Here is a 144,179-nt window from a genome sequence, read left to right on the forward strand (position 1 = left end):
AAACTACCTGCAGGGTGCGAGAAAATATTTGCAAACTATGCATGTGACTTTGCAAAGGTCTAATATCCAGCATCTATATGATACTTAAATTAAGAAGCAAAAAACAAACAACTCCATTCAACCCCATTAGAAAGTGGGCAAAGGATACGAACAGACACTTCTCAAGAGGAGACATATATGCAGGCAACAAGCATATGAAAAAATGCTCAACATCACTAATCAAGAGAAATGCAAATCAAAACCACAATGTGATACCATTTCACACCAGTCAGAATGGCTGTTATTAAAAAGTGAAAAAATAACCAATTCTGGTGGGGTTGTGAGAGAAGGGAACTCATATACACTGCTGAAGGGAGTGTAAATTAGTTCACCCATTGTGAAAAGCAGTGTGGTGACTCCTCAAAAAGCTAAAAACAGAACTACCATTTGACCCAGCAATGCCATTACTGAGTATAAACCCCAAGGAATATAAATCTTTCTACCATAAAGCCACATGCACATGAATGTTCATTGCAGCACTATTCACAATAACAAAGACATGGATTCATCCTAAATGCCGATCAGTGGTAGACTGGCTAAAGAAAATGTGGTGCATATACTCCATGGAATACTATGCAACCACAAAAAAGAATGACATCATGCCCTTAGTAGCAACATAGTAGAGCCGGAGGCCATAATCCTAAGCAAACTCATACAGGAACAGAAGTCCAAACACCACGTGTTCTCACTTATAAATGAGAGCTAAACAATGAGAACACATGGACACTAAGAGGGGAACAATTGACACTGGGGCCTACTTGAGGGTGAAGGGTAGGAGAAGGGAGAGGATCAAAAAATACCTGTCGGGTACTACACTTATTACCTGGGTGACGAAATAGTATGTATATCAAACCCCTGTGACATGCAGTTTACCTATATAATAAACCCTGTACATGTACCCCTGAACGTAAAATAACATTTAAAATAAAAAAGAATATAAATTAGGTCATTCTGTACTAGTAAAAAGCACATTTCTTAATGGGAATACGTTATCTACATTAATGTGATAAGTAATTCATAAGGAAAACAATGTCAAGACTAACAGAAACACATTAATAATTAATAGTTGGCAGTTGCTTCTTGATAGATCAAATAGGCAAAAATAAATAAGAATATAAACAGTTTGAATTATGTAATTTAAAATGCTTGTAATAGATATTTACCAAGCTCATTACTCTCATGCTAGAAAATGCACTTCCTTTTCAACTATGTAGATAGCTTTTCCTCAAAAATTAATTTCACAGCATGTGAAAAAGAAGACCTTATTCCCTAAAGGAATACATTATGTACTATGTCTTCTCATCACAGTGAAATAGAATAAGCAGTTGCTAACAATGCATAAACAAATAAACATGTCAAAAACCTTTCTTTGTAATCTAAAATTCTTCACCAGGACAAACTATAAATCACAAATGAGGAAAAAAATACAGATATTTTGATACACAGGAACACAAGGACGATCAGTTAGGGTTACATGAGGAATTCTCCAGTAAACTCAGACTTACCAATAAGAAGAAGACAGCTCGAAATCCCAGACTAATGAAGAGAAACCAGAGTGGCTGTTGGACCACAGGCCTTGAAAGCAATCACTCTCAATTAGAACAGTTGACTCCAAATAAACAGGAAATTATAAGCCCCAAATATTTCTATTCAGCCTTATTTAAAATTACCCGTGAATTACATGTCACAAGGCAAAACGGTATTTAAACTAGAACCATAAAGATGAAAAAGATTACTGACACAAGCTTTTGTTTTAAAGGTGAAGGAGGTTGAAAAATTTACTTAGAGGAATAAAAAGCCTTAGCGAAGAAGGCAAAGTTTCTGTATCATTTATACTTATGTTTTATTTTGTCATCAAGAGATGTAGTTTTTATCTAGTCTGTTTACCAAGAGAAAAAAAAGTGTTTCCAGTGATTTTCAAATAATCATCTCCCGTAGATTGTAACCTGTGACCTTAGGACTGTGTATGTTTGTTATTGGAAACTGTACTTGTTGGAATGTTTTGTCCTTAAAACATGAATTGGCTCACCAACCTTGTGATAATTAATCCGTCAACTATGTCCTCACGGATCTTGTTAAAACTAATCTAACTAGTATGTAAACCATAGATTCTCTCACAAATTAGAAAGTATATATTTAGATTTTCTTATAAGACATTTTTGCAAATAAAATAGATTTTAAAACCCATTCATTTTTTAAAATGCAAAGGAAAATATCTCACAGCTCCAAAAAAAAAATTATTGTCAAGAATAAAGAAAGTGAATTCCAAGCAAAAAACAGAATAACTAAGACTCTGGATAATATTAGTGCATAGTGAAGAAAGCATATGTCTCTTCTTCTGAAAGAAAAAAGAACAACAATTAGAAATTAGAGGAAGAATACAACTGTATAAGAAAGCCAGGGTCTAATTATGAAGTAAACTAAGATATGAATTAATTGTGAACATTCAATGGAATGCAAGAAAATACATGGATTTTTGCTATTTGATGAGATGGATACAACTTTGGACCGATAGAGAAGGTAATGAAGTACCAGCATACTACTTGGCTCCATGAAAAACAATATTTATGTGGTTATAATATAGTATATCAGCACATAAATCTTAAGTTCAAATTATAGAATACATCTATAAGGAAATCACTCAGAAATAAAATGTAGTTACACAGCAAATTTTGACAATGTGAAATTAAAGATATAAGAGAGTATGGAAAGTGAAAAAAAAATGTAGGGGCTATTTGTCTACACTAAAGCAGCCAAGAATTATAAGTTTAAGTATAATGCTTAAAGGTGTAATGCAAACCAATGGAATAAGAAAAATAACTTGCAACATTGGGATAAAGCCTTCATTCCAATATTTGGTTCCTCTGGTGTAATAACCAATGACCTTTGCTAAGGCAAGGCCTGCTGGTTGATAAACCCACCTATAGGCCGGGCGCGGTGGCTCACGCCTGTAATCCCAGCACTTTGGGAGGCCGAGGCGGGCGGATCACAAGGTCAGGAGATCGAGACCACGGTGAAACCCCGTCTCTACTAAAAATACAAAAAATTAGCCGGGCGCGGTTGTGGGCGCCTGTAGTCCCAGCTACTCGGGAGGCTGAGGCAGGAGAATGGCGTGAACCCGGGAGGCGGAGCTTGCAGTGAGCCGAGATCGCGCCACTGCACTCCAGCCTGGGCTGGGTGACAGAGCGAGACTCCGTCTCAAAAGAAAAAAAAAAAAAATAAACCCACCTATAACCACAGAGCTTTCAGTCACCCTTTGTGACCTCAATCATAGGTAAGAATGGACAACCAAAGATCACCAGAAATTAGAAGAAAATATGCAATATCAAAGAGAAAGGCCAAGAGGAAAATATATATATACTGCTTTTATAGAAATGGAGAACCCTGGAAAAATCAGATGTAATTAACATCCATAGAGTCACAAAAATATTTTATCCTTCAATTTAAAAATGATGCTAATATCAGAGAAAATAAAAACCTTTTAAAATGTAATGAGATGAATGCTGAAATAAAATAATTAAATTTAAAACTTAAAAAAATAAAGTTGAATAAATCTCTGAAAGCAGAACCAAAAGATTAAAATGCAGAAAGTGGTGGTGGGAGGGGTAAAATACATAGAAGTTCAACCCAAATACACAGAGCATCAATCTAGCAAAGGAGGACAAGGAACTCAAAGAAGAGGAATTATAAAAGAAATCACATATATAAGTTTATCAAGGTTGAAGGACATATATCAAGGTAAGATAATTTACCAAGTTCTGAGTAAGATGAAATGAGAAAGAGCTACACTTATATATGTCATTGTGCAGTTTCAAAACTTCAAGACTAAAGAAAATATATAGAAAACTTCCAGAGAGAAATAAAAAGTTTGTCTTCAAAAGAAAAAAAAAAAGGTACCTGATGCTAGAAATATTCTTTTTAAGAGGTGTGAGGTCAGATACTGGAAAACCACCAAGAAAGAAATATAATCATTTTATAATAGTGACACTCTGGTGAACAAGACTTACATGGAAATAACTTATCTTGTTTTGGGTTTTCAAAAACAATCATAGAAGCCATTATGCCTACCAAACAGTGTAATTATCTTCCTTGACAATGTCAAATGCAGTGGAGAGAAGTTGGCAGGTGGAATGTAGAAGGAAATATGATGGGTATGGTGAGGGTAAGAACATCCTCATCTCAAGATGGGAGTCAAGAGATATTGTCAATAATAGATGGAATAAGAAATTGAAATAAAACAAAGAAATATCTTTTATACTAACCTCATCTTCTCCTTCCTTCTCACCTGGAGAGGGATAAGACAAGATTAGTATAAAAAAGCTAGATCCATATCCATCATAGCAGAGAGTCAACAGATAGTGTGTATGGGACATGTCTGAGGGACAGTAGTATAGTATTCATTTAGATTTAGGGAAATACTTAAAAGAGCAGGTGAAGTATTTATTTGCCAGATATAAGACAGGAAAGAATAATTGAAAAGAAGTAGGCAGAAGAATTCCTGTGCATCAACAGAGATAGGAATAATTCTTGTTCTATTAGCTGGAAGGGAAAGATGTTGTAACATGTGAGCATCAGGTAGAAGGGCTCAATTAGCACTACACTAATAGTGTCTCTGAACCCCAACTAACAAAACCACAAAAGGCTCACAATGATCCAACTAAGTCCAAGTAACTTAACTATATGTACAAAATCAAACACTATTTAAAGTACAACAAAATTCTGCAACCAATAATAATAAAAAATTCATTGGCATCCAATTAAAAATTACTGTGCATGCAGAGAATGAATGCAATATGCCTCATAACTAGGAGACAAATCAGTCCATACAAAAAGACACAGATATGACAGAACTTATGTAATTAGACAGAAAACCAAAATGGTATTATAAATATGCCCTGTGTGTTCAAGGTGGTAGAGAAAAACGTGACCATGACATGAACAAAAACAGGAGATACAAGAGAATAACTTCTAGGGAAAAAATCTACAGTAATTAAGACATTGTGATATTAGCATAAGGTTAAACACAAATGTAATGAAACAAAAGAGAGCCCAGATATACAGATGCTCATGTATAAATTTAACTGTTTTTCAACAAAGGTTCCAGGCCATTCAATGGGCAAACGATAGTCTTTTCATAAATAATGCTAAAATAATTGGACAACTACATATAAAAATAACTTAGGCCTTTACCACCACACACAGAACTTAACTTTAAGTGGCTCATAGACCTGAAGATAAGAGTTAAAACTGTACAACTTCTATAAGAAAACAGAAGAAAATCTTTTTGATCTTGGATCAGAAAAGATTTCTTTGACACAACAATGAAAAGCACAACCTGTAAAATAAAAAAAAAATGACAAATAACCTGCATCAAAATTAAGAATGTCTGTTCTTTGAAAGACAATGTTAAGAAAATGAAAAATAGAAACTCTAGACTAAGAAACTGTATTTGTAAAATAGATGCCTGGTAGCAAACTTGTATCTAGCATACACAAATAACTCCTATGATTCAATAATAAGACACAACTTAATAAAATTACACTAAAAATTTGAATAAACACCTCATCAAAGAGGATATATGCATAGCAAATAGACACATGAAAAGGTGTTCGCCATCCTTTGTCATAAAGGAAATACAAATTAAAGCCATTCGATACTCCAACACACACTAGAATGTATAAGATTTAAAAGTCTGCTATACCAAGTGTTAGCAAAGATGTGGACTAACTGAAGCTCTTGTATATTTGTTGTGGGAGTGTCAAATAGTATACATGCTTACCAAAACCTTTTGGTGGTTTCTTTAAAACTTTCACTTACCATGTGACCCAGAAATCCAACATCTAAGTATTTACTCAAAAAAATTTAAAACATATGTCCACAAAAGATTTATACAAGAATGTTTATAGCAGGTTTATTCCTAATAGTCGAAAACTAGAAACAATGCAGATGCCCATGAGCTGATGAATGGATAAACAAATTGTGGTATATCCCTACAACAGAATACTACCAAGCAATCAAAATAAGTGAACTAGTGATACACACAACAGAGCAACAGATGATTCTCAACATCATACAGACTAAAGAAACCAGACACAAAAAACTACATACTGTGTAATGTCTTTTATAGGAAATATTAGAATAGAAAAAAACAAAAGTAACAAAAAGTATAAAGGTGGGTGTCAGGGATGGGGTGGGGGAGGGGATCAATTGCAAAGGGGCACAAAGAAATTTTCTTGAGGCGATGGAAATGTTCTATATTCTGATTGCGCCAGCAGTTGTAGGACCATAGACATTCATCAAAACTAATCAAACTGTACACTAAATGGGCTAAGTTTATTATATGTAAATTATACCTCAACAAAGTTGATTCTAAAAAAAAATGGAAGTGAATGTAGAAGCAGGCCTTATAGTAGTAGATCATTGTTTCTTATCATTTGTATGTCTATATTTTTATTTCCATGGGCATGTATGACATTAGCTTAAAAAAAAATTAGGCCAGGTGTGGTGGCTAATGCTTGTAATCCTAGCACTTTGGAAGGCCAAAGGCAGGCAGATTGCTTGAGCCCAGGAGTTCAAGACCAGCTTGGGAAACATAGCAAAACCTTGTCTCTATAAAAAATATGAAAAATTACCTGGACATGGTGGCACACACTTGTGGTCCCAGCTACTCAGGAAGCTGAGGTGGAAGGATCACCTGAACCCAGGAGGTCAAGGCTCCAGTGAATTGTGGGTGCTGCCACTGCACTCCAGCCTGGTCAACAGAGTCAGACTCTCACAAGGAAAAAAAATTAAAAGAAAGGGGAAAAACTGAATTTTAACCAGATTAATTTGGACCTTAATATGGCCAACACAATATGTGTTTTATTTCAGTAAGAAAATAAAATACTCCCCCCAAAACACCCCATAATGTAAAAGTCTCATTCACAGGGGCAAAAACAACCCATATGAAAAAATCTTCTCAAGCTCCATGAAGAAAACTGGACTAATGCAAAGATATAGTTACAATAAAATCACAAGTTGCTTTTTAAAAAATGTACAATATAATCCTAATGTTCTTCTGGAAAAATGAATGTGCATAAATAATAAATGTCTGGGTAAATGATTTCTGTCTCACAGAACAAGGATGTTATGTTTTTAAAAAATTATTCTACTCTCTGTGATTTAATATCGTGCCCTTATTTGGTGGATTTCTATGTGTTTATAGCAATCCTCAACTAAGTGATCTTGGTTTACAATAGGTTCTTAGAGAGGAATACCGACTTTATACTGGGCAGGATTCTTCCAAATTCATTCTCTCATTACAACATGAGATTTGGATAAACTGCATTTACTTAATGGGCTCAAATTTTAAATATTTAGCTTGTGAACTAGATGACTGTGGAAGGTCAACTTATATATTCTGGAAGATAGAGAAGGCCTTGTTTGAACAAACCTAGAATGTGCAAATTTGTTTGTCAATATAGCCAAAATCTCTTCCAAATAATGGGAGTTTAAGAGTTTATGAATCAACCTGAACAGCTTGCTGATGATCATTTAATAGACTATGTGGGAAATTGAGTTTACTTCAAATTTATGAACTGATGGAGCTATTCCATATAATGATTAACAATGAGTCATAGAAGAAACCAAGGGTCATTCTCAGGCACATGCGCCTAATGTCAGGTGTGGAGAGAGTGAGAACAGTTGTAGAAGAGGGAAAGGTCTCATGACATCTGTTAGCTAATTTTCATTTTTAAAGTGAAGACACAGACTGGAAAAATTTTAAGGTGAACTTAGTACCTAAAACATCTCCAAAATGGGTGCTTTGTGAAAAGCCTAGGTCACAATCCCAGAAAGATTATTATTATTGTAAGAAAGCAATAACTCAGAGGAAGCTGTAATAATATCACAATATGTTTACTTAATTTGGGGGCTCAGAATATAAGTGCAGGGAACCTAGGGTGGTTGAACACATTTCTCTGATAATTAATGTTTTTACCTGAAAAACACATCATACACACATTCCAAGGCCCAGATGTGAAACATTTAGAAAGGTACTGTATAAAAGTAACTGAAGCAAATATAATAGCAGATGCTTAAATGGAAAGAAGACATAGAACTGATCTTCCGACAGTGATTTTTGGAATGCAGTCAACATCGAGCATGTTTAAAAGGAATAATTCATAAAACGAATGATATTTACTTAGAGTTTGTTCAGTAAATATTTGTCCCCAGAATGTTGATTGAGCATCTGTTATATGCAGGGACTGCAGTAAATACCGTAAAAACACAAACTCATTCCAGCCACAAGAATCCAATCAGAGAAATAAGTAGTATTATTTTCCATATTTTATACAAAAAGAAACCAAACATAATAAGTGTAACAATCCATCCAAGTTCACACCACCAATTAGTAGTGGAGTTGGAATTCAAACCCAGGTATTCTGGTACAAAGAATACAAGTGTTGGCTGCTAAGCTGAAAAATATTGTTAGGTCAAATCCAACCTGTTCCGTGAATAATTGTTTTAAAATCTGAACAAATATAGCATAAAAATGTAAGTTTTTTCAATTTTGTTTTTTGAACAAAACATAAATTTTTGTTAAACATTTCTAATAATAAACCTTTTGGGTTAATGTCTCATGTAGAATAACCAGAAAATGACCCAATGCTCCTTCTGCTCCTTTTTACAAAGAGATGTTATTTAAGAAATATCAATCAGCCTATAATTATTAAGTTTTCATTTCTGCACTTTTGTACCACAGTGCATCCCTAAATTAGACACTGCAAAGAGCATATATACACTAAGAGGAATTTATAATCTAAAACAAGAGGAAACAAATATGTAGTCATGCATCACTTAACTGGGACACATTCTAAGAAATGAATTGTTAGGGGATTTCATCATTGTGTAAACATCGGAGTGTACTTACACAAATTTAATGTTGCCTATTACACACCTAGGCCATACAGTATAGCCTATTGCTCCTAGCTACAAACCTGTATAGCATGTTATTGTACTGAATACTGTAGCAATTGTAACACAATGGTATTTGTGTATCTAAACACATCTAAACATAGAAAAGGTACAGCAGAAACACAATATAAAAGACAAAAAATGGCAACCTGCATAAGGCACTTACCAGGAACGGAGCTTGCAGAACTGGAAGTTGCAGTCATTTAGTGAGTGAGTGGTGAGTGAATGCTATGGTCTAGAACATTATTGTATATTGCTGTAGACTTTATAAACACTGTACACTTAGACTACACTAAATTTGTAAAAAAAAGTTTTATTTATTCAATAATAATTAACCTGAGCTTAATATAACTCTTTTACTTTATAAACTTTTTAATTTTTGTAAACTTTTTGACCCTTTTGTAATAACACATGGCTTAAAACACAAACACATTACACAGCTGTCCAAAATGTTTTATTTGTTTATAATCTTATTCTATAAGCTATATTCTATTTTTAGTTTTTTCGTTTTACTTTTGAAACCTTTTGTTAAAAATTAAGATACAAACACACACATTAGCCTAGGCCCACACAGGGTCAGGATCATCAATATCACTGTCTTCCACCTCCACATCTTGTCCTACTGGAAGGTCTTCAAGGGTAATAACACGCATGGAGCTGTCATCTCCTGTGATAATAATGCCTTCTGGAATTCTTCCTGAAGGACCTGCCTGAGGCTGTTTTACAGTTAACTTTCTTTTTATAAGTAGCAGTGCATCCTAAAATAATGATAAAAAATATAGTATAGTAAATACATAGGCCAGTATCGTAGTCATTTATTATCATTATCAAGTGTTGTGTACTAGTGTAACTGTATTGCGATACTTTTATACAACTGGAGGCACAGGTCTGTTTACACCAGCATCACCACAAACATGTGAGTAATGCATTATACTACCATGTTAGGACAACTACAGTGTCACTAGGCAATAGGTATTTTTCAGCTCCATTATAATCATATGGGACCACCATCATACCATGTGGTTCATTGTTGACTGAAACATTGTTATGTAGCACATGACTGTACATGAAATGATTAGAAATGACATTGGAAATAATTGTCTAAATGATCTGCCTAAACAGCTGGCAAATACAACTGGATACAAATAGCACCTTGTATAGAACAGTGATTCTCAAAGTGTGGTCCAAGGAAACCTGGGAATCCCCAAAACTCTTTCAGGAGGTCCTCAGGATCAAAGTCATTTACTTAAAGTTTAATTCCATCATGAGCGTAGAGAGGTATTTTCCACTGCTGTGTGGTTGGAATGTGAATTCCTAATTTCCCAATCCCTACCAAGTGGTAAATCTTAGGGTAAAACCACATTACGGGTTGGGCTCTCAAAGTTCATTAAAATGGTCTCTGCACAGCTGTACACACACTTCAAAATCTGTGATAGCAAATGCTCTTATCTTCTCTAGTGGTTCTCTAATTTGAATGTGCTGGAGAGGTTGTCAAAACATATTGCTGGGCCCCATCCCCAGATATCTTGATTCAGTAGGTCTATGGTGAGTGCTGAGAGTCACTGTCCTCGGCCATTGGCCAGCCAGACTCTCACCCCTGTCCATCTGGAGGGGCCTCAGATGGTAAAACGGAGTGTGTGACCTACTCTAACCTGTTCAACTTCTCATGGTTTGTCCTCAGACATTGTTCTTTCAAAGCTCTCTGCCTGGATACAACTGCTCTCAGATAAGTACTCATGGAAAAGTTTTTGAAACATTTGGTTTTAAAATTCTTTCTAGAAGTTCATGCATTCGAAACATTAGTTGAATTTGGACAGTTTAGTCTTGAAATGATTCATCGGAACTGTAAAGTTATGCAGGTGAAGCCCTTGGAGCATAGGCAAATATCTGGGAGACACCCTCAATCCTGTTTCAGTCTGTAAAAGAGGTAAGTGTTTCAACAAAAATATGATCTGTAGTTGCTAAGGATATGCTTTCTGCAATACTCTAAAGCATGTGCTGCACCCAACGAAATTCTATGAGGCAGAGAAGTCTTTGAGGCCCTGCTGTCCTAACAGAACACTTGCCAGTATCCTGACAGAATTAGGAAGTCACTTTGAGCTGCCCTCCAGACAGGAGCACACACAAAGGAAGGCTTCATCTGAAATCCTAAGCAAAGAAAAGCGAAGTGAGGAAAGTGGAACATTAAATTTTAGAATTGGCAAGTAGCAACAGTTTGCAACCTTGAAGATATTTAACTAAGAGTTGGAATTTCACAGAAGTACGGTTTTGACAACTAAATGCCCCCCAAAGGTGAAGATTGTTCCTGGAAAAAAAATCTAAAATGCAGTTATTTAACCCAGGTTAATAGCCACTAAAATCATATATGCCAAAATTCAGGGGAGAAAAAATAGTCTGAAGAAAAGAGAGAAAGAGAACTTACCTCGGTAGAAGGAATGCTCTCATTCTTTAAATGGACTGTAGTCATACAGCCATTTTCCTCTCTCCTTAGTGATGTGTCTTTCCTTGTGTCTCTTCTTAGCATTTCCATTGAGAGATCTTCCTTCTCTAACTCCTTGAGGTTTCTACGAAGCTTTTAGCATTCAAGCAATGACATTTTGCTTTCATTTTTTTAAATATTTATCTTTTCTTAGATCTGAAAATCTCAGTTGTTTCTAAACCAAGAACTTTGCAAGGATTCCAAAGGCACTCAGGGCTTGTTCATTAAATTCATCCAAGCTTGTTCACCATGAGACCATAGGGTGAGGTATAACATACTCTATTAGATGTTTTGGGAGGAAAAGATGATGCAACTGACATGGATTTTGCCCCAGAAGGGTCTTATCCATTGGTTTGGTTGAAGATATAAGTTGCCTACGTGTATGATGATGAAATACAAGTGATTCTTGCTGCAAGAGAGGTCAACATAGGTGCAATGAGAGTTGAGGGATGGGATTGGAGGTCACCAAAGACTTTGAGAAAGAGGGTACATCTGAACTGAGCTTTGGAGAATGGTGAAGTGCAGAGATAATGGTGGTGGGGAATGCAGTGAGGGGAGGTCCTGCATAGCTGAAATTTCAGTTGTGCCAAATTTGTCTGTGACAGTATGCATGTGCAATGTAAATACAGCCAATACCCCCAGAATCTCCCTGTGAGTCAGATCATCTTGTTTATATAGCAATCCCCCAAAAAATACTTTTTTAATTTCAGTAACTTTGTCTGGAAGTATCTGGGGAGGTTTTTTCTCTCCTTACTGGATATTCAATTTCCTAGTGTGAAATCCAACGCACCAGAAGACAATCCATGTTTTTGCCTTGTTTGGAATAAATTATTGAAAAGAGCCATGCCGAGATTTATATTATTTGTATACAAACATTGCATTTGAGACAGGAAAGACTACTACAAATCTGGATGGATCTATACTCTTTTTGGAGAATAACAGAGAAATCATCTCAATGTAAATGTAATATATTCAGGTCTGCCTCAGCTATGCATTTACAGTTGAATGGTTTGAAATTCTCTATCCCAGAGGAAAAGCACTTGAATGAAAAAGAAGAGAGGAACAGATTTTTTAAAAAGAGAGGAAAAATACAACAAGATGAAGAAGAAATTTGGAAATGAGGCAAGCATAAAAGGAGACAGCGAGAGAGATGGAGGAGGGGAGATAGGGTTGAATGACAAGAAACCGTTTTAAAACCACGCAAACCCTCTGACTATCCCTGTAGTGGAAAATGCCATGTACTCTTCTAGGTTTCTCCCCATGGGTACACCCATTATCAGGACTCCAAACAGTCTGTCTGGCCCAGCCTTTGGCATTCTTGTCCTTGTGGGACAGAGGGAAGACAGACAAAATGCATGGGCTGGAGGAGGCGATGCATGCCAGAGGCGCCTGCGAGGATTGGGGGAAACAGACCACGCTGGTCCAAAGAGCCAGACACCTGTGTAAACTGCAGGAAGCTGAGAGGAGCCCAGCTGAGCTGATGGAGACACCACATGCAGGCAGTTTTAGGAGTCAAAGTCACACAGAGACAAAGGCACAGGCACACACACGCACACATCACACACACACACACACTTACTCACTCCATCAGGGAAATAAGTAAAGGCAGGCTGACCCAGAAAGGGGCAGAGAAACACTGAGAGGAAAAAGAAACATTCAGATAGGGAAAATGTATCCCCCAGAAAAGTATCTCAAGGGACATGACTATTTCTAAATGCCCTTATTTTGCATTTTCATATAAATTTACTTGCTATGTCAAAAAAGTCTAAGTGACACCTTTCAGTAGGTTAACGGTACCCAGCTAATTAAACTTACTAATTTGTCAAATGTCTGGACAGATGAGAGCTTACATAAACAACTTCTATGAGTGTTTTATAATACACCTATGGACAGACCCTACCTGTGGCCTACTGAATCAGAATTTCATAGCATAAGGGCTAAATCACAGGTAATATTGACACCCACTCCCTCTTAAGGGCTACTGAGAGATTGGGAGTGGATTGCATTTTATTTAAAGAAACACACTGCCTGTCTCTGGGAGAAGAAACTGTTAACCTGCTCTGTGTTTTAATCCATTTATGCTGGAGGTTGCAAATCTTTTGTGTGAAAAATTAGACCTTGGTGATGACCCTGAGCAGTAGGAGATACATAACTCCCAAAAGCTTAGTGTTCCAAAACTGGAACACTAGGCATAAATGGGCTGAAAGGAACACTTATAATGCACACACAAACATGCAGAAGGCAAAAAGATAATAAAAGGATCTTGAAATTTGAATTCTTAGAGAAAGAGTATACAATATCAACAAGTTAACTGCAAGGACTTTCACAAATGCCCTAATTTAATATCATTAAAATGTAATAATTCTCGTCTTAGAATATTTATTCTCATATTTTGGGTTCCCATGAGCATATTACAAGAAAGTGCTTCCCAAAGTGTGATTTGTGGTGTACTAATACCCTAGACGCTCCTTGGGGGAAAAAGTTTAAGCAAACGGAGAACTCTACATATTTTTTCCCAGCATCCCCACACATATACCAATTACCACAATCCAATCTGTATTAGCAGCTAAGACATTTTTTAAAACTTATTTAACTTTATTTTTAAAAGTATTTTCCAAACTTACGTGTCCTTAGAATCAGTTTTCAGCATAATGCCTATGAGTATCATGAGAAACTAGTGTTATAAGGAATTCACTTTTTTAAAAGCACTAGATTCTTGCATCAAAACAGGTAACTGGTCACCAACCAGTCAAAGCTTCCTTATTTTTTAAAGAGTCAAAGCCAATGATTTATAAAATTATCACTAGAAATCTTAGCAAACACATAGGCCTATGTTAAAAGCAAATGTGCTATTAGATTGGTGCAAAAGTGATGGCAAAAACAACTACTTTTGCACCAACCCCAGCATTCAGTATTGTACATATGCTAAGTTCCTGGCCCACCTTAGGTGAAGATCAAACTAAATTATTTTCTGATACATTCAAGAAACAAAACAAAACAAAACAAAACAAAAATGATCCCTGAGGAATTTGAGCTAAACACAGCTCATGGACATGTAAGACCAGAAGATACTTCCGACTGATGTCCAGAAGTACATTTTAAGCTAAGGACTAACTATAGTGAAAGCCACTAGTAGGAAAGTTAACTCGGATGAGCCTCTTCTCAGATGGTCAAGGATGCCCGGCTGCCTGTGCAGGTGTTGTCCAGGGAGGAAACTGGCCCTGGGCCCTTCACATCACAGCCTGTCCTGATCCCTTCCACAGAGCCAGCACACAGGAGGATGACTGGAGATAAGTCACGTTAGCTATTGGTGAAAACACTGAGTTGATTCATAACTGCATAGTTCACCAGCTCATACACATCTGTGACATAAGCAATGCTAGCTTGATAGAAAGGCCTTCAGAGAGCCTCTGAAGGTGGGGTAAATCTGGTTTCAGCAAGGAACTCAGGATGTTAGACAGAAGTCTCATGAGGGGAATTGGGAAGATGGAAAGTTAACAAGAAAGGTCAGAATATACAAGCTTTTATTTCTAGACCTAATGAGCCTAGGTGGTGGTGGGGGTGGGGAACTGAACTCTGTAAGTAATTTCTGAGTGGCATACATAAATGGTACTGTAAAATGAGCAAATAAAAGAATTTTTAATTGAGCTTTTGATTATGGCAGGCAGCTTTTCCACATGGTTTTGGAGCCAATGGTTGCTAGGAAATATGACAGAATGAGGAAGTGAACTGTAAGTGATATTTGGGGTGTGTGCAAGATAGGGAGGAGTGGGCAAGATGATCTCATGTAACTAAATGTAACTAAATACATTTCTTGTCCATGGTTGATTTGGCACCATTTTAAATCTTTATTTTGAAATTTCCAAAGCACACTTCTCTAACTTGGTTTTAGAATATGAAACCTAATATGCATTCTTTTAAAACTTTTAAAACAACCACTGTGGATGGTGGTGATGAGGGAGAACAATTCAGCAAGAAAATAATAAAAATTTCCATTGGGTGGTTTATTGGGTCAAGGTTCTGTTCACTAAGTCTCAGTTTTCCTAATAGAAACAGGTGTGGTTTTATTCTGAAATAAAAATATCAAACAATCTTCTAACAGCGACACTTCTAAAGTACTTCTAAAGCTACGTACTGTGGCTTGCTGATTCTTACTGCCCGCTTTCTTTCCCAAAACCTCTCCTCTGTTCCACTCCTGAATATTTCAGCACAGCACTAAGCCCACAGCTGGGGGAATCAGAGCATAACAGCTGACTCCTCTGGGTGCTAAGAAAAATAACAACCACTGCCACCACCACCACCATCTCAGGAATGGAAATATGATGCTGTTTTTTGAAGCATTCTCTGTGTGAAATATGCCACAGACACTGACCTACATGTAGTTCTCCTGTATGGTCTCATCAACTGTCAGAAGCGTTCTTGCTAAGGAGAGGGATAAAGTTTGTATTTCTTTTGAATTCATTGGGTTACCCAAACTTACATTTGAGAAGAGTAAAAGTGTAAAGAAGTATATATATAACAAATATTATACAAATCTTAAATGTAAGTTTGAGAACAGTAAAAGTGTAAAGAAGTGTGTATGTGTGTATATATATATATATAAAACAAATATTATACAAATCTATCTATCTATCTATATATATAGGCCTTCAGAGAGCCTCTGAAGGTGGGGTAAATCTGGTTTCAGCAAGGAACTCAGGATGTTAGACAGAAGTCTCATGAGGGGAATTGGGAAGATGGAAAGTTTTATATATAGAAAGAGATAGATAGATAGATACATTTGTATAATATTTGTTAGGAAATATTATTAACCATACTAGGAAAATCACAGAGAAGTATGTATAAGATCTGATTTTGTTAAAATGAGTATCCTTTTCTCCATGAAAAATATATTATATGTGATAAGCCACTAAAATGACAGTCACTATGCATCAGGTTTTTTTTGAGGTATCAGTATGACAGATTCAGAGTGAATGTAAGAGAGGCCTCCATAGTTTCTGACTTTAGAAATGAAATGGTCAAATATTAGCTTCACAATTCTAAGTCACCAGCCAAAGGGCCCCTTACTCACATTGAAAATATAAAGGGGTCAGATAGTGAAGAGAATTTTCACGTAGATAATTCTTTCTACAGTTGTTGCTGAGCTTCAAGTGTCCCTCACCCAAAGGTGGAGAGTTAGGATATGCTACCTTCTTCACCTCCAGCCATGTTAGGATGGACTTCCATGAGATCACTTAGAGAGATGTAAATATATTTATTATTTTGGGGGGAGCACAGAATAACTAACATGCCCTGAGAATGTTAAGATGCCCTGATGCATTGGGATGGAAATAGCTGCATTGAGTTAGTCTGTACTCCCAGAACTTGTTGGGGAAAAGCATGGACCAGAGATGGACCATGTCTGGGAGCAAGCCAGGAAAGAGTTGTCTTGGGTCCTGTAAAATAAAAACTTCTTGAGCAACCTAGTTCAACCCACAAGCCACATGTGGCCCAGGAAGGCTTTGAATGAGGCCCAATGCAAATTTGTAAACTTCCTTAAAGCATTATGAGATATTTTTGCAAATGTTTTAGCTCATCAGCTATCATTAGTGTAGTGTATTTTTCATGTGGTCCAAGACAATTCTTCCAATGTGCCCCAGGGAAGCCAAAAGATTGGACACCCCTATTCTAGAGGTACAGAGGGACTGAACACGAAGAAGCTGAAGGTAGACATTGGATTTCTAGAAGTGGTACAAGTAAACCTCCCCAGTAGAACTATATATGGTCCTCAATGATGGAAATCTCTAAACAACTGCAAAAGGGGGAAGAAGGAGTCAGCTTTAACTAACACAACGCACTAGAACATTTTCAAGATTGAAAATGGGTGCTATAATAATTATTGTGGGACCATAAATATAAAAAAGCACTGCCCCCATGCAAACTGGAAAGAATCGTCATCCTAATTTTAACTATCTGCTGCTTAGACAGCCTCATGCCAAATGACAACACAATCTTGCTATTTAAGATTTTGCCCTTTCCCCCTTGACTAGATCAGGTAGGGATGAGGACTCTTATGAGAAAAAAAATAAACTGCAAGTGAAAAATAGGACTGCAACCCTTATTCCCAAGAGTTATTCAGTTTTCTGTTATTTAGTTTTAAAACTTAAGGGTTTCTTAATTTAGTGTTTTGTTATTAATTTCTAATTGTACTGTAGTATATTTAGAGAATGTGGTCTGCATGATGTGGATTAATTGAGGCTTTTTGGTGGTTTAGTACAAAGTATACTTTTGTAAATGCTGCATGTATGCTTGAAAACAAGTAGTAGTCTCTATTTGCTGGAGTTGAATTCCACATGCATCCAGTAGCTTACATTTACCCATTGTATTTTGGGGGGTCTTAAAAATTTCTGTTTGTTTTTCATATGCTTTATTAATTTATTATTTCCTGAGAAGTATGTATTAAGACCAGCTAAAATTTCTGATTGAGTTCACTCTGTAGTTCTGTCAATAGTTGCTTGTGTATTTTAAGACTACATTGTTAGAAGCATGTACATTAATGGTAGGTATGTCATAGAGAACATCTTAAAACTAGCCAGGGAAAAGCAGAGTTTTTTCAAAGAAATAGTAGATAGAGCTGACAATAATGGAAGCCAAAAAACGAGAATATATTTCAAGTACTGAAAAAATAACTGCTAACATAGAATTTTATATGCAGTGAAATTATATTTCAAAATGAGGATAAAAGAATTTTTAGACAATAAAACTAAGAGAACTTTGTTACCTACATCCCTGAGCTGAAGGAAATTCTAAAGGTATATCCCCAGCAGAATGAGAATACTCCTAGATGGAAGGCCTTAGATGTAAGAAGGAATAAATAGCAGAGTACTAAAAACATGTGTCAATTGAAACAAACATTGAGATGATAAAGAATAATAATAGCATGTAGGGTTATGAAAAAGATAGCATTAAAATATATTAATTAAATAGCACTTATGTTGGGAGGGCTATCATCAGAGAAAAAGTATTACAAGACTCTTATTGTCAAGAAGGATAATAAATATATTAACAAAATTGTATTTATAAGTTAAAAATAAAAGTTAAAACTTCAGGGTAACTCGTAAAGGAATTAAAATATAATATCTTCAAATCATAAAGAAAAAGATGTTCAATCACCCCAAAAAGCAAATGAGGTGAGAAAGAAATTAGAAGAGGAGGGGAAAATAGAGAGCAAAAATTATGCAGACAGAAGTTAAAGAGACATCAGAGTTTAGGAAGGAGGAAGTAATTTGAGAGGTAACAAAAATCAATGACATTGAGAAAAAACAGCAAAAATCAATGAATCAAAGAAGTGGTTCTTTTAAAAGGTAATAAAAGATCCACCAGCAAGATTGACAAACAAAAAGAGAATATATATATATTATATATTCTATATATATTATATATATATATAGAGAGAGAGAGCAAATGTCAGAAATAAAACAATGGTTATCACTTTAGACCCAAATTAGACAACTTAGAAGTAATAGATTAATTCCTAGACAAGTATGAAACATCACAATTTGCCAACAGGAAATAGATAATTTTAACAGACCAATAGCTATTAAGAAAATTGAACTCATAATTTTAAAACTCCCAGAAATCTGTCTAAGTCCGGATGATTTCCATGGATAATTCTACCAAAAGTTTAAATGAAAATTAACACTAATTCTACACAATCTCTTCCAGAAAACAGAGGAGGGCTGATTCTTCTGAACTCCTTCAGTGAACCCTGCATTACCTTGATATCAAAACGAAAGATGCTACACACACATACACACACACACACACACACACACACACACACACGATCTATGAATCCCTCATGAATATTGAATCCCTCATGAATATTGATGCCAAAGTTCTTAATAAATTATTAGCAAATAGAACTGAGAAACATATGAAAATAATTATATATGACCAATGGGGTTTATCCAGAAATGTAAACTGGCTAACTACTTGAAAATTAATCAGTGTAATCTTCTATATTAATTGGCTAAAGAAGAAAAATCATTTGATAATATCTACCTACACACAAAAAAAATTTTAGCAAAATCTAACACCCACTCATGATTTTAAACATTTCAGAAAAATAGCAATAGAGAGAGATTCCTCAACTTGACAAGGAGCACCTACAAAAAAAACCTACAGCCTATGTTGTACTTCCTGGTGCAAGACTGAATGCTTTCTTCTTGAGATTGAGAACAAACGAAGGATCCTCTCTCACCATTTTTGTTCGGCACAGTGATGAAAGTTCTATCCAGTGCAATAAGGCAGCAAAAGGAAATAAAATACACAAAAATCAAAGGAAGATTGATACACAAAAATCAAAGGAAGAAATAAAAGTGTCTCTACTTAAAGAAGACATCATTGTCTACACAGAAAATTCAAAGGAACCTTTAAAAATATATATTCCTGGGACTAATAACTGGGTTCAGTAAGGATGCAACATATAAAATAAATAAACAAAAATTGGTTGTATTTCTGTATATTAGCAATAAAAACATAGCAAAGAAAATTAAAAATACAATACCATTTACAGTAAAGAGACCCTTGGGAGTAAATCTGACAAAACAGGTTTTGAACTTACGTGTTGAAAACTGCAAAATGTTGATGGAAGAAATAAAAAGATCAACATAATTGAAGAAATAGTCCATCTTCATGAATTGGAAAACTCAGTACAGTGAAGATGTCAACTCTCCCCAAATTCAAATATGGATTAAACATAATTTCTATGAAAATTTCAGCAAAAAAGTGTAAATGTAAACAGGACTATTATAAAAATTTATATTAAAAGGCAAAGAAATCAAATAGCTGAAACAATTTTGAAAAAGGAGAATAAAACGGGAAGAATCACTACCTTATTTCAAGACTTATATAGCTATAGTAATCTTACATAGCTGTAGTAGTCAACACTGTGGTATTGGAAGAGAGGCAGACACTTAGGTCAATGGAATAAAATAACCCAGAAATAGACTCATAAAGTATGGTCCACTGATTTTTGACGAAGTTGCAAAAGCAATTCACTGGATAATCTTTTCAACAAATGGTGCTGGAGCAGTTGGATATCCATGGGCAAAAATAAATAAATAAATATCAACCTAAATCTCATACATTACTTGGAAATTATTAATAACTTGAAATGGATCATAAATTAAATATAAAATATTTTTAAATAAAAGTTTTCAAAGATAATATAGGAGAAAATCTTTCGGACCTAGGGCTTGATGAAGAGTTCTCAGACATAACACCAAAAGCATGATCGATTAAAGAAAAAAATGGTAAATTGGACTTCATCAGAATTAAAATATTTTGTTAAGACTCTGTTAAGGGGAAGGAAGACAAGCTATGGACTGGAAGAAAATATTTGTAAACAACCAATCTGACAAAATACTAGAATCTAAAGTATGTAAAGAACTCCCCAATTCAATATAAAAAATCCAATTAGAAAATGGACATAAGACATAAAAAGCCATTTAACTAAAGAGTATAGATGAATGACAAATGCACACATGAAAAGAAGTTCATCACTGTTCATGGAAATGCAAATTAAGACCACAATGGGATAGCCCTATTCGTCTTGTAAAACAGCTAAAATAAAAAATAATGCCAATTCTAAATGCTGATGAGTATGCAGAGAAAATGGATCTCTGGTGGAAAATATATTTCTGGTGGAAAATCATTTGAAAGTTTCTTTTTAAAATAAATATACAGTTACCATACAACCCCGAAATTGCACTCCTGGACATTTACTTAGCAAAATAAAAGCTTATATCTGCACAAAAATCTATATAGGACTGGTAATAGCACATTTATTTGTAACAGTAAAAATTTTCCTCAATAGGTGAATGGTTAAACAAACTGTAGTACATCCATACCACAGAATACTACTCAGCAATAAAAAGGAACAGACTATTGATATATGCAATTACTTAGATAGATCTTGAGGCTGTGCTGAGTAAAATAAGCCCTCGACAGGTTACATACAGCATTATTGCATTTATATAACACTCTCAATGACAGAATTTTAGTGATGGCAAAAAGTTGTTGATGGCCAGGGCTAGGGATGGTAGAGGAAAGAAAGAAAAGTGAGTGTGATGAGAATTTTATCATGGTGGAATAGTTCCATATCTTAATTGTGGTGGTGCTTACACAAATCTATACATGTAATAAAATGTCATGGAACAACACATAAACTATCAATACCAAACGGTTTTGATATTGTACTATATGTTCAATGTGACCATTGGCGGAAACTGGCTGAGGAGTACTTGGGACCTCTCTGTACTCTCTTTGCAATTTCTTGTGACTCTATAATTATTTCAAAATAAAAATGTTTCAAACTTCATGAGGATGATAAACTCTAAAGTAACGCTACAAATTGTAAAGCAACATTTATCTAGATCTAATGAAGAGTATAGAAAATATGAAGAAAAGAAGACAGCGTTAGTCAAAAATGTTAACCAAATCATACGTTTTTCCTCTGGTCAAACTTAAAAAAAAAAAAAAAAAGAGAATGCTCTAAGAACATAATTCTTTTTTTTTTTTTTTTTTTTTTTTTTTTTAATTCATGGGTGCTACATTTTAAAGCAAACGTACTTTTAGTTAAATATTAACCAATTTTAACAGTTGAAAGTAACTGAATATGGAGATTTGCCCTACTTATGTATTCTAAGAAACAAAGTTATCTCTAGAAAACAACTTGTTGGGGGAAAAGGTTTTTCTGTATTGTATTTCTTTTGTGCACAAAAAGGTTAGTAATATTATTAAATATGACACTTCTGTATATTTTTGTACATCAGCTTTAGGACATGCAGACAGAACTAGAGTTCTTTTTTAAGTTTGACAGACCCAGGGATTGATGACAAATTGAACTCTGCTTCTGCTTTACTTGACTGCCAAGAGATTTCTGGGTGTCACACAGCTAACTTAGTGAATCTGATTGAAGAAATATTTATAGGATGAAACAATCGGTTGAGAAAAGGATCATGTAATTATCACTGACAATGAAACAAACATGGTGAAAGCCATGAGTTATGAAGGAATCCCAAGTGTGTGACGTTGTGTTCTCACCCTTTATTTGGGGCCTCAAAAAAGTAATTGTAGTACAGTATAATGCAACAGAATTACAGGTGGTCAGCAGAAAGAGAATGGGCAACTTTGATCAATTCTCTTCAGTCAAAGACTAACTCTATGACATACAAGGGAGTTTAAAACTGCCTTGCCATTATTTTCACAAGCTATTCAAACAAAATGAAATAGCAGCTAATACTTAGTTTATTAAAAGTCCCTTGAACAGAAGAAAGCCTTAATCATTTACTTTGCAGGTAACAATGACTTTTAACCGATGCTTGCCTGTGGAGATTTTTGTTTGCTGCAACCTGCTGAAGGAAAAAGCAAATATAAACTCCTTGAGGCAGCAATTATTTCTTACAGCACATTCCTATAATTTTATTCCAGGGAAGATGGTGGAATAAGTATGCATGAGATGGAAATGGAAACTCAGCTATTATTTCCATCACCTTGAAAGCCATTCACAGTTACCCACTGCCATCTCTGGACTCATGGCTTAAATACAAACTTCTGAAGTGATTTAGTGAAACAGCAATGACATGCTGTTTCATTTTTCTATAGGTGCATAACAAACCATCCCAAAATTCAGCAATGTAAAACAATAATTATATGATGCTCATAGATGCTGTCAGTCAGAAATGTGGGCAAAGCCCAGAAGTAATGGTTTGTCTATGCTCTACAAAGCCCGGGGACAGAGCTGGAAAGGCTCAAAGAATGAGGGTAACAACAGCTTAGGGCTGGAATCACTTCGAGGCATCTTCATTCACATGTCTGGCAGCTAATGCCTGCTGTCATGTGGTACCTCACCTGGGGGGGTACCTATAAAAGTAGACAAAATCTCTCTGTGGGGTTTTCTCCATGTGGACTGGTTTGTGCATCATCACAGCATGGTAGCTAGATTCCAAGCACATGAGTTCTGAAAGAACAAGATGACAGTGTTTAACATTTGGAATTTATACAGCTTCACTTCCATCATATTTTATTGGTCAGAGGAGTCAAAAAACCCCACCCAGTTCCAAATTCCAAGGAGAGAAAGTATAGGTTTTACTCCTTGATGGAAGAAGAGCAAGCTTCAAGAAAAAATGTGTGGCATAAAAAATACTATTGTAGTGTATTAGCTTGTTCTCACATTGCTATAAAGTACTCGAGACTAGGTAATGTATAAAGAAAAAAGTTGTAATTGATTCATAGTTCTGGAGGCTGTACAGGAATCATGGCTGGGGAGGCCTCAGGAAAGTTACAATCATGGTGGAAGTCAAAGAGGAAGGAGTCGTGTCTTACATGGCCAGAGAAGGAGGAAGAGAGCAAAGGCGGAGGTACTACACACTTTCAAACAACCAGATCTCATGAGAAGTCACTCACTGTAAGGAGAACAGCAAGGGGGAAATTCACCCCCTTGATCCAATCACCTCCCTCTGTGCCCCTTCTCCAACAATGGGGATTACAATTCTACATGAGATTTGGGCAGGAACACAAATCCAACACATGCTATGTGGCTATCTTTAGAAAATGCACTCTGCCACACATGTTAAAACAATAAAAACAAACAAAACAAGTGACAACAATAATTTCGGTTTGGCTTCTGAAAATATTTGGTATACTTTTCGAGAAGTATAAAAAACTTCAGATTATAGGGCTGCTGCAGTGAAATTACATCATCGTTGACTAGTTTCATGAGGGGGATTATAAAAATAAGTACATGTAAAATTAAGTAGAAATATAGAATTTAAATTATAATTCAAGGTATCCATAGAGGAGATTATAGAAGTAATTATCTTAAAGTTGAAAGGGACTCTTAACCTTAAAAAATCCATTATTCCATTTCATAAAATTCCTTTAACAATCTCCAATGACAAAAAATTTACTACCTCCTAGAACACTCCATCCCGTCAAGAGCAATACTGGGTACCTGTCACATGCCAGTGTAGAGATAATAATAAGAGGCTTGTAGAAAAGGTATAATATAGATTTATCTTTCAGAATGAATAGAATTTAGATAATTGAAAAGGAGAGAAAGATCATTAGCAGGGGAATTCTAAAGTGGACATACCAATTTAAGGAGTAAAAGAGCTGTTTGGGTACAAGGAGAATTTAATTGTTTAATTGTAATAGAAACATTTTGAGAAAAACCTGGAAGATAAGGCAACAAGTTGAGATCTAACTGGGGAAGACTTAATGCACTTTGTATTCTGCCCAATAAATAAGTTTCTGTAGTTTTTGAGCATCACAGTAATAAAATTAAGATAATTTTAGGAAGACTAACCTGAGAGGAGGGATGAAAGTGAAACGAAGTGGAGGCAGGAAGACCTCCTACGATTATCCAGGTATGCAGTGTAAAAAAACCACACAGAGCCAGACATAACACTGATACAGCAAATCACCATTTTCCACACTTTATCCTGCTGCAGACTGCATGCAAATTTATAATCTCCCAGCCACCCTTTGCTTTCAAGCATACTACTATTCTTAGCTATTAAAACTCAGCAGCAAAGTGTTGGTAAAGTTTGGCCTGAACACAATATTTTAACTTAGGAAGTACTGTGACATCCTTTCAAATCAAATTTCCTCTTGGTCTTGAGTCAAGAAATATGGAAATTAACCCAGAAATTCCACTTCTAGGTATATATGCCAGGAAACTCTCACATATGAACACAAGATGTGGCTAAGAATGCTGGCTTGGCTGGGCACGGTGGCTCAGGCCTGTAATCCCAGCACTTTGGGAGACTGAGGCAGGTGGATCACCTGAGGTTGGGAGTTCAAGACCAGTCTGACCAAGATGAAGAAACCCCCATCTCTACTAAAAATACAAAATTAGCCGAGCTTGGTGGCGCATGCCTGTAATCCCAGCTACTCGGGAGGCTGAGTAGGAGAATTCCTTGAGCCAGGAGGCAGAGGTTGCAGTGAGCAGAGATCACACCATTACACTCCAGGCTGGGCAATGAGAGCAAAACTCTGTCACAAAAAAAAAAAAAAAAGAATGTTTGTGATGGCCTGGTGCGGTGGCTCATGCCTGTAATCCCAGCAGTTTGGGAGGCCGAGGCAGGCAGATCATCTGATGTCAAGAGTTCAAGACTAGCCTGGTCAACATGGTGAAACCCCGTTTCTACTAAAAATACAAAAAAAAAAAAAAAAATTAGCTAGGTGTGATGGCATGTGCCTGTAGTCCCAGCTACTTGGGGAGGCTGAGGCAGGAGAATCTCTTGAACCCAAGAGGCAGAGGTTGGAGTCAGCCAAGATCATACCACTGCACTCCAGCGTGGGCTACAGAGGGAGACTCTATCTCAAAAAAAGAAAAAAGAAAAAAAAAAGAACGTTTGTGGCAACAACTTTGTAATTTCGAAAAAGTGGAAACAGCATAAATGCCCATCAATAGGAGAATGGATAAACTGTGGCATATGTATACAATTGAATACTATACAGTTATAGAAAGAACAAACAGGAGCTACATATTTCAACATAGGTGAATCTCATAAACAAAACATTGATTAAAAATTATATTGCAGATGGACAAAGCAGTATGATAATATTTGTAGCAAATTTTCAAACATACAATGAAATACTATATAGAACTTAAGGATGAATATATATACTAAAAATATAAAGAAATGCACAGGAACACCAAATACCAAATTTATGACAGAGATTACTCAGGAAGCAAGGATAGACATGTGGAAGTAAAGACTGCGATTGGGGAAAGAAACACAGTGGAATTCAACTGCACTGTGATCCTACTTTATTTCTAAGACTGAGTATTAAATATATTGTTTTGTTATAGAATTCTTTATACGTTTTATAAGTCTGAAATATTGCATGTGGATTTTTTTAAAGATGTGTGTAAATCACACCCTGCCAATTTCCCAAACCATATTCAAGCAGGGCAACTCTTCATCCCTTTGCAAGCCGTATGGCAAAACTGGGGGGATTACAAAATCTCTGCAGAGATGGAGCTTGCAATAGCTCCATGGTGATAATATCATTTAGAACCAAAGGTCTGGAGCTCAGGAATCAAGAAGGATGAGGACAGGCAAAAAAGAACAGGACATTTTTCCCACCCTTGGCAATATGAACTGAGGCCAAGGAGGGGGGCAGTGGTGTTGTTGCTCCACCAAACAACTATGACTGTCCTCAGCTGTCCAATGAACAGCAGGCTTGTCCTGTCTCATTCGCAGCATGTCTTGGGTGCTCAAATACAGATTGGGAGGATTGAGTTTAGTTCTTGGTATTTTAAAGGACTCCTAAAAGTAATAATAGACAAAGACTTTCATCCTCACTCCCACTAACTCCTCCTGATCAGATGTTTAAAAAAAAAAAATACAGATCTGACTCCCTGCTTAAACCCTCTTTTATATTCCCATTAGTTTACAATCAAGGCCAAATTCCATAGACTAGCATTCATGCTATACAAGGAGGCCCTACTACTATGAACTTTACTACTTCTCCCTTCCCACACCCCAGACACACTGGACTATTGACAATGCCATGCACCATTTGAAATCAAGAATTGTAAGTCTTTTGGCTTCTTTTTCCAGATTGCTTTAGCCATTCTGCATTTCCATATGAATTTAAGATCAGCTTGTTAATATGCAAACAAGTCAGTGATATTTTGATACAAATTACATTTGCTCTGTAGGCCAACTTGGAGAGTATTGACATCTTAACAATATTGCCTTCCAATCCATGAACATGGGATGTCTCCATTTATTTAGCTCTTCTTTTTTTTTTTCAGTGATGTTTTATTGTTTTCTTTGTATCAGTTGAGGTTCTTTTGTTAAACATATTTACTTAATATTTTATTTTTGACACTACGGTAAATGAAATATTTATTATCAAATTGTTTATTTCTAGTGTGTAGACATACAACTGATTGTGTATATTAACCTTGCATCCTAAAATCTTGCTGAATTAATTAGTTCTATTATTTGTGTGTGTGCATGTTCCTTAGGATTTTTTACATACAAAATCATGTCATCTGCCAATAGAGAGTTTTACTTCTTTCTTTCCAATCTAGATGCCAGTTATTTATAATGATATTTAAATAATAATGAAAAACAATCTTTATATGTACTCATATAGTGACCAATTCTTATGCTCTTCCATATTTTTGTAGATCCATATTTTGATCCATCATTTCCTTCTGCCTCTAGGACTTCCTTTAACATTTTTTTCATAGTACAGATCTTGCTGATGATCAATTCCTTCCGTTTTTGTATGTCTTAGTCTATTTTACCTTCATTTTTGAAATATATTTTTCACTAGCTATAGAATTCTAGGTTAATAGCTTTCTTCTTTCAGTATCATAAAGACATTGCTCAATTATCTTCTTGATTGCATTGTTTCCAAAAATCTGCTGTCATCCTTATCTATGTTTCTCAGTATGTATGGTGTCTTTTCCCCCTCTGGCTATGTTCAACTTTTTGTCCTTATCACTAGTATTGAGCAATTTATTTATAATATGCCTTGATAAAGTTTTCTTTATGTTGTTGTGTTTGGGATTCTTTGAATTCCTTGGATCGGAGGGATTTTAGCGTTTTAGTTTTCATCAAATTTGGGAAAGTTTTGTCATTGTTTCTTCAACTGTTTTTAGTCCACTTTTCTTAAAATAAGGCACAGTTATTTGATCTGAATCACCTAACTGACAGAATATTGGCAAGAGACTCTACTTACCTAGAACCTACTCCAGATGCCACACCTAAATGAGCCATGAGATTGTGTAAGTCATAGAACTTCTTTAAACTTCAGGGGTTTTTTCACTTCTAAAATGATGTGGCTAGCTAACATTAATGAGCCTTACACTTCTTACATTAAAACCACCACAGGTTATGTATTGAAACTCCTGAAACAGCAACATAGCAGTGGGGATGGGAATAAACTCACTTTTTTGAAAAAGCGATGAAAGTTTGGAATAATTCCTGTGGAGAAAGGGAGAGTGAGCTGACCAGGGATATGTAAAAGATAGACTTGGGTTGCTTAGGAACCAGCTGAGAATAAGATTCATGGGTATCCACTTTATGAAGATGTAGCTTTTCTCCAATTGCTCTCCAATAACTTATATATCATGTCTACTATGTTCCAGTGGCTAGAGAGCCAATATTAGTTGGGAGAATGAATAAATGAAGAAGAGATCATCAGATGAGAGTGAAGGCTTGCACTAATTACCTCTAAAGTTTCTTTCAACCAGAGAGTCTGCATTCTTGTGGAGCAAAAGAATGGATGTGCAAGGGTTATGAGAACAGAGAATAATGAGAAATTGATTTTACATCAGAAGAATCAAGGGGGCTTGATGAAGATAGGAGCTGAGGCTTGATGTGTGCATACCATTTCATGGATTAGTCTTATTGTGTATATCACAATCAACAATCAAAAAATAATCCCAGAAGCTTGGTACTCAACTCCAGAAGTCTGAAGACTTATGTGAAGGTATTATCTTTACTGTAGGTTTTCTTAAATTGCTGGAACTGAAGGTTTCACATAATTCTTCATGGTAACTTTCTGGAACTCCTGTTTAGACACATAAATTTCTCTTCTAAATCTTCCATTCACAATAACTACAAAAAAAACTCTCCATCTTGCCTCAGTACACTCCTCTCTCCAAGCCATCATTCTCTATCTCCACCTTCCCACACAGTTTCAGGCAGAAATGGCTAGCACAATTTCTGCTCCCACCCTCTAGATGTGCAGACCCTGCCTGGTCCTCCCTTTCCCCGTGCAAGGGAATTGCACAGAGCTCTCAAGGAAGTGTGAGTCATTTCTCACTCTGATCATTTTTTTCTGAAATATTCTTGTGAATAATTCTGCTGAAAAAAAAATCCTCTCCTTTGCAATATAGTAAAACTACTTGAAGGGTCAAATAAATGCAGTAGCTTAAAAATTAAATTAAATATATAGGTTGTTAAAAGTATACCTAATCAGCCAGGCATGGTGGCTCATGCCTATAATCCCAGCACTTTGGGAGGCCAAGGTGAGCAGATCATGAGGTCAGGAGTTTGAGAGCAGCCTGGCCAACATAGTGAAACCCCATCTCTACTAAAAATACAAAAAATTAGCCGGCCCTGGTGGTGGGCACCTATAATCCCAGCTACTTGGGAGGCTGAGGCAGGAGAATCGCTTGAACCCGTGAGACAGAGGTTTCAGTGAGCTGAGATTACACCATTGCACTCCAGCCTGGGCGACAGTGCAATACTCTGTCTCAAAAAAAAAAAAAAAAAAAAAAGTATACGTAATCCATTGATGATTTGATAAAGGGGATGGGCTGGATAGAGACTGCTGTAATTTTCCCCCTTGCCACTGGCTATGAGTCCTGTTTCCTCTAAATTAGGTCAGCAGATAGATTGCCTACTCTTCTAAATATGATGTCTATGTCTTATACCATGTCATCATAGACATTAAGTATCACCCTTTTTCTTTCTCTTTAAACATTTGTGTGTATAGCAGACTTCTCTGAACATTTGAAAATAAGAAAGGAGATACATCACAGATAATTTAACACTTAATATGCAGCTTCAGTGTTCTTAAAAGTCCCTTGGCTATTTCTAACAACTCAACACAGATCTCTTTAGAAGGCAGGAGGAGTACCCCACAGTGAAAAGAGATTGGAAGAGGAAAGATTTTAAAGAGCCACGGATATATAGTCATTAGGCTGGAAAACCCTAATGGCTATGAGTCTTTTAAGAAAAAAGAAAGATGCAAGCAAACAAGAAGCAAGATGAAAATTGACCTCATACTGAAGATTTTCAACCAAATTAACTGCTTGTCCTTTTTATCTTGTAACATCCTAAATGTTCAGAGAAAAATATAATGAGGACTTACAGATATGTTTCTGAACTATAGTGTGATATTGTGAAATACGTGTTTGGTCTTCGACCCCATTTCCTGGTATACAACTCCTAAAATTCTTAGAATCTCCAAAGTGATGTCTGTTTGCTTGCTAACAATTGACTGATGGATGGCAACCCCTAGGTAGCTTCAAGATGGTAACTTCTAGGGCTGGTCACTACAAATACCAAGACAGGATTAGAGGGTTGGGACTTTCAGCCCCACCTTTCCCAACATCCAAGCAGCAGAGAGGGGCTGAAGGGTAAGTTGATCACCAATATCTAATGATTTCATCAATCATGCCTACATAATGAAGCTTCCATAAAAACCTAAAATGATTGGATTCAAGAGCTTCCAGATAGCCAAACACATGGAGGTTCCTGGAGGGCGGCATACCAAGGGACGACTGGGAAGCTCCAGTCCTCTTCCCCTATACCCTGCACTACACATCTCTTCATCTGTATTCTTTGTGGTATCCTTTACAATAAACCAGTAAATCTAAGTAAGTTTCCCTGGGTTCCATGAGCAGCTTTAGTAAATTAATCAAACCCAAAGCAGGAGCCATAGGAGCCCCAGGTTGGAGCTGGTCAGTCAGAAGTTCCAGAGTTCCAGACTTGGAACTGGTGCCTCAGGAGGCAGTCTTGGAGACTGAGTCTTCAACCGGTGGTATCTGACACCATCTTTAGGCAGACAGTGTTGGAATTGAATTACAGTACACCCACCTGATGACTGCTGCAGAATTAATTGTTTGCCTGGTGTGTGGGAATAACACCCCACACACATTTGGTCATGGAAGTGTTCTGTGATGACTGGAGTTGTGTTGAGGGAGAGAAGAGGAAAAAGCACATTGAGTGAGTGTGATTCTCCACTCACAATTTCGTATATCTAAATCCATTGTTTTCAGAGAATTTCAGTGTGAAATTTGTCATCAGCTTTCACACTGCTTTAGGAAATATAATGCAAAAGTAGAGAAATAGAACGTACCTCAAAAATGTGCTTTAAATTTCAAAGTAACTTAGATTTTAATACATATCTGTCTAGTTTGTACTAGAAGAGATCTATCAGTTTAGTTGTCACTAGTTTTGTTTTCCTTCCAATCTCTGTAAATAAATATTTCCACATACATAGACTCATATCTGATATTGTTATGTTGTATTATAAGTGTGTAGATCAATTGCTATTTCAAATAATCCTCATAAGACCCATGGAGCCTAAAGAAGCCATAAGACCTAAAGAAGAAAGGAGAGTGGTGGTTCCTATTTTGCGATTAGGGAAACTAAAGCAGAGAGGGGTTAAATGCCTTCCTTACCACAAGGTCACAGAGAGAATCTATGCCATGGCAGGAGAAGGAAGGGGCCTTTCCTTCATCGCATACTGTTTTATATGTTAACCATCATGCACATGCTAAGTCAATGGATGCTGGCACTTTACATAAATATATGATGATGCAGTGCTATATGCAATACAATCTGAGGCATGAAATGTGGAAGCAATTCAAGAAAACAGATCTCACATTTTTGCCTCTGTCAGAGTCAGAATCTGACATGCTCTGATTAAAATTCAACATCTGCAGGCATTTAAAATTAAAATATACAGGTATTCATGTTTTCCTCCTTCCACAATGTTTTATTGCTGCTTTTTTCATCTTTAATATTAAAAACATTACATTATTTTATTTCATATGTCAAATTCCATGTCTCTGTATATTACATGTTGCCCTTTCACCCCTAAGCTCTGGTTCAAATCCAGCTCTTAGCTGAGGAAATAAAAAACATCTGAAAATATTTAGTAGACTCATCTTAAGGCCTAATGGACTACAGTTTACATTAACTTGACAAACACAACAAACAAACAGATTTTCCACAAATTAAAAATGTTTACATGAAAACATTCAGGAATGAACAGTATGTAAAGTCCTCTCAGACAGACCTGAAGGCTGTGCTTTTATTTCATAGAGAATTTGCAACAAAGATTGAGAAAATCTGGGCTGCACCTGTCCCACCCAAAGCAGGTGAAGAATGAGGGACCTGGATTGTAGAAATCCTCCTCTGCCACTTTGTGGTGGGGAAGACTGAAGTTTGGAAGGGCTCAGGGGATGAGAAGATAAGAGAAAGCAGCCGTAAAATAAATCGTCAGCTGTATCACATTACTTTTTTTTCATGTAAAAATTATTTATTGAGGCATGCACTGCATTAAAACACTTTGCCAGGTACTATTTCATTGGCGCCTTCCAGTAAGTCAGAAAAGTAAAAGTAAACCTGGTTTAAAGGCAAATCAAAGAAAAAGCCTGTTCAATGCTCTTGAACTTTCATAAACATGTTCATATCCATCCATAATTTAAAAACAAGGAGACAATAGGCCATTTAATGTTAAATCTGCCACCTTCCCCAGGAGTTGATGATCAAGTGTCTTCAAAGGCAAGGGGATGAACGAGTAGGCAGTGATGAGTTGTGGAAGACTGAAGAGGATACGCCCAGTATAAAGGCATTTTGATTTTTAAAAATTTTAAATGCTGTGTAATTCAAATAAAACATATGTGCAGGTCACCAGTGTGGAATCCTTGCCTTACAGCTACTCTCAAAGTCCATTTGACCTCAACATCACCCTTCCAAAGGGTCCAGTCTCTGTCTCTTCCACTACCCCATCTACTCCCTCCCCTGTAGCTTCTTCTTCAGGAAGCACCTGGTCTAAACAATTGCAACTACAAACAAAAGAGGAAACCCAAATCTCAAGTAGAAATGCAGGGTACACCAAAGTCCCTTGGGGAATCTTAAAATGCATATTCCCAGGCCTCACTCCCAGAGATTCTAATACTGTATATTTAGCACAGGGCCTGAGAATATGCATTTTAAAGGCTTGTTTGATGATGCTGATGCAGGTAGCTCAAGGACCACACTCTAGGGGAAACTTGATGCTGTTCTGTGGAACTGACTATCTGTTCTCAATAGATGTATCAAGGTGATGGGGAGAGACCAACACAGTGCAAACACTCATCCCCCATCATTGCTGCCTTTCCTCTGCCTTTAGGGCCTGCAATCTAGCAAGGTTTCACCAAGGACTAGAATTCTTATTGACAGAGGATCTGGTATGGCTGGAGAGAAAACAGCATTTCAGGTGAGGCAGAGTAGTAACAAACGGTAACAAGCTATATTCCAGCCTAAGTTTCTCTGAGCTGACAACTCACACCCTTCCTCAAATCCACTCTTACCAGCACGTTCTAGAGTTAAATGACTTCACTGGCAGAAAGTCCTGCCTCGCAGCTTACCTGCACGGTGCGTACTTGAAATTTGGAGCCATTTTTTGTTGTTTTTAATTCTGCACTCAACAGCAACAGTGACATCAGGCACCATCCTCAGATAGTTAAGAACCATTTATGCAGTATTAAGTAACACACTCAGAAAGGCCATGGTAAGGGAAATGCTAAGTTCAAGTATGCTCTGAATCAAAATTTTGCATGAATTCTTCCATGGTTTGAATTCCTCTTTATAATAACAGTTTGGAAGGTCTTCCATAGGTCCTTTCTGCTTTCAGTAGTGCAACTTGGAAATAGTTTATTCTCTCATAACTCATATGGGAAGTGTCTGCCAAGCCTCAAACAGTCTTTTTTTTTTTTCCCTGACAAATACTTCAAGACAGGGCTGCACTCAAGCATTCAAATTTGGTAGCATTAACTCTAGTAACATAACTCTGACATTCCACTTAAGGAAGGGGAGAAAAATCATAAAACCCTTCTGCTTCACTTAATTTAATGTTTGACAAGTCCCTTAAAGAATAACTGGGATATTCTCACCAAATGCTTTAAGTCCTGTTTTTACCACATCTGTCCCTGGAGTTTGTTCAGGGACATCTTATGATATAATAAATCCTTCTTTCCTGACACCCAGCCCCCAAACAAGGAATGTGTTCGACAGACGGTATTAATCACTGGGTGGCAATCTAATTTCGAGGCAGATATCCTGTGACAGGAGAATGGCATGGTTCATTTTGCATTGTCTTCACCATGAGATGCCTTTTAGTCAAAGCTGGTCAGGTGAGAACAAATATTTTTCTCTATTTAAGAATTTAATGGGATCAGCCCAAATTCAGTTCATGAACTCAACTTAGTCACATGTGATTGTGGCTAGACATCAAATCCAGCAACAGAGGTTGGATTTTTGTAGTGGAGAATAAAATGGGGATAATTGTGGTGGTTTTTTTTTTCCTGTGGTCTTCTATGGATTCTGGTAGGCATTCCAAAATCGGAAAATTGGTATTTTTCTGATGGTGGACATTGCTATTTGAGTCAGTCACATTATGCAGATGCATTTCAGACTTTCTGTAGAGAGTTTTGTTGTTAGAAAAACTACCCTACTAAGTCAAAGGCACTTTCTCCTGCAGAGTAGTTTTCAAGGAGAAGATAAAAGCAATTTTTATTGGTAAAAGCTAACTCACATTTAGTTAACCAACAAGCCAACCGGAAATCATTTATTGAGCCTCTATTATTGCTATTATACTATAACTCTATATTTATAACAGTATAACAATACAATAGGACCAGTCCTTACTTTCCAGAAGTATAAAATCTGGGTAAACAGACAAGACTTACTTAGGCTGAGGGAACAATGATAACTCCCATATCCAGCCCTGTGTATGCTTGGTCCATGATAGATATTTAATCACTTCTTACATATACAATAATTGACTGCTAAACTTTAAGGTACAGATAATGAATTCTAGTCATCAGACAAGAGATAGTGTGAGGTTTTCTCAAGCTTCTTTGACCACGGAACCCAGCTTTCAGGAAGCTCTTCAAGGAATCATGTTCCATAGAATTCACTTTGGGAACTTTGGCTTAAATGCACATGGGAGAGGTGGAATTCCTACTATATCAATTCCAGGGAGAGGAGCAAAGAATTAAATGGATGGAAATGAGGGGAGAATTGAGGCAGAGAGAATAACAAAAACATAAGGTAGAGGACAAAATTAATCTGAAGCATGGAGAGGTCAAAAAAATTTACCTAAATGGTTATAACTGAAATCATTAGAGAATTAAGTGGCTTTTATAATATTCCATGTTTCTAAATAGCATCTGTTTTAGCTGAAATAGTGAAAGCCTGAGAGAGGCAAACTTGTGGCAGTACAGTAAACACTTGGTTTTATATTCTTATGGAAAACTAGCAATCAGTTAAACCATGTTTAGGGTGCAGAGCACAGACCACCAGGCCCGATAGTCTCATAATTCTCTATGGAAGCTTCTGTAGAAAACAGGGATAGGGGATGGGTGGGGGGACCTGGGGAGGAACATGGGGAAGAAGGAGAAAGTCTTATTTTTTGTACCTTTTTCTAAAGTAGGGATGCCAATACGACATTTGTAGCTCTAGATGTTTTTGTTTCTTCACTGATTTTTCTATATTTTATAATGGTCTTCTAAGGGCATTCTCATTTCTTACCATCTCCTTTACTTTCTTTTTTTTTTTTTTTTTTTTTTCTTTCCTGGCTGTTTCTTCTTCCAAATGAATCTTCAGGAAAATTCAGGTTTGCTACAGGAGTTAGACAACTTTTTCTGTTCTGTCTTGAATGTGCAATTAATCAGTCGTGTGTTGAGCGCATCTCCTAAATTCTTTATTTCAGCTTCCTCTTTTGCAATAAAAGAGGTAAACTGGAAGATAGCCTCTAAAATCTTATTCTCCCTACTAAGAGAGTTATTTCTTATATTGAGACAAGTCCTGTCAAACAAAGAAAATCCACATTCCACCTAAGCCCTGTCCCAATGATCACCGCCACCTGGGGGCAGCCCTTTTGCTGTGTTTACAGCCTTTCCACAAAGTTCCATCACTACACTCAATCAGCCTATATTCTTATGGTGTTTCTGCAGATCTGTCTTTTCTACTAGAATGTGAAATGCTTGATTCAGGGGCCATATGTTTTTCATCTTTGCTTACCTAATCTTACTCCAGGAGGCAACACTCCAATGCAATATGGCCTAATGGTTAAGAACCTGGTGATTTCAGTCTTGGCTCAGCCACTTACATGTTGTACGGCCTTTGGAAAATTGCTTATGCTCCCTTTGCCTCTGTTTCTTCACCTGTAAAAGGAGGATTAAAATAATAGGTTTTATTTTGTGATCCCATTAAACAAACACAGAGCCCAAAGCACAGTGATTTAAAAAAATAGCTTACTTTCAGTAACCAACACATAACGAATGACAAAATCTTTGAATAAAAGGATAAGTCTACCAAAAGAAGGTATGGGAATGGATTGGTAGATTGGTTTTATATTTATAAAACCAATGTTATTATATATTTACACAAATACACATATATATGTTTCCCTGTAAAGTTTATATATAATATGTTAATATGTGTATATATTATTTAAATATATTAACATATTTGTATGTCTATTATTTATATATTAATATATGTGTGTGTATATACAAATGTATAGAAATCATAGGGAAAACAAAGTTGAACAAGACATAAAGTTCATGCCACTATGAAAATTACAGACTAGAAGGGAAATTAAGACACACACACATGAATAAATAAAATGCTAGATAAAATCAGTACTCCATAAGAAAAAGCAAAGTGTAGCAATAGTTCAGGGGAGAGGAGAAGATAAATGATTTCTAACAGAGGGATCAGTACACGTTCCGTGGCTGAGCTGATATATCTTTCAACATAACAGAACTGTGTTTACACAGCATCTGTTTCATCGGCTCCCTTGGAATTCTCCCCCATGATTAAAAAAAAATCCTCCTTTACAATACATAGAAATGGAGATTGAGAGGGTAAATTTGTGTCTTGTTTAGGGCTAACAACTTAAATTCCAATATGTTTTGAACAACAAGAACAAGGGATGGGTATTCCCAAAGGGTGGTTTACTATTTTGTGCAACCAGAAAATTTTTGCTGCCAAGCACCAAAGGCATATTCATGAGCGTAACACCAGGAGAGCAGCCAAGGCCCCACTTGAGCTGCTTTTATTGTTTGTCTAAAGTGGATGTTTATCCAAGCAAACTGCATTGTGTTCCAAAAGGAGATTCATCATACTTGTCTTTGTGGTTACATAGCAGGAATCAAACTGATGGGGTGATGGGTGCCTGGGCCAAAGAGAGAGATGCTCCAGATCAGAGATCCCTCTCTTTGCCTGGTCCTTTTCAAGAACAAGAAAATCTTTGGAATGAAAATGTAGTGACTGACCTTAAAGGAACCCATCCCCAGTGTTTGACTTTCAGGGAGTTTTGGACACTTGGGAAACCCAGTTCAGCCACTGGGAACTTTCATGCAGACCACATAGAGTGCAGAACCAGTTTACATTTGTCCAGCAATGTAAAGTCTTCTCAAATTCTCCAGAATTAAATCTCATTTGGGAAGTTTGGGTGATTCTGGAGTACACAGCCCAGATTTCCAAACCCAGCACAAACATGCAAATGGAACATGGCCAAAGCACCCCTAACTGCATCAAGGTTATTGTTAAGTAGTTTCTGAAAGTTAAAGCCATACATTTCTCAAATTTGAGCCAAAATATATTCCTGTCCTTAAAAGTTCATGAGGTTATTTGGGGTGTGACTTCTCAACTAGCCCTAGATTTGAAATTATGATCTTGCCTTTCAGTGCCTCAAATAACACATTAGGTTGTTTCAAATGACCAAATCTGAGTCAAGTGCAGATTTGTTTTTACAGTATTTTACTATGCTGCCCAGGCTGGACTCAACCTCCCAGGTTCAAGATATCCTCCTGCCTCAGGCTTCAGAGTATCTGGTTCTACAGGCATGCACCACTATGCCCAGCTTCAAGTGCAAAGTTTTAAGATATTAGCCTAGTACCAGTCCCTAAGAATATATCCAGGGTGTTCAGTGTGAATGAGCACCCTTCTTTCCTCACTGGGCCCTCACCTTATCTCATCCCAAGCTCCCTCAGAGAAATTAATTTCAAGTACCATCTACCCAAGCTGCTCCTACAACCATTTTGACAGATGACTGTCCCATCCCTTTCTTCTTCTTCCCTGCAGTTCTGGAAAAGGATGATGTCTTTATCTCCAGAAATACTGATCTCTTTAAGTACCTGAATTGAGAATATCTTTCCTCCTCACTAAAGGGAGATTTGCTATAGTCCTATATTCTCTCTCAGGCAGCAACTTTTCCAGTTCTTTCTCCTTGTATCTAGAACATATACTCTTGTCTGTCTATTTTTTTAAGCAGTTATAACTTTGTTATAATTCTCATTTTCACGATCTATCATTTGTTGATACTATGTGCTAAGCTCTTTATGAACTATGTTACTTAATTGTCACAATGATACTATGTTAAATATTACTGTCTTTGCAGACTAACCTTCAAAACTCACTTCCTCGGATGAGTAGTCAAATTCTACTGTCTGGTTACTTCGTGCATTCCTCTTTGTTTACTATGATCTGTTTCTGTTCTGTTCATATTATTCTTCTAAAACCATTCCCACAAATGCCTTCGATAAAGTTGATACATACACACAAACACACACTCTTTTATCCCTGAAGATCCTGGGATTATTTCCCATTCCAATAACCTGTTTCTTCTTGATCACTGCCTTGGAAATCCTGCAAGCCAAAGCCCTTCCTCCTGTACTAACTCTCTTAGGTTGTTTAGTTGCTCTAAGCATTTAGTTATCATCGAAGATGTCTGAATTGACATTCAGGCCTAAAGCACTATCTCAAGCTTCTCTCCAATTTGCTAAGACACTATTTTCCAACGTTCAGACACAAATATCTTTAGTATTTCTATATGGATATCCATTTAGGGAAACATATAAACTATTTATTGAATTCAAGGTTCCATTGCTGCTTAGGAAATATTTAGGATTTTTAAAAAGTGAGCCAATAAAAATTAAGTAAACAAGAGCAAAGATAGTATGCAGACATGGGCCAAAAATTGTAAGGGTGACATTCAAATTATAAAAAATGTTATACCATCTTGTTCTATTGTCAAAAAGGAAGTGGCCCCCCAAATTCCTAAGTATTCCCTTTCTCTCAGTCTTTAAATCTTTCTATTTTACCTATTACATTCAACCTATTACGTCCTCTAACTTCTCAGTATTCCAAACTTGTAACCTTGAAATCCCTCTGTTTTCTTCATTTTTTATATGCAGTCTGTCTCCAAGTTTTGCCAAACATTCTGTAATCATATTTTTCTATATGTCTCTCAATTTGTAAACCCATGGGGAATATTCCAGTAAAAAAAAAAAAAAAAGAAGAAGAAGAAGTAGAACAACTTTCTAACTTATCTCCCAGTAAAAGGTCTTCAAGAGCCATATTAAATTACAAGCCCAGTAAAAGACTCAGCAGAAGTTTGTAGCCACATGGCAACTATTGCTCCCTCCTCCATTTTCTTTGCCATGGAAGCTGGGAGAATGCCATTTACAGAAACACTTTATAGCTAGGGAGAGAAGTTTACAGGGGTAGGCTGTCTCAAACTTCCAGCAGTCATATCAGGACGAGTCACACTGCCTTTCTTTCCCAAAGGCTTGCCCTCAGCTTGTTGCCGACTCCTGCTCTATCATCATGCCTGTATCCATAATCACTTCCCTGGGTGGCCTTTCACAGCCAGCTCCTCCTCCACTATCCGCTATGATGTTTAGTCTGCTACTTCCCCTTGTCAGTTCTGCCAGACCCAACCCTCTACTAACCTATGTAATCACAACCTGTGGAACTCCCAAGTTACTGGAGTCCACTCTTCTAAAGTTGTTCCCTTCGTCCCATGCTGATTTCTCAAGTTGACATCATTTCTCTTACAGTTCTCAGATGAGGCTCTTGCTACCTGAGTCTCCTCCAATGCTCTCCCCGTCCTTGTCTAGAGCTTCAAACCATAATTTGTTTCCCTAATCACTCAGCAAACTCTCCTATTGAAGTCTACCATATTCTGTTATACCATCCTCTTTACTAATTTCAGATTTCTACCATTCTCCTCACATGCTTTCATGCTACTAAGAGGTTCCAGCACCTGGTGGAATGTTTTCTTCACCTTATGTGAGGCCACTGGCCTTGTTACCTGTAATATGCAGCACCATGTGCTTTTCTTACCTTTCTTAATTTCATCTCTCTGTCACTTGACAGAGGTGACTCTAATCCAGTCCTTGAATCCAAGTCCTCCTTTGTTTTTGTGACACTCATCATTCTGATCCTTCCTTTTTCATGCTGACCACTTCTTTTTGTTCTCCTTTTCTAGTTCTTTCTGCTCTGTTCCTTAAATTCATGTGTACTCCAGGATTCTGCCTTCATTTCCTTTTTTTCTTTTTTTTTGTCTTTACACTTTAGAAATATCTATTCTAATAAACCTAACCATTAATTCTACACTAACTCTGTAGTTCTGACACTTTATCAAGGCTCGGTGGCCAGTTCCACCTACATGTGTTTTTGGCATCTCAATATGTCATCAATTCCTCTTATTTCTGTTACTGGCAAAAATATTTTTCCAGTCATCCAAGTTGAAAACCTGACAATTATTACTGCATGCCCCTTTTCAATCCTGAGCCACATCTATTAGTCCCTACTAATTTTTTGTTCTGTTTTACCCTTTCAACTGGTTTCATTCTTTTTATTTGTGTCCTTAAAATGTGAATACCAAGTAACTGGCAAGATGGCCAAATAGGAACAGCTCCAGTCTGCAACTCCCAGTGAGATCAGCACAAAAGGCGGGTGATTTCTGCATTTCCAACTGAGGTACCCAGCTCAGCTCACTGGGACTGGTTAGAGAGTGGGTGCAGCCCACAGAAGGTGAGCTGAAGCAGGGTGGGGCATCACCTTACCCGAGGAAGGGCAAGGGGTCAGGGAACTCCCTCCACTAGCCAAGGGAAGCCTTGAGGGACTGTGCCATGAGGAATGGTGCACTCCAGCCCAGATACTACACTTTTCCCACGCTCTCTGCAGCCTGCAAACCAGGAGATTCCCTCAGGTGCCTACGCCACCAGAGCCATGGGTTTTAAGCACAAAACTGGGTGGTCGTTTGGGCAGACATTGAGCTAACTACAGGAGTTTTGTTTTGTTTTGTTTCATATTCTGGTGGCACCTGGAATGCCAGTGAGACAGAACCATTCACTCCTCTGGAAAGGGAGCTGAAGTCAGGGAATCAAGTGGTCTAGTTCAGCAGATCCCACCCCCATGGAGCCCAGCAAGCTAAGTTAACTGGCTTGAAATTCTTGCTGCCAGCACAGCAGTCTGAAGTCAACCTGGGATGCTCAAGCTTGGTGGGGCGAGGGGCATCCACCATTACTGAGGCTTGAGTAGGCAGTTTTCCCCTCACAGTGTAACAAAGTAAACAAAGCCACAGGGATGTTTCAACTGGGCAGAGCCCACCACAGCTTGGCAAAGTCGCTGTAGCCAGACTGCCTCTCCAGATACCTCCTCTCTGGACAGGGCATCTCTGAAAGAAAGGCAGCAGCTCCACTCAGGGGCTTATAGATAAAATTCCCATCTCCCTGGGACAGAGCACCTGGGGTAAGGTGTGGCTGTGGACGCAGCTTCAGCAGACTTAAATATTCCCGCCTGCTGGCTCGGAAGAGAGCAGCGGATCTCCCAGTGCAGCGCTTGAACTCTGCTAAGAGATAGACTGCCTCCTCAAGTGGGTCCCTGACCCCTGCACCTCCTTACTGGGAGACATCTCTCAGCAGGGGTCTATAGACACCTCATAAGGCAGAGCTCTGGCTGGCATCTGGTGGGTGCCCCTATGGGATGAATCTTCCAGAGACAGGAACAGACAGCAATCTTTCCTGTTCTGCAGCCTCCGCTGGTAATACTCAGGCAAACAGGGTCTGGAGTGGACCTCCAGCAAACTCCAACAGACCTGCAGCAAAAGGGCCTGACTATTAGAAGGGAAACTAACAAACAGAAAGGAAAAGCATCAACATCAACAAAAAGGACATCCACACAGAAACCCCATCCAAAGGTCACTAACATCAAAGACCAAAGGTAGATAAATCCACAAAGATGAGGAAAAACCAGTGCACAGTGGCTGAAAATTCCAAAAACCAGAATGCCTCTTCTCCTCCAAAGGATCACAACTCCTTGCCAGCAAGGGAACAAAACTGGACAGAGAATGAGTTTGACAAATTGACAGAAGTAGGCTTCAGAAGGTGGGTAATAAAATCCTCCGAGCTAAAGGAGCATGTTCTAACCCAATGCAAGGAAGCTAAGAACCTTGAAAAAAGGTTAGAGAAATTGCTAACTAGAATAACCAGTGTAGAGAAGAATGTAAGTGACTTGACGGAGCTCAAAAACACAGCATGAGAACTTTATGAAGCATACACAGTATGAATAGCTGAATCCATCAAGAAGAAAGGATATCAGAGACTGAAGATCAATTTAATGAAATAAAGCATCAAGACAAGATTAGAGAAAAAAGAATGAGAAGGAATGAACAAAACCTCCAAGAAATATGTGATTATGTGAAAAGATAAAACCTATGTTTGACTGGTGTACCTGAAAGTGACAGAGAGAATGGAACCAAGTTGGAAAACACTCTTCAGGATATTATCCAGGAGAACTTCCCCAACCTAGCAAGACAGCCCAACATTCAAATACAGGAAATACAGAGAACACCACAAAGATACTCCTCGAGAAGAGCAACCCCAAGACACATAATCATCAGATTCACCAAGGCTGAAATGAAGGAAAAAATGTTAAGGGCAGCCAGAGAAAAAGGTTGGGCTACCCACAAAGGGAAGCCCATCAGACTAACAGTGGATCTCTCTGCAGAAACCCTACAAGCCAGAAGAGAGTGGGGGCCAATATTCAACATTTTAAAGAAAAGAATTTTCAACCCAGAATTTCATATCCAGCCAAACTAAGCTCCATAAGTGAAGGAAAAATAAAATCCTTTACAGACAAGCAAATGCTGAGAGAGTTCATCACCACCAGGGCTGCCTTACAAGAGTTCCTGAAGGAAGCACTAAATATGGAAAGGAAAAACTGGTACCAGCCACTGCAAAAACATACCAAATTGTAAAGACCATTGACACTATGAAGAAACTGCATCAACTAGTGGGCAAAATAACCAGCTAGCATCATAATGACAGGATCAAATTCACATATAACAATATTAACCTAAATGTAAACAGGCTAAATGCCCCAATTAAAAGACCCAGACTGGCAAATTGGATAGAGTCAAGACCCAATGGAGTGCTGTATTCAGGAGACCCATCTCATGTGCAAAGACACACATAGGCTCAAAATAAAGGGAAGGAGGAATATTTACCAAGCAAATTAAAAGCAAAAAAAAAAAAAAAAAAAAAAGGCAGAGGTTGCAATCCTAGTCTCTGATAAAACAGACTTTAAACCAACAAATCAAAAAAGACAAAGAAGGGCATTACATAATGATAACGGGATCAATGCAACAAGAAGAGCTAACTATCCTAAATATATATGCGCCCAATACAGGATCACCCAGATTCCTAAGGCAAGTTCTTAGAAACCTACAAAGAGACTTAGACCCCCACACAATAAAAGTGGGAGCTTTAACACCCCACTGTCAATATTAGACAGATCAACGAGACAGAAAACTAACAAGGATATCCAGGACTTGAACTTGGCTCTGGACCAAGTGGACCTAATAGACTTCTACAGAACTCTCCACCCAAAATCAACAGAATATACATTCTTCTCAGCACTACATCACACTTATTGTAAAATTGACCACATAATTGGAAGTAAAACACTCCTCATCAAATGCAAAAGAACGGAAATCATAACAAACAGTCTCTCAGACCACAGTGCAATCAAATTAGAACTCAGGATTAAGAAACTCACTCAAAATCACACAACTACATGGAAACTGAACAACCTGCTCCTGAATGACTACTGGGTAAATAACGAAATGAAGGCAGAAGTAAATAAGTTCTTTGAAACCAATGAGAAAAAAGACACAACGTCCCAAAATCTCTGGGACACAGCTAAAGCAGTGTTTAGAGGGACATTTATAGCACTAATCACACACAAGAGAAGGGAGGAAAGATCTAAAACCAACACCCTAATATCACAATTAGAAGAATTAGAGAAGCAAGAGCAAACAAATTCAAAAGCTAGGAGAAGACAAGAAATAACTAAGATCAGAGCAGAACTGAAGAAGATAGGGATATGAAAAACCCTTCAAAAAAATCAATGAATACAGAAGCTGGTTTTTTGAAAATATTAACAAACTAGATAGACCACTAGCCAGACTAATATAGAAGAAAAGAGAGAAGAATCAAATAGACACAATAAAAAATGATAAAGGGAATATCACCACTGATCTTGCAGAAATACAAACTACTATCAGAGAATACCATAAACACCTCTATGCAAATAAACTAGAAAATCTAGAAGAAATGGATAAATTCCTGGACACATACACCCTACCAAGACTAAACCAGGGAGAAGTGAAATCCCTCAATAGAGCAATAACAAGTTCTGAAATTGAGGCAGTAATTAATAGCCTAGCAACCAAAAAAAAGCCCGGGACCAGACAGATTCACAGCCAAAGTCTACCAGAGGTACAAAGAGGTACCATTTCTTCTGAAACAATTCCAAAGATTAGAAAAAGAGGGTCTCCTCCCTAATTCATTTTATGAGGCCAACATCATCCTGATACCAAAACCTGGGAGAGACAAAACAAAACAAGAAAATTTCAGGCCAATATCCCTAATGAATATCAATGTGAAAACCCTCAATAAAATACTGGCAAACTGAATCCAGCAGCACATCGCAAAGCTTATCCACCACGATCAAGTTGGCTTCATCCCTGGGATGCAAGGCTGGTTTAACATAGGCAAATCAATAAACATAATCCATCACATAAAGAGAACCAATGACAAAAACCAGATGATTATCTCAATAGATGCAGAAAAGGCCTTTGATAAAATTCAACACCCCCATGCTAAAAACTCTCAATAAACTAGGTATCAAAGGAACGTATCTCAAAATAATAAGAGCTATTTATAACAAACCCACAGCCAATATCATACTGAATGGAAGCATTCCCTTTGAAAACTGGCACAAGACAAGGACGTCCTCTCTCACCACTCCTATTCAACATAGTATTGGATATCCTGACCAGGACAATCAGGCAAGATAAATAAAGGGTATTCAAATAAGAAAAGAGGAAGTCAAATTGTCTCTGTTTACAGATGACCTGACTGTATATTTAGAAAACCCCATTGTCTCAGCCCAAAATATCCTTACGCTGATAAGCAACTTCAGCAAAGTCTCAAGATACAAAATCAATGTGCAAAAATCACAAGTGTTCCTACACAGCAATAATAGACAAACAGAGAGCCAAATCATGAGTGAAATCCCATTGCTCAAGGAAATAAGAGAGGATACAAACAAATGGAAAGACATTCCATGCTCAGTGATAGAAAGAATCAATATTGTGAAAATGGCCATACTGCCCAAAGTAATTTACAGATACAATGCTATCTGCATCAAGCTACCATTAACTTTCTTCACAGAATTTGAAAAAACTACTTCAAATTTCATATGGAGCCAAAAAGGAGCCCATATAGCCAAAACAATCCTAAGCAAAAAGAACAAAGCTGGAGGCATCACGTTACCTGACTTCAGACTATACTACAAGGCTACAGTAACCAAAACAGCATGGTACTGGCACCAAAATAGATATATAGACCAATGGAATTGAACAGAGGCCTCAGAAATAACACCACACATCTACAACCATCTGATCTTTGACAAACCTGACAAAAACAAGCAATGGGGAAAGGATTCTCTATTTCATAAATGATGTTGGGAAAACTGGCTAGCTATATGCAGAAAACCGAAACTGGACCCCTTCCTTACACCTTATAGAAAAATTAACTCAAGATGGATTAAAGACTTAAATATAAGACCTAAAACCATAAAAACTCCAGAAGAATATACCAAAAAAAAAAAAAAAAAAGCCCATCAAAAAGTGGGCCAAGGATATGAACAGACACTTGTCAAAATAAAACATTTATGTGGCCAAGAAACATATGAAGAAAAGTTCATCATCACTGGTCATTAGAGAAATGAAAATCAAAACCACAATGAGATACCATCTCACGCCAGTTAGAATGGTGATCGTTAAAAAGTCAGGAAACAACAGATGCTGTAGAGAGTGTGGAGAAATAGGAATGCTTTTACACTGTTGGTGGGCGTGTAAATTAGTTCAACCTTTGTGGAAGATAGTGTGGAGATTCCTCAAGGATCTAGATCCAGAAATATCATTTAACCCAGCAATCCCATGACTAGGTGTATACCCAAAGGATTATAAATCATTCTACTATGAAGACACATGCACACATATGTTTATTGCAGCACTATTCACAATAGCGAAGACTTGGAACCAACCCAAATGCCCATCAATGACAGACTGGATAAAGAAAATGTGGCACATATACAGCATGGAATACTATGGAGTCATAATAAAGGATGAGTTCATGTCCTTTGCAAGGACATAGACGAAGCTGGAAACCATCATTCTCAGCAAACTGGCACAGGAACAGAAAACCAAATACCTCATGTTCTCACTCGTCAGTGGGAGTTGAACAATGAGAACACGTGGGCACAGGGAGGGAACTATCACACACCAGGGCCTGTCAGGGGGTGGGGGGTTAGGGGAGGGATAGCATTAGGATAAATACCTAATGTAGATGATGGATTGATGGGTGCAGCAAACCACCATGGCACATGTATACCTATGCAACAAATCTGCACGTTCCGCAAATGTATCCCAGAAGTTAAGGTACAATTTTAAAACGTGTAAAATAAATAAAATGTGAATGCCATTATTATCATTTTAGAAGTAAAGGCTTGGATGGTAAGTAAAGGCTTGGACTTTACCAGCGTTAGAAATCTGGTGCATCATAAGGGCAGGATTAAAGTCCAGGCCAGTTTTAGGCCAGAATCTGATCTTTTCCTCTCATCAAAGGGCTTCTTAGAAAATAGCAACATTGTTACATAAAATAAGAACAATATCAAAATATGGACAATTGGAAATAAATATTTCCACTTTTATAATTCTGTCCTTTTTTATAATAGATCATATTAATTAACTGAGTCCTTATTTCCAAATGTCAACTCTCATAAACATATGTAAATTACAAAAGCAAGTTAGGGTGAGGTCGAAGAAAATCAACTTTAGAATGAAGCTTGCCATGGGTTCTACTCCCAATTCCACACTCTAATGGTGTCAATTTTGGTGTAACCTTTGGCAAGTTGCCCAATCTCTCTGTTCCTTGCTTTCTTTGTCTGCAATAGCTGGGCTCACCTTCTGCAGTAATTGTGAGGCATCCATGAAATCTAATGTGGGCAAAGCACTTGACATATACTACGTGCTCAAAAGAAGTGATGTGACACAAAGCATATGTTTAGCCAGCTTTGGGTGTGTAGGAGAGGAAGATGTATTGCATCTTCTGGACTTTCACAGGTGGGAGGTACCTATGAACAAGGAGGGGCCCTGGACGACACACAGATATGGATATTCCAAATGTAGGAAACGGGAAGGTACCTAAACTTATTGATCAGCAATACCAATATTTGACTCCGATATATGATATATAGGTCTATTTATTCACAGTATAGAGCCAGGCATATAAATAAGATATACTCAATATGTTAAATCTAAGTGCCTTCTGACTACTAAAATGATTAAATGCCAGTGCCTGACTACATTCTATGACTTAAGCTTCGGATCTCCAAAGTAGTTACAAATAATTAGATCTAATTCAAATTCACCTAGTCATATGAGTATGTGAAAAGTATAATGTAATTTCACAGCCTAAGTGCTATCCTCCCCTCTAAGCCAAACCTTAGTCTGAATCTTTGATGCCCTATTTCATCACTTCCATCCAAATTGGATGACTGTTCACTACTCTCCAATGGCCTTCGGGTCTTCCCCAGCACTCACCTTCTATCAACATCATTTTCCATCACTGTAGCTATCCATCTTACTTATCCTTATAAATACAGATCCTTTTATTTACCACCCAATAATTTTTCTCATTTCCCTTTCCATTAGGTTTAAATGCCTACAAACTACCAACTCCTATTCATCAACTCCTTTTTTACTTTTCTGTATAGCCGCTGCTTTGTTTTAACTAACCTTCTCATTAGTCCTTTTGAACTTTTCCTTAACTGTTTATAAATAATACCTCCTATGTGACCTATTCCACAACAAATCACCCAATCTGACTTCTCTCCATTGAAAACCTGAAAATTCCTCTTCGTCTACAAAGTCCTCCAGGGTTAAACCACAAATAATAATAATAATAATAATAATAATAATACTTTTTCTTTAACCCAATAACTTACTCATATATTCATCCACCTGAAATTAAAAACAGTTCACTCAGCAAGTTATCTAAATATTCATTTTTTTAAATTACTAGACTTTCCACTTTACTGTCAAGTCTATTAATCTCTGCTATTTTTTTGTTCTCATTTTACCCTTTCAACTGATCTCTTTTATTTTCATTCACGTCATTCATTCGTGTCATACCATTTCTTACTTGTTGTACTCTACATCTGTCCTGTTATAAAATTATTTGGGGTGACTATAATCTACCTTAGGCAGTGAACATCTAAAGTATTGTTTCTTAACTAGTACCTCCTAACTCTAAGAGGCATGATATCATCCTCAGAGAGAAATATTCACTTCTGCCAACTTCTGAGTAGGGACTTGGGGTGCGTAGATGATGCAGTGTAGACATGGCAGGAAACAGAGATGTCACAAAGTAAAATGACATCTAAATACACTGTATATGCCTGAACATTAGGCAAAGCTTCCTCAAAACATTACCTTTTAAAACACAGTCACTTCATATTTGAGCCTTTGCCATATATCTCATAGCATGTGGATGCCTTTTCAAGGACTTTATTATGAACAATAAATGCCATTGGATGGAGATTCATTAAGCAAAACAGATATCAATTCTAGGTTTGGAAGTTTGTGGAAGTATTATAATGTGACCAGATTTTCAAAAGGAGAAAAGTTACTATAGACTGAGTTATTAATCCTAGGTCTTTGACAATTCTATACATTAGATATCATGTTGATGAGACTTTCAGGATTCACTTAAATAGTTATATTAAAGGGATCACAGGGTGATTTTATTTTTTAAGAAAAAATATAATTTTAATACTATACACATGGGTAGATGTGGCTGGGCTAAATTTCCAGAAACAGTATTACACATTCAGATTCAAAAAATGAAATAGAAGTAAAGGCAACAGTCTTTAGAAAACTGTATTAAGCAATTTGAAAAACAGCTCTCAGAATGACAAAAGCTCTGATGCTTCTTGCCTGTCTCCACCATGCACATGAAGAGTTCAAATAAAAATGATCTTGTCAAATGTGAACTCAAAAAATTCGTTCTAAAATACTACATCATTACACAGAAGATGGGATTTTAATCATATGAGATTAAATTAATACACTAAATATCATAAGTAAATATTTAACTCAACAATATCCATTACTCTTACCATATTAAGCTAGCCAAAAGGCTTTTTTGGGGATTATATCATGAGAAAAATGGTGTCTCACTATATCTTAAGGTTGGCCTTACTTTCGGGCACCCATGGGGAGCATGATTACACATAATGTGGGCGGGGGTGGAAGGCTTGGAACGGACAGACAGCTGGACGAGGGGCTGGCTCAGGAAAAAAGAATGGTGACATATTTTCTTATTTTTTCACAGCAAGGTCACAAGTGTGTCCTGTACTAAGAAATACTGGGACACTCTGGTCTAGAAGACAAGAACTGATTCACTTGAGCTCATTTTGTTCTATTCTCAGAACGGCTAGTGCTCATGGAATATTATTCATTGATGCTTAGGATGTGCCATGAGACTGTTGACTGTAGTAGCTTTCTAATTTGTTACATAACAAAAGAATGGAATCTGAAAAACACAAAAGATGGAGAAACGTTCAGTATAGTAAAATCATATGTGATACATATTTAACCCTCTTTACAAGTTTCTCTAGCTAGTTCTTTAAACCCACTGTTGGGCTTTTACCCAGATAAAAGTCCTTTTGTTGAACAATTTCAATGTATAGTCACATTTTGAATTGTTGCCAGGTAAAATTCTTGCATTAGGCTCCATGGCTGTCTGTTCCACCAAGACAAATAAGAACTGGCCCAACTCCTCATGTGAGTACATTGTTCACGGTGCTGAGCAGTGATTTTCCATATCTGACTGTCTTTGTGTTCACCCCAGGAGGAAGGGTGAGCCTGGTGTATTGAGTTCTCATTTCTCACAAAGCAGCAACATCTGGAGGGCTGAGCAGTTTGTTGGCAGGTCCAGCCCGAAGGAATTCGGCCATGGTTCCGATTGGCGCTTATCAGTAGGTGTCACTAAAGACAGCTTCAGAGACAGAAAAATAAATAGGCCAATTAAGCAATGCCAAGAACAAACCATTTTATAGTCATCTCTGCTCTCTTTATTGTTATTCCAACTGCAGAAGTTTCAAGACTCTAATTATTCCCTGGCTTTTTCCCCGCCACTGCAAATGAACATTTTTCCATTTTCCAAGTACCTCCCTTTAGATTTTAGAGAGTGAGACATTTAATTAATAAACATTTTGTGGTGCCTGATGTAGTGGGTTAGCAAAATGAAAACAGATGAAGAAGATTAATTCTAACACTTTATTGCAGTGAAGCTCCAGCCACTGCTCATCTGCAAACTGGCTGATTCATGCCTCACCAGCTCCTTTCTCTCTGCAATATGAGACACTCAGCATATTAGGGAGCATGAGTGCATCTCACCCGGCCATGTTTTTGTGTCCCCAGAGGATGCAAGCATAGAAACTTTGGTGTGAGACCACATATTTCTGAGACGCTCGGAGGGGGATCTTCCAGGCTACTTCCAGGAGAGGGGCCAGACTTGTCTACAGTGGTCATTCACGGTCAATGAAGCTCATTGGCTTTATTTTTGGTGACTAAGGTTTTTCTACCTGCAAAGACAAAAACTCAGTGGGGAACTCTAAATTTGATCTCCAAATCCAAGCGACACCACAAAACTAAGCATAGTTTAAATGAGAAAAACAAGTTGGGAAACATTCAAATAGATGGACTTAATTGGTAAAATAAGCTGCGGACAATACTTGGGCATGGGTCCCAGTACCAGCACATTTGTAGCACATGGCAGATGCCCCAGGCAATGTTGATGAAATGAATGAGGGATCTGCCAACTTAGAATATCAATAAACTGTTCTATAGGGATCATAGATAGCTATGTGATAGAGGCTATATATATGATCCTTACAGAACAGTTTATTGATATTCTAAGTTGAACAGTAAGTGTGCTACAGAACACTATGTGTGCTAAATTTGCATGCATTTTGGTGGGTGCTTTTTTTCTTTCTAATTTTAAAAATATCCCCACTTCATCTGGTGGGTAGGTTCTTAGGTTTAAAGACCAAACCAAAAATTTTTAATTCCAAATTACTTACAATTACAAATGTAAAGGTAAATGACAACTAATAATAATAATAATAGCAGCTGCCATTCATTGAGTACTTTCTTTGCGCCACACTGTTCTGTGTATTATTTCATGTAATTTCACAGCTCTAAAAAAAAGATGTGATTGGTATCCCCATTCTACATATAAGAAAACTGAGACCTAGCCCTGTTAAGTTATTTGTTCAAGAGGATACAGCTAGAAAATCGTAGAGCCAGGTTTAAGACAAGTCTGTCTGACTCTAAACCTGTTCCCTTAACTGAGTACTTTACAACCTTCTCTTCTAACATGGAATTATTAGTAGTGAATGGCGGGTATATTTGGAGGAGGAAAAATGGAGAGTGAAAGCAAATGAGTGAGGTTTAAATCTATACTGTGAGATTTGTTACTGGGATGTTGGTGTTTAATACATGCTGGGCACAAGAAGGCATTGCTTGTTGTCATGCCTGAGAGTTATTTATATTCACAGCACTGTCGTCTAGCCCCCAAACTTAACAATGAATGGCTAGTGGCCTGAATTTTTACCATGAACCTTCTTCTCTTTGCATCTTTCTGCAATTTTAGACTCCCAAGTCCAAGCTACAAGATGTCATTTTCCTTTGTTGAATATAGTTACCAAATTATACAGGCCACAAATCTATATTTTTTGTTCTCCAAAAAAAAAAATGGTTTTGTGAATTGAAAACTACATACCAGAACGCAGAACCCAGTGGCCACAGGATGTTCCAACATCCACGGTCCCTCTACACAGAACTCACAGAGAATTCTATAATAAAAATGTAAAAAGGCAATATTGCACTCCTATTTTAGGTTGAAAGTTTCAAAATCTAAAGGAGCACATATGCAGCTAAAATCTAACAAAGGTATTTCTCACACATTTTCATAGATTTCATTATTTGAAAACTATCAGAATACTTAGTTTTAAAAGGATTTTTTTTCAGAAATATTGTATCCTCTAGCAAGGCATAACATGTCCACCATCGACATGCTCCACCATGCTTCAAAGAATATTGCTTGTCTATTATCCCAGATAAGGAAGATCCTTATGGAATTTTATTTGTAACAGGATTATGTTCAGAAAACTAGGTTTGGAAGTTAATTCTTCACACCTTTAAGGGTCATCCTGATGTCAAGTAAGAGATGAGTATTTAGTGGGTGATTATCATCCTTTTGTAAAGGTTCATAATATGTTTTATCCAGATGACTCAAAATATAGGGAAGGATTCAATAAGGGTATACCTTGTCAGTCATAACAAAAGAATTTAGAACAGGCTTTGCTAGAAGCTCTGATCCTCAAAGATTCATTTACAAAACCCAGATCTGCAGACATTGAAGTGTCCTATTCATAATTTTTGCCTTCAAGATCAGCATACAATGAAAATAAAAGCAAGACGAGTGTTACAAAAGATTCATCTTGGGAGGAATGAAGGACGATCTCCACTAGAGGCATCAGGAAAGGCTTTTTTGCAGAGGTTGCCTTTGAAATGGTCCTTGAAAGATATGGAGAATTCATTGTTGAAAAGTAAATAAAATGGAACAGCATTAAGCAAGGGTCAAGCAGAAACTGCAGAACATATTGGGAGATGCATATAACTTAGTAAGAATGGGGCTGGAGATTAGGCTCAAATGATGTTGGCTAGAGAGCCCTGAAGGCAGACTGAGAATTCTGTACATAAATAATTAGGCAGAAAGGAGCTATTGAAGTTTGTAAGGCGAAAGTGTAGTCAGATCAATCCCAAGCTTCTGGATAAATCTGACAGCAATGTCTTACATGAGATGCAAAGATGGCAGAAAGGAGTGCAGGCTGTGGATCTGTTAGGTTGCTATTGCAGCAATACAGATATTAGGGCCTGGAAAATGATACATTTTAGTAAATCCTGGAAGATGGAAACACAGAGGTAGAATCTATGTGGAGACTCCCCAATGAATTGCTTGGGGCAGGGTGGGACTGCTTAAGGAAAATAAGGGAGGGAACGAAGGTTTAGAATTGGTGATAGAAAAGATGGTGGCACTGTTATTAGAAATGAGAAAGTCAGGAGGAGAGCAAGCTTTTCCATGGGTAGAAGTCACAGAGTTTAACTTGGATCATAGGTGGTTCAGTTGCCATTAGTACACGCATAGGCATTTTGAATGGGTCTAGAATTTGACCCTGGGGTTATAAACTTGGAATCTTCCACCTCAGCAGTAGCAATAGAAGCCATAGAAGCTAGTCAATCTTCAGGAAATAGTGGATGGAGAAGTTGACCTTGTATGGGCATGGAGGCAAAACACCAGAAGACTGTAACAGAGTATAGAAACAAACAGTACAGTAACAGAAACCTGGATTCAAATCCAGACCCTGTCTCTTAACCATGTGGCCTTCAAGAGTCTTTTTTGAGAATTAAATAAGATATATATGTAAAGTAACAGTAAAAGTTTTTAAAATCCAATTAAAAACTGAGTGAAAGACAGTTGATCCAAGAGAATGTACAGATGGCAAATAAACACATGAAAAGATATTCAAGTTCTTTAGCCACTAGGGAAGTGTTAATTCAAATCACAAAGAGCTAGCACTATGTACCTGTCAGAATGGCTAAAACAAGATATAGCAACAACACCATAAAAGCAGGCAAACTACATCACTTCTATGTTATTACTGGCAGGGATGGACACCCTGGAACACAGTTTGGCAGTTTCTTTAAAAAATACATACAACTACCATGTAACTTTGCAGTTGTACTCCTGGGCATTTATCCCACAGAAATAAACACTTATGTTCACAAATATTCAAACAGCTTTATTCATAATAGCCTAAAACTGGAAACAGCCCAGATGCCCTTTAACAGGTAAATGGTAAGACAAACCATGGTACATCCATATCATGAAATATTACTCAACAATGAAAAGGAACAAACTACTAATACATGAAACAATTTGAATGAATACCCAGAGAATTATGTTGAGTGAACAAAGTCAATCTCAACAAGTTACATACTGTATGATTCCATTTATATAACATGCATGAAATGACAAAATTATAGAAATCAATTAGTGATTGACAGTGATTTCCAGTGGTTAAGAAGAGAGTTGGAATGGGAAGGTTGTGGTTGTAGCTACATAAAAGAGCAAAATAAGAGATGACTGTAGTGATGGAAATCTTCTGTATTTTGCCTGCATTAATGTCACAATCCCGGTTGTGACATTGTATGATAGTTTTGCAAGATATTTCCATTGGAGCAACAGTGATGTATACATGGTATCTCCCTTTCTTACAACTGAATGTAAATCTATAAATATTTCAAAATAAAACATTTAATTACAAAAAACTTAATCTCAGTCATCCTCTCATATTTAGATGAGATTCTGCAGAGAATCACTATATGTTAAATGGCTCTTTGAAAGAGGGGAAGGAAACAGGAAAGAAGGAGGAGAGAAAAGAAGAGAGGGAGGGAAAAAGGGATGGTTGGGAGGGATAGGAGAAATGGAAGAGAAAAAATAGGAACAGATTTTGCAAAAAATTACCAGACCATTCTTCAAAAACTCTGGGCGAAATGGAGGCAGGAAGAATAGCTAGGAGCTTCCAATAGGGTTCTAGGAGGTGAAATATGATATATTTGATAATGGAGAATAAACTGAACCCTTACCAACAAAGAGCATAAACTTACTGAATGTAAACTCAGGAATTCCTCTTGGCATGAAGTCCCTGGAGCGTCCAAGAAAAATTGATGGCCCACGGGGTATAATTTTGCAAATTTAAAAGTTAAAATGAAATCTCCCTATCTGTTCCAGCACATGTGTGTCCTTGCAACATGATATTTATTATGTGAATTGGGCTGATTACATCCATTTTAGGGTTCAGGGATTTGCACAACCTAAATATCCTGGTTCTCAGGGAATGAAGAGCTTCATATTTCCTTCGCATATTTAGTCTTAGTGACATCAATAGGAAGCTGTTAGTGATAAGGAGAACTCGGCATGGGAGATTGGGGGGTGGGAAATTTAGCTATGCACAGTCAAATGTCAACCTGAATACAAGACTCCTCAGCCATGATTTCATGAAACCTCTTTTATGAGCCCCCACCTGGGACTTTCATACACAGATGGTATATATGAGAAAGTTTGACATGAGAGGTTTCTCAGAGTTAGTAAACACAGAAGTGATGGACGCTAGAGATAGAGTAAACCTCATCATGAAATCTGGAGGAAGGTAACATTCCTGCTGGAGACTAAAAAGGAAAAGGCAAATTAACCAGTGAATTAGACTCAATGCTGAAACCAAAATCATTACACATGCCAAGCCCAAACTCATAACCAAAACTTACAAAGTAAAACACAATAGAACAAATTATTATCCTCCTGCAAAGTCAGCTCTGGTAGACCCTATATCACATAATGGCAAGAACTTAGTAACCCCCTGAAATAAACAGATCTGTTTCAAAGGAGCCAAAGAAAGGTCCAGGCAGTATATTATCTTCACTCTGGGCAGCTCCCATTGGACAGGATTTTGAATACTGTACAGACCTAGCAAATCTTTGGGTGCGGAATCTCCCATGAAGCTGGACTTGTCAGACTCCTTGTTTCTCTTTATTAATATCAGACTGGAATTACAGTAACAGGCCAAATAATGATGTAAAACCGAAAAGGAAGAATGCTGTTAATTGCCAAATTTGTTATGGAATTATCACATTTTCTGTTTCAGTGCTAAGTTTTGGGAGATGCATTGAATGAAAGCTCAAAATAAACCATAGATCAATGTCAGTCATTAACATTGAGGCGGAAAAAATTCAGAAGGCAAGCCTGTAAGCTTGGGCATTTGATATGTCAACATAGACACCTTTGTGGAGAACAATCAATGGAAAGATATTTGCTGCTGAGCACAGTAATGAACAAAATTTTTCGCATATAAACTTGAAAGTATAATGGATGTTTAGATGGCAAAAATCTGGTTCTTCTCTAAAGATTTAGGCAAGTCTTTTATTAAGATTCATTTCTGTCTTGACCTCCAACCTGTCACTGCTTCCTTTCTGCCTTTCATGTTTTCTCACCTTGATGCAAGTCAAAATACTGTCTTGCTATATTGCTGACATTTTATTTTAGGTAACTGTACAGTTCAACTTTGCTCACCACCGTTCTTAACATATGGAAACAATTAATTCATTTTCTTTGCCATCATTAGGATTGCAATCCTAGGATATTCTACATGTAACCTCATCACAGATTTCCCTTAACTAATTACATAATATCTAACCCATTTTATTAAAAGTAAAACTTACTAGTTAAGGAATAAAGAAATGGCATTGCTTAGAATGAACTCTGCCTGTTACAGTGTAATTTAAACTGTACTGTTATGTATGGTGAAGGACTGAAAGTTTAGAGTTCCTCCTCTTGGCAAAGGTTTTTTTTTTTTTTTTTTTTTTTTTTTAGGTTGCTTAAATAAGCAGTACAGAAACCAGATGTCATTTGGTAAGAGTATCTGAATGACCAAAAATTTGCTGTCTGGGTATTTTTTCCTTTATAAAAACAAGAAAAATTCTTTGGATTTATATCATATTTAGCAGCTGTGAAACAGTGCAAACATCTGTTTGTACCTATGGGGAGCTGACCCACGGGGCCCTCATCTCTTAATCACCAAGCATCAAGCCAGTCTCACATGCACAGTTTATTGTTTTCTTTGCAGTTGCCTCCCACACTTCAAAGTTTTCATACACTCATATTCTATTGGCAGAATGGAGGAACTAATCCATTCATTATAAGACCAGATGATTAGAATTTTTTGACACATGATCACAGCATTCTCTCCACCAAGCCCATGTCCAGAAACACATTCATATTTGCCTCTAAATTCATTTCGGAGTGTCTACACTTACTCCAAATAATGTAAGATTTATGAGCCTGAAGCAAGCTTGTAGTAGCACATATACTAGACTGCACAAGACTTACAGTCACCATTTGGGGCCATAACCTTTAAAAGGCCATCTTAAAATAATTTGTCCCTTTTTAAATATGAGTACAGACATTACACTAAGTCTTATTTTGGAGTTTTTCTGTTAGGATTTTGCTACAGTTTTTTTTTTTTTTTAAGAGCAATAACAACAACAACAACAAAAAGTCTTTACCGCACTTGCACATCCAGGGACTATCAGTTTCTAAAGGCCAACATTTTTACTGCACTTTATAAATAGGAAAAGTATGCTGGATTGGAATTGAAGCTTGCCAGGTCAAATCAGCTGTTTTATTTATACATTCATGTAAAAAAAAATCTGCCAGATAAAGCATTCCTATTGCAAAACAAGGTAAGAATCAGCTTCATTTTCCTATATTTATAAAAACTAGTTAAAACAAGGTGTCATTACAATTACTTCCATTACAAACAATTACATGTTCTATATATCAATTTTATTTGTGAAAATGATCCAATCATTAAAATACTCTATTAATAGGGGAATAATGTTATCTGTAACAATTGAGTTTTGATCAATGAATGCCTTCAGTTGCCCCTATTTCTGTAACAGACATTCTCTACACTATGTGTTATTTGCATTGCACTGTGGAAACAAAGAGGAGGTCATATTATATCTGTATGCTCACCACCTAGAAACTACATTTTGTTGGTTTCTCTGTTTTACGCATTCTGACCACCTCCATAGAATGGAGTGTGAGGGGAATGTACCCAACAAATTAAAGCCATAGGAATAGCTACGAACTTGAAGCAAGATGCTAAAGTAAAAACCACATGCACTACACCTCCTTTATTATCCTGCTGAGTTCAAAGCACTTCTGTAACTTGATGAGACACTAAAGAAAGACTAAATCTTTATAGTAGAATGATTTATAATCCTTTGGGTATATACCCAGTCATGGGATTGCTGGGTCAAATGGTATTTCTGGTTCTAGATCCTTGAGGAATCGCCACACTGTCTTCCACAATGGTTGAACTAATTTACATGCCCACCAACAGTGTAAAAGCATTCCTATTTCTCCACATCCTCTCCAGCATCTATTGTTTCCTGACTTTTTAATGATTGCCATTCTAACTGGCATGAGATGGTATCTCATTGTGGTTTTGATTTGCATTTCTCTAACGACCAGTGATGATGAACTTTTTTCATTTGTTTATTGGCAGCATAAAGGTCTGCTTTTGAGAAGTGCCTGTTCGTATCTTTGGCCCACTTTTTGATGGGCTTGTTTGTCTTTTTCTAAGTTTGTTTGAGTTCCTTATAGATTCTGGATATTAGCCCTTTGTCAGATGGATAGATTGCAAAAATTTTCTCCCATTCTGTAGGTTGCCCATTCGCTCTGATGACAGTTTATTTTGCTGTGCAGAAGCTCTTTAGTTTAATTAGATCCCAATTGTCAATTTTGGCTTTTGTTGCCATTGCTTTTGGTGTTGTAGTCCTGAAGTCTTTGCCCATGTATATCTCTTGAATGGTGTTGCCTAGGTTTTCTTTTAGGATTTTTATGGTTTTAGGTCTTACATTTAAGTCTTTAATCCATCTTGAGTTAATTTTTCTATAAGGTGTAAGAAGGAGTCCAGTTTCAGTTTTCTGCATATGGCTAGTCAGTTTTCCCAACATCATTTATGAAATAAAGAATCGTTTCCCCATTGCTTCTTTTTGTCAGGTTTGTAAAAGATCAGATGGTTGTAAACGTTTGATGTTATTTCTCAGGCCTCCGTTCCGTTCCATTGGTCTATATATCTGTTTTGGTGTCATTACCATGCTCTTTTGGTTACTGTAGCCTTGTAGTATAGTTTGAAGTCAGATAGCATGATGCCTCCAGCTTTGTTCTTTTTGCTTAGGATTGTCTTGGCTATATGGGCTCTTTTTTGGCTCTGTATGAAATTTAAAGCAGTTTTTTTTTCTAATTCTGTGAAGAAAGTCAATGGTAGCTTGATGGAGATAGCATTGAATCTATGTATGTTTATTGTGGCACTGTTCACAATAGTAAAGACTTGGAACCAACGCAAATGTCCATCAATGACAGAGTGGATTAAGAAAATGTGGCACATATACACCATGGAATACTATGCAGCAATAAAAAAGGATGAGTTTATGTCCTTTGCAGAGACATGGATGAAGCTGGAAACCATCATTCTTAGCAAACTAACATAGGAACAGAAAACCAACCACCACATGTTCTGACTCATAAGTGGGAGTTGAACAATGAGAACACATGGACACAGGGAGGGGAACATCACACACTGGGGCCTGTCAGGGGTTGGGAGTGCTAGGGGAAGGATACCATTAGGAGAAATAGCTAATGTAGATGACAGGTTGATAGGTGCCGCAAACCAGCATGGCACGTATATACCTATGTAACAAACCTGCACGTTCTGCACATGTACCCCAGAACTTAAAGTATAATTAAAAAGAAAAAAAAAAAAGAAAGACTAGACCTTGAATTTGTCTCATCTGTATAAGCAGTATGGTCTAATGTATATTTTCTGAATCTGGGATTCATGAAACAAGACTAACACCCAAAATACCAATAGATGTTCCTGGGGGGAAAAAGAAAAGGTTTCATGCTCAATTAAACTTGGGAAACACTCATAGAATGCCCCCTTTTTTGGATAAACACAAAGCCTATTAGCAAATTAAAGTCCCTGAGAACTATTGCAATAAAGGCATCTTACATTATTATTTGTAAAACATTAGGACAACTTTTAAGACATAAGAAGATGTAAAGAATGATCAAATAAACCTACCTAGCAGCTTACAAACTAAATATTACAAATACAGTCGGCAACTCTGTATACCCTTCTGTCATCATACCTGTTCCCTCTCTCAGAGGTAACAAAATTCTGAATGTTATACAGATTGTTCATGCTGTTACTAATATCTTTATTACGTTTCTATATATACCTAAACAAAAGGTATACTTTTGTTTGTTTGTTTTTTGAGACAGAGTCTCACACTGTCACCCAGGCTGGAATGCAATGGTGTGATCTCGGCCCACTGCAACCTCTGCTTCCCAGGTTCAAGCAATTCTCCTGCCTCAGCCTCCCTAGTAGCTGGGACTACAGGCACCAGCCACCATGCTCAGCTAATTTTTTGTATTTTTAGTAGAGACGGGGCCTCACCGTGATGGCCACGCTGGTCTCGTATTCCTGACCTCAGGTAATCCGCCCACCTTGGTCTCCCAAAGTGCTGGGATTAACATATACTATTTTTTACTGTTTTAATTTTACAAAAATGGTATCATGCTCTAGGTATTATTTTGATAATTCTCTTGAGGAGAGGAGCTCAACATTATATTTATGAGATTTTAATGTGTGTAGCTCAAGTTTATTTTCACTGTTGTGTAGTACTTAGTTGTACATATATACCACGATTTATTTATCTAGTTTCCTCTTGAGCATTTAGATTGGTTTTTTTTTTCAATTACAAATAGTGCTGGTATTGGCATATGTACGACAGAATAACCAAATGTCACAGTATAGAGAGGCCAGAACAGATCACTAATGTGTAGAAATTCCACAGATGATGGAGGTAACTCCTGAAGGTCTGTGATCAAATGTTGCAGGGGCAGTTATTTATCCATATGGGAAAAAAATTAAATTAGATCTTTATCTCACACTATAGCACCAAATCAGTTCCAGGTATATTATCATCAATTCTAGGTATATTGTATATTGACTAAATGTAAAAAGCAAAACAGGCCGGGTGTGTTGACTCACACCTGTAATCCCAGCACTTTGGGAGGCCTAGGTGAGTGAATCACTTGAGGTCAGGAGTTCAAGACCAGCCTGCCCAACATGGTAAAACCCCATTTCTACTAAAAATACAAAAAATAAGCTGACATAGTGGTTGGTGCCTGTTATCCCAGCTACTCAGGAGGCTGAGGCAGGAGAATAGCTTGAACCCAAGAGGCGGAGGTCGCAGTGAGCTGAGATCTCGCCACTGCGCTCAAGCCTGGGGAACAAGAACAAAACTCTGTCTCAAAAAACACACAAAAAAAGCAAAACATTGAATTTCTAGTGGAGAATATATGACACTACATGAGAGTATGGAGGAATTCCTAAAACAAAACACTGAAAGCGTATACTATGAAAAAAGCATTAATAAATTAATCAACTGTTTAATTTATAACTTCTATTCATCAAAAGACACTGTATAAAAGTAAAAAGACGCGGCTTAGAATGAGGAAAGACATTTACAAAACACATAACTAATAACAAGTTAAATCAAGAATGCTTTTAAAAAATACTTTAAAATTTAAACCAGGATTGCCTAAATTACTTGACCCTTCCTCAGAGGAATACTTGTTGACATCTCATTTTTTAAAAAAAGATTACGTGAGGCACAATTTAGGAAACATTTATATTAACAAACTTGGAAAAGATCTTGGTTTAGGCCTCCACCCAGCTCTTTATTCTTCAACAATGTGACACTAGACCAACAATTTGCTAATCTGAGCCTTGATGTTTCATTTATGATATGGAAACTAGCTCTATCCTGGGTATACAAAACTAAATATCATGGAAATATGGAAACTCAGCTAACAGTCACAAAGCCACATTAAATAGTCCTTTAACTCCTTGCAGTGACCTCTCAGAACTTCTTTAACTTTACAAACAGTAGCAAGAGATAGCTTAGGGGTTAGGTAGAAAAAGAATCAATTCTCGGCAAATTTTGTCTGAAAGATTTTCTATTCTTATGAAAATTTCTTCTCATGGTACTTATTCAATTTCTCACTACCAAATACTACAGTTGTAGATAGCAAAATAAAAATAACAAAAAACCCCTGAGGATGGAACTTAGCTAAACTTTCAAACAAACTATTGCTGTTTATATCCTGACGTCTACATTTAGGCCACATAGATATGGCCACAATGCTTATGAGAAATAAGTGAGAGTATGAAACATAAGTAAAGGAAGCAAAAATAATTTTACTAAGATTTTCAACCCCAAAGTACTCCCAATGGACTATGCAAAAGCCATTTCAAATGAGAGACCAATACATTTTTATTCTTGAAGATTAACCCCATTATCCATGGAGACGCCATTCTTAACGAGGGTCTACACAGACTTTCTCTTCTGTCTTGTCATGAAGAGAGAGATTATCAATGCTTATGAGAAAGGCTATTTTGTATGCAAAACAAGGGCAAAATCTTCATTTGCATAATGAATTAGTTCTTTTTTAAAATGTAAAGTCTATATTTTACAATATTAAAGCAAAATAGAGGGTATAAAGGAATCCCCTGTAGTTCAGATATTAGGGACCAACTAAAGAATTACAGTAAGAAACAAGTTTAGGATAAGTATTATAGTTGACTTATTTTAAGTCCACTAGAATTAACTTTGCGACTTTGATTTCCAGTAATATCACAAACTACAAATCTAGAAATGTTTTTGTTTTTAAAAGTGGTGAATAAAATGTACCAAATATTTTAGTAGCAAGAAAGTAAGGAAGTGGCAAAGGTTAAAATGAAGTAAGAATTCTCTAAAGTTATCTACCATTTGTCTAGCTTCTAGAAATATAATAGGAAGAAACAACTTTCAAAGAGATAACAGCTGAGACTTTCCCAGAATTGTTGAAATATACCAATTATCAGATTCAGAGATACCAACAAATCACAAGAAAAAAAGAATTATACTCCTGTACATAATGATAGTGATACTTAAAAATACAAATGACAAAAAGTTTTCTTCAAACAAGCCAGAGAGAAGACATTATATTAAAAGAAATAACAATTAGACTGATAGCTGTTACTTTCAACAACCACAATGTCACCAAACAATAGAATGATTCCTCCAATGAGCTTAAAGAAAATGTAACTGGACCTCTGTATCTGCGGCTTCCGCATTGGCGGATTCAACCAACCCTGGATGGAAAATGTAGTTAAGCCTAGAATGATTGTAACTGTACTGAACGTGTATAGACTTCTCTTCCTTGTAATTCTTTCCTAAACAACGCAGTATAACAACCGCATAGCATTTACAGTATATCAGCTATTATAAGTAATTCTAGAGATGGTCTAAAGTGTATGGAAGGATGTGTGTAGGTTATATGCAAATACTACAACTTTTATATGAGGACTCAGCCATCTTCAGATTTGAATATTGGCAGGGAGTCATGGAACCAATGCCCTGTGAATATTGAGGGACAACTGTAACTCTCAATCCAGAATTATAAATCCAATAAATTATCACTTTAAAACACAGGAAAAAATAGGGACTTTTCTCAGATTTACCAGAAACCAAACCAAACCAAAACAGATTTGTTACCTTTTGCCCTATAGACTCATTAAAGAAAATTCTAAATTATTTATTTTAGGGAGAAGAAAAATTATGGAAGTGTGAAATATGACAGAGCAGTTAAAAAAAAAAAAAAGATACTTTTAAATAAGTGGGTAGATCTAAATCTGTGATTTTGAACCAAGAGCAATTTCCCCCCTTGGAACATTTGACAATACCTGGAGACATTTCTGCTTGTGGCAACTGGGGGAGGGGTGTGCTGCTGGCATCCCGTGTGGCAGCCAGGCCTACTGCTGAACATTCGCAGTGTATCAGACAGCTCCACACAACAAACAACTATTGCCCAAAATGTCAGTAGTGCTGATGCTGAGAAATGCTGATCTAAATTAATACTGTGTACACCAATAACAATAATTTGTCTTGTACAGTTAGAACTAAAATATCATCCACTAAAACATAAAGTATAAGCAGAAAGGATGATGATTAAAGTGTTCTAAGGTGTTTGTCTAATTTGGGAGGAGGGAAAAGGTACTGATTAACTATAGGCTTTGATAAGTTAAGTGACCATATTCAAATATTAAAGACAACTACCAAATAAATACACCTTAGAAGTTATGTTCTCTATCCAAATATAGGGTAATATGGAAAGAGAATAGAAAGAAAAACAATAAAGAAGAAGCAAGAAAGGAGAAAGAAAACTAAAAAGGTGGAAAAAATGTAAAGAATATGGCAGAAATAAATACGAATATCAGTAATCAAAATAACTATAGATAGACTAAAACTCTCCAGTGCAAAGAAAAATCTTCTCAGTCTAGAGTGAGGGCAGTGCCATACACTTTTAAACAACCAGCTCTCATGAGAAGTCATTCACTATCACAAGAACAACACCAAGGGGATGGTGCTAAACCATTCGTGAGAAACCATCCCTATGATCCAATCACCTCCCACCATACCCCACTCTCCAACACTGGGGATAACAATTTGGATGGGGACACAGATCCAAACCATATCACTCCCCAACTCATTGAGTAAGGCTAATACACCTGTAACATCAAAATAGATAAGAATAGTACACCAAAGGAAATCACAAATCATTAGCATCCAAATCTGTCAATGTATAAAAGAAAATTTCATGAATAAGTAGAGTTTATCCTAGACACGCAAAGTTGGTTTAATATTAGAAAATCTGATATAATTTACCACATTAATAATTTAAAAGCAGAAAAAACGAGGACCAACTCAATAGATGCAGAAAATTTATTTAATAAAATTTAACATATATTTTTATTTTTATGATTCAAGAAAACAAGAATAGAATAAGATGCTACTAAATGATAAAAGACTTTTGCAAAAAGTAGGTACAAAAAATTATGTACTTACTGGTAAAATATTAAGAGCTTCAAATCCCATACAAATATGTCCATTCTCACTTCATCAATTCAAAGATACATGGAAAAACCTAGACAAGAAAAAGTAAAGAATAAAAAAGTAAAGATCAGAAAGAAAAAAATCTGGTATTATTGGTAGATGATGTGATTGTCTAATTGAAAAATTCAAAAGAATTTCCATATAAATTATGAAAATTAATAAGAAAGTTTATTAGTTTAGTGAGTTTTCTGGATATAAAGTCAAAGTTAATTGCATTTCTATACACCAGCAACAAACTATACAAAATACATATGTATATTTAGATATATATATGTGTATATGTATGCATATGTATAGATATAATTTGTAAATATAAAATGTATATATAATTTTCTAAAGTGTTGTTCACTACAGCAACAAAAATAACATACCTAGGAATAAATCTTCAAAATGTACACAAGATTTTTATGAAGTAAATTATAAAATGTTACTGAAATACATTAAATGAGATCTTTATAAATTAAGAGATATCACATTTACGGATAGAAAGACTCAGTAATAAAAACATGTCAATTTCCCCAGTTGACTTAGAGATTTTATATAATTTCAATCGAAATTCTTTTTTTTTTTTTTTTTTTTTTTGAGACGGAGTCTCGCTCTGCCACCCAGGCTGGAGTGCAGTGGCCGGATCTCAGCTCACTGCAAGCTCCGCCTCCCGGGTTCACGCCATTCTCCTGCCTCAGCCTCCCAAGTAGCTGGGACTACAGGCGCCCGCCACCTCGCCCGGCTAGTTTTTTGTATTTTTTAGTAGAGACGGGGTTTCACCGTGTCAGCCAGGATGGTCTCGATTTCCTGACCTCGTGATCCGCCCGTCTCGGCCTCCCAAAGTGCTGGGATTACAGGCTTGAGCCACCGCGCCCGGCTCAATCGAAATTCTATAGAACTTTTTTATTGCGTTAATCAGGACAATTTTAAAATAGAGAAACACGAAGAACCAAGAATCGCCAAAACACTCCTGAAGAAACACAAGCTGAGGAGACTGCATCTACCAGATAGAAAGACGTTTTATATGGCTATAATAAAAATAATATAATGTTAGTTAAAAGAGAGACAGAAGACCAATGGAACAGATTAGAGAATCCAGAAATAGAACCATAGTAATATAGATAAATCTGCTTTATGAAAGAGCAGGCAGGGCAAATCAGTGAGTATGAACTCTAAGATATGGCACTGGGACAATTAGATCTCCATAAGGAAAAAGATTAGCGAAATTGTATCTTCATCTCACGCTATTTACAAAAGTTCATTGCAAGCATTATACTAGGAAAATTATAAAACTTTAAGAAGACATTGTAGAAGAATAAATGTATGCCTTTGGTTAAGGAAGGATTTCTTAAAGAGCATACAAAATGTGCAAGCCATAAGAAAAAAAGTTTAAGTGAAATTAAATGAAGAGAAAGATCTTTGTTCTTTAAAGGATGCTATGATGAAAGTGAAATTACCAGCTACAAATTGGGATAACTTATTTGCCACACATATAATGGACTAAGAATGACAATCAAAATATTGTAAAAACTCCTAAAAATCAATTTTAAAAAATCAAACAATCCAGTAGAAAAATGCACGAAGAACTTAGACATTTTGAGGAAGAAAAAGCAATGATGACCATTGAATATATAAAAGTATGGGCAACCTCATTTATCACTAACTCGATATGTTAGATTATCTTGTATCAACGTAGTTAAGCTGGGAGCTCTTTTTCCCAGAGTCACTGTCCTTATATCATAATTGATTAGAGTTGATAAAACATAGTAATTTGCACTATATTTGGAAGGTGGATGTGAAATGGTTATAACTCTCTGAAGGTCTTAGTGATGAAGAAATGCAAAGGTACCCCACAGGTTATAGTTTAACCAAGAGCTGTGACCAACTCTTCTTCACTACTGGCCCAGTAGTCAATGGCCCAGGCCCCTCAACCAAATGCTTGGCTGTGGAGCCACCAGACAGTTTCTGCACAGAAGCAAGAGTTTCCTCTGCACCTCTTCACAAACTTCCTCTTATGGTCCTACTTTCTCAGCAGGATGTGCTTGATTTATCAATCGCCCTGCAAGCTTTAGCTTGCCCCTCATGCCAGTGCTGTGGGAAGCTGGTTAGGGACTAGCCATCTCTGACCCCTCAACTCCTTCTAGCCTTTCACGTCCCTGGTTCCTCCCACATTCATGTAAGCTCTAATTGCAATGATAAATTCTTTATCTTGTAATAGTTATCATGACTGTGCTTCCCGGACTAGACTCTGATTGATACATCAAACAAAACACAACAGTGCTATTGGTATAACTTCCTCCACCTCCTTCTGGTCTTTGTTCAAATGCCCACCTGACCACTCTATTGAAGTTCAGTCCCACCCCAGCACCAGCACTACCTAGTCCCACTCTGTTTTAATTTTCTCTTTAGCACTTACCAGATACTACAACACTAAATAACTTTCATATATATTTTATTTGCTGTGTGTATTCTCCACTAGAATGTAAGTTCTATGAGGGCAAGGGCTTTGGATTTTGTTTTGTTTTTGTTTATTTTGTCTGTTTTATTCACTGATACGTCTCTATCAAGCACTTAATGAATATTTGTTAGGTTAAAAAAAATGGGATTTAATTTTGCATACATTAGATTGGAAAAATAAAAAGTCAGAACATGCCAAAAATTCACAAGGATGTAGAGCAAAGGGCATTTTGGTACATTTATACTACAATCACTCTAAGAAAAACTTGGCATTACCTAAAAATTTAAATATGTATATATCCTACAACACAGGGGTCCTCAACCTCTAGGAACTGAGCCGCACAGCAAGAGGTGAGTGGCAAGCAAGTGAGCAAAGCTTCATCTGTGTTTAGCCGCTCCCCATGGCTTGCATTACTGTGTGAGCTCCACCTCTTGTCAGATCAGTGATTCTATTAGATCTTCACAGAAGCGCGAACACTATGGTGAACTGCACATGTGAAGGATCTTTGTTGTGCTCTCCTTATGAGAATCTAACTAATGCCTAATGATCTGTCACTATTTCGCATCGCTCCCAGATGGGACCATCTAGATGCAGGAAAACAAGCTCAGGGCTCCCACTGATCCTACATTATGGTGAGTTGTATAATTATTTCATTACCCATTACAATGCAATAATAATAGAAATAAAGTGCACAATAAATATAATGTGCTTGAATCATCCCAAAACCATCCCCTGCACAACCCCTGGTCTATGGAAAAATTGTCTTCCACGAAACGAGTCCCTGGTGCCAAAAAGGTTGGGGACCACTGCTACAACACAGAAATTCCACTTCTAACTCCTCACTGAAGGGATAAAGGATAAGCTGTGCCATAGTTGTAAAACAGGAATCTATACAGCAGTGAAAATGAATGAATTAGATTTGTACACCAAAATGTAATTAATCTCTTAGGTATAAAGTTGAGCAAAGAGGTATTCATAGCATAGAGCATTATTCCATTAACATAAAGCTCAAAAGTATGAAAAACTAAACATTGTATTTCTAGCGAGACATACAGATGTGGTAAAACTATTTAAAGAAAGGAAACAATGATAGATACAAAATTCAGTCTAGTGGCTGTCTTTGGGGCAGGGAGAGGGATGAAATTGAGGAGGAGTACCTGGAATTTTTCAGGAGATTATTAATGTTCTATTTACTAAGCAGGATGGCATTTTAGTTTTATTTTGATATATTTAATATTTTACCTAAATTTTTATTTATTTTTTGTTTTGATTTGTAAATTTCTATATATTCATAGTGTACAAGTGCAATTTTGCTACATCGATGTATTACATTGCAGTGAAGGCAGGACGTTTGGCGCATCTATCACTAGAGTGATGCACATTGTACCCACCAAGTGACCACCCATCATTCACCCCCTTAAAATTTTATTTTAAAACTTTGCCAAAGAGATGATACATTGTCCACAAACATTAAAACTTTGTCATGAATTAGTATAAAATTGAATCCTAGTTTTTATGCCTTTTATTCATCCTTAAGATAGTACTTGAACTGACAAATACTTCTTAAATTCTTCCAAAATTGTATATTTGAAGTTTTGGCCTAGACTTTTGGATTGCAAGAAACAGAAGTCCTCTCAAGCCAGCTTAAACAAAAGTAGAAATGAATTTTAAGGAATATACTGTATGTCTCACGGACCCCAAGGATAAGAATGTAGCCAAGCCTGGAATCGGGAATGGAAAGAGGTCATGACAGTTTCTCTGTTTCTGCTTCTTTCCTCAACTGGTCTCATTCCTTCCTCTTTTCACAGTGGCTTTCCTTGCTATTCAGTCCACATTGTAAAACCATACTCCCTGGCAGCTATGGTTTATTTGTTAGAGTTCCAGTGTGAGACAGTGATTAATTAGTTCCAAACCCCAAATTAAAAATTTCACAAAAGAGAATCTGATCACCCCAGCTTGAGTTGGGTGTAATATTGGGCCAGTTGGCTATAACAACAGGGTCTGGTTCACATAGCACAAACATAGCTTCCATGAGCACTGCAGTTTTAGTGAAAGTTCAAGGTAAAGGGAGTTATAGTGAACTGCAAAGGCTGCTACTACAACTGGACAAAATGTAAGGCATAAATGGGGGGATCATCATTTTACACATTTAATCTTCTAAGTGTTTCTGCCTTATTTATCAAGCAATCTTACTGGCATTTATAAAATGTATTCCAAAAGAGTCTTCCATGTCTTGAGTAGTCATCACAGACTTTGAAAAATCACTTTGGATAAGCACAGTGGCTCATGTCTGTAATCCCAGTGTTTTGGAAGGCTGAGGTGGGAGGACTACTTGAAGCCAGGAGTTCGAGACCAGCCTGGGCAGTATAGCAAGATCCTGTTTCTATGAAAAAATTAAAAATTAGCCTGGGTGTCACGGCGTGAGTCTATTAGAGTCCAGGAGCTTGAGGTTAAAGTGAGCTGTGATCACTGCACTCTGGGCTGAGTAAAAGAGCAATAAGTGGTCTCTAAAACAAAAGAAAAAGAAAAATCACTTTAATAAAGATGTAGGATTTCATTACAGGTATTTTGAAAATTTACTTCTGATAAAAATGTAAATCTATAGGTTCAATAACACTAGGGAAATCTCCTTTCCTCACCCTCAATCCATATTTTGAATTAAAACTACCATCCTCCTACAAGAATTTACATCCTTGGCCACAGTGTTCGGGCCACAGATAGTCATATGACCCAAGCCAGGCTATTAAGAGCCTTTTCGTGAGATTTTTTTTCAAATTGGAGCTGGGAATAAAGAGTTCTTTCCTTTCTAGTCGCAGAGCTGTTAACGAGTGAATCTGAACTGTGCCATATGTGATGTGATATAATATTTGAAGTTTGACTATGATATGTTAAAAATACACATTATAATGATTACAGTGATCACTAAAATGGCAAAACAAAGATGTATGGCTAATAATCTTTTAGTGAACTAATAAGCCAATAGTGAACACAAAAATGGAACACTAACAAATAATCCAAAAGCAGGAAGAAAAGAGAAAGAGGGAACAAAACCCACAAGACTAAAATAAGACAAATAGCTGGATGACAGATTTGAATCCAATCATATTAGTATTTATATTAGATGCAGATGGTCCCTCCAAAATGAAACTATGATGATGGTTGAACAATCCTGTGAATATACTGGAACACATTACATTGTACACTTTAAATGGGTTAGCTATATTGTATGCCAATCATATCTAAATAAAGCTGTTTTTAAAATGTAAATGGTCTAAACAAACACCCTCATAAAAAAGGCAGCAACAAAAGAGCAATGTCCAACCTAATTTTTAAAAGCACTTACAATATCCTGTCTATAAGAAATCTACTCTAAAAATAAAGATACAGGTAGGACAAAAGTAATAGGTTTTAAAAAGTTATTCCAGAAGAACACTAGAGTAACTTTATTAACATCACATAAAATATTACTCAGAACAAGTAACTTTACCAGGAATAAAGGGCATTCAATTATAATGAAAGAATCAATTAATTAAGACAACCTAACAATTCTAAATGTATATCATCCTAATAATAGAGCTTCAAAACACATTAAGCAAAAACTAACAGAACTGCAAAAAGAAATAGAAGAATTTATAATTATACTTGAAAATTTTAATACCCTTCTCTTAATAATTGATAGAACAAGAAGACATAAAGTCAGTAATTAATTTGGAAAACTTGAGCAGGGAAAGGGAGGAAGATGGCAGATAGGAGGCAGAGCTAACTTGCAACTCTTGCTTGGACACACAGAACAGCGTATGGAGACTCACACGTGAATGTTTTCTCCAAGAACCAATGTGGGAACATACCAGGACAACCAAAAGAATTCACACATCTCACACATCCTTTGAAAGAAGCAGCACGCCACTGCAAATTCTGCGAGATGTGAAACACTGTGAGTACCCAAAGTGTGAGGGGAAAAATCTGCCTCTGAACACACATCTCCACCACGGACTCTGAAAGCCAGGTCACAGAAGAAGGATTTAACCTTACCTAGAGCTGAAACAAATTTGGGGAGTCAGCAAAATATAAAAGTAGAAGCACCAGTGGGAAGAGCCTTGTAGGCACTCCCAGTCCCCAACTTGAGCCCAGGGAAGCCATCCCTGACTATATCTAACAGGGGCCCTCGGGGAAGGCAGCCAGTGGAATTAGGGAGGGGTCATGGGGTAAAAGAAGCTTCCAACTGAATTTTGTAATAATTTCGACCGGGAACAAACTGTCTTGAGCAGAATTCGGGGAGCAAACAGGAACTGCTGCAGATACAAGCACAGGAGCTGCCACCAACATTAGGCAGACAGGGAGGGACAAGGCCTGAAAACAGTGCTTGCTTTCTCAGTGGGGAAGCTTTAGGCCTGGGGCGAGGTCTGAGTTCCATGTGCAGACTGACTGGATCTAAACTTGGTGCTATTAGCGGGGTACTGTGGGAATGAGACTGGCCTTGCCAACTGTGTGGGAACTGGCTGAGGCCTTTCACTACCAGCTATCCCCCTCTTCCATTGCAAACTATATGGCAGCAGAGGCAGCCATAATCCCCTCTGGAACATAACCCTATTGGCCTGAGAACCATCCTCGCATCTCTCACAGTAGCCGTGACAAACCCTGCCCAAGGAGGGTCTGAGGTCAGGCCTGTCTAAACCTTTCCCTACCTGGTAGCATTTCTCTACCTGCCCTGGTAGCTGAACACAAAAGACATAAGCTCTTTGGAGCATTATGGTCCTGCTCATCACCAGACAAACCAGAATACCTACCTGGCTAACTTAGGGCAAACTTATATCCCCCTTCTACTACTGCAGCTGGTATTCTCTTGAAAGCATCACCTCCAGGCAGGAGGCCAACCAATTGAGGCTATTACAGCAATGCATGACAGAGTAACCCTGCTCCCAGGAAGGAGAAAACAACAGCTAATACCACTGCCTGGCATATCCTGGTTACCCAGAGGTCCTTAGTCTGCCCACATGACAGCTTCACTGTTAGCATAACCAGCATTCAAGAAAGCCAGAATGCTGAACAAAACTACAATGAAGGACTCTCACAGAGTCTACTTCATTCCCCTGCCAACTCCACCAAACCAAGTGCTGGTATCCACAGGTGGGAAACCTGAAGACAAATCATATCACATGACTCTTTTCAGACATTCCCCAGCACCAGTCCAGAACCTGGTAGCTCCGCTGGAAGGCTAGACCTAGAAGAGCAACAACAATCACTGCAGTCTGGCTCTCAGGAAGCCCCATCCCTAGGAGAAAGGGGAGGGAACCACATCAAGGGATCACATCATAAGACTAAAGAATCTGAACAGCAGCTGTTGAGTTCCAGATCTTTCCACTGAAATAGTCCACCCAAATGAGAAGGAACCAGGAAAGCAATTCTGGTAACAGGGTTCTATAACACCCCTAAAAGATCACACTAGCTCCCCAGCAATGGATCCAAACCAAGAAGAAAGCTCTGAATTGCCAGAAAAAGAATTTAGAAGGTTGATTATTAAGCTACTCAAGGAGACACCAGAGAAAGGTAAAAAACAACTTAAAGAAATTTTTTAAAAAAACAGGATATGGATGAAAAATTCTCCAGAGAAATAGATATATTAAATAAAAACTAATCACGACTTTGGGAAATCAAAGACACACTTAGAGAAATGCAAAATGCTCTGGAAAGTTTTAACGTAGAGTAGAACAAGTAGAAGAAAGAACTTCAGAGCTTGAAGATTCAGCTTTCAAATTAACCCAATCAGACAAAGACAAAAAAAAAAATCTAAAAAATGGACAAAGCCTCCAAGAAATTTAGGATTCTATTAAATGGCCAAACCTAAGAATAACTGATGTTCCTGAGGAAGAAGGGAAATCTAAAAGTTTGAAAAACTTATTTGAAGGAATAATTGAGGAAATTTTCCTTGGCCTTGCTAGAGATTTGGACATCCAAATACAAGAAGCTCAAATACCACCTGGGAAATTCACAAAAAGATATTCACCTAGGCACTTAGCCATCAGGTTATCTGAAGTCAAGCTGTGAGACAAAAGCATCTGCTAACCTATAAAGGAAAACTTATCAGATTAACAACAGATTTCTCAGCAGAAACCTTACAAGCCAGAAAGGATTAGGGTCCTATCTTTAGCCTCCTTAAACAAATTGATAATGAGCCAAGAATTTTGCATCCAGGAAAACTAAGATTCATAAATGAAGGAGATAAAGTCTTTTTCAGACAAGCAAATGCTGAGAGAATTCACCACTACCAAGTCAGCACTACAAGAAATGCTAAAAGGAGTTCTAAATCTTGAAACAAATCCTCGAAATACACCAAAATAGAACCTCCTTAATGCATAAACCTCATAGGGCCTATAAAACAATAACACAATGAAAAAAAAAAAAACAAGGTATTTAGACAAACACTAATATGATGAATAGAACTATACCTCACATCTCAATACCCACTTTGAATGTAAATGGCCTAAATGCTCCACTTAAAAGATACAGAATGGCAGAATGGATAAATATCCACCAACCAAGTATCTGCTGGATTCAAGAGACACTCCTACCACATAAGGACTCACATAAACTTAAGGTAAGGGGGTGGAAAAAGATATTCTACATAAATGGAAACCAAAAGGAAGCAGGAGTAGCTATTCTTATATCAGACAAAACAGACTTTAAAGCAACAGCAGTTAAAAAAGACAAAGAGGGGCATTATATAATGATAAAAGGATCAGTCCAACAGGAATATCACAATGCTAAATAAAAATGCAACTAACACTGGAGCTCCCAGATTTATAAAACAATTATTACTATATCTAAGAAATGAGATAGACGGCAACACAATAATAGTGGGGAACTTCAATATTCCAGTGACAGCACTAGAGAGGTCATCAAAACAGAAAGTCAATAAAGGAACAATGGGCTTAAACTGTACCCTAGGACAAATGGCCTTAACAGATATTTACAGAACATTCTACCCAACAACTGCAGAATATATGTTCTAATCATCAGTGCATGGAACATTCTCCAAGATAGACCATATGATAGGCCATAAAACAAGTCTCAATAAATTTAAGAAAATCAAAATTATATCAAGTATTCTCTCAGACCACAGTGGAATAAAACTGGAAATTAACTCCAAAAGGAACTGTCAAAACCATTCAAATACATGGGAATTAAATAACCTGCTCTTGAATTATCTTTGCGTCAACTATGAAACCAAGATGGAAATTTAAAAATTCTTTGAACTGAACAATAATGGTGACACAACTTATCAAAATCTCTGGGATACAGCAAAAGTAGTGCTAAGAGGAAAGTTCGTAGCATTACATGCCTACATCAAAAAGTCTGAAAGAGCACAAATAAACAATCTAAGGTCACACCTCAAGGAACTAGAGAAACAAGAACAATCCAAACCCAAACTCAACATATACACTATGGAATACTACTCAGCCATAAAAAGGAATTAAATAATGGCATTCACAGTAACCTGGACGGAATTGGAGACCATTAGTCTAAGTGAAGTAACTCAGGAATGAAAAACCAAATATCATATGTTCTCACATATAAGTGGGAGCTAAGCTATAAGGGCACAAAGGCATAAGAATGATATAATAAACTTTGAAATTCAAGGGGAAGGATGGGAGGGCATTGCGGGATAAAAGACTACACACTGGGTACAGTGTACACTGCTTGGGTGATGGGTGTACCAAAATCTCAGAAATTACTACTAAATAGCTTATCTATGTAACCAAAAGCCACCTGTTCTCCCAAAACTATTGAAATAATTTTTTTAATTGAAAGACACCACTAAGCAATTAGACTTAATTGACATTTTTAGGACACTTCACCTAAATATAACAAAACACATTCTTTTCAAGTGCACATGGGACATTTACCAGATAAATAATAAGCTGTGCCATAAAACAAATCTTGATAAATTTAAAAGAAATGAAATTATACAATATGTTCTCTGATGAACATAAAGTAATTATATTAGAAATCAATAACAAAAATCTAGAAAATTCCCCCAAATATTTAGATATTAAACAGCACACTTCTAAATAATTCCTGGAACAAAGAAAAATTACAAGAGAATTTGGGAAATATTTTGAACTGAATGGAAAGGAAAACATGATATCTCAAAATTTATGGGATGCACCTAAAGTATGCTTAGAGGGAAATTTATAACTTTAAATGCTTATGTTAGAAAAGAAAAAATGATCTATAATTAATCATCTAAAGTTTCATTTTGAAAAGATGGAAAACAAAAAGCACATTAAGCAAAAGTAAATATAATAAGTAATAGAATAAAGATAAATGTGGATATCAATGTAATAGAAAACCAAAAATTAAGAAAATCAGCAAAGTCAAATTGTTCTCTGACAAAAATTAATGAAATTGATAAAATGCTAAGAAGACTGATTAAGACAAAAAAGAGATAAAACAAAATTACCAATAACTGAAAGGTAAGTGGAGATATCACTGGAGATTATACAGATAGTAAGAGAATAAAAAGACTATATTATAATCAACTTCATGCAAATAAGTTCTAAATTTCTTAGATAACAAGGAACTTACCAAATTATTAAATAAAAATGGACTTGTTCCTCAAAAGATAAACTTACCAAAAGTGAAACCAAAAGAAATAAAGTATTTAAATAGTCCTATATATGTTACAGAAATTGAGTTTGTAAATATAAATCTTCCCACAGAGAAAACATTGGGCCCAGATAGCTTCACTGATGAATTCTACCAAACATTTAAGGAAGAAATAATATCAATTCTACACACTTGCAAAATATGGAGGACAAATACATGAGGCCACCACGACCCTGATACTAAAACTTCACAAGGATATAGCACAAAAAAGGAAATGAAATTTATTGACCAATATCCAATATTTTTTATGAATGTACATACAAAATATTAGTAAGGTGGTGAAAATGTTGAGTAACTGAAACTCTGTTACCTTGCTAGTGACAGTGTAAAGTGATACAACCACTTTGAAAAACTCTTTGACAGTTTCTTTTAAAGTTAAGCATAGGTTTAACCTATGATACAGTAATTACATTCCTAGTTATATACTCTAGATAAATGAAGCTACATGCCCACAAAAATATTTGTGCAAAAATCTTTATAGTACTCATATTTATAATAGCCCCAAAATAGAAACAGCCCAAATATTCATGAATAGGATAATGGATGAGCAAATTGTATATTTATATTATAAACTGTAGTTGTTAATTTAAAAAACACTACTCACACACATGAAAGCATGGATGGATCTCAAAATCATTATGCTAAATGAAAGCACCCAGACACAAAAGAGAATATACTTCATGATTTTATTGAAATTAAATTCAAGAACATTATCTATGATAATGGAAGTCAGAACAGTGGTTATGTCTGGGGTAGAGGGAACTGGAGATATGAGGAAACCTTAAGATGTTTATTGCATGGATGTAAATATGTCTTAAAACTCTCATAGATCTACACACTTAAAATCTATGCATTGGTTGTATATAAATTTACTTCATTGAAATATGACATTAAGAAAAGAGCAAAAAACACAAGGGACTTCCACTAATTAACAGTCCCTTCATTCTCTTCTCTTGACACAGTTTTCATTAGAGCAAATCTATTCACAGCCTCTACTGCCACATCTATTCCCAAATGGACTTCCCTGAACATCATTATTTATCTGCCAAGTACACCAACATTTTCCCTTTCTCTCAAGCTTGAAACATTATACTCAAACATCTGCAGACATAGAGATTGAGCGAAAAAAGACAGTCACAACTCTTTCAAATCCTCCCTTTTCCAATATTCTTAGCATTTAACTTCTTTCCTCTCTCCTGTCATCTTTCTTGCTCAAGTCTATTCACCTCAAACTTGATTCATTGTAAGAATTTCCTGACTCAATCTCTTTCACTCTAACCTGTCTCACAAACCCACTGCTATCAAATTAATTTTCCTGATATATTTTTTTAACTGTGTTATCTACCTACTCAAAATCTTTAGCAGGTGCCCATTCCTTAGAATGGAACTCAAGACTCATAATTTGGCCAACTCAGCTCTATCCACTGATGTGCTGATCGATGCTAAACAGCTGGGAAAGGGGCCTGTTTCTCTGGTGTACATGCACCTACCATGACTAATTTTGAGCTACCAACGGCTTAACAACTGACTCACAAAACTCTTAGAAATTTAACAATCAGCTCTCTCATGAGCCAGTATGACCTGACTCCAGTATTCCATTGTCTCTACCTGTTGGAATTGCAATAATATCTTCTTTTCTAGCTAAGCTATTCTGCTGATTACCCTGACAAGTTCACAAATATTGTATAAAACATACTCACACTAAAACAAAATTTATTGTTTATCTAAAGTTAAATTTAATAAAGTGTCCTGTATTTTATCTGGCAATTCTAACCTGGATTGTCTTTTCCCCTCCCATAGTTTAAATATTTTCTCACTTGTCCCTAGAGTCACTCACACCCTTTATAGCATTCCTTAGCACATTAAAAAATACCACTATTAAACTATCCAAGCTATATAAGAACCACAATGTATAAACACCCCCCAAGAAAATTAAAATAACAGTCTCTTTGGAGTTATGTTATAAAGTGAAATGAGGATGGATCCAATCCAACGATGGATTCCTACAAAGTTATAAAAAATCAAATTAAAGAAAGAGACATGGGACTATGCATTATCAAACAGATATCAACTCTTTTTATGGTCTGTAAAGATACCTATGTCAATAATCCCTAATTTCAGTGCAATTTAATCAAATTCCCTTAAAGATTTCATGAACTTAACAAATTCATTCTGAAATTTACACAAAATAATCAAATTGCAGAAATTAATCAATTTAATACCATTTAACATGAAAAACAATATGGGTCGCGGGCAGGTAATACAAGGAAGAAAACAGCACCTTTTCCTTCACCTTCCTTAGGCTTATGGCTGAGGTTCCTATAATAAAATATAAATTAACAAGAGAAAGCATACAAATTTATTTAATAAGTTTTATGTGACATAAAAGCCTTCACAAGAAAATGAACACCTGAAGAAATGGATAAATCTGTGTATCTTTAAGCTAGGTTTGATGAAGACCAGAAAAAATGTGGAGAAAAATGGTAGGGCAAAAAGGGTATGAGCTAATGGTAATGAACTGGGGGAATGTTTGCAAGGCCTATTTCTTCAGATTCTTGTCTGTGAACCCTAAACAACCAAATCTCACGTGAACACAGAACAAGAACTCACTCATTATCTTGAAGACAGCACCAAGTCACTCAGGAGGGATCTTTGGAGATAAGGATACTTTTTCCTCCAAGTCTACAGAGGGCGCCTCTCAATGAGGGTCTTAGGACCTGCTGCAGGGGAAGGTCAGATGATCCTTCCCAGATTTTATGACCTGCTTTGGGGAAGAAGGGCTGGGAAAGGTGAGCATGACCTTCCTGTTTCAGTCATCTCCTCAAGTTATTTCAGCTTAAAATATTCTAGGGTATTGTTTTTCTGAATCCTATCAGAAGGTTTTTTTTTTTTAATAAAATAATCAAGATGTATTATAAACTTCTTGGAACTAAGAAAATGTGTTACACATTTATTAAAATAGTTGTAGACAAATAGGCCAATGGGACAAGATGCACAGCCCAGACACAGACCCACATTTACATAGAAACTTAATACCCACAGGTCTTACCTACAGATCTGATTAAAATGTAGACTCTGATTCATTAGGTCTGGGATAAGTCTAGGATTCTGCATTTCTAACAAGCCTTCAGGTGATGCTGATGCCCTGGTCTGTCACCCACACTTTGAGAGCTAGGTTAATCTGGGATATTAACCATGGTGAGGAGATATAAATAAATAAGGAACTTCTAAGTAGGCCAATCAGAATTTTGTCAGCAGAGGGAAATGTTTCTCCTCACTGAGTTCCTTGGCCTATGAAATAGGAACTTCTACCAGTCATTCTGCACTCTCAAAGAAATAAAAGGTGATTCTTACACGCTCTACACCCCTCAGCCAACCCTTTCCATAGGACACTGCAGTGATTTCCATACATCCTCTGAAAGCTAGGCAGAGGCTCCCAAACCTCAACTCTTACCCTCCGTGTACCTGCAGCCCCAACACCATGTGGAAGCCACTAGGGCTTGGGACTTCCACCCTCTGAAGGAATAGACCAAGCTGTACCTTGGCCCCTTTTAGCCACAGCTGGAGCTGGAGTGGCTAGGATACAGAGTGCCATATTGTGAGGCTGCAGAGATCAGCAGGGCCCTGCACCTGGTGCACAAAACCATGTTTCCCTCTTGAGCCTCTAGGCCTGTGATGGAAGGGGCTGCTTTGAAGTCTCTGAAATGCCCTGGAGGCATTTCCCCATTGTCTTGGTTATTAACATTTGGCTCCTCTTTACTTATGCAAATGTCTGCAGCCTTGAATTCCTCTTAAGAAAATGTGTTTTTCCATAGGCCAAGGCGGGCGGATCACGAGGTCAGGAGAGAAAGACCATCCTGGCTAACACAGTGAAACCCCATCTCTACTAAAAATACTAAAAATTAGCTGGGCGTGGTGGCGGGTGCCTGTAATTCCAGCTACTCAGGAGGCTGAGGCAGGAGAATGGTGTGAACCTGGGAGGTGGAGCTTGCAGTGAGCCGAGATCGCGCCACTGCACTCCAGCCTGGGCCACAGAGCGAGACTCTGTTTCAAAAAAAAAAAATGTGTTTTTCTTTTCTACCACATGGTCAGTCTGAAAATTTTGAAACTTTTATGCTCTGCTTCCCTTTTAAATATGAGTTCCAGTTTCAGATCCTCTCTTTGTGCACATATATGAGCATATGCTGTTAGAAGCAGCCAGGCCACATCTTGAATGCTTTGCTGCTTAGAAATGTCTTCCACCAGAAAGACACTGTGGTGATTCCTCAAGGATCTAGAGCTAGAAATATCATTTGACCCAGCCATCCCATTACTAGGTGTACACACAAAGGATTATAAATCATGCTACTATAAAGACACATGCACACGTATGTTTATTGCAGCACTATTCACAATAGCAAAGATTTGGAACCAACCCAAATGTCCATCAATGATAGACTAGATTAAGAAAATGTGGCACATATACACCATGGAATACTATGCAGCCATAAAAAAGGATAAGTTCATGTCTTTTGCAGGGACATGGATGAAGCTGGAAACCATCATTCTCAGCAAACTATCACAAGGACAGAAAACCAAACACCACGTGTTCTCACTCATAGGTGGGAATTGAACAATGAGAACAGTTGGACACAGGGCGGGGAACATCACACACTGGGGCCTGTCATGGGGTGGGGGCTGGGGGAGGGACAGCATTGTGAGAAATACCTAATGTAAATGAGGAGTTGATGGGTGCAGCAAGCCAACATGGCACATGTATACCTATGTATGAAACCTGCATGTTCTGCACATGTGCCCTAGCACTTAAAGTATAATTTAAAAGAAAAGAAAAGAAAAGAAATGTCTTCTACCAGATACCCTAAATCATCTCACTCAAGTTCAAAGTTCCACAGATCCCTAGAGCAGGGGCATAATGCTGCCAGCTCTTTGCTAAAGCACAGTAAGTGTGGCCTTTGCTCCAGTTCCTAATAAGTTCCTCATCTCCATCTGATACTTCCTCAGCCTGGACTTCACTGTCCATATCACTATCAGCATTTTGGTCACTACCATTCAACAAGTCTCTAGGAAGTTCCAAACTTTCCTTCATCTTTCTGTCTTCTTCTGAGACCTCCAAACTGTTCCAAATATGCCCATTACCCAGTTTTAAAGCTGTTTCCACTTTTTCAGGTATCTTTATAGTCATGCCCCACTTCTCTGGTACCAATTTTCTGTATTAGTCCATTCTTACACTGCTATAAAGATGCACCTGAGACTAGGTCATTGATAAAGAAAAGAGGTTTAGTTGGCTCACGGTTCCACAGGCTGCATAGGAAGCATGGCTGGGGAGGTCTCAGGAAACTTACAATCATGGCAGAAGTCAAAGGCGAAGCCAGCACATCCTACATGGTTGGAACAGGAGGAAAAGAGACAGAGTGAGGGGGGAAATGCTATGCACTTTTAAACAACCAGATCTGTGAGAACTCACTCACTATCATGAGAACAGCAAGGGGGAAATCCACCCCCCATGATTCAATTACCTCCCACCAGGTCTCTTCCCAAATATTGGGAATTACTACTTGACATGAGATTTGAGTGAGGATGCACAGCCAAACTATATCACCTATAGATAGAAATGAGACTAAAACAGGGAAAGAAAGATACAGGTTTCTGAAAGGAATGAATTAGTTAATGACTGAGATGCACTTCCCATGGGAGAAGGGAGCAGAAAGAGGATGCTCAGGTGCCAGGACAGGTGTCTCTGAGCAGGTGAAAGCAGTGGGACATCAGGCCACTCATGGACAGAGACCATTGCCCAATGTCTCCACCCAGATATGTCACTACTGTGTCTTATAGAAAGGGTTGAGTGAAGGGGGTAGAGTGTGGAAGAAGCACCCTTTACTTCTTTGAGAGGGCAGAGGAATTGGTAGACGTTCCTATTTCATGGACCAAGGAACTCAGTGAGGAGAAACATTTCCCTCTACTGATAAAATTCTGATCGGCCTACTTAGAACTTCCTTATTTGTTTATGTCTCCCGGCCATGACTGATCTCCTGGATTAACCTGCCTACTCAAAGTGTGGGTGGCAGACCAGGGCATCAGCATCACTTGAAGCTTGTTAAAAATGCAGAATCCTAGACCTACCTCAGAATTAGTGTTTTAGTTTGTTTTGTGCTGTTATAATGGAATACCTGAGACTGGGTAAATTTTTAAAGAACTAAGATTTATTTCTTACAAGTCTGGAGGCTAAGAAGACCAAGATTGAGGGGCCAACATCTCACACGGGCCTTTATGCTCTATCATTCCATGACAGAAGGCGGAAGGGCAACAGAGGGTGAGAGAGAAAGCAAGAGATCATACTTGCAGCCTCAAGCCCTTTTATAACTGGCATTAGTCAATCCATGAAGGTAGACTCCTCATGACCTAAACACCTCCCATTAGTCCTCTTCTCCCAACACTGTTGCTTTGGGGAGTAAGTTTCCAGCACAGGTTTTTTTGGGGACACATTCAATCCATAACACCTAGTAAATCAGAATCTGAATTTTAGTCAGATCCCTAGGTAAGTTCTATACATATCATAGTTTGAGCAGTGTTCTCTAGGAGATTCTCAGACCAAGTCAATTTTCTTGGCATATACTGCTTAATTTGTTCTGTCAGTGAGATTCCTCTAGATAGCTACTGTCCAAAAGGGAAGCCACTAGCCACTTATTGCTATTAAACATTTGAGATGTCCTGTCAGTGTAAAACATATACTGGATTTCAAAGACTTAATAAACAAAAGCAAATGCAAAATATATTATTTTTTATATTACATTTTGAAATAATACTTTAGAGATACTGGGTTAATTAAGATACATTATTAAAATTAATGTCATCTGTTTCCTTTTACTTTTTTATCATAGCTTCTAGAAATTTAAAAATTATATATGTGTCCTCCATTTGTGGCTCAAATTATATTTCTACTGGCCAGCACTGCTCTTGATCCTGGTCTCTGCCTCCTCATCTGAGATTGTATGACTCATACACCCATCTCCATAGTAATTAACTTCCTGGCTGCAATCCCATGATGTTCACCCCTTGATATGACTAATAACCCTTTGGTCTGACAAGCTTTCTAGTCCTGGTCATCCCCATCAGGTTGTTAATGCTCCGGCAAAATGCAAATTTTTTTCTTAGTTTAGGTTTTGCTGAGGTCTGAAAAGGCCCTATAAATAAGAGAACAGGGAACAGGGCTCTAGTTCAGGCTATGCCTCTAACCTTTTGCATTCTCTATGACCTTGGCCACAATATTTTACTGCTAAGTATCTCTTCCTCCAACCTAACCCTGTTATTTGAAAAGTGAGAGGTTTCAACTAGATGATCTTTATGATTCTAGAAATTCCTAACACAAACAATTGTTTATTCTCAATTATTATTTATGCTCATTTACTGTCACTCCAATTAGATTGTAAACTTCTTGAAGGCAGGCATTTTATCTTATAATTCTACCTCTAACTATTTATGCTATGACTAATCTTCAGGGTTCTCAAGAATTGTCTTTGATGATGACTTTTGTGCTGAAAGACAAAACACTCATTCAACTAATCTAAGCTTTAGAAAAAACTTGAGGTCCTATAAGGAAACAGAAGTAGAGACATAATCCAGAAGCAGTTGCATTTTGAGGTAAATCATGCCTGCCTACTTGTGTGTGCACATTTGTTTTTGAAAATTTGACCATCTGACTGTAACCTGAGGAATCTTGGTTAAATATTTCTTTATGCAAAACAAAGAATGTTGAGTAGTTAAATATTTTACCTCTGAGGCTAAAATTGGGTTATTTTTTGTTTCCTTCCCTCTGAGTATTTAAGGTGGAAAACCAAGTGTAAATGTTCAAATGATTTCCAGAGACAAAAATCCCATCATCTATGAAAGAATAGTGGTTACCTTTGGATGGTTAATTAATTCAACAAATATGGATTACACACCTTCTATTGTAACTGAATGAATCAGCAATCTTTGCTGAGAATCTTCTAAATACAGAGAGCCCTTAGTAATACAGAGGAAATTGAAGACCAGTCCTTCTTCTCAAGCATCTTACAACCTCACTGAGGAAAACCAAACATATAAATTGAAGAGAACTAAATGGATATTTACACAATACAATAGTAAAGAATGAATATTTGTTGAGTTCCTGCTATATGCAAAGTGCTCAGCAGATACTAATAGGAACGAGGCTAATATATGCACTCTCAACCTATGTTCAGGTACTAAAGATTCAAAGGGAGGTCAGATTAGCTGGATATTCAAAGGGTTAAGGAATTGTTTGAAAAAGTAGGAAGCCAGGAGAAGGCAACTGTGCTGTCGGCAACAGGGCAGATCCAAGGACCTTTAGGTAGCAGTGCATTTCAATCCTTTGCCCAGAGAAACTGGAAAAGATAGGAAACCCCAGAAAAGGAGTTCAGTCATCTGAAGTCCACCTGTGGCCTTGTGGCTTGAGGACCACCTGTGGAGAATCACTTGGTAATTTTGTTATAAATGCAGTCTTCCCTAGCCTACTCCAGGGCCATCACATCGGAACCTTTGAGGGTGAGCTCCAAAAATCTGCACTTTGAATACACTGCAGGTGATTCTTATGCACACAGAAATTCTCAAACCATGCATTTAATGAGAACAAGGATATCAGACTGATTCTGACCCAAGCTCCAGGCCTGTCTTTTTTCCTCTTTTTTTCTTTTGAGACAGGGTCTTACTCTATCACTCGGGCTAGAGTGCAGCAGTGCCATCAGCTCACTGCAGCATCAACCACCTGGGCTCAAGTGATCCTCCTGCCTCAGCCTCCCAAAATGCTGGGATTACAGGCATGAGCCACCATGCCTGGCCAAAACCAGGCCTGTCTTCACAAATTTATGATCAATTGTCCCCCTCCTTCTGTACAACCTGTCTAAGCTTCAGTGTCCCTATCCATCAAATGGAAAAAATAAATACTACTTACCTATAGTCTCATTGTGAGGATCAAACGATGAACAATCTAAGATGCTTAGATGTAGTGTGCACTCAGTAAGTGCAATAAAAACTATAATAAGCTCAAAAAGAATTCACCAAACAGGTGAACAGGTAAAGGAGATGTGATGACAAAATGAAACAGAAGAAAATTCTGAAAGGGCAGAGTTAGAAGTCCAAGTAGGAGGTTGGTGCTCTCAGATTGTGTTTCCAATGAAAACCTCCAGTTACCGATCAAGGTCTATTGCCAAGTCACATTCACATTGACTCAAATGACCCTTAAAGCCACCCTGTGAAATAGGAATTTAATAGGACGTTAGCTAAAGATTGGCAAGGTTAAGCCTCTTGAGCAAAGCAACCCAGCTAGTAAGACATACAACACACATTAGGCAATAATTTGTGTCACCATCAAATGGCCAGAATCCAACTGTGAAGCACCCAGCATGCCTTTCTCTGGATGGAGATGAACCAGGCCAACACCAAGCAAACTCTGCAATAGAGCTACATTCTGAGACTAAAGAGTACACAAAGGTATCAGGGCTCAGGAATGTGGGGTCAACAGTAGAGACGTATTACACAGTCTGCCAAGAACTTTCCTTATTGCCCAAGCTATTGTTAGTACCCATAGAGATGAGGAAATAGCAGACATTTATTTCCTGCCACATTTCTAGAAGTGATGAAATTTGAACCGTCCTGTTACTCTTCAGTCATGATTTTCTATTAGTATTAAGTGAAAATGTCATATTTCACAGTATTTTTGATACAGGTGGGTAGGGTTCAAAATCCAAATACAGAAATAAGAACTCTGAAAGGATCACAGTCTGCCTAGGAAGGAGATTATAATGGACATTTGTGTTTGCCTAGCCAGCATTCATTCCCGCATCTTCTGTACTAACACCCTTCTTTTCATTTGGATACCACTTCCCCCACCTAAGTTCTCCTGGTTTTGGTTCGAACTGGTTCAATTAAGAGCTGATCTGAAAGGTTGCACTGCAATGTCAGGAAGGAAAAGGTTTTCTTCTGCTGGGATTGGATTTGTCAGTTTTGCCAGGCCCACCTCACGGAGGAAGTCGGAAGTTTGCACCGCTGGATCCACACATGCCAAAAGTTCCACCCCTAGACTTTTCAGGTCTGTGAGCCAACGATTTTTTTCTCTAAGTCTGATTAAATAAGAAGTTTTGTAATTTGGGAAAAATAATCCTGACATTGAGAGCTACATGTAACTCAAAGGCTATCAATTTTGTCACCAATTTACACTTAAAGTGAACTGATTGTGTGAGTATAGTGCACGGGTAGGTAGAGAATGGTGTGAAAAAAGGAAGATTGGTCCTTAGTCCATGGTCTAGGATAATGATATTGAGGAGAGAAAGAACTCAAGCAAATGAACAAGCCAAACAAAATGAAGCTACAAGCCATATGGGTGAGAGGCATCAAAAGAAAAAGAGTGGGGAACATGCACCCTCACTCTCTGAAAAATAGAAAAAATTTAAATATGAAAACAGAGGCTTTGCAAATACATGTGTCCCTGCCCTAAGGTACAAAGGAGAGAGTGTTGGGAGGGGCTAAATGTTTTTAAAAACACAAGGAGACTAGAATGGAATAAGACAAGGACAAAGCATTTCTATGTGGGGCATATTTGAGACAACATTCAGCAGATGGAGGCATTAAAGTCTAGGATCTTCCCTTAAAATTTAAATTAAGCAGTTAATTTAGTCTGCTGCTTAGTGGACAAACTTAGAAAAATCTATCTGAATTTATCACCAGCAAATATCCTATTTTCACATGTAGTAGAGGGGAATTGGGAAAATCACCAACACAAAATTCATAATGCTAGAATGCGTTCATAACCAAGACACCATGCTGACAGACAAAAGCAAAAACAATTTCAGCATATAATTTCATTTAAATACAAAAAAACTCCCTAAATAATCTCAGGCAAAGAAATAATCTCTGTCTTCATAGATGGATTTAATTCCATGCGCCTCAGTAGTATTTGCTTTTAATATTTTTCATGAGCAGCAATTAATAAGATATATAATTCCGCGTACCTCTTCATGTGCCACACAAATAAAAATAGATTAAATGGAGGGAAAGCAAGAACTGAAAGCCACTTATTTGGTAATTTGGGGCTGGGCGTGGTGGCTCACGCCTGTAATCTCAGCACTTTGGGAGGCCAAGAGGGGAGGATCTCTTGAATCCAGGAGTTCAAGACTAGCCTGGGCAACATAGTGAGCCCCCAGCTCTACAAAAAACAAAACTAAAAATTGAAAAAAAAAATTAAAACAGTAATTCATTCCAACCGGAAATCTGATTCAAGGCCTAACTATAGCTAGATGGCATGAAATGCCTCATTTTGATCTCAAGGACAAGGACTTAGTTACAATAGAAAATACAGATGAAAAGATGTTAAAATTTAAGAGACTACATAAACTTAAAAGTCAGATAACTAGGATGAAAAATGGAAAAACACATTAGTACTGTGGTGAAATTGTATTCTATTCCTTTCAAATACTTAAACTCCAGACATATTTGCTGTATAAACTTAGGAGTGACTCCAAGATGCAGCAGAAGTTAATGTACCGTAATTCTAAGTAATTGTATTAATTACAACCACATGAAAATTAATAACTGGGCATCAATATGGAGGCGTCTGATGGCTAAAGTTGGGAGAGACTATAAATATTTTCTTCTCTGGTGATTTCTTCCACTCACTGATTCCTTGCATTTTATTTATGCCGCTTAGATTCCTGTATACATTGTATCACAGTTGACTGTTTACATGGCCACATGTGTCCCCAGACTGTCAACTTTTTCAGAGCAAGAACTGCTTCTTGCTCGTTATCCTACATCTAAGGTTTTTCCACAGGGATTTCCATCTTAGTAGAGTTAAGGGGAGAGACAGGGGCTATCAAAAAGATTAGTATTGTTCTTGAATAGCAATAATATAAATGCCTTAAAAACTCAGGGGTCGTAAAAGTCATATAGTGTGGGGTCCAACTTCTGGCTTCTTCGCTTATTGGCTAAGGTATCTTGGAGCAGTCACTTAATTCTTCACACTGTATTGTTCTCTCTAAAATTGGGATAAAGGTGACACCCACACTTAAAAAGTTGTTAAACAGACTTCATGAGATGATGAATTTGGAAGCACCACATATATCATAATATATGTTTACGATTTAGCATTATGATAATTTACTATTATTCTATCTATAGGATAATGACTAGAGTTTAAGTATATCACTCTTCAGTCTTCCTCTTGGTAAATGCATTTCACTCTGGTTTATTGTTACTTGGCTTAGTTGCAGTCCTGTGTGAACCAATGAAAAACTACTCCAGGTGTGAAGACAGTTCCTAGGTACTGTATTGCACAGCCCATAACCTGGATACTGATGCACTAGACAGCTTAATAAAGACAGTCATTCGGTAATACATTGGAATGTGTTAGTATGATTTTGCTTTGTAAAATTTCCTCATACTTGACAGGAAAAAAATCTGCTCCAAGGAAAAGAGTAAAGGGAAGAGGGAAGCAAAAAACTAATATTTGAGACCCTACTGTGTGCCAGGCACCCAGTTAAAGAAACAGAATCCAGACCAGCACAACCTTCACAGCCCAAGGGTCAGTGCCAGAGGCATGGCAGAACCTTCCCAAGGTCAAGGCCAGGTTACAGAAACTGGCCTTTTTAAAATGTTTACATTTAACAAAGCAATGCCTTTAACAAGAAAAAAAATCCAACGCACTGTAATATGCTAGTCATAAGATAATTATTTTTAATATCAACTCAAGTGCATCCCAGTCATGTCGTGTGATAATAGGACACACATAGAAAGGTTTGTGATGAATCACTTCTACTTTCCTGGTAACTGTAGTTACAAGATCACTTGGAGATAAAGTCAAAGGCTTACTTTGTGAGTGTGAGGTTTGATCCTGCAATGCCCAAGCCTCGCCCCTGGGATGGGTCTGGTTCAAAGCAGGGCATTTTGATCTAACACTTTAATGCAGCCATTTGATGTCAAACCACCTTGTAAACATGTAAAATCTCCATGTTTTCAAAAACATGAAAACGATATCCTTTACTAGTGTTGGAGTCAAGTCTTGTAGGACCTAAGTCTTATATTTGATTTGTTTTAAAGGATAAATTAGGTATGAAAACAAATATTTGTTTAAAATGAGAAAAAAACCAAATAATTTGTTTAAGTTGGAAAAGCACAAACATCAACAACAAGGAAACAATTTTTTAATGAACTGCCTAGCATACCTCTGAATAATTTTTTCTACGTTTCTTGACTACATTTCTTGATTATCTTCCTGATAATCCCTTCATATGCCATTGTTTTTGTAAGATCAATCCTTCAAAGAGAAAGATAATTCTCTTTCTTCTAGGATCATTGATCAAAATCTATTTTTGATTACTAATAGTTTAGAAAAGTTGCTCTTAGCATCATAATTTTTACAGGCAATGCATATATTAATAAATTCTTAGGATGTTGTCAAATTTGAGGAACCTTCTATCAGGTTTTTCATATATGAACTGTAAGATTTCAGCACATCTCAAGTTTTCTCTATGCAGTGACCACTCTTAAATACTCTTTGAATGGACAAAACTGAATAACTAGTCAATGTACTTGTTATAAGTCTTATGTTATTGTTGCTGTCAGCATTTTAAGTCAGACATGTAAATATTTTTCCAATATATCCATGTAATTGACATGTTGGGATGAATGAAATATGTAACTTCACAAAGATTGTTTGTAGTACTTCTACATGTGTGTCCTACAAACATAGTAATTCTGATAAATTTCCTCTTGAGAGATTTCTAAAATACCTCTAAATATATCGAATACTTTTTTTTTTTTTGAGATGGAGTCTCACTTTATTGCCCAGGCTGGAGCGCAGTTGGCACAATCTTGGCTCATTGCAACCTCTGCCTCCTGGGTTCAAGTGATTCTCCTGCCTCAGTCTCCCTACTAGGTGAGATTACAGGTATGCACCACTACACCCAGCTAATTTTTTGTGTTTTTAGTAGAGACAGGTTTCACCATGTTGGCCAGGCTGGTCTTGAACTCCTGACCTAAGGCAATCCACCTGCCTCGGCTTCCCAAAGTGCTGGGATTACAGGTGTTAGCCACCATGACCGGCCTATCAAATACATTTTTAAGCAGCTTCCTGGAAGCAGAGAACTTGTTTTGATGAGCAATGAATGATTCTCTTAAAATTGTACTTGCCTGATGATTGGAAAAATCTTCCACATACTAACTTCTGGCTTTGTATATTTCAAACCGTATTTCTCCTCCATCACCCACAGACTTTCAGCGCTTGCAGCCATTGCTCGAGCACGTGCCCACATGCAAGCTCTGGCTCCACACTTTTGTTTCATAATGTTGGCAGGTCGGAGCAATGGATGGTAGGAGTGGTTCTGGAAGTAATTTCTACACCAAAACATATGGCTAAATAGCTCTACCTGGATCTGACCGCAAACAGCAGATCCTGTGACCTAAACCTAAATGGATCCCCAACTCAGCTGTCCTGTACCCCGCTCTCCAAAATGCCTGTGGCAACCCAGTGCCACTCCAGAGCAGGCGACAGTGGAAAGAAAAGCCTTCATTGGTTGAAGTTAAAATATTTTATTTTTATCCATTTTATAGAAGTAAGGGACTATATGGACATATGACTGGGGCCCTCCTAGGGCTCCTGAAAGGGCCCATGCAAGTCACAGACCGTGAAGCTTCTGCATCAGCAATTCACAATCAATTTGCTTTGGTTCCTGACTTTTACTCCATCCCTAACCTCAGACTTGATAATGGAGAATGTTCCTGTTTTAAAATCTCACCTCTAGATTATTTGAATATAGAAAGTATGTTATTCTGTATGAATATATTCTAATTTTAAAATCAGAAAAGCAGCCGGGCGCGGTGGCTCAAGCCTGTAATCCCAGCACTTTGGGAGGCCGAGACGGGTGGATCACGAGGTCAGGAGATCGAGACCATCCTGGCTAACACGGTGAAACCCCGTCTCTACTAAGAAATACAAAAAAAAACTAGCTGGGAGAGGTGGCGGGCGCCTGTAGTCCCAGCTACTTGGGAGGCTGAGGCCGGAGAATGGCGTGAACCCGGGAGGCGGAGCTTGCAGTGAGCTGAGATCCGGCCACTGCACTCCAGCCTGGGCTACAGAGTGAGACTCCGTCTCAAAAAAAAAAAAAAAAAATCAGAAAAGCAGTACAGGCTTTTAAAGTATATTAGAGTTGATCGGGTTAGGCTATAACGCTGATCACCTGTTTCCCCAAAACTCCATTTTGAAGGAGTTTAACAATAAATTAGAAGCTTAAATATAAAGGGCTACTGAGGAAACTGTTAGAAATTGAACTGAGTGTTTTCTGTAAAATCTGGAGAATATGAGATCCTATTGTGCTACAAATATCCTCTTCCTGCTACCACCTCCACCTTGCCCAGTGGATAATCTGTAACCACTCAAATAGGCTCATAGAATCAAGCAGTCAACTTAAAACAGAGGTGTTCATCCTACAGGTTTTTCAAATAAAAAGACCAGAATGAGTATCTCCATTAAATGAACACATCTATGTATTAACTAAAAGAAAATGGCAATAACAATGATCATTTCCGAGAGAAATCTGAGGCACTGAGGTACACACAATACAAGTGAATTCACTGAAAACAAGCAGCCTCCTGACTTAGAATGATGGGTGGCTCCTTCTGAGATGTGCAAGTGTGGTAAGAATGTGATTCCTCTTTCCATGTAGTTTGCCAGCCTTTTGAGTCCTCATTTCCATACCCTCCCTCCCCCCGCCTTGTCACTGGCCCATCCCTGATCTCATCTCAGCCCTAATCCCTACCCTGGGGAGTATAGGTTGAAGACGGGGTGAAGTTCAAAGATGGGATAAATCTGAGTCATAATGTATTCATAATTAAAATAGATACATTTTTAGAGTTTGCTTTTTAGACTATGTCAAACTATTTTCCACCAAAACCAAACGACCACATTCAAACCTCAGGAGCTCTAGTGAATTAATTACATTACGAAGCAAAAATCATAGAAGATTGTATAAATTTTTGTTAAATTCTTAAGGAATGAATTTATCCTCATATTGCATAATATTTTCTGGGTGGAACACAAAACACATTTCTATAACTCTATCATGTCTCTTATTGTTCCTTAGCAGCTTATTTTATGCATGTGTCTCAACAGCTATTTTCAATAGAACTACATTTTAAGAAACTTAAAAAGCATACTCTTTCTTTCCATTCTGATGTCAGATTATACAATAAAGCAGCCCACTGTGATTATCAGGACATAAATTTTACCTTTGTAGGGAAGAGGAGTAGTGAAAAATGCCAGGGGAGCATCTCCTGGTGGGAGAAAGCTAAAGAAATCCCTGTGTGTTCCAAGACAGGTGGCTAGGCATTCATATATCATACATACTTTCTTTGGGGACCCTTTTGCTGAGTCAGCAGAGTGAAATCTGGTGAAACAGATCCACAAATCTTCCACTGGCATCCGTTTCCTTCATCTAACCTTTGTTGCAAGTAGATGTCTCCAAGACTAGGCATTCATTCATTCTTTCATCCGTCAAAAAATGATGACTTTCTATGTGTTAGGAAACGAAGATACTTCAAGTGAACAAAGCAGGCATGGCTGTTGCCTTCATGGAACTAACAGTTGAGCAGGAAAGCTGGAAAATAAACAAAACATTACTCAAATAACTAATCATAGAAGATTTCCCCCAGTTGCCAGGAGTGCTGGGTTTGACCCTGTGAGGTGGGGGGAGAAAGATGGTTGCCAAGAGCTTCAAATTCGTACCTTTCCACTATGAAACCAGAGGCAAAGCTGCTCCTACTCTGGCCCCCAAAATTGTAAGGCAGGAGGACCCTTGATAACCTGGAAGGCTTGGATCACCATCCGCACCCCGAGAGACCTGATCATATGCCCACCCGGTAGGTTGGGGGTCAGGAAGATATGTTCCAGAGGAGTACAGATGAGGAAATTAGCTGATCAGACCAAAACAAACAAAAACTCTACCCCTATATTCACATACGTATAGGACATAAGTATCTGTGGCTTATTTTAAAATCAAGCAGAAAGCCAGTGCAATGTTTAAGCAAGGAAGTGATTGATCGGATGTATTTAAATCGCCCTGGCTGCATTGTGGACAATGGCTTGGATATAACCTAAGAATAGAGGCAACGAGAACAGTTAGAAGATTATTTCAGGCCAGTGAAGATGGTACCTTGGTGATGGCTTTGATGATAAAAACAGAGTCAAGAGCTATTTAGTAGATGAAATATCAACAGGTGGCTGACTATAAAAGGATAATGAGAAGGGAGAGATCAAGACAAATGGATTTCCAAGTTGAGCAACATATTCAGCAAGTCTTAACCTCGCCGTACCTTAAACTCATGTGGAGACCTTCACAACAGAAATTCTGATTTAACTGGTTCAGCAGAGCGTCCAGGAGCAGGTATATTTCAAAGCTCTCATATGTTTCAAAGGTGTACTCAGGTTAGAGAGTCCCTCTAAATTAGGCAATAGTTCCAAGGTAGATAACACTGGACAGGGAGGAAGTTGCAGAGAAAATGCCATACATTCCATCCTCTATGGATTTTTTTCAGAGAGGCTTGTAACTCTTCCAAGTGAGATATCAAATTAAGAGTTGAATTACATATCCGGGTGTTAGAGGAAAGATCTAAATTGAAGACAGGTGAAAGTGATTGACATTTCTATTGTAACAGAAGTCATGGTAGAAAAGGCAATGGCCAAGGAAAAGAGTGTAGTGAGAAAATAAAAGGGCCCTGAAAAACCTCTACATTAAAGATAGAGGATGAGTCAGCAAAAGAGACCATGAAGGAATGTTGGTAAGTTAGAAGGAAACCAGGAAAATAGGCGTTGCCAAAGTCAATGTAAGAGAATGTTTCAAGAAAAAAGTGCATAAGCGGGCTGAAAGTTGTGTTTAATTTTGACAAGTCCTGGAACTCCATCCTTCTCCCAACCATCTAACCTCTCGGTTGATTTTAGGCTCTCCCCGTGATAAGGCTCTACTTTGGCAAGATAACCATTAGCAGAGAATCATGATTTAAAAGTCAAATTGTAGGAAACTCCAAAGCCCATTTTTTGAAGATTTGGAAAATAATTACAATCTCATTTCAGATACTAGACACAAAAGATAGCATTCTATGTTCACATGCACTCATGATTTCTAGCACTTTCATATATTATGTTCGCCTGTTTGTGGGTTTGCAATTGGCAAGGATTGCAACTCTTTTAGTGTTTGCTAGCATTCTCTCTGTTGCCAAGCGGACACAGGACAGCATGAACACAGAGTGATCTTTCAGGACTTGTCTTCTCTTTGGGCTCTTGCTGTAACATATACAGATTTTTTTTTACTGTCACAGTATCCATGTCATTTTTTTTCTTTACATGTGTGTCTTCTTATGCTTTCCCTGATAGAAGGTAATATTATTAGATGAGCTTGTAACTCTGGGGCCTGTCACAGTGCCTAGCACTGTGGACTGAATACGTGTTTGCTGAATGAATGGAAAGTTGTGCAATTTTTCTGTGAACTCATGAACAGCCAATCTGGAAATTCCATCTCTAAGTACTCTTTCATCGTAGACTGTAAAATATTGTTTAAATAAAGGATGTGGTTTATCCATGTTTAAATTTTAGGTCCATTTTCTATGGAGTTAGTAAAATCTCGTTCCAATACAAATTGTTTAATCCCTTGGTGCTGGGGATTTTCTGCCTATAAAATAAGAATGGCAATGCTGATTTCCCTTGGCACTGCAGTGAAGACTGTAAAACTCAGAACTCTACTTGTCTGTAAGAGGTACTTGGGTTTGACAACCAGTTGATAACCATTTTTGTCTTATTCTCTCTCTCTGAGTGTATGTTGGTTCAGGCACTGTGAAGGGCAACAGATAAATTCTCTGGATCTGTTTACAGCCGTTCCTGGAGCAGTTGCTGAAGGCTGGGTCGTGTTGATTGTGTGTGTGTGTGTGTGTGTGTGTGTGTGTGTGTGTGTGTGTGTGTTTTCAATCATTGTTTGTTTGCCACAGGAATGATTTTTCTAGAGTTCTCCAGCCCCTTTTGGGCTGGACAATAGGAAGTAGGGCGGACCTAGGCCAGCTACAGCAAATGTAGTCAATACTGCCTTTAAGGTCCATCAGACTTGGATAAGATTTTCAGAACTAATCTCCCATCTAGTTCAATTCTGCTATCCAGTTGATGTAAGGGTCTCTTGATAGAAAACATGTAAAAGAAGTGAGAGATTACCTTATCCAAGGGCAATCTTTCTGACTACAATTTAAATAATAAAACGTATCAACTCACTAGAAGCATTGATTGATTGCCAGGCTCCTGAAGTGACTTAACACATTGTCTCATTTTATATTCATGCAGGTATTGTAGCTATCCCCATTTTACACATGCAGAGAGTGAGGCTCAGAGATGTTAAACAATCTGCCTAGCATCACACAGCTGGCAATAGGCAGAGACCACACAGAAACTCAAATCTCCCTGACTCCCAGCTCAGCCTCTTTACTACTATTCAATATTGCCCAGTAGATGCTCATTTTCTCTGTGTAGGCTTCTAATGTGCTTTTATCGTTAAGCTAATTTTCATTAATAGGCTGAATATATGCAATCTGACCTCAAAGGACATACATAGGGGTTTTCTTCCCATTTAAGATTAGTTTGAGGCAAAAACGAAATATGAAATAAGATCAAGTATAGTTGACCTTTGAACAGCACGGGTTAGAACTGTGTGGGTCCACTCATACAATTATTTTCTTTTGCCTCTGCCACCCCTGAGATACCAAGTCCAAACCTCTCCTCTTTCTCCTTCTCCTTAGCCTACTCAACATGAAGACCACAAGCATAAAGACCTTTATGATGATTCACTTCCACTTAATAAATAGGAAATACATTTTATTTCCGTATGATTTTCTTAACATTTTCTTTTCTCTAGCTTACCTTATTGTAAGAATATAGGATATAATACATATAAGATAAAAATATGCGTTAATTGACAGTTTATGTTATTGGTAAGGCTTCCAGTCAACAGTAGGCTTCCAGTTAATAGTTAAGTTTTGGAGGAGTCAAAAGTCAGACATGTATTTTCCAGTGCACAGGGGTTGGTGCCCTTAACTCCTGTGTTGTTCAAGAGACAACTGTAAAATATTTATTCTGATGAATAATCTTGTTAGATTTTAACTGAAATCTAGCTTTCCATTCCTTTCAGCAATTTTTATTATCTACTTTTAAAAGAAAGCCAATTATCTTACTTCTATAGCTTTTCAAATTCCCTTTCTTAATTCTCATACCATTTGTGCGTCTCATTAGATTTATCAGTAGTTTAAGGCAAATAGGTAGTGCATTGAATATTTTAGTCGGTACTCTACTCACGTATAGATGATAGTGGCCCCTGCTCTTGAAACCCCTGGATTTGGGGGCTTTTAACATTATACCCAGAAGGATGATTGCAGATTCTTAAATTTTCATCTACAAGAACCTAACAGCTTCATGGGAGCAAGATAAAAATTAATAAAGGTCATGTTGTGGTCCCTGGGGAAAGACAGTTCCATTTTGTTCAAGAAGTACTAGGTAGACTACAGGGTCAATGTAAGAACGCAGGTCAAATTAATGCTGGGGATTGAAGATAGTGAATAGTTTTCTTGTTAGAGATCAACTCCAAATGTTTGGTACTAGTTCCCTGAAATTCTGGAATGAGCAACATTCTGAGGCTGTGTCCAACTTAGTGACAAAGAATGCTATGATCAGTTTGTGATGTCTTCCACTGGTGATATGGAGTTATGGCAAGGCTGCGTACATGCTAGAATTTGCCATCATAAGAGAGAGCAATGGCCCAAAAAAGACTAAGCCCCAAATGAGGAGGTACATCACTTTGACAGTGGCAAGAGCCCCATTCCACAAGTTACCCAGAAGAAAACCTGTGAATGAGACACTTTCAGGTTTTGGGTTTTTTTAACTGAAGTACAAAGAAATGTAGGGACAGGTATATCCTTCAGGGAGGGAATAAACAGATCACATTCCTGTAATGTCTCTTCATGTGCAAGGACAAAGGAACTATGTCCAGTGAGTAGGGAGGGACACCAGATCTGGTAAGACTTTCCCTGCTGCAATCGTAGAGAACAGCCTAGTTGATGAGATGAGTGGGAAGCCTAGATTAATACATTCCAGCAGAGAAAGAGAGGGGTTGTGCTGGCAGGGCAAACATTTGACACATGAGCTGAGCAAAATAGATGTCCAAGTCTTCACAGATCCCTATATGGAAAGCTTCTCTTCCGAGGACCCTGAGCATGACTCCTCATGGGACTCAGAGAACTACTAGATGCTTTTTACTGCTGCTTTTTTTTTTTAATGGACTGTTCTTTCTAAATACCCTGTGTCTGTCTGATTCATTTCCCTGCCTTGAAACATTCACAGTGTGGTAGAGAGAAACAGGCAGGTACAAAGCAGTGACTGTTATCCCAGAGTTACCAGTGAGGGGCAATTGGAGATAGAAGCCTTTGTCTCTGTCTGGAAGGGGCAGGGACAGCTTCTTAGAGAAGAAGATATTAGAGCCAGTTTACTGGGTGGAAAAGTATAAGAAGGTCATTCTAGTCCTAGAGAAAAGGATGGGCAGAGACATAGAAGCAACAGCACCATCAGCCAATTGCAAATAGTTAGTTCAAGGCTCTTGGAGAACAGAGTGAGATAAAGGAGTGGGTAGAGGGTCCAGATTATAAGGGGTCTGAAAGTCACTGAAGGCTTTTAAGCAGAGAAGCAGAGATGTGGCATGAATATCTTTGTTGCTAGAACCATCACCCTGGCAGCACTGTAAAGATTCCATTGGAAGAGAGATAGAGACACCATTAAGAAATGATAGCAGTTGTCCAGATAAAAAATGATGACTACAGGCAGATTCAAGAAACACTACAAATTAAAATCAAGACTTAAAGACTGATGAATGAGGGGAAGTGGGCAGAGAGAAATACAGAGGTTAAAGTGACTCCCAGGTTTCTGGCTTAGGAAGATAATAGGGCCATTAACAAACTACAGAATATTGGAGGAGCTGTGGGCTTTGACTTTCTAGCACACTTAGATCAACACCAGGAGCTATAACAATAGTGACTCATCAAAAGCATGAGCTTTGGAGTCAGAGATTAGGATTCAAATTAGTAGTTCATCACAATCTCAAATCTTGAAATCCCAAAAAATCAGGTTACCAAAAATTTGATTCTGGAAAAAAATAATTTTAAAATTATTTAAAAGTATTTATTTACATTTTTAAAAGGGATTTATTTCAGAAACATAGAAACATGACAGAACATGTTGTAGGCTACTTTACACAATAAAACAAGCAATAATGACACACATATTTCTGCAGGCACAAACATTCAGGTATACCAACAACAGTTGCATGAGTACAACAGTTATGAGCTGGCAAACTGTATTTATGAAGCAATAGGGCCAGGTACAGTGACACGCCTGTAATCCCAGCACTTTGGGAGACCAAGGCAGGTGGATCACTTGAGTCCAGGAATTTGAGACCAGCCTGGGCAACACAGTGAGACTTTGTCTCTACCAAAAATACAAAAATAAAAAATAAAAAATGAAAAAGAACAGGCATGGTTGTGCATGCCTGTAGTCCCAGTTACTCCAGTGGCTGAGGTGGGAGGAGTTCAAGGCTGCAATGTGCTGTAATCACACCACTGTGCTCCAGCCTAAGTGACAGAGTGGGACCATGTCAAAAGGAAGAAAAGGAAAGAAAGAAGAAGGAAGGAAGGAAGGAAGGAAGGAAGGAAGGAAGGAAGGAAGGAAGGAAGGAAGGAAGGAAGGAAGGAAAGAAGGAAGGAAGGAATGAAAGAGGGAGGGAGGGAGGGAGGGAGGGAAGGAAGGAAGGAAGGAAGGAAGGAAGGAAGGAAGGAAGGAAGGAAGGAAGGAAGGAAGGAAGGAGAGAGGTCAAAAAGGGAAATGTATAAATGCATATCAATATGTTTGGAACTGTGTGAACCCAGCTTTATAACTGCATACCAGGGTAACAATTTAAGTCTTTTGATGAGATCAATCAAAAACCACGATGGGTCACCACAACATATGCACTTGCCCAAAGAGTCGAGATCTCAAGAAATTTTATCTTTCACAAATGTAGATGTACAAAAAAGACATCTCTTCATTTATTGGGGAAGTTTCAACACTTTTACATACATACACTATGCCCACACAAGAAGTCAACTTTGTAATAATGCACTTCCAGGGAGTTAAATTTGCAAAAAAAAAAAATGCATAAAATGAATTAGAACTCTCTGAAAGTCTCTACACAATTTATATCTTCAGTATTGGAAATTATATGAAGATGAAATATACAGCAAATTATAAAAATAATGCTGAAAATTTAAAATAGTGAAGAAAAACTAAAAGAAAAGAAAAAAACTAAAAAGAAAATTCAAACTATGAAAAAGTATATGACAGGGGTAAATTATTGGCAATTGCGCAGAGATAGTCCATAAAAGCTGGCCAACTTTCATAATCGTTAACTCTAAATATTTTAAAGTCTTATATCCCAATGAATAGCTCCTTTTTTTCTTTTAGGATGTGGCTCTCCTCAGGGAATACATTCACATTCATTTTCTACATGGCATTGCTCTTTTTGAAGTTCTTCTATTATTTGGTAGACACACCCAAAATAATGCTTTGCCAGGTTTCTAGGTATCCCTTAATCCAGTCAAGTTGACACCTAAAATTAAATCCACAAGTCCAGCCCTTGTCAACTTGGCACCCATATGTGTCTCCTTAAACGGTACTTAATAAACACAATAACAGGGTAATAGTTCTACCTAACGTGATGCAACTATCCTATGATTATGATCTTCAGGATTTTAGATATTAAGAAGTTTAGGGATTTAGACTTTAAGGATTTTGATCTTTCAGGATTTCAACATTTGAGATTATGGCATTCAGGATTATGATCCAAACCGATTCAAAGTTACCTTCTCCCCACCCATTCAAAAGCTACATGATGTTGAATAAGGTAGTTAGCCTCTCTGTGCCTTAATTTCCTAATGGTAAAACTGAGATAATAATAGTATGCAGCTTATAGGGCTGATTTTGGAGATTAAATGAGAGTGTGTATATAAGATGCTCAGTACAGCTCTTGGTACATTGTAAGCACTCAATAATGCCAGCTACGTTTGAACCAATGGATACATTCTTTTTCTCTTTCTACAAAGTAAGTAATGGGATAAAAAAAAATTTTATTCTCCTAGTCACATAAAACTCACTATTTTCATTTCTCTAGTTTAACTGAATTTCTGCTAAGGTATTTATGATACGGCACATAAAAACTGCTCTTGATTTATCCTCCAATCTGAGGATTTACCATTGACTTCATGACCAAATGGTCTGTAGAGCCTCCTGGGAACCTGACTCCTGGGAACCCACACATAATAGATTAGACCATACTCCTTGGCTTGTGCCAGGATCCATCTCAATCTAATCAGTACTAAGATTTGACTTCATATTTCCTTTCATATAGCTCTTGTGAGCTATCCCTAACAATTGCTAGCAATGTACAAATTGTAAAGTCCATGGGGCAGATGACAGTAATATCTGTAGTATCCAACACAGAGCTTGGCACGTAGCGGTTACTCAGTAAATTTTGGTGGAATAAATGCATGCACTCCCTCCACCTCCACTCCAATGCCTACCCCTAGGAAGCATCATCTGCACCATGCAGATCCCTATACAGTTCATCCTTCTACCTGGCCCACGTGCCCTAAGCATGAATAATTTTGGCATTAGCTATTCTTTCTAGACCTTTCAAGGCATGTAACTGAAGTGTTTAATCTGCCAATCCTAAAATGAAGACAATAAAGTAAATATGGATTAAGAGACCAGTGTTCATATGGATACATTTCCTCAAGTAGACACTGGTAAACAAAAATGTTTTTGTCACGTAGAGATTCAGCACACTGACCAAGTTTCTCTGTTTGAATGTGAATGTATCCACCCAGACAACTCACCACAGTGTGAATTAGCAGAACTTATGGGTGTTTGTGTGTTTTTCAAACCTTGCTTTAAGGATCTGTGATTTAATGCGCCTTTCAAAGCAGAAAATATATCCTACTGAGATATAAAACAGAAAATAGATTTAAAATATAACAAAATAAAACAAAGCTAGTTTTGTTTCAGGGGCACAGAAAGGTGCTAGAATTATTTACTGCTTTCTGGACTTTGCATTATGACCAAATTGATATTTTCCAGGTTTTTCATTAACTTAAAATGTTCTGAGGTAAACACATCATTTTCCATGATTAAATCCAAGCTGTTTCTGCAGCTTCCTTCTGAGCAGTTAAAAATTAGACTGAGGGGTAAGCATTCTAATTGACTCCTTTGTTGAGGTAGCATGACAGAAAATGCACAGATTTCACCCAGTAACCGGACTGAGATTCTAACAGATATAGCAAGCAGAAGTTCTAAAGTAGAATCACATGGTAAAATTTCCTAATCTAGAACTCTCACCTCCAGAACCAGAATTCATTGCATCTTATCTTAGAAATTCACACAGAGTCACCAAATTATTAAAAAACTTGGAGTTGGTATACCTCACCTTCATATCTGCTACATCATCCCTCCGTAGAAGGGCTCTTCAAGAATAAAGCTTCTACCACCTCTTCTGGAATGGTTCTAGCTAGGTCCAAGTTACTGAAAATATAGCTCTCAGAATTCACTAGGATTTCAAATTTCCTTCTCTCTCGGAACTAGATGTATTAAAATAGCTTCTGTTAATAGCCAGTCTTTTAAAAGAGATGCAAGATCATGAGGATGAATAGAAAAGCCAATTCAGTACAGCCCTTTCTTCCTCTTCCTCTACATTCAACTCCTTAGTCTTGGAGACAGGGACATCTCTAGGACGAGACTCCGCTGGGTTTTGTAAAGTCCATCTCGTGGACAAACACGGGATGCTATAAAACTAGCCCTCACTTGCCATCAATTTTAGATGCCCAGCTGGTCACCCAGCATGGCCTTGAGTAAATTATCTAGAGGAGATGGTGAAGAACACTCAACACTGGAGTGCCCAGAACACTTTTCAAAAAAACCTTTTCCCTGATCCTGGCTACCTGATTTGGTATGCAGTAAAATTTTGAATGCTCATCTCTTGGCCCTTCAATAGGGCTTGAATCACAAGCACAGCCCCTATTCATTTATCTTATAATTGCATCCCCCATACTTTACATTCACCCAAGACAAGGCAGACCTTTTTTCACAATGCTTGTCCAGAATGGATCCTTACTTTGACATTCTAAGACATTAGTATATGTTGACTAATTAGACTTTACAAACATTACTTGGTTCACACATATAGATAAAACCCTCTTAAGATTTCAGTGAATTTAAAAAAAAAAACATCAATACAGGACAAAATATAAGTACTAGACATTTTAGGGGAAATGAGTGCATTTAAGATTATTTCATCTTATACCTCACAAGAATACCCACTGCACAAATGGGTAAATTTAATTGTTAAAAAGTTCTTCATTTGTTTGTTTGTTTGTTTGTTTGTTTTTGAGACAGATCTCTCTCTGTCACCCAGGCTGGAGTGCAGTGGTGCGATGTCCGCTCACTGAAACCTCCACCTCCTGAGTTCAAGTGATTCTCATGCCTCAGACTCCTAAGTAGCTGGCATTACATGAAACAGCTCTTAAAACTGAGATAAAATTACCTTTCCTAGGATGCTCAGCTTCTGCTCCTAATTCTGTTCTTTGAAATAAATCATGGTACCCTTTCTTATGTGGAGATATTTTTCTAAGAAAGGTTTAATTCCGTGCTTGGCAACAGAGACTGCTCCTTTCAAAGTAAAGCTGGAAATTTTAAATTAAGGCATTCGATGAACAACCAACCAATCAATCAAAAACACTGAGTACCTATTAAATGCCAGGCACTGCATTCAACACTAAGGATAATCAGCAGTAATTAATCAATCTATTCCTAAGGGGTTGTTTTCCATTGGTTTTGTTGTTCCTATTTTGTAACGCCTGCTGTGAAAAGAAAATGAATTCTAAACTAAATTAATTTGGGGGTAAAAAGAAAAAGGCACCAAAATAATGTAGTATGTGCTGGTTGCAAATGTAACCTGTAGGAAAAGTGGGTGTAGGGAAAGGCTGCAAGGCATATTCATTTGGCTCCTAGTAATTCCAGTTGTGTTATATTCATTATTTTACTTAATTCTTATCACAACTCTGTGTGATGAGTTTTACTCCCAGTTTACCAAAAAGGAAACTGATGTTTTAAGAGGTTATTTGAATTGCCCACAGTGATACACACCTGATCTAATTCCAAAGGAATTATAAAGCTAATTCCTTTAGCTTTATAATACTCATCACTTACAAAGAAATCAATACGAGAGCATTACCACTTATCACAGGATTAAATATTGTAATGAATGGCTAACACTATGCCACTCTCTGTGAGTTGTTTTATACACAGACCAACCGAAAAGCATAATTATTTCTTTTTTAGCTTTAAAACATTCTTAAGCCATTGACTTGCAATATAATAATTGTGTATAATTTGCAATGCCATAAAATATTATTTGATGTTTCCAAGTTGGCACGTCACTAAACGCTTATAGAATGGTAATTCATAATCAAAAATTTCAAAGAGAACATGCTGTGGCAGAGAACCTCTGGGAGAGAAAAATTATATGGCAATGTATTTTTCAGGAAATCTTAAGCCTATTTAAGTCAATGAGTGTAGGGGAGGGTGAAAGTAAATCTGGGGGAAAGCAAGTTGCCCCTGCGCACTCTTTTAGCGATGCGGGGGCTCTCCTACAGCGGAATTGCAGCTAAGGGAGCCCTGGTTGGTCTCATTTGGTTAATTCCATTTAACTCTGACCAGGATTTTGTCTAACATTCCTGTTTCTTTGCTGACTGGCTGCCTCTTAGCAGGAGATGGCTTAGGTCAGGCCGCTCCCTAGCCCCATTTTCCCATGGTATTTATTTCTGCCACATTCTAAAAACAACCACCTTACCAGTGTGTTCAAGACCCTCCTCGCATTTTCCAGTGATGGGAGACAGATCTAGCCCTGCTAAGAGGCCAGGCACTTATGTTGCAATGTAAAAGAAGGGATGACAGAGAAACGTGGTTTTGCTCAACGTGCCATGCCATCTGTGACATTTGCCAGGAAGACCTTCACATTCTTCTTGGAGGGCAAGGTTGCTCACCATTTTTCTGACTCCAAAATTATTTCCGATATGGGTGCCTGCAATTAACCTCATGTCTTGACATTACACATGGGAAGTGTGGAGAAAGGCCCAGTGGTGTTCTTAACTGGACCTTCTATCACAAACAAACAACAAACATGTGTGCAGATGCATGTTCTCAACTTCCCTCCACGGTAGAACATTTGAATGGGTCCTTTGTGTTAGAATCTCTTTTGAAGGCTTTAAAAGTGCAATATGAAGTTAAAGGAAAGGAGTTCAACTTGCAGATCTTTGCATTCAGCCCTGCAGCACATCTGTCTCATTTTTATCTTAGAGGTCTTAAGAGCTCTTAGAGGTCGCATTATGAGGTGGCACAAGCAAAACCAAAATGGACCACGTCAGAGTGCTAAATATAAGGCACAGCCCTGCATCCCTGGGAGCTCTGGTCAGGAGTGGTTCTGAATGCTGAATGATGAAATAGTATCATCCACCTCCACTCGTCTCTAGCCCACCCAGCACTAGCTCCCTCCCTCGATAATCGTTGCTCTAGGAGGCTTTTTTGTCAAAACAGTCATTCTGACAGTCTGTACACGCTTACTTAGCTGATTCAATCTCAGCTTGCAACCACAAAAGGCCCAATTGCTTTTTTTGCCAGCAGAACAGCTGTATCAGGTTGATGAAGTAAAATGGAAATGATATTTGTTGGCTATTGGTAACAAAATGTTCCTTGGTATGTCCTGGTGATAGGCGTAGAGGTTAAGGTGTTCATTCACTTTAAAACCTTGGCACATTTCAACTATCATCCAGGGTTCCAGCACAGAAAAGAATGTGGAACACAATAAGAATGTATGCAGTAAAAGCTGCATCTGATTCACAAATCACTTGCACAGGAAATGTATTTATTGGGGTGCTTTTGGCTGTAACAGAAATCAATTTAAGCTAACTAAAGCTAATAGTAATCATAGATTATGTGGACAGCGAGTATCTCACTGACCTCAGAGCTGGGATGCAGCTGGGCCTTGAAAATAAGGAATTGCCATGTGCTAGTCTAGGGAGCCCTCAACATCCTCTTTTTCTTTTGTCTTTTATTCTCTCTCACTGCCAAGTTGCATTATCTCTGATTTAACTGCAAGGTAGAAAAAGCATCGCCAACCAACACCTTCTGAATTTACCCCTTCTCTGTTTAAAAGAACAGCCAGGTGAACCTGAAATGTCTTGGTACTAATTCCAAGTGTTTAAGGGGCCTCCTTGGTCAGTTTCCCAGCCCTGGTCCAATTACTTGGGGCAGGGAGGTCAGGTCACATTGCTTAAATATGGCTTGCAGGAGCCCAGCAATTGTAACCATGCAGATGGGAGTGGGCTAGGCAGTGGAGGGGGGACAGTTACCCCAAAAATGAGGGTGCAGGAGAGACAACCCAAAGGATATGAATACATATATTCTTGACTTAAACGTCTATCCCACCCACTTTTTTTTTCAGTAGTAGGGTTCTCATTTGCAGATGAAGAAACTGAATTTCCGAGGGATTACACAGGTAGTAAAGGTAAAACCAAAGTAGAATCAAGTCCTTCTCAGTTTCTTCATCAGCCCTTATGAGTCTTACTTTAAGCACAAAGGAGAAAAACAGAAGACAAAGCTAAAAAAATAACAGCAACGATTAAAAAAAAAAAAAAAAAAAAAACACAGCACCCACCCCATCTTAAGAACATTTTAAATTTAATTGTAGACACAAGGCAGACACTCAAGAAAATAGTTTAATAACATTTTGGAAGTAATGCATAAATGCTGCCAACTATTAAAAGAGGAAAATGGAGTCAAAAGCAACTTAAGTCAATCAGAAAGAACAACTTTTTGGATTCTTGTTTAGAAGGAACTTGGGAAAGAGTTTGGAAGAACATTTCAGACATAAGAAATGAAAGAAGTTACAGGTTACCAGCAGCAATTTATGTATCAATACTGCAGATGTGATTTACTCATCCCTCTAATATCTGCAAGAAGCCAAGGTTCATATTTTCAAAGCAATAAAAAAGGATAAAAGTAGAACAAGAATAAATCTAGAATTCTAGATTTCCAGATTTCCAGTCAAGTCCAGAGCACCGCCTCCAGCCTACCAGTCTCCTCCTCAAAGATAGGCAGTTTCTTAGAATTACTGGGTTTTTTGAGGCAGCTCACCACAAAAGTGCTATTTTAATCTCAAGCTCAATAGGATTAAAGCAGAAATCCTTCTCAGATCATCCTCTGAATAGGATTCCTTTTGTTTTCACATCACTGCTCTCAAAACTAATTACTTCTACCAAAAAGTAATTCTACACGAATATTTGTGACCCATTTCCAATGCCATTTTCAGGACTCAGATTTGAACAAAGTGAAGTACCTAGTTATAGTGGAACTCACCTGAACAGTCAGTAATTTGGTCTGCTATCTCATCACACATTGTGGTCACACAGACCCAACCAAAACCCCAGGATGGAAAATCAGGGACTCTGGCTCCAGATTCAGGCTTTCAGGTTTCCAAGTGACTTGAGGGAAGCTCTTTAACCTTCCAAGGCTTTAAGGCTTCTCCACTCAGTTATCATCAAATATCATTTGAGTTACCACTGTGTGCCAGGTTCTGTTCTGGGCTCAGGAAGTGCACTAGAAGTCAAGCAAAAAAAGTTCCCTGCCCATGTGGAATTTGCATTCTATTGGCAAAAGACGGAAAATAAATATAAGTAAGTAAATTATATAAAATATTAGAGAACGGCAAGTACTATGAAAAAAATTAAAACAAAGAGAAATGGGGAGTGGAAAGACATTATTAAAATAAACATAACATGACAAGGGTAGGCCTCAATGACTAAGTGCCAATTGAAGGATATAGGTGAATTGAAGGATGCAGCCATAAGGATGTCTAGGGGAAGGACATTTCAGACAGAGAGACAGCCAGTGCAAAGGTCCTGAGGTGAAAGAATGCTTGGCATGATTGAAGAACAGCAAAAATGCTGCTGGAGAAAGAGAAGAGGCAAGTAACATTATAGAAAATATGGTTGCTGGGCAATGAAAGAGCAGATGGCACCGAACCTTGTGAGGATTTTGGCTTTTACTTTGGGTGAAACAAAGGGCCATTCAAGAGATTACAACCATGTGATATAATCTAAAGCTAGATTTGAACAGGGGCACTCTGGCTAATATATTAGGATTCAACTTCAAGGGGACAGGAAGATTAGTTAACAGTGACCATACCTCCTGTTTGCCCAGAATAATTTTGGGCAATGTGTTTCAATGCAATTGCTAATGCCCTTCTCCCTTTGAGCCTTCAAAACTATCATCCTGATTAAGAGGACACACTACTGGAATAATTCCGATAAGAAATGATGATGGTATAAGACAGTTTAATAATGATGAGAGAGAAGTGGTTTGATTCAAAATATATTTGGATGGGAGAACACACAGGATTTCTTGGTGGATCTGATGCAGGCCATAAGAAAAAAAAAAAGAATAGTCAAGGATGACTCAGATATTTTGGTCCTAGCAACTGGAAGGAAAGAGTTGCCATTAAATATGATAGAATAGACTTTGCAGGAGAAGTCCCGGTGTCTCATTTGATGTGCGCGAATTCTGAGCAATCTCTTAGATTTCCAAGAAATGTGTCAATTAGGCAGTTGGAAATATGACTGGAGTTCCAAAGGGAGATCTGGCCTGGAGGTATAAGTTTGTGAATCAAGAGTGCACAGATGGAATCAAAAGCTATGAGATTAGAAAGAATCGTCAAATAATGTGAGTGTGGAAAGAGGAGAGGTCCAAGGACAGAGTCTTAAGGAGCCCAGAAGGTAGAAAAAGAGGAGAATCCAGCAAAGGAGATTGAGAAGAGCAGCCAGAGAGGTAGGAGGCAACCAGGCATTTCTTCATCCTTACAATAAATGGGTTACACTACACCACCAGTGATTTTCTCTCTCTCTTTTTTTTTTTCCTTTTGTGACTATAGTCCAGTAAGTATGTTAGGAACAGCCATATAAAAAGGTGGACTGCACGAAGCAGACAGACAAGGTGAATTCCAGTCTCCTCCTCACTTCAGCCAGAGTCCATCTGTGTTTTCTTGCTCCAAGTAATGGACTACTGCGTAAGATTTCATTAATGGAAAAAGTGTTAGAGAATGAGAGGAGGTAGATTCCTGCTGCCTAAAAACACGAAACCCCTTGCCCTGGATAATCTTTAAAGCCTACGGTTCTTTCCAGCTCTAAAATGTGTTTCATTCTACCTGATTCTAACAAAGAAAGAATTTTTTAATATCTAAAGCTACTTACTACAGTCACCTGGGAGACTCAAGGAAGAGATGGGGCAATTATATTGTTTCTCTTGCTGAGATTACCCGTTTGTTTTAGAAATTAAGTCATATGAAAATAGGAAGAAAAAAATAACAATTGGCCTTGAGGAGTGGGAAGTCAGTTATGTTTTAAATATGAATCCAGGAAATGTTTTATTAAATAGCTAAGGCATTTGCCGGCTTAGACTAGAGAATAATCCTACTCTAAATCCCACTAGCCTCCTGAGTATTCCATTTATCTAAGAAAGCCACAGAAGCACATTCCAAGAAAGTTTCTTGCTGTATTACACTGACAGTGCAAAAGCAATATGTGCTTTTACCCACAATTGTTAATGATAATAATAAATAGTTACTGTTTGCCATGCATTAAACGTGTACCAGGAATGGTGCCAAACTCTTTTTCACTCAACTTTCACAATCCCAAGGTAGTTGCTGTTAGGCACTCAATGAATATTTGTCAAAAGAATATCATGACTGAGACTAAGAACAGTTAACTTGCCCAGAGTTACCTAGCTGGATAAGGATTAAACCCCAGGGTTCCCTTAGCTCCAATGCATGTTCTTAATCACAGCACTTTGATGAATTCACCACATTTCAATATTCAATGTGATGGATGCTGGGGTATGCTCCATGTAGCTCCTCTGAATTCCCCTAGCTGGCAGAAGCATAGGCTACTGATGGCTCATAGCTGAGTCTCTCTTTGGATGGTCCTCTCTGCCAAAAGGATCTGCCCCATCAGTGGTTACTTCCACTCCTCAGAGAGACCTATAATCCATAATTGATAGATGCAAGGCCCAGTTACTTGCTTCAATTCTAGACCCTTCTGAAGGGCCATGACAGCTCCAAAACTCCTAGATCAATTCTCACCCTGCCCAATCCTGCTTTTTTTTCATTCTCCACAAAACCACTCCTCAGTAAACCTCTCACACACAAATCTCTGTCTCAGGGTCTGTGTCCTGGGGCACCTAACAATGACATTGACATCTGAGATCTGCTTCACCTATTCTTTCTATTCATTTAATAATCAGCAAATGTTTACTGAGCCCCAAGTATATATTTGATTTCTTCTTTTGAGCATTGTCTGTTCATAACATTTGTGTATTTTCTATTAGTCTTGTTTTAAACTTTACAGTTATTTGATGAAAACACATGGACACATGGCAGGGGGGACCAACACACACTAGGGCCTACTGGAGCGGTGAGGGAGGGAGAGCATCAGGAAGAACAGCTAATGGATGCTGGGCTTAATTCCTAGGTGATGGGTTGATCTGTGCAGCAAAACACCATGGCACATGTTTACCTATGCAACAAACCTGCACATCCTGCACATATACCCTGGAACTTAAAATATAAGTTGATATTTAAAACATGTGTAGTTCTTTTACACATTCTGAATACTATCCTTGTATTACGTGCATTGTGTATCTATCTCTCTGTTTCTTTTAATGTTACTGCATCTTTTGTTATATAAAAGTCTTTATTTTGGGATAGTCAAATGTATGAATCTTTTGAGGCTCTTTCATGCTTGTACTTCATGTATCTTCTCTATGGAAAATCAGAGAAATGCAAATTAAAGCAACAGTGAGATTCCATTTCACACTGATCATACTGGCAAAACATTTAAAATATGATGATCACAAGTGCAAGGAGAAATAGGAGCCCTCCCTCCTATCCTACCAATAGGAATGTAAATGGGTACAGTTTGCAAAGAATTTCAGCAGAATCTATGAAAGCTGAAGATGGTCACAACCATAACCCTGGGATTTCACTTTTAGGTATGAATTCTATAGGAGCTTTCAGGTTTGGGTGTGAGGAGGTGAGTACGACAATGTTCATAGCAACTCTGTAAGAGCAAAGGATTGAAAACAACATAAATGTCTGTCAAAAGGAAATGAATAAATAAATTGTGGAATATTCATGTAGTGAAATATCTTAAAGTTGCTAAGTGAAATAAACATGGATAAAGCTGCAAAACAATATGTAGAGCAAACCGATTGCTAACTTATGACTTTTTTTTTTTTTTTTTTTTTTTTTTGAGGCAGAGTTTTGCTCTATCATCCAGACTGGAGTGCAGTGGCATGATCTCGGATCACTGCAACCTCTGCCTCCCGGGTTCAAGACATTCTCCTGCCTCAGCCTCCCAAGTAGCTGGGATTACAGGCATGCGCTACCAAACCTGGCTAATTTTTGTATTTTTAGTAGAGACAGGATTTCACCATGTTGACCACACTGGTCTTGAACTCCTGAACTCAAATGATCCGCCCAGCTCGGCCTCCCAAAGTGCTGGGATTACAGGTGTAAGTCACCATGCCCAGCCAATTATGACTTTTATATTAAGTTTATAAACCTGAAAAGCAATGAAATATAGTTTTGGATACACAAGTATGCAGGATAAACTTATGCATGTTAGGGATAAATACTGAATTCAAGATATTGATTGTCTCTGGGAGAGAAAAGGGGAGTGAGGAAAGTGGAACTGAGGTACCCAGCAGCGTCTACTAAGTGAAGTTTTATTTCTTGGATTTTAAAAAAGAAAGGTCTGATTCTTCCAGAACTAGAAAAAATTATTTTAATATTTGTATAGAACCAAAAAAGAGCCTGAATAGTCAAGGCAATCCTAAGCAAAAAGAACAAAGCTGGAGGAATCACATTGCCTAACTTCAAACTATACTACAAGGCTACAGTGAGTGACCAAAACTGTACTAAAAGGCTACAGTAACCGAAACCATACTGGTAGAAAAACAGACACATAGACCAATGGAACAGAATAAAGAGCCCAGAAATAAGGTCACACATCTATGACCATCTAATACTTGACAAAGCTGGCAATAACAAGCAATGGGGAAAACACACCATTCAATAAATGGTGCTGGGATTACTGGCTAGCCATATTCAGAAGACTGAAGCTTGGACCCCTTCTTTTCACCATATACAAAAATCAACTCAAGATGCATTAAAGAGTTAAATGTAAAACCCAAAACTATAAAAATCCTGAATCTAGGAATACGCAAAGATTTCATGACAAAGATACCGAAAGTAATGCAACAAAAGTTTAAAAAATGGCAAATGGAATGTTATTCAACTTTAGAGCTCTGTATAGTAAAAGAAACTATCAACGGAGTAAACAGACAAGCTACAGAATGGGAGAAACTATGCAATGGGAGAAATATCCAGCATCTATAAGGAACTTAAACAAATTTACAAGAGAAAAACCACCCCATTAAAAAGTGGGCAAAGAACATGAACAGACACTTCTCAAAAGAAAACATACATGCAGCCAACAAACACATGAAAAAAAGCTCAATATCACTGATCATTAGAGAAAAGCAAATCAAAACCACAATGAGATACCATCTCACACCAATTGGCATGGCTATTATTAAAAAGTAAAAAAATAACAGATGCTGGTAAGGCTGCAGAGAAAAGGGAACCTGTATACACTGTGGGAGTATAAATTGGTTCAACCATTGTGGAAAGCAGTATGGCGGTTCCTCAAGGAGCTAAAAGCAGAACCATCATTCAACCCAGCAATCCCATTACTGCTGATATACCCAAAATAACATAAAGCATTCTACCACGAAGACACACACACGCAATGATCACCGCAACACTGTTCACAATAGCAAAGACATAGAATCAACCTAAATGCCCATCAATAACAGACTGGATAAAGAAAATGTGCTACATATACACCATAAAAATTATGCAGCCACAAAAAAATAATGAGATCATGTCTTTTGCAGGAACATGGATGGAGCTAGAGGCTGTCATCCTTAGCAAATTAATGCAGGAACAGAAAATCAAATACTGCATGTTCTCACTTATAAGTGGGAATTAAATGATAAGAACTTACAAACACAAAGAAGAAAACAACAGACAGTGGGGACTACTTGATGGGGGAAGGTGAGAGGAGGGAGAGAAGCGGAAAAGATAAACTATTGGGTACTGAGTTTAATACCTGGACAATGTAACAATAAACCCTCGTGGTATGTGTTTATGTAACGAACCTTCACATGTACCCCCAAACCTAAAATAAAAATCAAAAGAAAATAAAGATCTGAAAAAATTACAACATAATGTTGGGGGTTGAAAAAGTTCAGTGGTGCATACACACTGCTCATCATATTATTCCCAATCCTTATCTACCTGAAATATTATACAATTTAAAAAGCATTAAAAGAATAGAAAGAAAAATTATTCACTAAAGTTGAGAGGTTTCTTGGTATTATTTTAAATAAATCTTGCTGGATCACAATGGTTTCATGGGAGATACAGAATATCTGTGTCATAAAGACATATGGGAACATGAAAAATTACACAACGGGCTAAGGAGTTTTTACTTAATCAGATCAGCTAATGAGGCTGCTTTTAGGGCCTTGAGCAGGGGGGTGATATGAGTGCTTCTACGCTGTAAGAAGATGAGTCTAGCTGGGTTGCGTGGGGAGGTAGAGAGGAAGCAGGAGGAAGTGGGGAGTTGGAAAGTCTTCCTAATGAGCAGCCATGGAACATCCAACAGGCAGCAATCATGAGAAGGAAAGTAAACAGGAGATTTGCACAATTGCATCCTATTTCACATTTAGACATCATTAATTAATTTGGAATCAATTCAATGAGGGCAATGGATAAGAGAGAGGAGTCAAAACTAGTTTCGGAATACAGCTGCCTAGATAATTGTGGAAGCTGGTGTGATTAACCAAAGCAAGGACCTCAAAAATAGGAGGTGGCTGTGGGAGATTTTGATTTTGATTCTAGTGTTAACCATGTTGCATTTGAGGCACTGGTGGAACCTCCACAAAGAGAAAACAAACAGGCAGTTGCACAGAGAAATCTGGAGTTTGATGAGGAGAGGTTAGAAGGATGTCTTGGGAAGTCAACTGCAGAGAGGTGGTAGGTGAAAACATGAGAATGCTAAGTTAGGAGCTTCAGACATGGTGGAAGACATGAAGCAGGAGCAGAGGAGAAAAACATGGGAGTATCATTAGGCTTTTAAGCTCCATCACCTCTTAGTGCACAGCAGGTTGGCCCCTGGCATCTCCTAGCCAGGTCAGACAATGAATGAAGGCATCAAGCATTGGTCTACTCCCTGTGTTCCCACCGCTGGCTCCACCTTGTATTGTAAGAACCTGAGGTGCATGTGTGTGGACACCCTATTCCTCATGTCTAAGCCCCATCCTTCCAACACACACACACACCAAACAGCCACCCCAAGTCACCCCTAAGCCACCCCTCAGAGGGATGGATGAGGAAAGAGGCCTTCACAAGCCCTGGAAGAAGTACTATGGTCATTTGGACAGGAATTCTGTAGTCCTAGGACTCACATTATGGAGGGAATGGGGATGAGTTCTGGGTAGACGATTCTTAATGCCACAAGCACCTTTTGCCCCATGGGTTAGAGTCTGTGACGGTTAACTTTATGTGTTATCTTGAGAGGCCACAGAGTGCCCAGATTAAACAGTCTTTCTGGGTGTGTCTGGACGGGAGTTTCTGGATGAGATCAGCATTTGAATGCGTGGACTCAGTAGCTTCCCCTCCCCAGCATGGGTGGGAATCATCCAATCCGTGAGGGCCTGAAGAGGACAAAAGGCAGAGGAAGGAGGAATTTGCCCTTTTTTTCCTGTCTGCTTACCTGGGACATCTCATCTTATCTTCTGCGGTCCTCAGCCTGGGATTTACACCATTAGCTCCCCCAGTTCTCAGGCCTTCAGACTTGGACTGAATTATACATCAGCTTTCCTAGGTTTCCAACTTGCAGACAGAAAATCGTGGAACTTTTCAGTCTCCACAATGGCTAACAAACTGTGTGTGTGTGTGTGTCTGTGTGTCTGTGTGTGTGCATGCGTGCATGTGGACACACGCATACATGTTATATATGTGTGTCATATATATCACTGCATATATGTATATATGTGTGTGTAGACACAGATTTTGTATATATACTATATATAATTACATATAAAATATATTTTATATAAATATATTTTATATAATACATTTTATATTTATATTGCATATAAAATATAGTTTATGTGTATAAAATATACATGTATACACACAGATTTTATATATATGATATATATGTATTATATATATAATCTGATTCTGTGTCTCTAGGGAACCCTGACTTAATACAGGGGTACAAGCAGAGGAGGGTCCAAGCAGCATCCTCTAAAGCAGGCACCTGGAACAGGCACCTATTTGCCTAGGTCTAAGGCTAGTACTCCTCCACAGCCAGTGCAGTGCCAACTTCATAGACTGTGTCTATGCCACATCTTATATCACTTTCAACCCTTCCATTCCTGTTTGGGTCTGGTTCCTGCTAGGAACATAAGCTGGAGCTCTGGTGGGAGAGTAGGAAAAGAGTAGAGATTCCAGGGCACCAGTAAGTCATTAACCTTCTATACTTCTCTATAAGTGAAGGAGAATGAATATTTGTTGATCATTCACTCAGTAGCACTCTGGGCTTGGAAGGCAAAGGATAGTTCCCTCCTTTCAGGGCTAGTGTGAGACCCAGAACTAGTTTTTTCCAGGGGCCTCTTCCTCCATGGGAATCCCTGAGCTATTCTAAGCTAGCAGCTTCCCAGACTTAGACATGAGCTTGCAGCCTACACAACAGAAACTGGAGGTCTCAGTTCCAGACAGCCTAAAGTAAGCAACAAACACAACCAGAGTGTTTTTCAAATTAAAATTTTTTGATGAGTAACCAATACTTATTACTGGTTTAATATACTGTTTAGACTTAAGCAAGAAAATTTACACCAAAAGGAAAATAGAAACATCTCTATTCCATCACAAGTCTCCCTAAAAGAATAAAATTAATGATCTTAGAAACATATGTAAAAAAATAAAAATATACTAAACTTCTTTCCAAGAGTTATTTGTGGCTCGAGATACTAAAATTCTAATTTTTCTGTGCTGATGAAATGGAATATTTTCTCTATCATTATTCAAGTTTATGCTGCAATAGTAAGATACAGTATCTTACATTTTGAAGCTGTGAGAAATTTTTTGGCAAAGACTCTTTGATGCAGATTATCCCACAACATAAATCAGAGCTGGTTAAACACACAAGAAACAGAGATGGCAATACAAGGAATTTTACAATTTGCTATACACAGTAGTAAGAAAAACAAGAAGTAGGTGTTTATTAGCAGTTCCAAATATACCAGCCAAAATACAACTCCCCATGGAGTCTGAGTTATTCAAAATATAGCAAAGAACAGAATTCCTAAGATTATAAAAGGGTAATTAATCACAAGCAGTGTTCACAGACCAGTGACTTGGAAACTACCTTCTTATTGAAGATCTGGATCAAGAACAAACTTCAAAGCAAAATTAATTGATCTCAGATTCACTGCATCTGGCCAATAAACCCTCCCACAAAATGTCACTTTAAGTCCACCTGACAGTCTATCTTTATTACATCACAATTCTATATAGGGTGCATTAAATAGTCATTTTTCACCTACTTGGCTAGTATATCATTGCCTGCCCATATAAGCTGTTTGTGTTAAGAACACCACCTCGCACTGATACTCTGTTAACTGCATTCATAAGTCAGGCATATTGTTTAGGCTTGTTTCATAGGAACACACACTCCCCATGAAGCCAGATTCACAAACTGGGAGGTCCCACTTTCTTGGACATCTAACATAACCTAGTGGCTTTCAAACCTTGTCTTGGATAGAGTAATCTCTTTAAATATATGTTCCTATCATTTCTGAATTAGAACAGAGGACCTTTCATTTTAGTGGCAGTGATTCAAAAATCCATATTTTAAAATAAATGAAACATAAATATACTTTAATTTTTGCAGGAGTAATGTAAGAGGGTTAAATGCAAATTTTGATTTGGTCTCATCAACTATTAGCTTACAGCTGATAAGATTGTGAAATTATGATTAAAAGTCCTGGGAACTTCTGGCAATAATAATTATTTGTGACAGTGAATGTGAACAAAGTTCTCAACTGTTCTGTGATTCAGTGACTCCCCTATAAGCTAAAGAAATTTAATGTTTGGCTCAGCTACTTCAAAAACTCATTAGAATGACTGTAATGACTTAACTATTTGTAAACTACCATTAGATCCTCTGATTGAAGCCACTTTGAAAGTGCAAAGAATTAGCAAATTAAATTATTTGTTTCAGTCATGGAAATGGAAGAAATCAAGTAAGGGAAGCTATGTGGATATTTAATTGGACTGGTTTGCATACATCTTTTATCAGTCTATGTGCTCTTAGGAGTTTAGACTTACTAAGGAGAAGGATGGGAGTTCTTTGATAACAGCTCCGTCACTAGAAGTGAGAAAATTTGCTCTTGTGCTCTAAGATGCATAAGACCTTCATGCTTCTTCCCTGATATTTGAAGACCAAGGAAAAGCCAGGCTACCAGCTTATTATCAGTCGGGCTCGCTGCTTTTGTGGTTGACCAGTCGTAATCAGCATAACAGAAAAAAAATTAAGGGAGAAGAAAATACTTAAAATTAAATGTAAAATTAAAATTAAGGGAGAGAGAGGGAGAAAGGAAGGGAGGGGGAGAGGAATATGTTGACATAATTCTCCCTTCTGTGCTCAGACAGTCAACAGGTGGTATATCAGGATGGCTATATGTTCACACAAATTGTTTCCTTCTCAAGGGTAAACAGCTTCCCATGTGACTAAATTCTGGACAACAAAATGTGGCAGAAGCAAAGAATGCTACTCGTAGGCCTGGCTCCAAAACATGCCAATTAATCCTCCCTCTTTGTTTATCACACCAGAGGGACTGCAGAGAAAGCCCAGGGAAGAGCCGAGGCCCTTGAGGCAAGGAGCTGGACCCCAGAATCTATGGGATTGAAGGAGAGTCCCACAGAAGTTACCCTTCGAGCACGCAATGGACTTTGAGTAAGCAGAAGAATAAACTTTTACCATGTTAAGCCACTAAGATTTGGGGGTTTGTTTGTTATAGCATCATGTAGCCTACTGTATCTAATACAGACCAGTAAAGATAGACTCATTCAAATCAGTTCTCTTCAGCCAATCAACTCTAGGCTCCGAGGCATCTGGATAAGTTGGAAAAAATGCCTTTCTTGTTCCCTCCCTTGTTTTTCTGGCACGCCAAGCTTCCTGCTGACCAGCTCAACTGGTGGTGGCCGCCAGAGCCATAGCCTCCTCCTGGAACTGCTGAAATAAAGAAGATCACAGATGTTCTCTGCAGGTCACACCCTGAAAATTTGCTCTATACTGGCTGGGATGCAAGATCCATTTTTTTCTTATTTCCCAGAGTGATATTAGACCTCGGTTCTTCATCCCTCCACGACTTATAATTAAACATACTTATGCCCAATGTGAGCAAGCCAAATCCGGAAGTCAGGGACTGCTGCCTGTTATGATCATTCTCAGAGCATGGCCCAGTTAGTCCCCACATTGATCACTGGATAGAAAGACCCACATAAAAGTGTTTTACACTTGCTTCATTCATTCAGATGAATTAAACACAAACAGTCACCCTAAGGAGATTTCTAGCATTCTGGAGCTAATGAAAGGACTCATGTACCTGCTCAGACAAGGCTACAGAAGTCCAAGAGAGAGCCTCTGTACAGAGAACCTCATGATGTTGCCTCGCATCTCTCAACATCTAGCCTAGTCATAAAGTGATATAAACCAAAAGAATTCATGAATATGAACTGAAAATAACTTTCCCACAATTATTTTCTTTGTCGAGGTGTTTCCCCCAATACAGACTCTGTTGTTTTCAGCTATGCTAGAGCTGTAAACTAGAAGACTGGGGCCACATCTGGACCACAGATATGTTTGTCTGGTCCTCACAGTGTTTTAAAAATAGCAATAGCAACATAAAATTTTTAAATGACATTTTTTAGTAATGAGATTTCACACAAAAGTCTTGATTTCTGGCTCCTATTGCAAAATAAGAAGATTGAGCAATACTGGGCCAATGTTCTCCTCCTGGTGATACTCCCTTGGAACTAAGCTGCTGCTGCCCCTTGAAGGGGGGCCCACACTGCTCCTTAGCCCCCAACTTGTACACCACTCACCACACCAGCCACTCTACTTGCCTGCATTTTCTGCCTGCCCTGGAAGACATTTGATTTACTACTTGGACAATACTTTTATTAATTTATGCCACATACTTTTTCTCATTGCTAGCTATGTCCCAAGTACTGCTGTAGATATGAGTGTGGTCCTTTCTCAAAGGGACAAGTATTTGGAAGAACAAGGCATGAGCAGGAAACGACCTTCTTTCATCATGAGTGGCCTCTGCCCTCTCTTCTGCTAGGCATGGAGTGGAAAAGCATGGAAAGCAGGAAGTCTTTCACTGGCCCTGGTTACTATGTAGGTAGGCTCAGCAGCCTTGCTCTCACCAGGATAGCAATCTCATCAAGGGAAGGGGCACTGAGAACATGGTCTCAACCTCCCCTAGCAAAACGTGGAGGAGTTCCTTTCTGGGCTTTATCTGTTGCTACTGCAATTTTCAGTCACCTTGGCTGGTGTCTGTGTTGAGAGGAAACTCCCCGAAGAATAGCAAACATCTTCAGCCTGCCTCAAGCTTTAGCTCTCCTGATCTTCCCCCTGTACACTGTCCATTAAAGAAAACCTGTGTGATAGGATGTCTGAAGATGGCACTTTGAATTTGAGGACCTGGACTGACCTTCTGTTGCTGATGGTCACAGTCCCCGGTTTCTTTTTGGTTTCTTCTTGGTTTATATGTTATGTTTTATTTTCTTGAAATCTTTTATCTTTCTCCTTTTTTTAAATTTTTCCTCTTCCTTCTTGTTGCTATTATTGTTTTTTAGCTCCTGAAGATAGAATTTCAAGTGTTCTTATTTGCTGATTGATAACTGTTTCAATGCTTACATAGGAACTCCAGGAAGGTAGGAATCATGTCTGTCTGGCCATTGACTGACCCATAATCAATGCTAAATAAATACCTGTCCTACGTATGAGTGAAAAACATGAAGATCTAGTGGCATGTAACAGTGAGAAATACACTTCTCATCAATATGTAGGGACATATGAGAACACTTCTTTTTCTCCCTGTAAAGTCTGAAATACAAGCACATAGAGGTTTCATTGATGCTAGTCTACATTTATGAGGCTCAAAATTTATGGTCTCTCACTTGCCCCAAGATTATCAAAATTCAGTATAAACTCACCTAGAAGCTGGTGCTATGTCTGGGATTCAACATTTCTGATGAGACAGATAGGAGAACTACAAAGAAATAAAATACCTAGGAATTCAACTTACAAGGGATGTGAGGTACCTCTTCAAGGAGGACTATAAACTACTGCTCAATGAAATAAAAGAGGACACAAACAAATGGAAAAATATTCTATGCTCATGGATAGGAATGATCAATATCATGAAAATGGCCATACTGCCCAAAGTAATTTATAGGTACAATGCTATCCCCATCAAGCTACCATTGACTTTCTTCACAGAATTAGAAAAAACTACTTTAAAATTCATATGGAATTTAAAAAGAGCCTGCATAGCCAAGACAATCATAATCAAAAAGAACAAAGCCGGAGGCATCAAGCTACCTGACTTCAAACTATACTACAAGGCTACAGTAAGCAAAACAGCATGGCACTGGCACCAAAACAGTTATATAGACCAAGGGAACAGAACAGAGGCCTCAGAAATAACATCAAACGTTTACCACCATCTGATCTTTTACAAACCTGACAAAAACAAGCAATGGGGAAAAGATTTCCTATTTAATAAATGGTGTTGGGAAAACTGGCTAGCCATATGCAGAAAACTGAAACTGGACCCCTTCCTTACATCTTATACAAAAATTAACTCAAGATGGATTAAAGACTTAAACGTAAGACCTAAAACCATAAAAACCCTAGAAGAAAACCTAGGCAACACCATTCAGGACATAGGCATGGGCAAAGACTTCAAGACTACAACATCAAAAGCAATGGCAACAAATGCCAAAATTGACAATTGAGATCTAATTAAACTAAAGATCTTCTGCACAGCAAAAGAAACTATCATCAGAGTGAAGAGGCACCCTACAGAATGGGAGAAAAATTTTGCAATCTATCCATTTGACAAAGAGCTAATATCCAGAATCTACAAAGAATTTAAACAAATTTACACAGAAGAAACCAAACAACCCCATAAAAAAAGTGGATGAAGGATATGAACAGACATTTCTCAAAAGAAGACATTAATGAAGCCAACAAACATATGAAAAAAAGCTCATCATCACTGGTCATTAGAGAAATGCAAATCAAAACCACAATGAGATACCATCTCACGCCAGTTAGAATGGAGATCATTAAAAAGTCAGGAAACAACAGATGCTGGAGAGAATATGGAGAAATAGGAATGCTTTTATGCTGTTGGTGGGAGTGTAAATTAGTTCAACCATTGTGGAAGACAGTGTGATGATTCCTCAAGGATCTAGAACTAGAAATACCATTTGACCCAGCAACCCCATTACCCAAAGGATTATAAATCATTCTACTATAAAGACACATGCACACATATGTTTATTGTGGCACTGTTCACAATAGCAAAGACTTGGAAGCAACCCAAATGCCCATTAATGACAGACTGGATAAAGAAAATGTGGCATATATACATCATAGAATACTATGCAGCCATAAAAAAGGATGAGTTCATGTCCTTTGCAGGGACATAGATGAAGCTGGAAACCATCATTCTCAGCAAACTAGTACAGGAACAGAAAACCAAACACCGCATGCTCTCACTCGTAAGTGGGAATTGAACAATGAAACACATGGACACAGGGTGGGGAATATCACACACTGGGGCCTGTTGTGGGGTGGGGGACTAGGGGAGGGATAGCATTAGGAGAAATACCTAATAGATATGACGGGTTGATGGGTGCAGCAAGCCACCATGGCACGTATATACCTATGTAACAAACCTGCACGTTCTGCACATGTACCCCAGAACTTAAAGTATAATATAAATAAATAAATAAATAAAATATTTTTATTTTAAAAACACTATTTTGAATGCTGTGGAGAATAAATGGAGTTGGGTATAAATGGAAGGCATGAGAAAGTATGTGGAATGCTAGTTAGAAGGCTGTAATGGCAGTTCAGATGCTACTAACCCAGGTGTGGTAAAGAGTTAGCAAGAATTTTAAGTTTCCAAATCTACACTTACCTTCTATTAAATGTATTTCCATTAAATGTACTTACTTTATTTGAAAAAAGAAGAAGGAAGAAAGAAAGATAGACGGAAAGAAAGAAGAAAAAAAAAGAAAGAAAAAGAAAGAAAGAAAGAAAGAAAGAGAAAGAAAGAGAAAAAAGGAAGGAAGGAAGGAAGGAAGGAAAGAAAGAAAGAAAGAAAGAAAAAGAAAGGAAGGAAGGAAGGAAGGAAGGAAGGAAGGAAGGAAGGAAGGAAGGAAGGAAGGAAGGAAGGAGAGAGAAAAGAAATCATCTTGTGCACGTGAGGCCAGACCCTCGCTCTCCACAGCAAACTGGAAGCCCGAAATTCTTTTTCTCTTAACTTCATTCAAAAAAATAAAAAAAAAAAATTTGCAGGAGACCGGGTCTGTGTCTGAGTGTAACTTCCTCCTATGTAGGAAATCAAGCAATGTTCTCTCTGAGCCTCCTCACCTCAGTAGTGTTTTTATTAAGTGTATACCTCCAAATAAATATTAGATGTCTTTGCCTTTATTTTAGTGGTTTACATCATGCTGGGCTCCAGGCAGGGAGGTGAACTCACTTGACCTCAGGCATCATGTGACTGATATTGCTTTGGTTCAATTGTTGTCTCTGAGGGATTAGGGGTTGGGTGTGACATAACAATATTAGTGAAAACAATGGCCATTTAGTTTATATAGAGTCTTTCTTCCTGTGATTTCAAAGCAAATTTCAGGCTCAATACAAATGACATTGGAAAGGAACAAGTTGAAGACTTGGCAACGATATCTTGCAAGAGAATCATTCAGTAAGCACGCCCGAGCACCCACCACCCTAGAGAAGTGGTGGTGCACGGAACAGTCACAGACCTGCCTTCTCAGGGCTCACCATTCTGCGTTCTTTCTGGTGACACTCACTTTTCCTACGTTGAGTTGTTTTGTTTTTTTTTTTTTCCAATCAGGTATTATCAGTTTCGTACATATGAGACTCAGCAATCTATTTTCTTTAGTTGATCATTTCCAGTTTCCTCAACAGAGTTTGTCAGAGACGCTTGGGTCTCAGCTCAATGAAGGCATACTCTTGAAAAAAAAAAAAATCAAATTAGTTCCCTCAAAAAAAAACAAAAAAAAAGGTCTTTCAAGACCAGAGTCAGTCAATAATACTTAGTGGGGATGAGAGGGGCATATACGGAAAAGGGTTACATATTTACAAAGCCCTTTCTCTTATCAGGCACTCAGCCAAGGACTGGGAGAGTCAGTCTGTGTAACACTGAAGCCCACTCCGAGTGGGACCTCCCGGAACCACCCTCTGCCCAGTGCCATTACCTCACTTCCCTAGGATGTCTGCTCATTTGCTGTTCCCGGCATCCTTTCTATATGAGCACCCTCCAGCCAAGTCAATTAAAAAAAAAACAACAACAACTCATTTCCCATCTTTGAATGAATCCTGAGAACCGTCCACTGCTAATGTTAAACACAGTGGAGCAGCAAATGTTTTAAGGGGGCAGATTGGGAAGTGAGGAAGTAAGGGTTATCCATTAAGAGTAGACTCAGAAGTCGGGGGGTCATGAAGACTTTGAGATGTGGCTCATTTGCACAAACCAAAACACGAATCTGCTAAACACATCTGGGGGGAAAATAAGATGGAAAAGGCAGAGGAGGGCGCAGAGAACAATAAAGGAGGTCTTTGTGGGTATTTGGCCCTTTCTGTTAGTTGGAAACGGCACAAGTATGTAAAAATATATAACTCAAAGACCCCAAGAATTTGTTACCTTTAAGTTCAAGTGACCCTTCAACAGATTTTGCTGAGATTCTCTAAGGATTTATGCCTGTGCTCCATGAGGAACAAAAATGTTAATCCTGCTATATGAACCAGCAAAATATTTGTTCAGCATTTTCCTCCATAACTGACTTACAGACACCCCACCTCCCCATCCCAAGCCCCATTGTTTTTGTCTCTTTAGGATTCTGCAGCCAAATATCGAGAGTCCCATCTCAAAACTCAGAGAGGAGTCCCTCTCTGGTCTATATGTGGTCAGATCAATCATTTGGGAAAAAGTAATCACTTTTCAGAAATTCTCCACGTTTTAACCTATTATATTTGGAAAAGAGGCAATAAGAAAATTTCCAACAGCTCATGAGATCCAAACATTTTTCTTTCTTCGCTGTTAAATAGTTATTTCAACCTGTTTTACGCAAAGATGCGTATTAAGAATCACAAAAACCCATCACTTCCTTAAATACCAAAAATTCTTTTTCAATCTCCAACCTCCACTATGACATAATCTATATAAAAAGAAGGCAATCCAAAGACATTCCAGAGGAAAAGTTAGCTCTGCACTTTTAATTATCTTCTGGTATTTCCTTTTTTTTTTTTTCCTTAAAAGGCTTAAATAAACTCACCAGTGTTTAATTTTTCTAGTCTTTCTCAAAATTATTGCTACAGCTTATTAAAATTAGGTACAAAATTTCTGTTCCCAGCTCTTCTCTGTGTCATCCAAATTCAACAAGGAATAAATAGTGTTGCTCTGAACGGAATTTTTTACAATGGATTGAATTTCATCTAAAAGCATGTAATTCCACATAGCCAGAAGCAGTTTCTAATCTTTATATATAGGAACTTACAAGGGAAAGAATTCAAAGCCATGGGATTAAGTGAAAAATGTGAATGAAGAACCACAAGTCCCTGCTCAGCTGACACCAGAAAAGCTTTGTAATGTTTTCTAAGTTAATCATTGCTGCGGGTGGGAAAAATTGTGGAATATGCCTAATAGGTCTTGTAGGTCATTATTTACTGAAATGCTACACTGAGTGGTTATTTCTTTTTAAATACTAATAACCTAGAAAGCCTGGCCTCATTCAGCAAGAGGGTCAGCACAGAGGCATCTGATTAGTGTCAAAAATGACTGCCTCTCTTTAGTAAAGGAATTTCCTAAAGGAAACATAATTCACAATGACAAATGTTGGCATTTTTAGAATTACAAACATTACCTACAACTTGAATTCAGGTTATGAACCCACTGGACAAAGTTCAGTGATTGTTTAGTAGCTAGCAGATGAGTTCCAGTTTAAAAAAAAAAATGAGTACGTATGTAAAACTATAAATAAAGACAACAAAAGTCTCTAATACTCAAAATGAAAAGCAGTTTTGCGTTGTTTCCCAGTGTATATCTGAACTGAGTCTTTCAGCTGTACTTTCTCAAATTTAATGAAAACTGGTAGTAGAAAGAGGGAAATGTCTGACGCTGGCGAATAAAATTTTCCCATTCTAATTACTCATTTATTAAGCATATGAATTCAATTTCTTAGCTGCTTTTAGTTTGAGGGACATAAAAGTGTTGGTGTCCGTTTCAAGATGATAAACTCGCCACTAATATGGTCATATGGCTGGTCCCAGCTTGCTTCTCAACATTTTCTTCTTAAACGAAGACATACACAATAAGAAAATTACTTTAAAAACCATTACTTGTATGTTTATAATTAACTTATTAGTAGACCTTACTGAAGAAAGAAACCCTTTGAAGTTCTCAAGCATCTTTAGAGTTGTCTGAGCATCAACACACTCTATTTATGACACTCGTAATTTTAGAGCTACATTGTACACATCTAACAAGTACAGGGTATCTGCTGGCTTAAATCCGTTCCTCTGGTAGATGATTATTTAACACATTGTCTGATACTGTAGATACAATGAACTATGTGGTTCAGAAAATTGTATGCATCTTTTTTCTTAATGTAAGAAAAATTTAAAATAGAACATATGAAATATTAATTGCAAACAAAACACCTAAAACTCTTATTTTATTACATATTGTATATTTCTAATTGATATTTCAGCTAAAAGAGCACCTTTGTGTGATATATTTTGTGCTCAGCATATTAATCAATTTTTATTTACTGTACAACTTCAAAATTATCTTAATATAATTTTTTTTACCAGAAAGGAATTTGAAATCTGAAAGATGGTTCTAAATATTTTATGTCTGCAACAATACAAAAGGGGAAGTTTTAATTCTTAAAACTCAAGAAACTATTGTAAATGAAATGAGAAACAGATAGATACTGTACATCAAACTTGTTCTCACAGGTGTGCTTTCTTAATGTTAAAATACCCGTGTGAATTTTTAGTTTCCCATAATGTAATGGGAGACAATAAATTCTGAAGTTACCCCATTTGCCTTTAGCCCTGACCACAGAAGAAGTAACCTCTTGTCTATTTAGATTTTCTGAGTATACCCATGTCCTTCTGTGTGTCATAGCAAAGCAAAGGTTTGTGTTGCGAGCCAGAGCTTATTGCAAGATCAAAGCTCTGGGCCACTCACAATAAAATAAGAGGGTAAAGCCCAAAGAATCAAAGAAACAAAGGAAACGTTTAGGAGATAAGGATCAGTCTCAGATATGACATTTCATCCAGATCAGATCCTGTGCAGAAGTTCAATTCAAAGTTCATAAGACAAAAATACAAAGCCATAAGTTTGAAGACTTGGTTGATTCCCTTTATCTGCATGTCACTGATTCTAATTTTATTTCCATTTTTTAGAATCAGAGAATGCCATTTGCTGAATAATGGAACTCATCTCATGTTTTAAAATCCTATGTGCATATAAGATTGTGTGCGGATACAAGGTTATTTTTTTCATTGAAGTACCTCCAACCTAAAGCTTATAAGCAGGTGTGATATAGCACTCCTATAAAAGGTAAAAAAAAAAAATGAGTTTAATTAAAATTCCATTCGCTGATTATTTTGCTGTATTGGGTTAATACTAATGGAAGTCTTTACAAAATGTTAAGTACAATTTTTTAAGATAAATACAAAAATGACATATACTTATTTCAAAATGACAAGTACTTAAATTTCAAATTTTCACAGGAAATAAAATACAGATAAATATGCTCTGGGAAGGCATTTCAAATACTGTATTATGTCAATTGATTTAATGGCTTACTGAATGAGTCACTCAAACACAGTTCTAAAGCATGTTAATTCTGGTATAGAAGTTCAAAATATGTTTTTAGAATGTATAATTTTGACTATTTTACTGTATACACAAATATTAAAATATTCTGAGCTACATGTGAACAATGAAAAGTCATTTCGCAAAACTTGGAAAAATGTTTCTAAGTCATTTTTTTCAAGATTCAATATAGCTTTATGAAACAGAGTGCTTCAATTATTTTTCATCTTACACAATTAAATCAACTTGAGGCCCTATGTAGTGGTTCACATCTGTAATCCCAGCACTTTGGGCAATGTAGGAGGATCTCTTGAAACTAGGAGTTTGAGAACAGCCTGAGCAACTTAGCAAGATCCCATCTCTACAAAAAAATTTTTTTAATTAGTCGAGTATGGCAGCACATGCCCGTAGTCCTAGCTACTCCAGAGGCTGAGGCAGGAGTATGGTTTAAACCGAGGAGCTCAAGACTGCAATGAGCTATGATCATAGCATTGTACTCTAGCGTGAGCAACAGAATGAGACCCTGCCACTAAAATATTAATGATAATAATAATAAATACATAAATTTGAAAAGCTCAAAAGGTACATTTTATGTTGTTTTAAATACATTTAAATAGTGTTAAATTTCATAGTTAAGTTTATGATTTAACAATCTTAGGCTGATAATAGAACAACATTTATAATCATTCAAACACAATTTTCTAATGGAATTTACATTGTCTCACAATTACAGCTGTGTAAATTGTTTTAATGTCTGGTATTAGTACAGGATTTCCATACTCAACAGTGCAAAAAAAAAAAAAAATCAAAGAATTCTCATCTAAAATCAATGCATACTGGACCCAAAACATAGGCATAAAATTATTGTCCAACTTAGAATATTTTGCTCTGGGGCCTTAGACAGTCTGATAGGTATTTTACAAATATCTTTGGTAACTCTGATATTTTATTAGTTTCAAGGAGGAAACTTTTACATAAAAAGCTAGTGTTGTCTGAATTGCCTATACAATCTTAGTACTGATCACAGCTATTGTTTATTGAATTACCTATTGTTTACCAACCTGGCATGTACTGTGGTGAGGCTTTTGCATTGGTAAGCTGTAGTTGTAGCACAAACCTGAAGGGTGATCATGTTGCACCCAGTCTATAGATGAGATAAACTAAGTCCCAGAGAGATTTGATGATTCCTGGAATTACATGCTGGTCTTTGGCAGAGCTCCAGTTTTTTTTCTATTCAAAAGTAGGGTTTCCTTCTCCATAGTGTCACTACTCATGAAAAGTCTAAGAGTCTATGTCACTTTATGAACATAAATAATATAGGAGTTTCTGCTTTAGATATTCTTGTTTCTTCTTAGATTAATGGTATTAAAAAAAGAAGAGTTATAGTAGAGACTAGCTATAAAGATACAGACTCATGTCAAATTTATGTCTAAAACATTTATTGTAGCTATTTGGAAGGCTATTTTGTATGTAATTAGAAGGTTAACCAAACTCTCAGGAAGTCCATTACTGTAATAAGATAACCTCTTACAAACTCTCACCAAGTAAAACATGCACATACAGAAAGTTGCCAAACACACACACACACACACACACACACACACACACACACACAAACCAAATAGAGTTCCAACACTTCATTTGATTAAAAGTTTTCTTAACTAACTGGAATGTTCCCTTAGATTTTCTCTTTGGAGTCTAAAACTATATTATGAAATTGCTTTTCAATTCCCCATACGGTGATTATTTAATCATGCCTTTACCAGCTGTGAACATAGCTTCTCTCTGATAACAGTTTATTTTTAAAGGAAATTGTCTTTGAAGAAAATATTTTGATACTATGCAGCAAAATAAGAGTTCATTGGAAGAAAAAAAAAACAAAGATCACAAAAAGAATGACTTCTAGTTGGTCTGTGGGGGAAAAGGAGGAATAGTGGCTACATAAAGATAAAACAAAACCAGCCACTCACATGGGGGAAACAATTGGCTTGTTCTACATAAACAAAACTGACTGGCAGCTCCTTTTTTCCATGTTCCACTGGGTGCCTTGATGTTTTCTAAACACAGTCAAGTATCCAGACTTTGTGTCCTCTTTTTCTTTCACAACTCTCTCTTGGACCTCAGTCCTGTCTTGAGTATGCCATATTGTGCCAGTGAACCTCAGTTCTTACATATTTGAAAAGCTTCACTTTTAGGGATATAAATAGAGAAACCTCAATTTTGTCAGGAAACTGGCAGAAATCAGGTATAGGGTGACTCCCCAAGGCAGCAAAGGAACGGAAAAGTGGAGAGACAAAAATAAAGGAATTAATCTTCTTCCGTTCCAATATGCACACTCACTAGAACCATGGAATGGGGGAAAGTGGAAAGAAAAAGGCATTGACCAAGGAGAGGATGGGATCCCCAGGTCGGGGAATACAGAGGAAAGGAGACTTCTGCCACGGCTGTAAGGCATTTTGGAATAGATCATTCTCTGCTGTAGGGGCTGGCCTATGCATTTTAACATGTTTAGCAGCGTTGCTGTCCCCTACTCCCCAGGTGTCATTAGCACCCCAACCCTCAACCCTCATCCCACTCCACCCCCACACTGTCACAAGCAAAATTGTCTCTGGACATTGCCAAATGTGCCCTGGTGGGACCAAATCAGCCCACTGAGAACCACTGCTACCAGTATGGAGAGGTGCAGAGTCCATCAGAAGTCAGCATCATTTCTTCAGCATCATTTCTTTGGTGTCCTGTCCCCAGCCCAAGAGACGATCTCATTCTCATTCAACATTTCAGGTTCTGGGCTGGGTGCTGGGAATTCTGAGTTGATAAAGAAAGACCGTATCCTTGCCTTCAGAGAAGCTACAATTTAGGAGAGACAGAAGAGTGAGAAATGCAACAGATAATCTTGCAAAGAGTGGGAACATAATGTAAAGAAGGGGAAAACTGAAATATTAACCATTGAACCCAAATGGACAGTGGCCAAAGTGCTCAAAAAGGGTTTAGAAGCCTCCTGCTATTGCAGGTGATAACCCTTTAATTGCTGAATCATTGGGAGGTTCCGGCGGGGAGTCCCTGAAGCTGGCACTCCAGGGCCTGTGAAAATATTTTACTATCTCACAACCTTTCTGGTTGTACTAGAAAATAGTCTATAGATCCCACCAAAGCTAGCACAGAGGCAAAAACAAGGTGAAAGTGGAAATAATGGCTTAGTGATAGAGATAATGCTTGGACTGGGTCTCAAAGGGTAAGAGTTTATCTGGTGTACAAAAAGATGAAGGGGAGAGGAAACAGTATGCAGAGAAACATAGAGGTGATAATCATAAGAGAATGAAGAGACACTCTAGAGAGCTGGTGTGCCAAGAGCTTAGACTACAGGGTGTGGGGAGGGCAAAGATGGGTCTAGGGAGGTAGACTAAGCATGGAAAGTCTTGAATGGACTTTATCCTCTAGGTGATGAAAACTGCTGGACAGTTTTAAATAAAAGAGGAACAGGATTATTATGGCAGGAGTTTGACAAATAGACTTAAAAAGTAAGGATGGATTGGATAAGTACAGAGAAGAAAAATCTATTAGAAGCTAGGGACTAAGCACAGAAGAGACATTAGAAGGTAAAATCAGCTGTGCTCCATGACTCATGTCTGTAATCTCAGCAGTTTGGGAGGCCGCAGATCACCTAAGGTCGAGAGTTCGAGACCAGCATGACTAACATAAAGAAACACCGTCTCTACTAAAAATACAAAATTAGCTAGGCATGGTGGCAAATGCCTGTAATCCCAGCTACTTGGGAGGCTGAGGCAGGAGAATTGCTTAAACCCAGGAGGTGGAAGTTGCTGTGAGCCGAGCCAAGATTGTGCCATTGCACTCCAGCCTGGGCAACAAAAGCAAAACTCTCTTTCAAAAAAAAAACAAAAAGGGCCAGGCGCGGTGGCTCAAGCCTGTAATCCCAGCACTTTGGGAGGCCGAGACGGGCAGATCATGAGGTCAGGAGATCGAGACCATCCTGGCTAACCCGGTGAAACTCCGTCTCTACTAAAAAATACAAAAAACTAGCCAGGCGAGGTGGCGGGCGCCTGTAGTCCCAGCTACTCGGGAGGCTGAGGCAGGAGAATGGCGTGAACCCGGGAGGCGGAGCTTGCAGTGAGCTGAGATCCGGCCACTGCACTCCAGCCTGGGCGACACAGCGAGACTCCGTCTCAAAAAAAAAAAAAAAAAAAAAAAAAAAAAAAAAAAAAAAAAGAAGGTAAAATCAACAGGAATGGGTGTTCAGTTCAATGTAGGAGGCATTACAGAAAGAAGAGAACAAATCTTAACAAAGGATTCCTTACACTGTCCTCATTGTGCTACTTCAGACAGTGATGAATTTATAACTGCCAAATTGTGACACACACAAAACCACCATATCTACATCAAATGTACTATGATTACACTTGGAGGTTTGAGCTTAATAAGAAAATATTGGCTGTCCATCCTGTTACTGGGAATATACCCAAAGGATTATAAATCATGCTGCTATAAAGACACATGCACACATATGTTTATTGTGGCACTCTTCACAATAGCAAAGACTTGGAACCAACCCAAATGTCCATCAATGATAGACTGGATTAAGAAAATGTGGCACATATACACCATGGAATACTATGCAGCCATAAAAAAGGATGAACTCATGTCCTTTGTAGGGACATGGATGAAGCTAGAAACCATCATTCTGAGCAAACTATTGCAAGGTCAGAAAACCAAACACCGCATGTTCTCACTCATAGGTAGGAACTGGACAATGAGAACACTCGGACACAGGGTGGGGAACGTCACACACCAGGGCCTGTCATGGGGTGGGGGGAGGAGGGAGGGATAGCATTAGAAGATATACCTAATGTAAATGACAAGTTAACAGGTGCAGCACACCAACATGGCACATGTATACATATGTAACAAACCTGCACGTTGTGCACATGTACCCTAGAACTTAAAGTATAATAATAATAGTAGTAATAGTAATAATAATAATAATAAAGAAAAGAAAATATTGGCTGTCATTAAAAAAACATATTTTTCTTTGGAAAACGAAAACCTTTGTGAACACATTCTAATTTATACCAAGGAACTAAAGTGCCAGGGAGACATAGGGACAATTCAAATTTGAGTTTGTATTGAGTGGTCATGGCCAACTTTTATTCCTTAGATTTAAATTATCATTCCTGTGAGTAACAATCTTCAGAGCAAGGGAGAGCTTTTAGAGCCTTCGTTGCAGTCACATTTATCTAAAAGACAGAACTTTTCATCAAGGGAGTTAAAGACAGCAAGGCGTCTTCCATACACTTGGGTTAAGTTGGTTTGTTTCTTTTTTCTTTTCTTGCAAATATCAATAGCTTAAGACAGAAACAGCATATGGGAAACCTGAAAAACCATTTACACTCAGCAGATATGTCCAGCTGGACTCCACCCCAGCAGAGGTTAAACATTAACAGGTGCAAGGAGAGACTTTTGTTAAAATACTGTTTCATATGACTTCATCCCATAAACAGTTAATGTTCATGGATATTTTATATCCCCTTATGCAACAATTTCTTTTTCCTCCCCTATTCATTTCAGCAATCCTGTTTTCTCCACCCTGGCTTCCCTATTTCATCCCCTCTCACATCCCAAGAAATGAATTCTGCTATCTTCCTCCTCTTTCGGCATGCCACATTCAACTTGGAGCAGTCTTAGGTGATTTTGCTTCCTCTTTGAGAAATGGATGTCATCATGGTATATCTGATTCTGGAACTGGCAAATACATGCTCCATATAGACCCATCACTCCTTGTCAATGGCATTGATAAGAAATTGTAGCACTCTTTCCCCCTGATTCTAGGTGTGCCTCCAAATTTTTCTCAATTCAGTATCCTAAGCAATCACTACCATTTGGTAGGAACAGGTGCTTGGGGTGCAAGCTAATTGCCATCCCTGTCTGAGATCCTGGTCACGTGCTTCCCTCTTCTGTAGATGGAGTTCTACTTTCACAGCTTCTTAGCATCAGTGGTTCAGGATATAATAGGTGGGGTGTGTGTGTGTGTGTGTGTGTGTGTGTGTGTGTGTGTGTGTGTTAAAAAAAAAAAAAGTAAACCCCTTTCCTAAAACTCAACTACAACTTTCTTACTAAACCAGCTCAAAATATGCCAACCACCTACTTATACTAACTTTTTTTTCCTTCCTCTCCCCTTTTCGTCTCCCATCCCCCCCCCCCATCACCCCATCCTTCCCTCAGTAATGGTGGTGGTCATAGCTCCAAAAGGGAGACCATTCTAAGAATGTAATGAATCTGAGACCGTAGAGGTTTATAGGAACTTCCTAAATTAAAATGTGGGCATTGCTTCACCCCAGAATGTCCTTGTATCCTTTCTGAAAGAGAGTGAAAGCAGAATGCATCTCACCTGTTCCATGCAGCTCCATTCATTTGGGGTCATCTTCTGCTACCTGTGGAACCTGGCAAAGTATACTGGTATTGTGTACACGGGGCCTCTGGGCTTGTCTCACAGGCCATGGTGGGAGGTAGAGGAAGTGGAAGGGAAAATATTCCTACCCAAGATCTGGCTACTGACCTCTTCTAGAGTCTATCGTACCAAGCTGTACAACAGAGTATGAGAGAAAGAGTGAGGAGTGAGGAAAATGGTGGGAAAGGGAGGTGGTGGGCAGAGTAGAGAGAAGGCAAGGAAGGTTGGGGAGGAAGGAGAAGAGAAAAAGAAGAGGAGAGAAGGGGAAGAAGAAAAGGAAAGAACACAAGGTATTGTATATGGATTTTCTCCTGTATTTCTCACAGCAAGCCTAGGAAATATACATAACCATTATTGTTGTTCCTTTTCTCTTCAGATGAGGAAACTGAAGCTTAGAAAGTTTAAGAAACTGGCTTAAGATCTCCTAGGCAGTAATTTGTGATGCAAGAATTTCATCCCACATGGTCTGAATCCAGGGCCTGCTATTCTTTCACAGAGTAAAACAAGAACATACAAACTAGAGATGGTAAAATGGGCTTTCTAAAGAAGTTTGAGCATGTTTGGAAATAGGGAAACAGAATTAATGCTGCTTTTTAAAAAAAGTAGACCAAAGCTACAGGGACTTTGGAGATCCTCTGGTCTAACTGGATTATTTTCAGAAGATGAAACTGAGGCTAACAGAAGCTAGGGAGGACCCTCTCGCCTCCCAACTCCAAGTCCTGGCTTCATAAACAGGCCTTTAAAAAGCAAAGTTATTGCTCTCAGGAACTTCCTAGATTTAGTTGGGAGAGGAGAGCAGGAGGGGAGAAGGATTGGAATTGACCAATTGTCGTTGTTACCCACACTGGGTTAATTTCAAGTCTAATGGTTCTGGAAGTCAGTTCCTCCTCTGCCTCCTGGGTGGGGGTCAGACAGAGGCTCACTTGGTGAATGCCTGGGGGTCCATTCAGTGATGGTGGTTGAGACAATGCTGGCTGGTGCAGATTGCTTGTTTTGGAACCAGCATTCCAGGGCAGGCATTCCACACAAGTGGTCACAGCATTCTGCATTCTTGGAAGGGACCACCACATCCCAGGAATGGATGGCTTTGTTATGTCTTATCTCCTAATCTGCAGTTGGAGATTTTCCTTCCTTTTGCAGGTGCTCTCATTTCCTTCATTATTTGTTTATTAGAAAATCTTGTGGCCTTCCAAAGTCATTCTTATGCTAAGGAAGGTCGAATGTGATAACATATTTGTGTTGGCCAAGAGTGAGGACATAGCAAACACTAAGAGTCACATAATCATGAGTATAACTGAAAGTGGTGCTTCACTATAAACAAAAGTCCCCTGCCCCCAACAGTGGGGGTCATTAAAGTTTCAAAAGTAGAGAGAGAAGGAAAGAGGTTGCTTCTTCGTCTGCTGGTGCTACAAATCTAGTTGCTTGAGCTCGGTGGAAGTTACGGCTGGGACTATTTTTAAGATTTAATTCAGGGGCTGTATAGTTCAGACAGCATTGCCAAAGGAACACCTGAGAAGGCCTAGACTGGACCAAGGGTTCAGTGTGGGAAATAAGTTTTCCACACATTTACATCCCAAAACCTAGGGAAAAACAAAGCAAAACTGAGTGTGTGGGGCCAGAGATGAACCTCACCTTATCTTTGCCTCCAAAAAATAAAAGGATGACAAAACAGACCAAGAGAAAAGCCAAAAAATCTTTCTGGCAAAGCATTATTCAGCTGACGTTCTCATTTCTCACACACCCTGTAAACATTAAGTAGACATCAGAAGTCCACATTTCAATGGAATTATGAGATCTTATATTGCTAGAACCTGAGAATCTCAGTGTGAACATCAATTCTTATCATGCTTTCATGTGAAATAAAATTCTTATCTTACTTTTCATGTGAAATTCTTATTTCATTATCATGCTTTTCTTTTCAAGAGAAAAGATTCTTTTCTTTCATGCTTATTCATTCAATTCTTATCATGCTTTTCATGTGAAATAAAAAAAAAACACACAAATTTAAAAGAAATTATTATCATATTAAAATGTCACATTCCTGAAATTCTAATCCTTTATCTACTACCCCCAGTACATTAAGGGCAGTTAATATGAGTACTACTTTTTAATAACCTACCTTGCTGCCAAATGGACTTACGATAATAGCAAAGGTCACATAAAATATGCAATATAATAAACGAAAGGATGGTAAAGGAAAATAAGGAAAGGGGTATAAGTTGTAAATGAGAAGTGGCCAGTTCACAAAATATAGACAGTGAAGTCCTACACCCCTGCTAAACGTCAACCAAACTTTGTTTTAAAGCTCTTTAGCAGCCAACAAGGACAGGAAAATATAATCAGGCACACAGCTCACAGTGTCCACTAGGTGAGAGCAAAACAACTGCTCAGGAGAGGCATGGTTGTTTGCAATACTAAGACCACAAAACACTTCTTCCAGGAGACCTGAAAAAAGTAAACCTAAGGCTGGGTGCAGTGGCTCACACCTGTAATCCCAGCACTTTGGGAGGCCAAGGCAGGTGGATCACTTGAGGCTAGAAGTTTGAGACCAGTCTGGCCAATGTGGAGAAACCCCATCTCTACTAGAAATACAAAAAAAAAAAAAAAAAAAAAAAAAAAACACTTAGCCAGGCATAGTGGTGCATGTCTGTAATCCCAGCTACTCGGGAGGCTGAGACATGAGAATCATTTGAACTCGGGAGGTGGAGGTTTCAGTGAACCGAGATTGTGCCACTGCACTCCATCCCAGCGAGAGAGCAAGACTCTGTCCCGCCCCCACCACCCCCTCATCCCCCACCCCTGCCAAAAAAAAGTAAACCCCGTGTAGTGTATCAAGCAATGTCCAGGTCTCATTCATTCATCTGACAATTCCTTACTGAGCTCCTACTAAGTGCCAGGCACTATGTAAAGAGTGGAGACACAAAGAGATACAAGAGCTGGAGATACAAAGGTGTCCAAACACCTAAGAAAGGTGGTCCAAACACAGACTGGTCCCTGCCTTCATGGAGCTTAACATTTAGTGAAAGGAAAAGACATTAGTCAAGTAATCACAGAAGTAAATGTACAATGCAACTGTGGCAAGAGCATCAAGGAAAGGGAGGCAGTGCTATGAGAACATCTGATAAGGAGGATCTGACTTAACATCCTTATAGTAAACTTAGCGCTTGGTTTCAGGAGACTGTTACAGTCACCAGTGTCTCACCTTACTTATTACTTTGAGAGGAAACACACAGAAATTTTATATCATGCAAGCATCAAATCAAGTAATGTCTGTGAAAGGCTTTGAAAATTATAAAGCATGATGTAACTATAAGGTACTTGAACACAGAAAAGAAGTCTCAAATATCATGAGTTAGGAAAAAAAAATTCCTATACCAAATGAAGAAGCAGTCTGAATAAGTAAAATAAGTTGCATAATTCTGATTAAGTAAACTATAGTTATTGAATTATTATACATTGGTAATTCTGTGTAAATAGAATAACTGTATAAATGTTACCTAAGCAATGTAAAGCAACCATAATTCAGCTTTTCAATCACCTTTACCATCCATTTAAAAAGTATTCCAGCAGGTTCACTTGAGCCCAGGAGTTCAAGGCTGCAGTCAGCTATGAGCTATGATCATGCCACTGCACTCTACCCCAGGCAACACAGCAAGACCCTGTCACTACAACAAAAGAAAAAGTATGCCAATAATACTTGCTACAAAAATGTAGTTACAAAATAGGCTTCTAATTTGTTTAATTGTAAACTGTTGCATCAACCTAATATGACATGTCTGTTTTGCTAACGAATCCTAGGTAATCAAAACTGGTTCATACAAAAAGAGCTCCAGTTTATATGGTTTTATCAGAAACATTATTGGACCAAAATAATGACTGTTTTTCTTCCATTCTATCTTTCGCTTACCAACAATAACCTGCTGTTTCCAAAATTAAAAAGAAAATTAAAGTGCGAAAGGTGCCTTCGATTTGCATAGCGCTTTCTCAGTTTCTAGATCTTTTCACAGAGACTACTTAGTTTATGTTCGCAACCAGTCTATGAAGTAGACAAGTCGAAAACAGGAGTTCAGAAGGTTAAATGGCGAGGTCAAATAGCTGGAAAGTAGCAAAGCCAAGAAGAATGTGGCCACCAGGTCTTTCAGACAAGGCCTTTCCACTGTACCACTCTGTAAGTTACCCACAAAACTCCCCAAAAAGGATATTATACATCAGAAAGGGGGCTCACCAATAACAGGAGTAAAAGGTGGGGGCTGAGACGGTCCCTCCCAAGTACACACTTCACCAAGGACTTAAGTACTTGGGTAAGTGTCCTTTCACTGAGAAGCAATTGGTGAGTTTAGTTTTTCCAGGTCATGTGTTTTCTGGAATGCATTATGCACCATCTTTTTAGCCCTAGGAGCTTCACCAACACCCCATCCCAGCTTTTTCTCATACACCAGTGGGCAAGCACCAGTCGGTGCTGGGATGATGTCAGGTCATCAGCACTGCCATCCTCATCTACCCAGTGCATATCATCAAAGATGAGATGACGCTCTCATCTTCTGCCTCTAAGACACGCTGCGGTTGGTTCCACTGTAGCACAAAGAGCCTACAGCTCCTGCTAACTTGCTGCAGTAAGGTGATCTCCTCTAAGGTACCTCCTATACAGTGATCTCTTCACAAGCACCAGTCAGGCCATTTTAGAACAGGTCTGGGACATTGATATTTTCCTTTCAAAGAGCCGTGATACTCTACGTATCCTCTCCCCTCTCTGCTACCACGTTCTGGCTGAAAACATGCTTTCATACTGCCAGTGTTAAGAATACTTCTTTAGAATGCTTTGTTATATTGTCTTGCAGATTATAAAGCACTTTCACATCTGCTATTTCATGTGATTCTTGCAGCAATTCTCTGAAGTAGGGAATTCTCCTTAGGATGCATAGAGTGATTTCATGACTTGCCCAGTGTCACACTGCTGGCAAATAGCAGAGCAGGAATTGAACCCACATGACCCCAAACAGCACTTTTCCATCACAGCCTGAGGGGTCAGAGATAGACTTTTGGGTTCTTCATCTGCACGATGCTCAAGTAAACCCCTGGGTCCCCAGTAAACCAGTTAGAATCCAGGTGTTGCCGGCCCTGCTTATAAAACAGACCTATTTCTCTCCAGGAAGGCATCTCAGCAGAAATATATTTCACTGTCCCCTCCAACCCAGGCCCCATCCACATGGAATGCCTGGAAGAGCCAAATAAACAGATTTAACTGACTTAACATGTTTTCCTTGCCAAACATTATAAAATGAAGTAATGGGTAACCTGCATTAATTCTGTTGGATTCTCAGACTTTCCTTTCTCCCCCTGAGGAATGGAAAATGATTTGAACGAGATGGGAAACCAGCTTTTCCTCTCTCTCCTTCAAAACTTCTCAAAACACATTACTATGCTACTGGAAGCCATTCAATTTAACTAAGTCATTAAGTTAAATCATCTGCACACATTTTCTCAGTAAGATGAGTCTGCATGGTGGACTGATTTCATAGAACAGTTGCATGTAAACATCTCCAGGGAAAACCAGATGGCAGTGACACATCAGTACCTAGTTAGTCCTACAAAGAGCAGGGCTCTGGTTCTGGACATGATCTTTCCAGGAATCCTGTAACCTAGGGTGGAACTTCACTATGGAGCCCAGCTGGTTGGGGGTGGTGGGGAGCAGTTTTTTCCCTCCTCCAGAGATGCTTTTTGTTCATGGCTCTATAGCACTTATAGCAAAGAAGGCAGGCCAGGCCACCCAGTGTTCCCCGGCTAAGATTTCTGGAAATACAAGGCCTGAAATTCAACAGAGACCACAAGGCCCCTATGGGGATGGGAGAATAAAATCCCCGGACCCACTGGTTGTTCCAATACATCACTCAGGAAGGTGGGCCAGGAGAACAGAGGGCCCGCTGGGAACAAAGGCCTATTAATTACCAATCTCAAGGCACGGGGAGCCTTCAGAACAAAACGAGGAAGAGAAGGGAGGACCATGTGGCTGAACTGACCCTGGCCAAGAACTCCATAACGCACTTGCTTAATTAGTTATTACATTTTTTACCATAGTAAAGACTTCATATATTTTTGTGTATTGTATAGATCACAATAAACATAAAACACAAAGGAGAGGCAAACTGTAAGGGATTAGTCTAATTAGTGAAAAAAAAAAACATTAAACAGCTGACCGTGTAGATATTCACTTTAAAACCTCAAACTTAAACAACATGTTACAAATGTCTTCCAGGGTCTGCCAGGGTAGAACAATAGGCCACCAATATAGCATTCTTGTACCACTGTTTGCAATTGTGTGGAGTAGTACAGCATTTTCAATAAAGACAGGATGGCCTTGGTATCTGGAAACAATAACCAATGTGTTAAGGTTTAAAGGTACGTTAAGAACTCAATGACCTTGGAACCAAAACAGGATCCCAGAAAATGTGAGTGATTAGCAAGACCTTTTCAGTGGTGGCAATTTTAACAACGGTAACACTATTTTTAAAGGTTGAATCTCCATTATTAAGCCTAAAAAAGAAACCAATAAAGTTAACAAATCTATAGACCTAGTGTTGTGGGTAAAAGAGAAGTAGAAACCACCAGCCCTGGCCTGAGGAAGCTTCCAACAGTACCAAAGCAAACTTCAGGAAATCGTGTGTCATTCCCCAAACCTGACCAATTGTTATTCATGGGCAGGTGAAAACTACGAAAAGCAAGCTTGAAATCAGTGCTGCTTCTGTCTTCCTATCTATATTTATAAATAATAATAATAATAACAATAACAGGTTGGGAACATTGGCTCATGCCTGTAATCCCAGCACTTTGCAAGGCCAAGTCACGTGGATTACCTGAGGTCAGGAGTTGGAAACCAGCCTGGCCAACACGATGAAACCCGTCTCTACTAAAAATACAAAAATTAGCCAGGAGTGGCGGCACACGGCTGTAGTCCCAGCTACTTGGGAGGCTGAGGCAGGAGAATCACTTGAACCTGGGAGGTGGAGGTTGCAGTGAGCCAAGATTATGCCACTGTACTTCAGTCTGGGTGACAAAGTGAGACTCTGTCCCCCTCCACAAAAAAAAAGGGAAAAAAAAGCAACTTTAACTTGGTGAAGTACCTGCTTTTTCTCTCTGTTCTTTTCACTTCCAGTAGAGATTCCAGTAAGTGCAGGAAGTTCTACATAGGCTAAAATAAGTCATAACACAGGTAAACGAGATGTCTGTGAAACAAAATAAAAAGATCCCAACTGAGCAAAGAAGCAGAGAGGATTCAAAGCAGCCACAGACGCTCCCTCTTCGGAATCCTGGGTGTACAGTTATCTTTAAACGGAGGACTGTGCAGTCTGGCAACTTTATTTGGCTGTGCATAGCATCTCTTCAGATACTTCTGACTGGCCTAGATGTTGACATCAAAATTACTTAGGCAGTACAGAAATAGAAAGCATTCATATCTGGAAATTTTAGGGAGAAAGTCTGGCCCCCGGGAAAGTTATAATTTCCACTCAAGGTCAGTGACTCTGACAATTAAAATAATAATGATAATATAAATTGCTTACCTTTGTGTGCAAAGTCAAGAGTGCGTAGCAAGATTTAAAAGTAAGAGAAAAATAAGAGGACGAAGATGTGTTTTTTGAGTTTTTACTGTATGCCAAGCCCTGTTTTAATACCTTTAGCTACTATGGAGGCCAAGAGTTACACTCCACGACTATTATTATCTTCATTTTACAGATGAGGACAATGAGACAGAAAACTGAAGCAGCATGGCTAGACTGGGAAGCAGTTTTCTTTCCCATTCAATGGAGCTTTCTCTCCCTTTCCTTCACCTCTGCCATCTCTAGCTGCTTCTACCACCACTCACTGCTGCTGCAGGAAATCATCCTTCCTCCTCCTCGCATGGTACATGTTCTCTTTGGCTTATCTGCAGACACAGGCCTTGACGCTCCTCTCCCTCTGTGAACTGCTCCCTTCTCTTCCGTAACACTCAACATGTGACTCCCCTTACTACCCCTCCGGCCAGTCTTCCTCTGGTGTGCCACACACCATGCTCCCAGTCTAGACTTTCTGCTAAGTGCAGTCTTCAGCCCTCGTCTCTCTATATTTTGGTACCGTTGCAAGGTCTTCGCTGAGACAGAAATAACAAAGGCGAAGACCAACGGTAAGGTAGTTGCTCGGAATGCTTGGACAAGTGATCAAAGCCTGGTCCATGAGCCCAAAGAGAAGTCAAGGGCATGGCCAGAGGAACACAGTAGAAAACCCACAGGGAGTGTTCACAAACAGCACTTCCCCCAACTCTTCCTACGTGGTCTGCAAAAAGCACCTGAAGGAGCCTTTTTTTTTTTTTTTTTTTTTTTTTGAGATAGAGTCTCACTCTGTCTCCCAGGCTGAAGTGCAGTGGCATGATTTTGGCTCACTGCAACCTCCACCTCCTGGGTTCAAGCAATTCTCCTGCCTCAGCCTCCCAAGTAGCTGGGATTACAGGTGCCCGCCACCACGCCCGGCTAATTTTGTATTTTTCGTAGAGATGGAGTTTCACCATGTTGGTCAGACTGGTCTTGAACGCCTGACCACCCACCTCGGCCTCCCAAAGTGCTGGGATTACAGGCGTGAGTCACTGAGCCTGGCCAAAGAAGCTTATTTTTAAAAGCAAGGAAGAAGAGAGAAAGAGAGGGAAAAAAAGAGAAAAAGAGGGAGGGAAGGAAGGAAGGAAGGAAGGAAGGAAGGAAGGAAGGAAGGAAGGAAGGAAGGAAGGAAGGAAGGAAGGAAAAAATCAAAGAAAGGAAAAGGCAAGAAAGAAAGCTTTCCAGGTTCCACCTCTGGACATTAATCACCAGGTTTGAGATAATACCTGGGAATCTGCACTGTCACTGGCAAGGTTTGAGAATCCATGCAAGTCAGAACATAGAGTTCCAGAGCCTTCAGACAAATCTGAGATCAAAGCTGGAAGAAATTAACAAGACAAAGTATTCGAACCATCAGGTGGCTGTGTTCTTCAGGGCACTGATTCCTTAGTCCACTTATTTTGAAGGCCCAGGGCCCCAAGTCAGGGTGTTACTTGATTCATCATCCCACTTGCTTCCACAGTTGTTGGCCTGGGTGGTGCAGGAGCTCCCAGAGGAAGCCGTGGTAACAGGCTGCCTCTCGTGAGGACAAGGGTGTCACAACACTTTTCCAAGCTTCAGGCCAACACCCCTCCCAAGCCACCAGATGTTGCAACTGGACTCATGCCTGTGAGAGTCCAGCATGGCTTAAACTGGGTTCTCAGGCTCCCCATTCATCTTGTCGGGGTAGAGGAGACTGGAACATGGGATCCTGTTGAGGGTAGGGTGGGAGGGAAAGCAAGCGGATGAAAGCTAACCTTGGCATGTGGGTTTCAAGTAAAAACACAACAGCGCAAACAACAGCACTCTATATTTTCCCTTCAGCATGATTGCTTTAAGGCAAATTTTCTGCTGCATCTTCTCTTAGTTCTTTGTTTCTCTTGAATGGGGTGTATCTGAACCCCATCACTGAGGGTGACCTAAGGGTCTTTGTGACCCAGGAAGAATTTAGAGTTCTGGGGAATATTTCTTCATACTCTCCAAAGCTTAGGTTTATAATCAAATAAACCCGATTCATTAGATCAGCCAGGTGCAAGACACCTGGGAAGTTGCTACTAGGTACATGCAACAACTGTCTGGCCTTTTCCATGACTCTTCTGTTTATTTCATCCCTCTGTTTGCCTCTCCACTTCAGGTGGAGCCTAATATCAGACATCTGGAGCAAGTTTAAAATGGACTGACGCAACTCAGATATACAAAATCACTGTACTTTATTTCTTGCTAACTTAGATAGCACACGACTTAGATCACAAGCCAAACTTCTGGAACTCTTAATCTTGTGAATCCAACTTGTCCAAAGGGGGCCCAGGACTCTGCAAGGCTGTCCTCACCTTTACTGATCCATTACACAGGCATTGCTCTGTGGGTCTTCCACGCTCCTCCTACTAAACCCTGGGAATTAGGGCAATTATCGTCTCTGCCCTGGGACTCCTTCTGGGATTCAACCTCTGGAACATGCAGTTTGCTGGTACCCCTTCTGAGGCACCCACTAGGTCCTCACCTCTGATTGTGTCTCCTCCGATCCTTTCTTCCTAGATGTTGGCTGAACTCACATTTCCTTTCAAGCTGGAAACCAGCCATCATTCCCAACCCTGCTGCTCATGATAAAAGCTCTGTGCTCTCAGTCTACCAGGTTTTTGGCTTTCGATATTAAAAGTGAAGGGTTTGGAATTCAAAGTCCTTCTCTCCACTAAGGGCCTGGTTCTGCCCTGAAAGCTATACTATTTGGGTATGAAATGCTGAACTGGTTGATTTTTTTTTTTTCAGCAGACAGTTATTGAGGGCCTGCTTTATTCCATTTATAGGATCAGACATGCAGTAATGAATTTAACAGGTCCTTGCCTCTTCACACACTGTGTGGCCCATTGATCAGCAGTACTGGCATCATCTGGGAACTCACTAGAGAGACAGCATCTCAATCCCCACCCAAGACCTGCAGAACCAGAATCTGCATTTTAACAAGAAGCCCAGTAAATTCAAGTGCATATTAACATTTGAGGAACACAGGTCTCTTGCCTTACTCACTAGCCCACAATATATACCCATATTTGACAGATATGGAAATG

At 38.1% G+C, this 144,179-nt stretch overlaps 2 long non-coding RNA genes across 3 annotated transcripts; both read right to left on the reverse strand.

Moving 5' to 3' along the window:
• Positions 1–9,363: 9,363 nt before the first annotated feature.
• LOC135971664 (uncharacterized) lies at positions 9,364–36,422 on the reverse strand. Its single transcript, XR_010587914.1, has 2 exons — positions 36,295–36,422; positions 9,364–9,752 (listed from the first exon to the last, which is right to left on the reverse strand). It is a non-coding gene; the product is annotated as an uncharacterized lncRNA (long non-coding RNA).
• Positions 36,423–47,885: 11,463 nt separating this feature from the next.
• LOC135971665 (uncharacterized) lies at positions 47,886–79,674 on the reverse strand. Of its 2 annotated transcripts, XR_010587916.2 has the most exons (3): positions 79,558–79,674; positions 65,351–65,429; positions 47,886–50,699 (listed from the first exon to the last, which is right to left on the reverse strand). It is a non-coding gene; the product is annotated as an uncharacterized lncRNA (long non-coding RNA). The 2 variants fall into 2 exon arrangements; XR_010587915.2 differs by lacking the exon at positions 47,886–50,699 and having other exon boundaries at positions 65,252–65,429.
• Between the last annotated feature and the right edge of the window lie 64,505 nt (positions 79,675–144,179).

This window comes from Macaca fascicularis, chromosome 7 (genome assembly GCF_037993035.2).
Source record: "Macaca fascicularis isolate 582-1 chromosome 7, T2T-MFA8v1.1".
Taxonomy (NCBI): Eukaryota; Metazoa; Chordata; class Mammalia; order Primates; family Cercopithecidae; genus Macaca; species Macaca fascicularis.